We start from the raw sequence: 144,179 nt of genomic DNA, 5'->3' as shown, positions 1-144,179 counted from the left end.
GTCACTCAACATCTTTCCCATGGACTTGGAATAAAATATCATCTGTACACCTCATGGAGGTTGCAATCATCTCGAAAAGTAGAAAGAATGAAACACACATTCAAATAGACTCTATTCAAGTTGTGTCAAAAGACTCAGAGACCTTGGCCACCCCTGCTTCCCGTATCCATGTTAGGGATGAAGATAGCCCCAGGAGTAAATTAAGTCTCAGCCCCTTTGAAATGACATAAGGGAGGCCCTTTTTGGTGTTAAATATCCTCACGATGAAGAGACTTACCAAACTTTAAAGTATGTTATTAGCTTGGGTCAGGTGCAAAAGGCCCTGGCTTGCTATGGAAACCAAGTATAACCTTTTCTTTCAAGCTAGGCTGCTTCCCTGATTCAGCCTAGGGACCTCATTTTGGTGCAAACATGAAAAGAGGGATCCCAGCAGATTAGTTACAGCCTCAGTGAAGGGGCCACACCAGGTTTCACCAAGTACACCTATTGTAGGTAAGCTGCAGGGGGCCACTAACTGGGTCCATAGCTCTAGATTCAAACCTGTTTCTTATAAGCCCATGCAGGAGGAGGACAATGTGACATCTCACTCTGGTGTAAACCCTTGGGTGAACTCAAGCTCCTGTTCCAAAGCAGAAAAGACAAAAGGTCCAGGACACTCTGTTCTTATGCCTGTATACTTGTGAGACTGTAGAGGACCTCAAGTGCCTGTTCAGAGGGCTGTCCCACCAAGGAGAGAAGCAATGTAGGGTGATATTGTGTGTATATGTGTGTGGAGGGGGGTCTGATCATTGCTATTCTACTCCTGTCCCTCTACCCTTGTGAACCACCCCTGCCCCAGGAGGGGTCTCCTCTGCCCTTGCCAGGTCTAATCTGACCTCACATGAAAGCCAGGCTCTCTACACTGACATTGCCCATTATCTATCTTGCCCTCATCTCTCGTTTCTATTTGGCTTACACTTTTTTGGGGGGGGTGTAAGGGGGATCGAACTCAGGTCCTTGCGCTTGCCAGGCAGGCGGTGGAACCACTGAGCTAAGTCCCTGGCCCCTGGCTTACACTTTTGGACAGACCCCTCCTCAGCCATGCAAAAGGGGGAAAGCTAAATGACTATTAGCTCTGTGCCTGATAAAACCACTGCAGGAATGGACCACTCCGGTGGGAGTCACCCCTGTCCCTCCACACACTCCTGTTACTGCCGGCCCCAGGGGCTTTCATTACCCACTGTGCACCTTGATTAGAATAGTGGAGCAGTAACTGGCCCAAAACCATCAGAAGAGCACTGCTGGCAGCAAAGAGCCCTGCAGCTGTCCTGTCCTGCCTGAGTTGTTAGTACAGGTTCCCTCCTGACCCTTCAGGGGTCCCTCTGCATTAAACACTTAGTTACTTTCCTTCTTTCTAGGACAAAGTACCTGTATCAGTCAGTGTTTGCAAGAGAACAGACTCAGTGCAGGACACAGAAATTTACAAGAGTAGCTTATAATATTTGCTCACAGAGTCCAATGTATAAGAGTGCAAGAGATCTCTCCACACAGCAGAGACCCAAGGAATTCAGCTGAGGGCCTGGATCCCACGGCAATGTCCTGTGCAAATCCACACCAGGAGGCAGAGGAATCCTTGATGGAAGACTGAAGGAAAGTCCAAGGGCCCTCGGGAGAGGTCAGAGTCTGAGCCAGCTGAAAGGCTGATGTTGGAAGCTGAAGAACCCACTCTGAGAACCAGGAGACAAAGCCCAAGGTGAAGGAGAGGCCCAGAGCTCCTCCCAGGAGAACAACAACCATGCTCAAGGTGGGAAATCAGTATGAAATCCTTCCCTCCTGGTCTCCTTTTATACTGTTCCCCAGAACCATGCTGACTCAGTTCAGCTGGGCGTTCCCACTCAAGTTGACCATTAATTAACTACCAGAATACCCAGCACCCACAATTTAAGAGGGACAGGTTTATTCTGGCTCACAGTTTGTAGAGGTTTCAGTCCAAAGTCAGCTGGCTCCAACACAAGGTGCTATGGCAGAGGAGAAACAGCTCATGGCATGGTAGCAGGAAGAGAGCCTGCCAGGCCACGCCTCCCCGGTGGGGCATGCTCCACCTCCTCCTACCAGGATTCCCCCTCCCAACGTCACATTTAGCTATAGAGTCACCAGTGGACTATTCCACTGATGAGTGTCAGCTCTCATGATCCTGTCACCTTCCAAAGCCCCACCTATGCACACATGAGGATTTGGGGAACATCTAGACAGAAACCATAAAAACAAGTATGGGCAAGCCCCCTTCCTGGGAGTGCTAGGCCCCTCAACATGCAATAACCCAGTAGAGTACACTCTTCCTGCTCGTGCCTTTCATCCTGGGAGCAATCACACTGAGTACCAGGTGACTACAACCTACTGCTCCCTCACCTGGGGAGGTGCCCAAGTGAATGGGACTGCCAGCTGGGAGGCAGACGTCCTCCACTTAGTGCATGAAATGGTGGTCCAAAGTGGGGAATAGATCAGTGGCCCAGAGTAGTCTGGTAGACTCCTCCCATACAAGTTCCACTGTATGGTCATGTTACATCGTCACTTACACTGTGATGTCAGTCACCCTCACCAGGATCCCCACGTGTCAACCTTTATGTATGCATGAATACAACCAGGGCCATGAGCCCCTGGGGCCTCTGGAACCCTTCTCTTGATCCAGTGCATTTCAATATTCCTACTACCCATTCTTCCAGCTAAGTCCAGAGACCAACAACTGCCCTTTCCTGGAGGGGCCCTGGATATCTCTTCCCATGTGGCACTAAAATTCTAACCTGCCTCATTCCTGGAGGGGCACATGGACCATAGAAACTTACAACTTAACTTCCATGGGTCCCTCCATTGCTCAGTTCTGACATAACTAGACTTAGTAGTTATGGTTCTTAAACTCTTATGCTAACTGGAATTGTTTTACTCTTATTATCTGTGTTTTACATTCTCTTTGTAAAACTTGGTAACTGTGGTCTGTTAACATTCCTTAGGAATATGATTCCTCATGTGCTCAACAGCAAGGCTTTGAGAAGCAACTGGATTATGGGGCTGACTGCTGACTTGAACCTGAGAGCAAAATAGTTAATAGCACAAAAGAATAAAAAAGGAAAGTGAGATCTTTTGTCTTTTCTTCCTTAAGATTAAGGAGGAGAAAGTCTGCTGGGGGAGTGACGCAGTAGTGGCATAGTCAGCGACCATTAGGGGTGGGGAAGAAGTAAAGCCCTGGACTCCCCTGCTGCTCATGAAAAGGATGATTTCTCTTTTCACCTGGGACAGTCGGGGACTTAAAAGCCATTTTGCTGTGAACCCCGACTTCTCACCAGGGCCTGCAGATGCCCCGTAGGTGAATAAGAGCAGAGCAGAGCCTGACCATCTTATATCCTTTGTTACCACAAATCTTGGGTCAAATCTCAGCTCTGCATAGGGCGTGTGGGTCATTCCGGGAGTGTCTGTCTAGGAGCTGCAGCACAGGGTTGATGAGCACTGTACTTATGTGACCTCATCCCCCTCGAGACTGAGGACACCAAGATAAGAGGTTTATGGGGACAGTCAGCTACACGCAGAAGTCTCCAGCCATTGTCCCAACCCATAAGCACCTGGGTTCCAAGAAAGACAGAGCCTGTGTGACTGAGACCCGCACAGACAGAGACGGTCCTTTCCTGAGATGAGGTCACCCCTGAGCCAGAAAGAGTTCAGAACAATGACACCAGGCCGGAGATGATGATCAACCTGACCCCATCCCCAGATAATCCCTGAAAGCTGCCTTTGTGGGTCTTCTCCTACCTTTCTTCTTTCCAATTAAAGCTTTTTCGCCCCTGTAAACTTGTGGTTTAGTTTCAGTTTTTATTTCTACTATAGCAAGGACCCGCGCTTGCTGGTGCCACCAGCACCAAGGCACTTGTGAAGCTCTGTCAACACCTGAGTGTGTGGCTTGCCATGGAGCAGTCACCCTGCACAGGTAGGTCGGACCCCATGAGCTTGGTCAATGAAGCTGAAGTTCCAGGACCAGCTGTCTGGGAGCTGACGAAGACAGACGGGAGGGAGGTGGGCACGGAGGGACATGGGGGGCATGATGGGTGGACCCGTGGGTAAGAGCCTCAGTTTGGGTTCAGTTGTGAACAGGGCCCAGAGGGGGCAACAGTGGTGGCCAAAGTCAGCCTAGTTCTGAGGACTCGGGTCTGTCTGAGCGGCTGGAGGTCAGACATTTCTCAGTGTCAGCTGTGCCCTGTGCAGGGGACTCTGTACAATGACAGTCAGGAGCAGTGGCAGTGCCAGCCCTGGTCCTGTGTCAGCCCCGACAGGACAAAAATGTTTATGGTTCTTAGCCTTCAGTTTTGTGACTCCCTGGGTGGCTGGCCCCCTTTTGGACCTGTTTTGTCAGCTGCAGATGAGCAATGTGGGCAAGTGGGGTAACTGCCCAGGCCGGGGCTGTTTGACTCAACCCCACCTGTTCATCTGCTTGGCCATGGGGCTTTGGTGCTCTGGGGGCTATGGGATTCTCTGCCTCCTCCTTCCCCAGACATTCGGAACTCTGCTCCTATTAGCTCCCGTGGGACTGTGGCAGTAGCCTGGTTGGAAGGTCCCCAACACAGCTCTGATCCCCAAACTGCTCCAGAGTGGATTTCTTTTTCCTTTTTCCTAGTGCATGTTTCTAAGATGCAGTGATTGCCTTCCTGGCGGGGAGTTGGTGCATGTACAGAACACATCTTAATTCTTTACTTCCCCTTCCACTCCCAGTCTCCATCTCTCGATCCCCTTTCCATTTGCAAATATCTATTGCCCTGGTTCCTATTACAGTAACACCTCAGTTTATGAACACTGCTGTTTGCAAACTATTGGGTTTACAAACAAAAGCATTTGGCAAAATTTTGCTAACTCTGCATCAAGTGACAAACACAGCCATGGCCATCTTCCCTACACAAACACAAACACAGCCATCATCCCCAAAATTAAGTTCATAAACCAAGGCAACACTGTATCTATCTTTTATTTTGATCTTTGTTTATACTCTGGGTTTCTCCTATAAGAGAAATCAAGCTCACATGTCTGATTCATTTCACATAATGATATGGATTCAAATTTTTAAAACAAATCTTCCCCATAGTGGCACACAATTAAACCAGCCAGGCTCCTGCTTCAAATTCCCATTGCCTGGGGCGAAGGTCACCATGCAACAAGGCTTCAGAGGCCCCCATGTGTGGTCCCTCACACTGTCCACACACCAGGTTCTGCTGTCCCGGCCCCACGGTGACTGCTCCATTTCCCTTTCCCCATATCATGGGTAAACCCCCAGCAGGGAGCAACAGCACTGCAGGGACCCTATGCTGGTACCCGCAGAAGAGGGTCTGGGTTGGGTTTAACCTGCCTCTCTCCCAAGGCCACTTAGGGGCACGTGCGCACGTGCGCGCACACACACACACACACACACAGCCGTGCTGCTGCCCTCTGATGCAGCACATGCTCTTTTCCACCATATTTGTGTTAAATGCCTTCATGAAGCCACTGATTTCCTCATCAATCAAGGCTGCCGGGTGCACTGCCCACCACCACCTTGCTGTGTCCATACTTCTGTTTCCTCCCATCTGCTCTGAAATGAAGGTGGCACAGGACAGGAAGAGACCTGCTCCAGGCCACAACTGAGGGCACTGCCCCTAGAAACGTGGCTCTGATGGCGTGACAGGGCCCTCTGGTGACTCCTAGGACAGGAGGTCACAGTGTGCCCACCAGGGGCGTCTTGCAGCTCCTACCCACTTTGAAAGGTGGCAGAAGAAAAGACCAAGCTGGACTCACCCCTCTCTGTGGGGTCAGTGTTGGCTGGAGGTACCCAGAGCTAGGCCTCCATTCCAGGTATGCGGGGATGTGGGGACAATCACCTTGTGCTGAAGCCACAGGTGTCCAACCTGCTCCTCTTCTGAGGGGACCAGAGCCTTGGACAGGTGGGGGACAGCATGGGTCAGGTTCTGCAGTGGGGTGACCTGGCCCTCCCTTGAATAATCCTGAGCTCTCAGTGGTGACATGGGCAGGAGTTGGTGGCCAGAGATGAGAATGCAGGTGCAGCATTTGTCCTTCCTTAGGTGGGGACTGGGCAGCACAGGCCTCGAGTGGGGAAGGTCACTCTGATTCAGTGGGAAACAAGATCTGCTTTGAGTGTCGGGAGCAACCAGAGCTCTGTCTCCTGGTGATTACTGTGCAGCAAATTAAACTGTATTTTTTTATGCATTAAGTTTATCTGTACATTTTAGCTATACAATATGAGGACATTCATCATAGGGAATTTGTACCTTTGCATGATATATCTTGGTTCTTATTTTTTCCCCATTTCCCTGCCCTCAGTTCAACCCCTCCACACCTCCCTATTTACAAAGACTTTGTTTCTGTACTTACTTTTTCAAATTAAACTGTATTTAAAGCTGGTGTCGGACTAATTCCTGATGCCACCTTTGAGCCCTGTCTTGCAGTAGGTGCCCGTACCCCTCCATGGGGCCAAGCGTGGGTCCGCCTATCTCTGGGCTCTGCCTGTGGGTGTGCCAGCCACCGTGCTGCTTCCTCACTCAAGCTCCACCCATGCCATCTGGCAGCAGCCTATGTGACCTGGACCTTGATACCGTGTGAGTTCCAGACTCCCTTGTGGAGCGTTCTGCCTACACGGTGGTTGATCAGCTCAGGAAGCCTCTGTCCTGCCTCCCAGGTGGCTGGTGGGGGACAGCAGCAGAGCCAGGTCTCGTCAGGAGCTGCCTTCTCAACATCTCCAGTGATCAGCAGATCACATGCTAGGCTCAGGAGGGCCCAGGCTGTGCCCCAGAGGAGGACACCCAGAAAAGACCCTATACAAGTGGCAGGAGTGAGGGGTTAGCCCTGAAGGAGGATGCAGAGAAGCCCCCAGGACAGAGGGTGTCTGTTGGAAGACAGAAGAAGGCAGGGCTGAGCCAGGCCAGGGCAGGGAGAGGTGCCCCTTCCTCTAGACTCCACCCCAGCCATCTGGTGCTTCTCATCTGCCTTGGCTGCCGCTTTCCCCCCACTTCGGTGGCCCCACTCGATGGTCTGTGGACTGGGTCCACTGTCTGTTCCCCTCCCTGGGAGGCAGGGAGCGAGGTGGGGTGCAAGTTAAATGTCAGCTAGAAATGGGGAGCCCAGCCACTGGCCTGGGAAGAGTGGGAGGTTCCTGGCATCGAGCGTGGGGGGCAGCAGTCCTGTCTGTGGCACAGAGCCAAGGCTGAGCACCAGGTCCCCTCTGCCCATGCAGCAGGTGCTGGCTCTCAGAGACCCTGGAGAGGGAGGGTGGGAAGGAGATGGTGTCGCCAAGAAAAGCAGGATCCAGGAAAGCTGGAAATTGGTGGGATGGAGGAACAGCAGCACATAGGAAAGGGAGGCCCAGCTCAATCCTTAAAAAGAGACACAGGGAGGACACTGGGATTGTGACAGCACTAGAGTATCACCCAAGTGACCTCAGCTGTGCCCTCAGCCCAGGGAGACTGACCTCTGACCCCACCATTGCTGAGCATCCAGACCTGGCTTAGCATGTTCAGGGAGCAGTCTCTGTGATTGCCCCCTCTCCTGGGCTTCACCAACCCCTCTGGAAGGGGCCCGGCCTGGGGAGCTGAAAGCTGCCAGTTGTCAGCCCCCATGTGGGTTAGGGAGACACTGGGCCCGGCTTCTCTGCCCTCAGGGCTATGTCCCCAACCGCTTGTACAGGGAAGGGAAGGAGACAAACAGACTCCAGGACCCAAGGAGTGGAGGTATGAGGGGCTCCCAGAAGCCACCTCTCCCTCTTCTGAGGAAGAACCAAGGGAGCAAGCCTCCCCCAGTGAGTGGGGACCCGGGGGCCTTGTCCACAGCTTCAGGTGTGGGGTATGCAGGATGGGGCAGCAGGAGACAGTGGGACTCACCTCACATAGCCGAAGTCCTAATGGCCGGCACGACTGGGCCCTTACCTTGAGTGTCACGGTCCCGTGTCTCCTACCACTTTCCGACCCTGCCACTAAAGAACCACAGATCCCTATCTGAGACCCTGGCCTTACCATTCTTGGCACCAGAATTTCAACTATTTTAGACATTAGATGTGTGTGTGCTGTCTATGCGGGACCTTTTGTAACTCCCCCATGGGACCTCGGCAGCCCCCATGCTCAAATACATTCATCCCTCAGCACAGAAATAAAGGTACAGACATCCCACTTTGCAGGATTAATAAAGACCATAATATACTTGTCTCATTTCGGGTCCAATTTTACCACCAGATGACTTAGGTCCAGACAGGTTTTAGAGCCACGGGGGTCACAAGATATCTTTTGACTGTCAGTGCTCTGTAGAATTTGAAATGGCAAAGGCCAGGGATGTAGCTCAGTGATGCCATGTCTGCCTGGCAAGCACAAGGTACTGAGTTTGATTCCTACTACTGAAAAAATTTTTAAAAAAATGAATGAAATGGCAGCTAAAGAACTGTGGGTCTGTCCTTGTCCTCAAATTGAGGCTTGGAGGATTTAAGCAAAGAGCCAAGGTAGTTGAAGTGACACGGCGCTTGAGCTCAGGGTGGGCTGTGTGGTCTGGGCGAGGAGCTCCCGACCCGCACAGTGCTGGGCATGGCACCTATGCCAGCCTCTTCACCATACTGGTAGGGACCTAAGGGTGGGGACTGAGAATCGTGTTCTCCAACATCACAGATGGCCGCAGACAAGGTTGTGAGTGAGGGGAGACAGCTCCAATCGTCTTGGATGACCCAAGCCACAGTATCCCTGAGGCTCTGAGAAACAGTTCCTTTTCCCAATCCAGGATGGAAATTTGTGGAATCGCACCTCAAGCTTTCCAGCGCCACTGGGACCTCACGGTGGGAACTGCTGCTGGGATGATTCTGCCACTGGTCTTTGCTGCCACCGTCTGGTCACTGTGGAGAACAACATGCGCTTCCTTGGGCCTTGGTCAATTTCATCCATTTGGCTTCGCATTTTAATTTTGATTTCACCAAAAGTAGCTTTACTGCAATAATTTCTTTTCCTTGTAAATTCCTCAGTGAACATTTGATTTATCCCTTGGGTTTAAAATTCTATGTTATTAGCCGGGCGTGGTGGAGCACACCTATGATCCCAGCACTTGAGAGGCTGAGGCAGGAGGATTGCCATGAGTTCGAGGCCAGCCTGGGCTACACAGTGAGTTCAAAGCTACCCTGAACTACTCAGGGAGACCTTGACTCAAAAAAAGCTCTATGTTGTGTTTTACCATTATAGCTTCTAAGTTTTCATTAAGAGCAATTATTACTATTCATTTATCCTATTTACACAATTAAAGTTTTACCTGTTGGCATTTGTGTTATTTTTAATACCTCCCCCCTCAGTAAATTTGATCAAAATGTTGCTGGAATTTAAATGGCAGAGTCAGAATGTCCTGCTTGGGTTAGGAACTCATCTTTTTCTAAGACATATCAAGAAAATTAAAATTATCATAATAGGAAGACTTGGATTTTAATTCAGGATGTGCTGCTTGCCAAGGGCATCTTGGGCAACTTTGTGATTTTGTTTTCTGAAGATTAAGTAAGATGCTGTCTGGGAAGCCCCTAGCACACATGGTTGTTTGGAGCCTGCCAGGACCTGGGCTGTGCCCCGATGGACTCTGGGTCTGATTGGACTCTGATGCTCTGCTCTCCCAGGAGTAGAACCCCCAGAGCCTGAACGCACCGCCCCCTGTGCCCGGTCACGTGTGGCACCCGGCTGCCCCAGGGGCCGCAGCGCAGGTTAGAGGTGGCTGCCCGCCCCTGTCCATGGTTCTGGCGGGCTTGCGTGGCCCTGGCGGGGGATGGGGCTTTCTCCTGTAGCCTGGCCTAGCTCCTCTGAGGACCACTGAGCAAGTGCCGCTGCAAGAGGTGGGGAATATTCGGGCCCCTCTCATTGTCCCTGAGACGAAATTATGTGTGGACAGTGACAGCCATAAAACACTTCCTTAGCCATATTTGGGACCTGAAGATACTAGTTTTTTCACCCATTTTACTTATGGAGGCAGACATCAAAAGAATAAGCAAATTGTATTTTAAAATGGATTATGTATGTCTTTATTTTACAACTCGCATTTGGCTTGGTGATTTCGCTGCCTGCTGTGCAAACGCAAGGACCCGAGTTCAATCCCTGGTACCAAAAAAAATAAATAAAGAAATAAAAATAAAAATGGGGCCGGGGATTTAGCTCAGTGGTTTTGACGCCTGCTATGCAAGCGCAAGAGTGCAAGGACCTGAGTTCGATACCTGGTACCAAAAAAAAAAACAAAAAAAAACCCTCGCTCAAATTGGCCTGCGAATAGAGTGAACAGGATGTTTTGTTTTGTTTTATTTTAGAAAGCAACTCGTGACTTTGCTAGAGGCAGAAAGTTCAAACCCTCTTCCCTCAGAGCAGGCTTGCAGAGCACCTTTCGGAAGGCACACCCAAACCTCTGCGGTCTGCCTCAAGGAGGCAGAGGAGCAGCCCCACCCACCCCCTCAGCCCAGCCCAAGTGATTCCTGCACACATGCTGCTGTCACATGCACTTCTCATATTTCTTTTTCTAGGTGATAAGGCTCCTCCTGCCTGGGTAACATGGGTTGGGGCACCTTGGTGTTGGGCTCCCAAAGGAACAAAACAGTCACACCTGTTCTGGAGGGGAGAAAAGAAACCATCAAATATGGGAAAACAACCTCCAGGATCCAGCAGCATAAGGAAAGGGAATCCATGCAATAGGGTAGAGATGCCCTTTGGGGTCCTCAAATGGACCTAAGTGCAAATGAGGATCAACCTGATCCAGAGAGGAGGCCAGTGACTGTCCAAGTGGATGGACAGCTGGTGTGCTAGGGGCTGAACAGACCTGGTGTGTGTGGGTGGGAAAGGTGGAGGGAGGATGCATTAGTCAGGTCCCTGTGACTACAACACAGTGCCTGAGGCTGCTACTCTATGAAGAGAAAAGGTTTACTTAGCTCCCTGCTTTGGAGGCTGAAAGTCCAAACAGCACAGTGCAAGGCTGGCAGCCTCCTGTCATCTGCATCAAGCTAGGGCATAGGTGGCAATATTGGCTGTACACACTAGTGAGGAACAGGCAAGGTGTGTGGAGCAAAACTTGGGCTTCATAGCAGTTTCCTCCTGAGAGCTACCAAATAGTCCCAGTAGCATGACCTTGGGAGGCCACACCCCAGTGCCTAAATACCTCCCATGAGCCCCATGTTTTGAGCTCTCTCCTCTTCCACCAGGGCCACCTTGTGGACCCACCCTTTAATTAAGAGCTGCTGGAAGACATTCAAGACCAACGCCATGGCAAGGAGTTCATCACGCTGAGGCTAGGCTGTACTGGCAGAGGGACCAACCTGAGGTCAGGGTGAGTCAAGCCTCCATGGACAGTGCTAGAGAAGTGAATTTGCTTCTTGTGTTTCCAAGCCTCTGTGACCTTGCATGAACTAGCTCTATAAATCTATTCACCCACTGATGCATTTATCCACGCACCCATTCACCCATCCATCCAATGTGGGTCACTTTCTCTGCAGGGTGATGAGAACACACAAGAAAAGGGGATGTATGCATTGCTCTCCAGGTTCCAGACCCAGCAACTTTTGTCTGGAGGAGGGGTCTCTCACCCTACCTTCTTGTGTCCATGAAGCTGTTCATCATCCCAGGACTGTTCTTCAATGAACTTTCCACTGTGAAGCACCTGTTGCCGGTGGTGGGCAGAGTCTATGGTTCTCTGTGTGCTCCATGGGATATTCAGCAACTGAAGGATGAGATGGATGAGCTGGAGGGGTTACTTCCTGCTTATCTGCTTCAGTAGACCCATGGATTTGCTGTTGGGTCAAGGAAATGTGGAGTAAGAAGAAGGAAACCAGGGCAACTCATGCTTTTCTGCATCATGTGGCTCAGAACAGAGACCAGCTGCCCACCTTAACACCATCTCATCCTCTGAGGAACTGGAGAAGTGTGTGACTCTAGGGAGAGCAGACCCTGGTATGGACATGTGATGGGCTGGCCTGCTGCTGCCTTTCCCTCCGATGCATGGCCTGCCTCTGCCCTGCTAACCATCCTATGCCCAACAGCGAGGGGCAGGGGCAATAGCCACAACTCAGGCATGCAGGAAATATGAAATGTTTAAATTCTTTTCTTTTTTTGGTTCCAGGGATCAAACTCAGGTCCTTGTGCTTGCAAGGCAGGCGGCTACACCACTGAGCTAAATTCCAGGCCCGAAATGCTTAAATTCTAATGCTGGCATCGACCTTGCAGAAGGAGGTAATCCTAATCTCAGCCAAGACAGAATCTTCCTCATCCTTATAGCTGAGGCTGAAACTGGGGAAGAAGAGGGTGCGGTGATTTGAATGTTTGTCACTCAGAATTCACGTGTTGGAAACATAATCCTGAAGGTCTTATGGCAATGGTATTTGGAGATGGAACTTGGGGAAGTGATTGGACATTAGGGCTCTGCCCCCATGAATGGATTAGTCCATTAATGGATTAATGAGTTGGTGAGGGAGTGGGTTAGTTATCACAAGAGAGTATGTTGTGAAAGCGAGTTTAGCTATATCTTGTGTGTCTTCTCACCATGAAAAACCATGCGCTCTCTTGGGACTCTATCGAGGGCCCCCACTAGCAAGAAGGTCCTCTCTCAGCATAGCCCCTCAACCTTAGTGTTCCCAGCCCTCAGAACTGTGGGCAAAATTGTCTTAGTCACCTTCCTGTCACTAGGACACAATACCTAATACTCACAACTGAAAGCAAGAGAGGTTTATTTTGGCTCACAGTTTCAAAGAATTCAATCCATGGTCATCTAGCTCTCAGGCAGAAACATCATGGCAGAAGCCTGTGGCAGAGCAAAGAGGCATAGTTCATGACAAGTGAGAAGCAGAGGAGGGGAGCAGCACCAGAGAGGAAAGGACAAGGAACCAGATATAGACTCCAAAGCCACGCCTCCATGACTCAATCTGACACACCCACAAGTGTGCTTCACTAATCTCCAGATGAGGCCCAAGCCAATCAAGTTGACACAATCAAGGTTAACCCCACATTCCATCAACTGGAAAGCCACATACACCTCCTTAAGGCACATATAATCTCCAGATAAACACCATCATGAGGGAAGACACCATCATGTGGAAGACATCAAGGTCTGCCACCAGCTTAGCCAGTAGCCAGACCCCCTTGGTCCATGGCAATAGCAGCCTCTGACTGCCTGGATGGCTGAACATGGTGAAATAAATCCCAGGGAACTAATTCCCTAAAAGGCCCTTCTCAAGCAGGGGGCCCAGGGAATCTTTTCTCAAGTGAAAACTACACATTTGCACTTTGAGCATTCTGATCCTTGATGTCTTTTGTCTCTGTAGGTCATAGGAGCAGAGTGGAGGGCATCCTTCATGCCTTCATGCTGACTTCTTAGGGTCAGCTGCTTTTCTGTCTCCTTCAGAGCTGCCCTATGGCTATCAAGTTTCCTCCTACTGAGAGCTTGCCCAAGCCCTTCCCTGTATAGATGTCCAATGCCATCATTTCCCTGATGACAGCCCCTGAAACCTGGCTGGGATTGATACAGCAGTCAAGCATAGCTCACAGACTTAGCTGGATTTAATGTCTCTTTCAGTGTCTGCTGAAGGGAACTCACAGGACCCTGTCACTGGGGCCCTCTCAAATCTATATTATCATTGTCCCCTGCTTACTGGTATCCTAGGGAAGGGTCTTCTAATTGGTGGGAGACTGGTGGTGTGATCAGGAGAGGTGATGGAATCTTCACTTTTATCCACCAGATTTTACTTCCAAATCTATTGTCTGTGTCACCTAAGGATCCTCTCAACTTCTGAAACTCAAAGCCAGAAAGTTTCCTTTCTAGTATTTGTTTGTGGCCATCCTCCTTCTGTGGACCATGGGAACCTGTCTTAATCCATTTTCTATTGCTATAATAAAATATCTGAGACTGGATAATTTATAAAGAACTGAGTGTACTTGGCTTATGGATTGGGAGGATAGGTTGTCCAGAGCCCTGGCATCTGCTTGGCATCTGATGAAGGTTCTTGCTGCACCATGACACAGTGGGGGCTTCACATGGTGAGACAGAACAAATGTGCTAACTTGACTCTTTATTCCTCTTATAAAGCCCCTGTGTCATGGGGCCACCCTCACGACACCATCAGCATTGTGTTGATCTCAAATGTCCCCCAGAGGTCTCTGCGGTAAATGTTTCATCCCCAGGGGAGGCACTGGGAGGTGGTGGACCTTCAAGAGGCACAGCCTCCTAGAGAGCATGGCCTTCAAGGGGGCCTGCCCCTCCTTGCTCTCTTTGCTTCCTGGTGCTGAAGGGAATTCTTCTGCTCCACCACACTCTCCACCATATGATGGTGCCTCACCACAGACACAAAGCAGCAGGGCCAGCTAACCATTGTGAGCTAAAACAAGCTTCTCTCTTCATAAGCTAATTATTTCAGGTAGTGTATTTCATTACAGTGACTGAGAAATGACCAACACATTCACCTAATCCTAATTGCCTCTTTCTATGGTTTCTATCTAGATATCCCCCAAGAGCCTGTAGAAGGTGATTGGATCATGGTGCTTAGAGCTGACTTGCTATTAGGAGTTGGGGTCTGGCTGGAAGAGGTGGATCACTGGGGCGTGACCTGAAAGGGTTTATCTCCCTCCCCAGCTCTCCTCTTCTCTCTGCTTCCCTGCCACTATACCATGAGCAGCTCTCCTCCACCACACCCCTCTGCCATGCTGTCTACCTTGGAGCCAGCCAACCGTGGACTGAAACATGAGTCAAAATAAGTAAATAGTGGATGTCAGGTATTGTGTCCCAGGGATGCAAAAGTGACTAAGATGCCTCTACAGGTCCCTCCTCCAAATATCATTAACATGAGGGCTAAGTTTCCAACACATGACCTTTTGGGGGGACCCTCAAATTATAGCAGAGCCTAGGGAAAAGGCTCAGTGGGGGCCAGGCAGGAGTAGTCAGGGTAGTCACCCTTCTGGACACAACTCTGCTGCTCAGTTTCCTGGGTCCCATGGCTCCCACTACACCTTGTGATGCTGCTCAGAGGCATGGCCATTGGCATGAGCTTGTACCATGCCACTGCTGGAAGCCCCTTCTGTCCCTCTCTGCCCCAGACTTCCAATTTTTTTGTGTTACCTACTCCCTTTTCATCTCTCCTGCTTTTCAGCTCACTTGGACCCAGACTCCTTCCTTTTCTCCCAATGATTCCATCTCCTCCTGAGTCTGGAGTGCTTCCTGTGGTAACTGAAGAGGACCTGCTGCACTTGAGCTGGGGTTTGGGTCCCAGGAGCTTAAACTGGGGCAACTGATCTAGGGGAACTTGATAGAAGCAGTGGGGGCAGAGTGAGGGGCTGTCCCCTGCACTCCAGCATGCATATTAAAAGTTCTATTCACCAGTGCCACTATGATAGCTTATGGCATTTCTAATTTAAATGTCCAAAAAATAATATCCTCATTTCCTGCGTTTGCACCAAGCCTATTCTATTCTGAATATACAGCAATAAAATAAATCTTATAGGAAGTATGTAATAAAATTTTAAAAACTTTTTTATTGAATTTCAATTCATGTGACACCTTTTCATGTGCTTATTAGCTATTTGTATATATTCATTTTTCCCCATTATATAATTGGGTGGTCTTTTTTCTTGATGAAATTGTAAGCATTTGTATTCTGGATATTAGGGCTTTACAAGATGTATGATTTCCAAATATATCATGGGATGTATTTTCACTATCTTGATAGTGTCATTTGAGGCACAAAAATAGTCACTTTTGATGAAGTATCTAACTTTTCTTTCATTTGTTGTGCTGTAGGTGTCATATCTAAGAAATCAGTGTGAATACAAGGAGATGAAGACTTACTCCTATGATTTCTTTGAAGAGTTTTACAATTTTGGCTATGACATGAAGGTCTTTCATCCATGTTGAGTTAATTTTTGTATATGGTATGAAGTGAGGACCAAACTTTATTCCTTGGCATGTGGGTATCCATTCAGTGGAGGAAATGGATAAAGTGTGTACATCCAGACAGTGGAATATTATTTAATATCAAAAAGAAATGAGTTATTAAGCCAAAGAAATGTAAATGCATATTAGTAAGAAAAAGAAGTCAATGCAAAAAGTCTATGAACTGTATGACACTGGGTATGTGACAGCGTGGAAAAGGCAAAGCTATGGAGACAGGAAAAGGGTCAGTGGTTGCCAGGAGCAGAAGGCAGGGATGAAGGGGCAGAGCATAGAGAGTGTTTACCGCAATGAAAATACAATGCATGATACTGTACGATGGACACGTGACTCTACATTGAAAAAAACCCACTGAATATTATTATGAACTATGAAATTTGGGTGATAAAGAGGCATCAATATAGGTTCAATAACTGCAACAATATAAAACCATAGTGAGGAATGAGGATCATAGGGAGGGCCAGTGTGTGGGTACAGAGGACAGATATGGGAAATATCTCACTTTCATGCGCAAGGCTGTGAAACTGACACAGTAAGGAAATGACTTCCTTAATAATAGATATATTGCATGGAATTTCTCATTTCTGACGTCCCAATATCAAAGAGAGAACAAGTACAGAGCAGATAATTAATGAAAGCATGAAAGGCAAGGAGGAAATGGTGGGTAGATGGTACATAGGGGAGGAAAGGAGTAGCAGGCAGGTGATGGGATGCATAGTGGGCAGGGGAGTGAGAAGTGGGCAGGTGGGTGGGTGTTATGGTTAATGTCTAAATGTCCCCCGAAAGACTCATGCTGTTATAGGTGGGGCTTTTAGGAGGTGGCTGGATCCTGGGTGTGTGACACTGAATTACGGGTGTGTGATAACTGGATTAGTCCACTTATTGGTTTAGCATAGTTCTGGGTGTGGGTAATGGATTTACTGAAGAAGGAAGGCTCACTCTGGGTGTGAGTGACACCAACCCACTGGCTTATAGCCTGGATGGAATATAAAGGGAAAGAAAGAAGACAGGCTTGCTGCTTCCTGCCTGTCACACCATGGACTGTTTCTCCTCTGCCATGCCCCTCTACCATGCTGTCCTTTGTTGAAGCCAGCTATGGAACTTCTACAAACTGTGAGGTAAACTAAGCCTTCCCTCCTTTAACTTGTAGGTATTGGGTATTTTGTCCCAGCAAGGAGAAAGTAACTAAGACAGATTTTGGTACCAGAGTAGTGGAGTCATTGCTGTGACACTTTCTGGCCATGTGCTCTAGAAGCCTTTGGAACTGGCTTATGGGAAGAGTTTGGAAACTTTTGGAGATGCCAGCTGGAGAAGCAGCCCTAGACTGCTGTGAACCAATCTTGATGGGAGATTCTGCTCAGGGCTCAGAAGACCAGAATGCTGATGGAAATGCAGCTGGTAAAGACCAAGATCAGGAGGTTTCAGTTGCGAAGAAGGACTATACAGTATTGGCAGTTGGACTCCAGACCATGTGTGTTACATTCTGGCAGAAAATTTGTCTGCATTTTGCCAGTGTTCAGAGACTTCACCTGAGACTGAGTGAGATTAAGGGCAATGGGCTAATTAATCTGGCAGAAGAAATATCAAGGCAGTCTAATGTTGAGGCAGTGGCATGGCTACTGTTGTGAGCTTTTAGCCAGCTTTACCTTGAGAATCAGGAGCAAATGGCCCAGCAGAATGATTTGAAAAGTTTTGAGTTTGGGCAGAAAGGAAGCTCTAGTAAACTTGTGGACTGCAAAGATGGAACAGAGGAAAACTTAGTTGCTGAAAGGATTGGCATTAAAAATCCAAGTAGAGCAAAGATTGCAAGCGACTTGTTCTGCAAATGTCCCATAAGATGAGCTAACATTCTAATAAATTTTCATTTGATAAATGAGCAATGTCTTGCAATATGAGTAGTACATGATGTCACATGATCATAACTGAGCCAATGATTCCTCTCCCTCTCCCCTCTCTCTTTCTGTCTCTCCCCTCTCACTGTAGGATTATGGATGATCATCAGCCAGAGGTTATGGAGGAGATCTCATCTGCAGAGAAGGAGGAGAAAATGGCACAGTAATCTCTCACTTCAGATGAGATTAAGGAGATGTGTAAAATGTAGAAAACTGAAAAATTCTGTAGAAAAGTACCACATGAATAAGGCTGCAGCACTGAATCTATGTAATGATAATGCAATTTCCCCTTCTCAAAAGGAGGCAAAAACAAGTGTCATTGGATAGGTTCCTTGTTAAAATTGCACAAAAAGAAAAAGATTCCATTGAGCCAATAGATAGCAGTGATTCCATTAGTGATGGAGGAAGTTGTCCTACACAATAACCCTCCTCTCTCTTGTCTCTCTCACAACAGCCATAAGGGTTTTCTAAGGTAAGTGAAGGTTAATTTGTCTTTCTTTACATTTTATATTTTCTTTATTATTTTGTGTTATATTACAGTATTATAATAATTTTTATATTAATATTTTGGGGGTGTGGAATGAATCATCTGAATTTCCATTATTTCTTATGGGGAAATTTGCTTTGATATACAAGTGTTTTGGATTAAAAGCATGTTTCTAGGGCTGGGGATTTAGCTCAGTGGTTCCGCCACCTGCCTCGAAAGTGGAAGGACCCAAGTTTGATCCCAGTTACCAAAAAAAAAAAAAAGCACGTTTTTGGAATGAATTATTCTCAAAAACCAAAGATTTACTGTGCTTTGGAAATGGACAGTAGAAAAGATGGCCTGCAGGCATCACAAGAACCAGCAGGACTCCACCCTTTGCCCCTTCAAAATTGCAAAGTTGAAAGACTTTCCTTTGAGAAGAGAGCCCCACAGTGGAGTTCTAGAGAGTTCCAGAATGGCAGCAGCCTAGTGACCCCTACAGCCAAGAGAGAGGGAAGCCTTGCTACTGCTCCAGCTGGCAGCAGACCTTGGTGTCAACTATACAGTGCTGGTTTTAGGTATGTGCAGAATGCAAGAGTTGTGGGTTCAGGAAGGCTTGAACCATGATTTCAGAAAAAGGCCTGGGAGGCCAGGCAGTGTGCCCCTGAGAGGGCAGTGTAGGAAGCTGTGAGTTTGAAACCAAAGCTGCAGTGGAGACCCCAGAATGTTGGAGAAGCCAGGAACGTGGATCATCTGAGGAAAACTGAAAGGAGTCAGCAAAGCCAGCCCGAGAGAGGCCCTGAGGGCTACAACCGCTGGCAGTGCCTCAGGGGTGGAGCCACCCAAGCCCTTTGCAGTTTACATCTTGCCACAGATTACCCCAGATGCTGGACGCAGAATTTGGGGACTTAATGTTTTCCCTGCTGGATTTTGGTCTTGCCTTGGTCTCGTTCCTTTCTATCTCTTTATTTCTACCCTTTAGAATGGAATGTTTATCTTATGCCATTGGATTTTAGAAGTGTTTAACTTCCTTTTCATCTTTACAGGGGCTCACAGGTAAGAGTTTGCCTTAGATCTGATAGGAGAACTTGGACTTTTAGCATGCTGAAACTGTTAGGACTTGGACTTGGACTTTTTAGCAATGCTGAAACTGTTAGGAGTTTGGCAACTCTTAGAAATGGACTATGGCCAGGAATTTAGCTCAGTGGTTCCGCCACCTGCCTCGAAAGTGCAAGGTCCCAAGTTCGATCCCTGGTACCATAAAAAAAAAAAAGAAATGGACTAAATGCATTTTGTATAAAGGGATGAACATGAGTCTTTCAGGGGCCAAGGGCAGAATGTTACGGCTTATATCTAGATGTCTTCCCAAAGTCCCCTGCCCTTATTAGTAGGGCTTTGGGTGGTGGCTGGGTTATGGATGCATGGTAAATGAATTAGTCACCTGATTGCTTTAACATGATCATGGGTGATGGAATTACTGAAGAGGAAAGCCCCACCCTGGGTGTGGGTGGCATAACCTTGTAGCTCAAATGGAATGAAAAGAGAAAGAAGGAAGGTAGGCTTCCTGCCTGCCACACCATGGGCTGTTTCTCCTTTGCCATGCTACCTTGCTTTGGAGCCAGCCAACTATGGGCTAAAGCCTCTACAAACTGTGAGCTGAAATAAACCTTTTCTCCTTTAACTAGGTGTGTTATTTCTTCCCAGCAATGAGAAAGAAACTAAGACAGTGGCGGGGGGGTGGTGGTGCATGGAGTGCAGAGCCACGAATAAGTGGATAACAGTTGAGTGGATGCATGGTTTGGACACATGGGAATAACGGCAGCCAGGTTTTTGGTGATGCATTGTGTGAAGTAGAATTTCTGGTGACCGTGGTCTGATCCTGCTTCATTTTATTTGGCATCCCCTGTAACGAGTTTTACCGACCAAACAAGTCCCAGAACAGGGGGCACATGGCAAATTGCTGCGATCATCCTAAGAAAGAAGCGATGTGGAAATCCCCTCATTCTGGGAAGAGTAAGATGAGTAGGGCAGCTTGCGGGATGCACTGAGGAAGCAGGGCAAGGGGCTGCTCAGTGACATGGAGGTCTGTGTGCCATGCAGTGTGCAGGCTGGTTTTTGCAGTTTAGAGTCTGCTTCCCATGCATCTTCCCTTTGGCACTTGAAGCCTGGTCAATCATTAGCAGCCACATGTACATCCTCATTTTTGGGATTTGGCCCTTTCTGCCTGTGTGGGTGAGTGTGTGTGCATACCTGCACATGTGTGCTTTGTTGCTGGGGATGGAATCCAGAGCTGCTCTACTACTGAGCTACAAATCTGTCTTAGTTACTTTTCTGTTGTTGCTGAGACAAAATCCCTGACACCCAAAGTTAAAGGGGAAAAGGTTCACTTAGTTCACAGTTCATAGAGGTTTCAGTCCATAATCAGCTGGCTCCAAGGCAAAGTGACAGAGTGGCAACGGTTCATGGTGACGGAAGACAGCAAAAGCAACAAAGGACCTTAACCGAATCTTCTTGCCCCCTTTATCTTATCCAGACTAGTTAAAGCAGGTAGCACTCACACCCTTAATCCTAGTGCTCTTGGGCCTACCACTGCACCATGAATCAAACACTCTAGATTCAGCCATCTCCAAAATAGCCGCACCTCATTTTCATGAGGCTTTGGGAGGACATCCAAACACAATCCATAACATTTTTCCCCTACTCGCCCCCCAAGACTCATGTACATCCCTTTATGCAAAAAAGCATTTAGTCCATCTCCAAGAATTGACAAAGTTTTCAATATTGTTGAAAAGCCCAAGTCCCAAGTCTCCTCTGAGATTTAAGGTAAATTCTTAGCTGCAAGCCCTTGTGCAAATGAAAAGGAAGTCAAACACTTCCAACATTCGATGGCACAAGACAGACATTTCCATTCCAAAAGGTACAAACAGGAGGATACAAAGGAAAGGGGCCAAAGCAAGTCCAAAATCTAGGAGAGCAAACATTAAATCCCACAGTTCCACTTCCAGCATTCAAAGCAATCTGTGGCAAGTTGTGAACTCCAAAGGGCTAGGGTGGCTCTGCCCCTACAGCACTTCTGGTGGTTGTAGCTCCCATTGCTTCTCTCTGTGGCTGGCTCTGCTCCCTTTTTGCAGTTTTCCTCAGATGATCCATGCTCCTGGCTTCTCTGAACTTCTGGGGTCTCCACTGTACCTTCAGCTTCACACACACAGCTTCACACACTGCCCTCTCAGGGGCACACTGCCTGGCCTCCCAGGCTTCATTTTGAAATCTGGGTGGAAGCCTTCCTGACCCCACAGCTCTTGCATTTTGCAGGCACCTAAAACCAGCACCACATGGTTGACACCCAGGTTTGCTTCTAGCTGGAGCAGTAGCCAGGCTTCCTTCTGTCTTAGCTGTAGGAGTCGAGTGCTTGGATCACTGAGCGCTCTGAACCCAATCCCAAGGAAGAAATTCTCTGGGCTGCCACCATTCTGGAGCATGGTGCTCTGAGGCTTTCTTCTCAAAGCAGTCTTTCACTTCTGCAATTTGGAGGTTGCAAAGCGTCCTCCTGCTTCGTGTGATGCCCTCAGGTCATCTTTTCTAGTCTCTTATTCTTTCTCAGCAATCAAGATCTCCTCTACTCTATCTTTGCCGTCCTCAGCTTTGCTGGAGCTTCCTTTCTGGCCAAATTTAAAACATTTTAAATCATTCTGCTGTTCTCTTTGCTCTTGATTCTTCACACAAATCTGACTAAAAGCCCCCAAAAGTAACCAAGCCACTGCCTCAACATTAAACTGCCTTGAAATTTCTTGTGCACGATTAATTAGTCCACCGCCCTTAATCTCAGTCTCAGGTGGTGAAGTCTCTGGACATGAGCAAAATGCAGACAAACTTTCTGCCAAGGCATAAACACACTGTCTGGAGTCCAGCAGCCAATCCAATCCTTCTCAGCAGAAACATCCACAGCCTGGTTTTTAACCCTGAGCTCCAACCAGAATCTCCCATACAGTGTAGCCTAAGGCCTTCCAGCTCTACTTCTTCCGCCAGCACCTCTGAACCTTTCCTAACTCTTCTCCTTCCCACAAGCCAGTTCCAACGGCTCTAGAGCGATGTGGCCAGGTAATGTCACAGCAATGATCCCACTTCTCTGGTACCAAATTCTGTCTTAGTCACTTTTCTCTTGTTGCTGAGACAAAATACCTGACACTCAAAGTTAAAGGGGGAAGGTTTATTTAGCTCACAGTTTTTAAAGGCTTCAGCTGTCTTCAAGGCAGGGTGGCACATGGCAGAGGGGCAACAGTTCATAGTGGACAGATGGTAGTAAAACAGCAAGGGACCTTAACAGCATCCTTCTGCCCCTTTTATCTTATTCAGACTACTTAGGGCAGCCAGCACTCACACTGTTAATCCTAGTGCTCTTGGGCCTACCACTGCACCATGAATCACACACTCTAGATTCAGCTCCCTCCAAAATAGCCCCGCCTCATTCCCATGAGGCTTTAGGGGAACATCTAAACACAAGCCATAACAAAATCCATCCCTTTGTATCTTTTATATTGAGACCAGATCTCACTAAGTTGCCCAGGTTGTCCTAGAACTTGGCATCTTGCTACCTTAGTCTCCAGAGTAGCTGGTATTTCCGATGGGCTTTGTATTTTTTTGGTACCAGGGATCAAACTCAGGACCTTGTGCTTGCAAGGCAGGCAGCAGCACCACTGAGCTAAATCCCAGCCCAGGCTTCGGTCCTTTTAAAATGATCAGATACCCACGCTAGCTTGGACCTCATCTGGATCCAAAGCAATCTGCATAACTTAATTGGGTTTTCTTTGTTCTCTAGTACAGGTAATGCAATATGGGACTTTAGCCAGGTAGAGTTATATTTGTAATGTCAAATTTTAAAATCCAACAGTATTTTGAGACGGAGAAGGAGGGATGAGGAAGAAGGGAGACTTATATGGGATGCTGGAATAATAAGCTTTTCTTTTTCCAGTACTGGCAGTTGAACCCAGGGCCTTTGTGCTAAGCTATATCCCTGGCTCTTTTTATCCATTTTTATCAGTTTATCTGTTTTTATCTTTGAGATAAGGTCTTGCTAAATTGCTTAGTTGCACAGGCTGGGGTTGAATTTTCAATCCTCCTGCCTCAGCCTCCCTAAATGCTAGCATTACAGTTGTGCACCACCATGCTCTCCTAACAGCTTATCTTTTAAAAAACAATCCTAATTTTTAAAGAACGTATTTTAAACTCATCTACAAAAGGGTGCAGGGTCGTGTCGGCCCTGAGCATTTCCTGAACTCACTAGGGTCATGCTGGAGTCTAAAGACCGAGGAAACCCGGCACATCCTGGCTGAGCCCTCCTTCCAGCAGCTGGCACTGTCTCCCAGGGAGCTCTAGGGATGCGTTGTTTGGTTGGAAGCTGGGTTCCTGTGGTTGAAAAGGGGGCCCCTGCAGGAGAAGGGGTATGAATCCCCAATCCTGGCCCCCCCAGAACCCCCACCACATCCTTCTTCCAGGGCAGGTCAGTAACCTTGGGATGTGGCGCCATTCTGTCATTCCTTCAGGGCTGAGCCCAGAGCTCAGAGCTGTCGGCAGCCCAGATTCACCGCTTCTGAGAGCGCAGGCTCTGCAAGGCCAGGACTTGTGTTTTTCTTGCTTTATGATGTCAAAGATGACTCATTAGGTCTGTGTGAGCTTTACTGATTAATCTCACTTATGCACATGTCTTATTTCTCCCTGAGGGTTCCTGGGGGCTCTCATTTCTGCTACTCCAGGAACAAAATCACAGGCTTTCCCTGGAGCCTCGCATATTGCCGCCTCCATCTCTTCGGCCCTCCCCATTAATTTCCTTCAAGTGACATCAAGGGGCCAATCTATGCTTTGACGAAATTTTTGCTTTCATTTCTAATCATTTGTATAAAAAGCTCTGGTTTGGGTTTGCTTAGACCTTTCAGGCAGGGAATTGATCTCTAAACCCCTTCCAAATTGCTTCCTCACGGGAAACTTGCTGAATCCAGCCTTTTCTCTGCTGGCCCAAAAGCTTCAGTTCCTTCATCAGTCAGAAAACAACATACACATCACACCAGCCATAGTCCCAGCCCTCGTTCCCAGTACGGACTTTGCATTTTTTAATTAAAGCTATGATCCCACGGTGTTAACTGGTTGAGAGGCGTTGGCAGCCTTTTCTCAAATGTTGTTTTTTTTTTTCAGCTGTGATGAGTCCAGGGACTTGGCCAATTTCTGCACCCTGCCTGCTGCTCCCTACCTGTATCACCTCTGTGTTGACTTCTGGGCTGGAACAGGCAGCTAAGGGTAAAATGTCATATTTATCCAGTGGAAAATGAAAAACAGTGTAACCTTTATTTTATTTTATTTTATTTTTTTTGAGGAAGTATCTCACTATGTAGTCCAGGTTGGCCTGGAATTCACAGTGATCCTTCTGACTCAGCCACCCAAATGCTGGAATTACAGGTATCCACTCACCAGGCCTGGCTCAGAACAGTGTAACTTTTAGAAAAAAAAAATCACCATGGAACTTCACAGCAGTTATTCCGGTGAGCAAGACAGCCCAAGTTGATGGTAGGGAAAGTCAGGAGGTGGAGGGAAATTAAAGGAAATAGGGATCAAATGGCGAGGAGGGAGCCACAAGGAGGAGGAGCATCCCTGGAGAGGGATGGAGTCAGAAATCTGCCCCTGCTGTGGATCTGGGAGGCACCCTCTCCCTAGGAAGCTGGGAGACACCCATTTTCAGCCAACCCTGTGGGGTTCTACTTCCAGGGGAATAGAGGGGCCCTCGGAATTTGTATTTAGTGACAGCAACTGTAACAGCTAACATTTGATAGTGGCTGTGTGCCAGCCATTGACTGAGTTTCACATATAGAGAGGTGGCTCTGACTTGTAATGGATCCACTTAGGATTGGTAGATTTTATGTAGTGCAAAAACAATGATATGCAATTGGTATAAATTGTATTTTTAACTTTGATCTTTTCCTCAGCTAGCAATATTCAGTACAGGATTTCTGGACCTGCTGGGCAGCAGCAGCGGGCTATAGGTTCCAGTCAGCCGCATGATCTGGAGAGAAAGCAACTGCTACTCTACAGCATACCTGGGATGCTTGGTAGGTTGAGTGTACTAGGGGCAAGTTTAAATTATGATATTTTCAACTTATTATAGATTTATTGGGGTGTAGCCTCATTGTGAATCAAGGAGCATCTCTGTATAAAGTTATTTGATCTTTATAATAGTACTATAAGGTAGTGGCTTGTGCTGGCCTGAATTGTAAGATGATCCCCAGTGATCCCTGTGTGAGCCCCTCCTTTTGAATGTGGACAGAACCTATGGATATGGCATCACTGCTATGATTATGTTAAATTGTATGGCCAAGGGGCCTTGTGGACATAATTAAGGTCCCAAATAAGTTGATCTTAAGAAAGGGATATTATCCTGGGTAGGGCAGACCTAATCAGGCAGGTCCTCAAAAGGGATTGCGCTCTTGTTGATGAAAGAGATTTGAAATGTGAGGAGGATTTGACATGAGACAGTCTCTGTGGCTGGCGTAAAGACAGAAGGGATAATGTGGCAAGGGTGTCCTCTAGGATCTACCTCCAGGTCTAGGAATGGAGGCCACAGTGCTATGATTCTAGCACAAATGGTGGCCCTGGCATGCGGCCCTGGGCTCTGCACAAGACCTCAGGCTTGGCCACCACTTTGATTTGAAAGTTGTGAGAACCTGAGCACAGAACTTGTTCATGTGGTGTGAGGACTCCTGACCTGCAGAACTGTCAGCTGATACATGACTGTGTCCAGGGGTCAAATGCGTGAACTTTGTTATGCAGCAATAAAAGCCCAAGGCAGATTTAGATACTGTAGAGCAAAGCAGCCATAAAAAGTACCAAAAATGTGAGCTTGATTGTGGAACCAGGGAGCTAGCAGAAGCTGAAGGGATTTTGAGGAGGATTTTGAAGATCATGATACAGAAAATTTAAGATCACCTTGAATAGACTTGGTAGCAATCTGGACTTCAAGGATGCTGCCTTGAGGGCTCAGAAGGAAGCAAGGAGCTTTACTGGGAATCAGAGGAAAAGATTCTTAGTTACACAGTGACAGAAAGCTCAGCAGAGCTGTAGATGCACATCCCATGGGAAGCACAGTTCCGGAGATTCACTGAGGAGACTTCTAAGGGCTGGTGGAGGTGCAGCTGGGATCCTCTTGCTGTCTGTAGTACAATATGAGAGGACAGAGGTAAGTTGAAGGACAAACTTTTAAACAAAGAGGAACCAGTGATTTGGAAAATCCTATCTATCCAGATGTCAAAAATGCAGAAATCAAGAGATGATTGCGTGTGATGGTGTAACAAAGAGAAAAGGCCAGGGGTGTGCTGTACAACCTTTTGCCAAAACCCCAGGAAGACCAGACTGTCCAAGTATCTAGTCACACAGAAGACGTTTTTAGGGCCAGTAGTGTGCCTCGTGGACCTCCTGGGTCAAATCAGAGGGCTTCTAGGAACTTCAGGGAAGCTTTCTCACTGGGAGGCAAGAACAGAGAAGAAACTGTCTGTAAAGAGTGCATGGGTGTGGTTTGTCTAAAGAAGGGGAACCCAGTGTAATTCACATCAGATTCACAAGGTTCTAAGGAAAATTACTTTGGCAGAAACACGCCAGCTTGTATTAAGAGTTCTAAAAGAAACAGAGGGAACCAAAGCCAAGAAGCCTACCGGGTCCCCACAATTACTGGCATGGAACAAGTGAATCAAACTACCTGGGTCTACTCCCTTTCCTAGGAAGCCAAGAGCCAAGGGTTGGGGAGGAAGCCACAGTCGGTGGGTTTTGGCCAGTGAGGAGATGCAAAGCAGGACAGAGGCTGAGGTCAAGGCTTCCTTGGGCTGCCACCTGCAGGCCTGCCCCTGCTGGCTGCTTCCCTTCTTAAGGTCACAGATCCTCTCAGGAAGCCCTCTTCCTGACATGCTCACTTGTCACCTGGAGCAGTTTGAGAGAAGCCTAGAAAATCGGTACAGCACGCTTGTGGGGGTGCCTGGGAGGGCGTTTCCAGAGATGATTGGCATGCGGATCAGCGAACCGAGTGGGGGAGACCCGCCCTGAAGGCGTGGCCTGGAGGGAAGGAAAGCGAAAGAAGGGCTAAACTCGCACAACCTCGTGCGTTGGGCCCTTCTTGGGAGGGTGCTTTTATTTGCTGCTGCTATCGCTTGTGGACATCAGACTCCAGCTTCACCAGCCTTTGGGTGCAGACTTGCACCAGCAACTCTGCAGGGGGCTCCTGGGCCTTCAGCTTTGGCTGGGCTTCATGGCTGGTCTGTTGTTTAGAGGCTTCCAGCTTCTTGGACAGAGCAGCTAATGGTTTCCAAGCTCTCAGGCGTGCAGAAGGAAATTAGTGGGACTATTTGGCCTCTGGCCTTGTAAGCCAATCTAGTAAACCATTTCTCGTAATCACATGCATTCAGTTGCTTCTGTTCCTCTAGGGAGCCCTCAGGACTGCAGGCTCTTTTTCTGTCACAGGGACACCATGGAGACTTCTTGGGTCCAGCAGTTCTTAGCCACAGCCTCTCGAAGAAGGGCTGGATCCCAGCCTAAAGACTTTTCTCTGACTCTTATCTCTGCTCCAAGACTTGCGGTTCCTCCTTAAAGCTGCTATGCTCATGTTGTTGAGAGCTCTCTCTACTTCAGCTAATCCCTTTTCCCTCTAATCCCCAGTTGTATTAATAATTCTATATATCAACTTTTTCTGGATAAAATTATGGTGTGTTTTTTTGCTCCTCTGATGGAAGCCTAATAAAGAACAGATATCAGGAGTCTTAGTCACTTTCTCAGCACTGGGATGTGGGACCTGATATCCGAAACGTAAAGGAGGAAAGGTATATTTTGGCTCACAGTGTGTATAAGTTTCAGTCCATAGTTGTCCGGCTCCAACAAAGAATGGCATGGTGGAAACACCTGCTCATTTAATGGCATGGAGGAAGCAGAGTGAGTGAAGAGAGGAGCCAGGGAGGGTGAAAAATAAACCCTTCCAGGTCATGTCTACTATGACCTTGCTCTTCCAACCAGACCTCACCTCCTAACAGCAAGTCATCTATAAGCCCTATTGTTTCTCATCCCATTGCAATTCATATGCTCAGTGACCTTTGAATGAAGAAGCCAGTTGAGGAAGGACCCTGCGACACTGCCAGAAATATATATTGTAAATTGTATTCCAAGCCTTCTCCAAAGGGACCAATGGCTGCTTATTAAACAATACGCAATTGATGGAAGGAAATTCCGGGACCTCTAAGATTACTAGGCATTGGCTCTGAGTTGATACTAATTCCCGGGGACCCAAAACACCACAGTGGACCCAAAGCACCCGCTGACAGAGTAGGGGTTCCTGAGGTCAGGTGTGCCTGTGGTCCACAGACCAACCCTAGTTATTTCCCCAGTTCTTGAGCGTATAATTGGAGTGGACATACTGTACACCTGTATTTAAAAACCCATATAACCTCTGACCTACGAGGTGAAGACCATTGTGATAGGCATGGTCAGGCACTAACACCTACTCTCTCCAGGTAAGAAAGCCAGAAACAATATTACATGTCTGAGAGAACTGTGGAGATAATGTTACCATAAAATACTTGAGAGAAGGAGGAGTGATGGTAGCAATCACATCCTCGTGTAACTCATCAGTTTTGTCTGTGCAGAACCCCAAAAGATCTAGAGAATACGGATTATTGTAAACTTAATGAAATGATGACCCCAATTTCATCTGTCCCAGATGTACAGCTTTACTAGACAAAATAATTACAGCTCCTGGAGGCTACTGAATTAGACAGTACCATTTTTTCCTCCATACTTATTGCTATGGTTTGAGCATAATTTGAGTATCTTACAAAGGTCTTTATGTAAAGTCCTGGTCCCCAGAGAGGTGGTATTGGGAGATATTGGGACCCCTTAGGTCACAACTCTGAGGGGACTGTGCGACCGAAGCTGGCTCTCTCTCTTTCTGTTCTCACTCACATAGGACTGCTTGCTCTGACATAGGCCCCTGCCATTGCCATGATCATCTGCTTTCTTCCATTGGCTGCACAGTCCTCACCAGAACTGAGCTGATATAGGTGCCATGCCCTTCAGTCTCTAAAACTGTGGGCTAAATAAACTTTATCCCTTTAAAGTTAGCCACCTTATGTAGGTCATAGTAGTAATATGAGCTGACTAACACATCTATCCACCACGACCACTGGAATCAGTTTGCTTTTACCTATCAGGGTCAACAAGACACTTTTCCACACTTGTTGCAGAGCGATGTCAATTCTGCTTTCTGCCTTATCACAGTCCACAGAGATCTTGATCATCTCGACATTTGACAAAACATCTCAGTGGCCCACTGCATTGACAATATTATGCTGATCATATCTGATGAGCAGGAACCAGCAAAATATTGAGACCCCTTAGTAAGATATATGCAATATTCATGGCCATGTTTTGACATGTGCAGTTGTTCTCAAACTTACCTGTCTAATGCACCTGTTGCTATAACAAATATTTCTTAACACTCTCTATACAAACACATACAAAGCTTTTGAAATCAGCATAATGCCCTAGTTGAATAAAGTAAAAGGGAAATAATTTACAATAAAAGAATATTTCAATTTCCAAAGGCAAAATTGTTAATTTTCAAAGACAAAATGAACAGTAAGACATGTATGTCTGCATGTAGTTGTCATGATTATGACAAGCTGTAGAGCAAACTGCTAAGTTGTGCTATACCAGGGCTGTGGATACTAGAAGAGGAGCCACCACTGGGATGTGGTTTGTAAAATGCTGCCAAAGTCCCATTTTAGCCCATTTCACACAGTAGTTGCACTTTTGGAAAATGCCTTCTATGCTGTGCAAAACACATGTTTTTGTTTACATGCATGTAAAAAGCATGTTCATATTTACATGAAGTTTAAGTATAAGCTCAAATAATTATAAACAGGTTTCTCATCTACAAGAATGTCTGGGAAACAAACCTAGGACAATTTTTTTTCTGTCCTCCACATTAGGCAAATTAGGATTCCTGAGCCTTGCCACCAAATGCCTACAGGGTGATCCCATCATTGTGTCTATTGGTCTCCTTCATGAGGAGCAAATAATGGGCATCCTGTGTGCCATCCTCTTTTTTTGGAAGGGCCATACTATTGTTTGAATGTGTCCCTCCAAATTCCTATGTTAGAAACTTAATCCGGAATGCAAAAGCATTGAAAGGTGGGGTGTTTAATAGGTGATTTGGTTCTAAGGGCTCCACTTTCATGCCTGGATTAATGCTATTGTTGAGGGGGTGGATTTGTTACAGCAAGAGTGGGTTTATTATGAGAGTTCACTTCTCTCTACCCTGTCTCTCTTCCATGCTCTTTGTCCTTTCACTTTCTCCCATGTAACTACGTGGCAGGAGTTCTGGCCGCGTGCAGCCCTTAATTTTGGACTTTCCAGCCTCCAAAACTGTAATAAATGCATTTTTCTTCATTTTAAGTTACCCCATCTGTGCTAATTCTGTTATAGCAGCAGAAAACAAACTAAGACCAGCCAGAAAATTGGAACTGCTCCTGAAGAATTAGTTAAAAAAACACTGAAATGGGGATTTCACCAAGTTACAAATTGTACCCGGAGGAGGAGTGTTCTGTGGCCTCATTTCTGCTACCCTTACACTTCTGCTAAAACGCATCACTTGATGTGTGACACTTTCATTATTTACTGCTCTGAGGCTCAGAGAGCAAAGCGGCCAGACTGGTCTCTGCTCACTCATTCATTAGTTTTAATTAAACCCTCTAATTTTATTTATGCTGCCACAAACTCATTAACAATTTGCCAGCATAGAGCAGGAAGTCTTAAAAAATACCTAGAGGAATCTGTGGGTCTCTAAACACAGACTTTATAGAAATAAGGTGGGCTGTGGGGAGGGGCTGCTACCAGGCTGAAGAAGTCAAGTTTTTGAAGCTTCACAAGTTTGTAGAACCTGGGAATAGCTGACAGATCAGAGATTTGGAGTCCTGAGGGGCCAGTGTATCAGGGGACTGTGTCCCTTTGTCTGCAGTGCCCAGTGTTGGAGAGGGGGTTGTGCTGGCCATGGCTGAGGCCCTAGGACACAGAGATCCTGCTCCCATATCAGCTGGAGAAGTGGACATCTACACAACAGACCCATGAGTGTCAAGGTGGAGTTGTGAATAGAAAGGAGGAGGACTTCAAACAGCCTGAAGTGGGTGTCAGGAAAGCTTTCTAAAAGGACTGGAATCTGACAGAAACAAAGAGCACACACAGAGTATCAGACTGGCATCCTAAGGGAGGAATGTGGGCAAAGACTCAAACACTTATGCCTCTACTCTCCAAGGGCCAGCCGTGGTGCTAGCACCAAAATTACGGAGAGAAAAAAAAATGAATAAGAGAATATAACAGGCTGAACTGGGGAGTTTTAATCCAGCAATGTGCAATGTGATTCTTCTTTGCCTTTTCAGATTCTTTTTCTGTTCCCGAGAGTGGGCTGAAAGACAACTTGATCTCTTGCCAGATAATACTTAGACCAGTATTCTGATGTGGGGTTAAAACTTCCACATCCTCTCATGAAAACATTCAGCTTACTTGGGTGTTATCATCACCCACTCAGGTCTTCAGTACTAGTGAGCTTTCTGGCAGAGAATATGTGTCCTCCTCACCCACCTAGATACTCTCTTTCCCCTTCTTCTCTGTTGCTTCCCCAGCTGTCCATGCTCAGGCATGGCTCTGTGCAGGGGAGGTGTGAGTAAAGCCGTCACTTACTTAAGGACCACTAGATCTTGGTGGAAAGAGTGGCTCTTTTGTTGCTAGCTCATTCCTGTATTGACTTTGAATGCTGGCGATCTATGCACCTCTGAGGTCCCATGGATCTGCTTTTTTCATGCTGACTATGCAGTGACTGTTGCTGCCTTGTGTCTTACTGTAAATGGCAGGGCCTCTCTTGTTCCATGAGCCCTCATGGGAAGCCATTAGCTGTCTTCCACATCTTTGGTTCTGGACATTGTAACAGCTTACTGGGTCACTTTCCATATCAGCTAGCTTTTGCTGCATAAATAACAAGGTATTTCAAAGCATATAGGGAACAGGAAAGGGGACATCACTAGAGATCCCTGCAGTGAGTCCTGGTCTCCTGTGAGGCAATACAACACAAAGCTAATAAGAATAAAGAAAGAAACAAGACATAGAGAGAAAGCTGGGCCTTGGGACTGATCAGTGCTGCTCTGGGCAACAAAGACAAAAGTCTCCAAGTGCATCCAGTATTTATTGATTGCAAGCTTGAGAAGGAACAGAGCAGGATATGCTTTGAAGGCACCTAATAATTCATGGTGCCAAACATCTGGCATGGTGGCGTCAAGCAGGGCTATAAGGGAGGAGACACTGCTTATCATGCTTGGCTAGAGCAAACAGGTACAGGTACTAGGCACAATTATCAAACAACCCATTGGGTCAGTGAGAAGCCATAATTCAGGTGAAAGGATTTTGGTTGGGGTCATGCTGACCTCAGCTGCATGTAACTCAGTAGAGTCCTGCCACTTCACAGACCAGGTCTTAGGTCTCTGTAGTAGCCATTTAGGGAGGGCTATATTAGCCCAGTCCACCATCTGACATGCCCATTTGAGTTACGCAGGACTTTGGTCTGACTCCTGATCTAAAACAATATAGCTGAATTATGGACAGTAAGACACATGTGCAACTTATAGCCCACTAGTACTGGGCAAGGATGTCTTCTACAAAAGCACAGTGCTTAATACATCTGATACTTAGTTCTTTCAGTTCTAGTCAGCTAGGAATTTACCTGGTCTGGCTTTGCCCCCGATTGCTGGCTTGGCTGGGACTGGCCTACCCAGATTGGCCTCATTTACACTTCTTGAGTTGATCTGCTGTCCACTGAGGTGACAGAGGTGACCTGGACTCATTTACATGGTGGCTGTCACAACAGTATCAAGAGAAAATTAAAATTTTCATGGAGTGAATTTGAGCTATTTTTTCTTTTCCTGCCCATGCTTTTGCTGTCACATCTAAGAAGCCATTGCCAAACACAAGGTCAGAATGGTTTACTCTTAAATTTTCTTATAAAAGTTTTATGGTTTTCATACTTACATTTAGGTTTTTAATTCATTTTGAATTTTTGTATATGGTGTGAGGTAAGGGTACAAATTCATTCTTTTGCTTGTGGATATCTACCTATTCTTTTTTTTTTTTTTTTTTTTTTGGTACCGGGGATCGAACTTGGGTCCTTGCACTTGCGAGGCAGGCAGCAGAACGACTGAGCTAAATCCCTAGCCCAATATCTACCTATTCTGATACCATTTATTCAAGAGACTGTTCTTTCCCCCATTGAATGATCTTGGCACCTTTGTTGGAAATCAGTTGTGCATTGATGCACGAGTTTATTTCTTGATTCTCAATTCTTCTGTTGATCTATATGACCATCCTTATGGCAGAATTTTTTTTTTCAGAGTAATCTTTTTGTTTTTTAGAATAATCTTTTAAAATGTTAATCCAGTCGTAACTCTTCTTTGTTTAAAAGCACCACTGAATATTTTTAGAATAAGATATAAATTTCATACTTAATTTACAGAGCTCTAGATGTCTGGCCTCTCTGTCTCTGGGCTTCAGCCACAGAGGCCCAAATTCTAGTCTTTAACTTTGCCAGGATGTGCTCATCATCCTGTCTTTGCATCACTGTTTCCTGTTGGGAATCCTCTTCTGCTTGATCCCCCAATTGCTGTCTTCTTCCTGTCATTCAGGTTTCAATTGAGATGTTTCCTGATCAGATACTTGCTTCATACTCACTGCAATTTTTTGAATTCCCTCAAAGTTCATGTGTTAGAAACTTAACCCCAGTGAAGCTGTGCTGAGGTCACAAGGGCTCTGCCCTCAGGAATGGATTAATGTTGTTAACATGAGTGTGGGTTTGTTGCAAAAGATGAGTTCAGTTTCCTCTTACTCTTTTGCCCTTCCACCTGCTGCCATGGATGGCACATCCATAAGCACCTCCCGGGTGCCAGCCCCTCAATTTTAGACTTCCCAGTCTCCAGAACTGTAGCAAAGACATCTATCTCTTTTACAAGATACCCCATCTCAAGAGTTCTATTATAGCAGCACAAAACCAACTCAGACAACCACTAAAAGATAGCCCAGTCACTCTCTGTCATCTTATTTCCTGTTCCTCAATAGCACTTATTACTTTATATTTTTGTTTATGCATTATTATTTTCTCTGTCTGCTAAATGCAGTCTCATGAGAGCAGGGACCCCTGAATGCTTTGTTTACCTCTGTATTGCCCACAGCCAAGAGAGGTTTAGATCTAGAATGTCCCCTAAAATGTTCATGTGTATGCAAGGTGATTGGATTAAGGGTGCTGTACTCATCAGTGGATTCATCCATTAATGAGCTCAGTAGCTGAATGTGCTATTAAGGGGTGGAGCTTGGTTGAAGCTGGGTCACTCATGGCCTGTATTTGTGTTCTTGGCCTCTCCCTTCTCTTTGCTTCCTAGCTGCTGTGACATGAACAGCTCAGACCTTTCCTCCATGCCATTTCTGCCTTGGAGATAGCTTACCATGAACTTAAAACATGAGCCAAAATAAACCTCTCCTCCTTTAAGTTGTGGGTGTTAGGTATTGTGTCTCAGTGACAGGAAAGTGATTAAAACAGATATTGGTAGCTCTTTTTGCCTTGGAGCCAGCCAACTATGGACTGAATCCTCTAAAAACTGTAAGCCAAAATAAGCCTCTCCTTGAAGTTGTGGTGTTGGGTATTTTGTCCTAGCAGCAAAAAAGTGGCTAATGCACAACTCAATGAAATGAACCCGTTGAAAAACACTCACCTCCCCTATTAGTGGACATTCAGGTTTCCTGGCTATTTGTTGACCAGCATTCTCTGAAGTGAGCTCCTAGAAGAAGAAGAAGAAGAAGAAGAAGAAGAAGAAGAAGAAGAAGAAGAAGAAGAAGAAGAGGAAGAGGAAGAAGAGGAAGAAGAAGAGGAAGTGAGATTGCCTCACAGTGTATGGCATGCTCAAATCACATTGCATGTCCTGTAAACATGTCTACATCCTCAAGTTATTCTTTATTATTGCTATATACTTGTTTGTGTTTATACTCTAATCAGTTAACATTGATATGAAATATAGATCAACAATAACTTTTCTTTTTGTGTGTTCAGAATCATCACAACTTTCTTCAAAATCTCCTTAATGTTTAACTGCACCTGTCAGTCACATGCTGGTTACTAATAGTAAATGCACATTGAGATACTGAAGCCTCCAAAAATCAGGGCATCCTGAGACTGACCTTCACCATCTTCCAGAATCTGAGCAGAGCTTGGTTTATCCATATCTACTCTCTTCTTTTTAGATCAGCTTTGGTTTTTTCCTTTTTGAAAATTTTTATTTTTATATGTTTGTAGTACATACATAATGATTACATCCACAGTGGGGGGCTGTTATATGTATATAACACATCTCAATTTAAAAAATTTTTTTCTTTCCCTCTCCTCACACTCCTTCCATCTCTTGGTCCCCTTCTCATTTGCAAAAGATCTATCTTCCTGTTTCTTATTATCTAGTTTTTATTTTGCTTTTTATTTATACTTTGGGATTCCCATATAAGAGACACCATGCAATATTTAAGCTTGCATGTCTGATTTATTTCACTTAACATTAGATTAGCTTTGGAGAATGAAGTGTTTTCTGGAGATTAGTAAAATGACCTTAAAAGATTAGGGAAAAAGTAATGAACAAAAATTAATCAGGGAGGAATTTGAGAAAAAGGGCAAAGACAGAGTTGGGCAGAATATATGTGCTAGGGTTTGGATGTGACCTGTCACTACCAAAATACATGCCAAGGTTTAATTCCTCAATGCAGCAGTGTCAGGAGGTGGGGTCTGGTGTGGGTTAGGTCAACGTAAAGGCACCACCCTCAGAGTTCCATCTATTAGAGGAAGTTAAGTTTTCAGGGATGAGATTGGCTGTTAGGAGACTGGGTTGTTATAAAAGTTGTGATACAGCCACACAGCATTTACCAGCAGCCACCCCGACCTTGGAAGTTTTTGAACTATGAGTGCACAATACCCAACACCCACAATATAAAACAGGAGACATTCATTTTGGCTCATGGTTTCAGTGGGTTTATGATTAGTCTGTAGTTGGCTGGCTCTGAAGCAAGGTGAAAGGGCATGGCGATAAAGAACGAGAAACTATAGAGACATTTATAGCTAAATGGATGCATATTGAGGCCATACTCTTAAGTGAAATAAATAGGACACATATGTGTAAATATCGAATAGTTTCTCTAATGTGAGAAACTGAAAGTGTACATGAGGATTAAAATGAATAATTCATAACTTGAAATAGGAAAAGGTCCAAAGGCATAGGGGTGGTGGGAGGGGAAGGGGAAAGGGAAGAAGGGAAAGGAAAAATTATGAGAAAAGAAAAAAAAATGGAAACGAAATTTATGTAAATACGGAAGGGTGGAGGGGGTGAAGGCCCACAGGCAATGGGGGAAAAAATAAGAACTAAGATACACCATGTACAGATACAAGCACCCAATGATAAATGTAAACATATTGTACAACTAAAATGTACCAGTAAAAGAATAAAAAAAAAAAAAGGGCATGGTGAAGGAAAGCTGGCCAGACCATGGCGGCCAGGAAGGAGGGGGGAGGAGCCTGAGACAACATCTTCCCAGGTCACACCCACGTGACCCACCTCTTCCAACCAGGCTTGACCTCTGAACAGCAGTCAGCCATGAACTCATCACCAGACTAATCCACAAACCATATAATTTCCCCATGATCTAATCACCTTCCACACCCAAGAGACTTTCGGGTACATTTTAGATCTAAACCATAATCGATGCAGAGGCGGAGGAAGGGGTAGGGTCTGTGAGCCAAGCAAGATTGCTGTGGGGCTCAGGTGCCAGAGGAAGTCAGAGTGACAAAGTCAGGGAAGGGGTCTATTTCCTGTTTCCCTGAGGCCAGTGTCCAGGAGTGCTTCACATAATGGCAACAGAAGTGGCTCTAGCAGAGCTCTAGTGGCCCCACATGACTGTGGTCCCACCAACGGGGCCAGACATTGCCTTTAAGAGAGTATGAAGCTGGGCATGGTGGTGCTTGCCTGTAATCCTAGCACTCTGGAAACCTTCTTAGTTATTTTCTCATTCCTGGGACAAAATACTTGACACCCACAATTTAAAGGAGAAAAGGTTTATTTCAGCTCATAATTTGTAGAGGTTTCAGTCCATAGTCAGCTGATTCCAAGGCAGGGCAGCTGGGAAGAGGAGGAATAGTCCATGGTGTGGCAGGCAGGAAGAAGCCAACAGTGAGCCTTCTTTCCCCTTTTATTTCATTCAGGCTACAAGCCTATTGGTTTGGTCATGGTGGGCCTTCATGTTATCCACAAAGAACTATGCTAAACCAATCAGTGGACTAATTTAGTTATCACATATCCTTAATCTTTAGTCATACGCCCAAGATCCAGCTACCTACAAAAAAACCCCATCTAGGAGCACATGAGACTTTGGAGGGACATCTAGATACAAGCCATAACAGAAGCTGAGGCAGAAGATTGCAAGTTCTAGGCCAGCTTGGGCAACTTACAACTTAGCGAGACCATGTCTCAAAAGAAAAAATAAAAAAGGTCTGAGGATATAGCTCAGTGGGAAGGTCTTGAGTTCAATCTTCAGTACTGGAAACAAAAAGAGAATATGAGAATGGTAGGTACCCTGAGTGGCATATGAGAATGAATGAATATGAGAATGGCAGCCTGAGTGATACACAGGTTGGAGGCACTCATGGATCTCTCAAAATGACCAGTGTGTTAGTCAGCTTGCAGTTATTGTGACAAAGAACCTGAGAAAAAGATCTTAAAAGGAGAGATTTACTTTGGCTTATGGTCTCAGAGGTTTCAGTCCATGGTTGCTTGGGCTCATTGCTTTTGGGCCTGTGGAGAGGCAGAAATACCTCGGCAGAAGCGTGCCATGGAGGAAACTACTCACCTCACAATGGTCAGGAAGCAAAGAAGGAGAAAAGGGCTGAGGTTCCAATATCACTTCCAGCCTGTCCCCATTCCTTGCCATGACCCAACTTCCTACCACTAGGTTCCACCTCATACAGATTCTGCCACTTCCTAATAGTGCCGTAAGGCTACTAATGAAGCCTTCAACACATGACCTTTGGGAGACACTTAAGATCCAAACCATAACACTGAATGAGAGTAGCAGTGAAGATGTGAGCGCAGATGGGTTTCTTAGTATTCAGGTGGGCACAGCAGTCATCAAACCTGAGCTGTCACTGCTCATGGGTCCTTATTACGACCATAAGGCTGGGGGGTATACAAGGGAAACTTAGCTTAGAGGAAGTAAGTAGATCCTTTAATTGACTAATTATGATTCATTTACAAAGCCCTACTGAATTAATAGTGACTTTGTTAATTTGCCTTTTCCAAAGTAAAGACATCTAAAAGGACACTAGCAATTGTGTGTGGGATGATGCACATTTTCAATTTGTTTCTTCAGGCTCATGCTTCATCTCTCTCCACCCTGCTCTGAATCCTGGAGGCTTCTGACCTATACAGTCAGTTCCTAGGCTCTCTGGGCCCCCAGTGGACAGGTGGTTTTGACAATGGGAGGCACTAGTCAGTGAAATGATGGAGCTCCATTCTGGTATTCCCTTCTATGTCTTCTCACTGCCTATTTTCTAGGGCTGCTGAAACAGAGTATCACAGGTTGAATGACTTAAACAACAGAAATCTATTTTCCCATGGTTCTGGAGACTGGAAGTCCAAGATCAAAGTACTGGCAGAGCTGGTCTCTTCTGAGGCCTCTTAGTCTTGGCTTATAGACAAAATCTCCCTGTAGTCACATGGTCTTCCCCTCTGCATATGTTGGTGTCTAAATTTTTTCCTCCTCATGAGAACAGCAGTCACACTGAATTGGGGCCAACCCTAAGGACCTAATTTAACTTACCTCTACAATATGCTTATCTCCAAACATGGTCACATTCTATAGCTGGGCATGTGATTAGTGCTTGTTTGTATTTTGGTACCGGGGACCAAATTCGGATCCTTGCACTTGCAAGGCAGGCAGCAGAACCACTGAGCTAAATCCCCGGCCCCATGGTCACATTCTAGCGGGTAGGACTTCAACACATTAACTTGTGGGAAACAACAGTTCAGCCCATAACAGAAGGGAAGAGCTCCTGGTCTCCTGCTAGTCCCAGGGATATATATGGTGCCATCTTGTTTTCTGAAACCCTGCCCACATTTCTGCACAGATTATTAATTTTCCTGAACCACCCCATTTGTGTGTACCGTCTGTTTCTTCTGGTTGATACAGAGGAGTTCCCTCCAAAGAGTATCTCTTTCAAGCATTGAAACTATATCCTACCAACTTCCTTTCAACACCACCCCCCATCCATACTAGGTTGAATCCAGGTCCTCTTGTATGCTAAGCACATACTTTACCACTGAGCTGTATTTGCAGCCCCTGTCAGTGATTTAGTCAAGAGATCACTACAATTCCTCCTATTACTGGCCATTTAGGTCCACTTACTCAGGTTTGTTTGATCAGCATTGAGCAAATCAAAGGAGATAATTTATTTTGGTAAAAAGAAAAAAATAATTTATCTGCACCTGCCTTGTTAAACGCAAGGTCCTGAGTTTGATCCCTGGTACAAAAAAAGAAAAAACAATTTATTTAAAGCCAGCTCTGAGGACATGGAGGGCCCTCATCACTCAAATCACTATCTTCCTGTGTACAGGTATGTTCGGGTCTTTTTATAGCAAGGCACAGTGTGGGAGGGAATCCAATAAGAATCAGGCTCAGGTTCGTTATATTCCTTTCCCTTGGAAAGGAAACTGGACTTTGACCTGCTGCTGCGGGTATCTGTATATTCTGTCCACTCATCCAGGCTGAGAAGTAGGGGTCATAGTTTATGCCCTAGACCTGAGGAAGTCTAGAGAAATCACTTGTTTCTAAAGGAAAAAAATATATATAACTTTTAAAGGTACATTTTGCTGTAATTTTAAAAAGGTTTACATTTTAAAAAAAAGTTTAAAAGGCTACATCCTTTTTAAAACTTAAGTTTTATTTTTGTTTGGGATGATTAGAGATGGATGGATGGAGGTGGGGTTGCTATAAGTCTCCTTTCAGACTCTTTGACCCATTATCTTCAAGGTTCAAGATGAGAAAGACATACTCTCCTACCAAGCCTCGCAGGTTCTCTCCACAGTCACTTCTGCTTCCAAAGGACTTCCAGGCCCTGGGCTGAGCAGTTCTGCCTGGCACAGCTACCACCTCTTTCTTCAGGGAAGCTCTGGTTCCCTCTATTCTAACCTATGAGTGGACATCGGTATTTCTTCAAATGCTCCAAACTAAAATTTTCACCTGGTTCAAAATCCTCCCTGCCACTGGGATCTGAGGAGTTAAATGATGTGTTCATGCAATCAAGGCATTGTGCAGTTCCACTGTGCACGCACACACTTCACCCAGCCCAGATGTGTGTATGTTACCAGGTTTGGGGTTTCCTTCCAGAGGTGGTTTCTAGGTTCTTCTTGTTTTGAATAAAGAAATGGACAAAACAAGTGCATAAGGTAGAGGTTTTGTATTTATTAAAGGTAGGAAAAGAAACGTTCTGGAGAGTGAGTTTGGGCCAAGTAGGAAAAAGAATACTCTACAGCATGAGAGCAGAGCACCAGGAAAAAAAAATGCAGTAGCACCCAGCTCAGTGGTGGCTGTCCTTGTGTATCCCCCACTCCTCAGGCTGATGCCTGGTCTAGGCCATCCTAAAGATAGCGCTCTCTGGTTGGCTCCACTACAGGGCTTTGGGAACTGTTTTGTGCATGTGTCGGGAACTTTGTAGTTAGATCAGGTCTACTTCCCCAGCCAGTTTGCAACGCCCTAAACTCTTGGCTCAGGTGTGAGAGTGTGGGGTGGGTAAGACCCTTTCCTACTGCTCACCTTTTCAGAGAACTCAAGATGGCTAGGGAGGGAGACGCCCACTGCGGCGGGAACTGCAAAGTGAGATTCTCTGGGAGATAGTGTGGCTCCCTACACCTCCATTCTTTCAGGTTCGTGGAAGGGGGCTGGGGATGTAGTTCAATAATGGAGCACATGCCTAACAAGTGGGAGACTGTGGGTTTGATCCTCGGCATCCCCCAGCCACTTGATAGGCTCAGAGGTTAATTGTAAGCATTTCCATCGATAGGGCCCGCTGCCTTACCCCTTACCCCCCGCCCCCCGCCTCTTTCTTTGGAAACATCTCAGTGCTTACAACCGCCTTACTGAGGATGTGCTTTTCACTAGAGTAAAACGCCGGTTTCCAGACATGCCCAGGCAGCCGGGAGGCAGAAGATTGGGCTTCCCAGCAACCACACGTTCGCGCCGGCGCTCCTAACCCAGTTGGCAGCCCAGCGCGTGCGCACTGGGTCTCGCCCCGCGGCTGGGGCGGATCTTCCGGTGGGCGCGAGCGTCACGCCGAACACGTCTCATCCCTGGGAGGCTGGCGGCAGGACCGTTGCGACTTGGTTTACGCGTGGGGCAACCACGCTGCCCAGGGTGAGTGTTAGACAGCCCGGCTGACTGGGGGTGAGGGTGTCTGGTCCGGCTGGGGCACCTTCGGGGATCGCAGCCCCGCAACCCCAGCCTCTGGCCTCCCTGACGAAGCCCGGCGGTAACGCCGGTCGCGCTGTTTCCGGCGGTTCACCTGTGGGCGGAAGTGACGTCGCGGGGCGTGCCCACCTTAGCGACGGGTTAGAGTCGTGGGGTTGCTGGCGAGTAGGGCTCCCGGAGCGGCGGGAGGCCGCTGTTAGGTCTCCGTTACACTCCCGGGGGTGCTTGGAAGACAGTCGGGTGGCGTCTGTCGTGGGCCTACGGCCGACTCGACCTGTGGACGACGAAGTGCAGAGCGGTTGTCGCCTGCCAGTGCTCTGACCTGGTTTCCCATCGCATCATCCTCCCTTACGCCACCTTGGCTCACGCAGTCATTCTCCCGGAGCATCTCCCAGTGTCGCCTCCTCGTTCCCTCTGCAGCTTGTCACCGGTACTGTAACCCAGCTGGGCTTTTATAGACACAAATTGGGCCATGCCAAAGTCATTGTGTTGGAGTGAGATGCAGGCTCATGCTTTTCAGACCGTGCGACCTGGCTCCTCTGCCTTCCCCTGCTCAGTTAGCCTCGGAACCAAAACCCAGTTGCCCTGACCACGAAGCCCGGTGCTCCAGGAGGAGGACAGTGAAGGGACAGCTGCCCCGATAACGAAGCTTAGCCACGTACTATACGATGCTCTTAAGATTTACACCACAGAGCGAGGATTCATCGGCTGACTGAAAGGAAAATATTCCCTTTTCCCCCCTAGCATTCTACGTTCCCAAATTCACCAAGTCTTTAGCACTCCACTGTCTCATTGCGAGGTGTTCACTCTGGCCTGATCAAAGCCAATTTTTTTTTTTCGTACCGGGGATCTAAACCCTATTCTTGCTGCACATGCTGCCTCTAATGTTACTTCATCAGCGAGGCCTCATCAGCCTCACACCTACCTCTATGACTTCAATTAGTTTTCTCTTATTTTGTCATAAAGAACTCTGTATTTTCCTCTTGAGCAGTCACGGTAATTGTGTCTGTTGGGACAGGAACTAATTTGCCTAGTACATTGCCTGGTGTAATTGTGGAATGCATGATTTATTTCCCTTCTGAAACATTCTGATGAAAGCCTTCTGGTTTCTTGTGCTTAGCGACTTCTTTCTCCAATTTCCAGCCCCTTCTGGCTCCCCCCGCCCCTCAGCTTTAACTTCTGTCCTGAGTATCTTCAATTTGGGGCCCTTTTGTTCTACCACTTGTATTCTGAAGATCCCCGGTAGTACACTTTCCCAGATCTGCTTATTACCGGAGGAGGTAGTTATACAGTGTTGCGGTGTATGGCTTTGGGGGAGCCAATCGCAGGCAACCCTCAATGTTTGTTTCCCATCAACTCCTTTTGTCTTCTGACAGACATTTGTTCTAGTCTCCTCTTCTCCAGCCCCATCCCAATTTTGTCCCCGAACTCAGGAACCGCCCAGGTTTCCTACTTTGGGGGACATTTTCTCTATGGTCCACTTGAGTTTCCCTCTGTACCTACACAGATTTGGGTATGTCAGGGGTCTCCATTCTGCCACTGTCAGAGAAAGATGTGTCATACCTTCTGGTCTCTTCTACTCTGTACTGTCCCCTGGCACTGCTCAGCTTTCTGTGTAGGTCATCTCCCCATGCCCACTTCAGCCATGGCATTTTCTACTCTTCCTCCCACATCTTCCCACCCACATCCCAGCAAACACATTGTTACCTCATCACTCCAGCTGTCTCCCCTCCACAGCCAAGCTCCTTAAAGGCATGGGCCACCCGGGGTGGCCTTCATTGTCTCATCTCCTGCTGACTTCATAACCCACTACAGTCTGTTTTTGTCTCTGTTGCTCCATTGAAACTTCTTTTAATTAGATAACAAATGACCTGCTGGTGTCCAGTTTCAATGGATCCTTTCTGGTTTCCTTATGTGAACATGCTGTTATTTTCCATTTTTAATCATTCCTTCTGTTTCTTTTATTATTAGTTTTCCCCCAAACTTCATTATTTTTAACCTTGTCTTTATACTGCAATACTAATAGTCTTGGCTGAATTGACATTTTTTAACTTAAAAATAAACCCTTGTGTGTGTGCAAATAAGAAAAACAACAGAAAAGGCTCTGAAAAAGGTTCTGAAGCAGAATTCTGCCCCTTCTGTTGGAAAGGGAGACTAAGCTGAGCCTTTCTCCTGCCCCTGCGATGTTCACCTCTAACTTTTTTGGTGTTACCCTCTTCTCTCCAGATTCATGATCCCTGGCAAGGGTAGACCCTTGGAAACCTCGGAGCTGCTTCTCCTGCTGGGCCACCCACATCCCACACAGACCTTTCATTTGAGCTCAGATTTTCATTCTGACTGAATGCTGCGCCAGTATTGGTGACTTACAGACTCTTTGCCAAGTATGCCCTTTCTGCTTCCCTTCTTTCCACAAGTCTCACTTTTGTGTCTGAATTCACTGGTGACTCATTTACCCAGATCAAACTTTATTTTAGACCCTTCTGTGGATCTCCTTTCCACAGATATTGAGCACTGCCTCGGTATCAGCCCGTGGGCCAGGGATTCAGACCTTAGAGCACACACAGTTGTTTCTTGGCCCCAGACACTGCACTGCTCTCACTTCTGAGTTGATACTTGTCAATAACCCTCCTTGCTGCCCTTCTACTCCAGTAGAAAATTGAGCCTCTTGAGGGGCAAGTGGTGCTCAGTTCTCCACATCTTTGTTCCCCAGTGTTTGGTTGCTAGGACTGTTTTTAATGTGGAATGTGTGGGTTGAGGAAGGAGCATGTGGTCATTTCATAGAAATAAAATTTCAGCACTGAAAGGAACCTTAGTTTATTGACAGTTACCTAAAAGGCAAGGTTGTCTCTTGAGTATTGCGTTGCTTTAATATATTTATTAGATGCGATGCTGTTGATGCAGGAATATGTTCTCCCCCCAGCAGTTCTGGATGATGAGATGTATCCCTATGTATCTCTATGGTATCCTCCGCCACCTTTTACAAGTTTGTATGTACTGTACCTTTTCAGATCCTTTTGTGTGCATTTCATACAGATGCACAAACACTTCAATAAATGCACTCATACTATGTCCACTGCTTTTATCACTTGGCGTGGCTTTTATGATGAGTGCCACAGAAAATACTTAATGGCTACATGAGATTATTAAAACATGCTGAGTAAGCACCTGTCTTCCTCCATGCTAGCCATGTGTAAGTAGAGACAGTCTCTTTCACCTTTGTGGTGGAGTGAAGGCAGTATGCGTTCAGTAGAAACTGTACTTTGAATTTTGCTCTTTTCCCAGGAGAGCAATATGCTGTGTGATCCTCTTACAGCATTGGGGGACAGCAGGGAGCTACTGATCCATTCAGTTGCATGGTCACAGGCCTGCTGAGAAAGCTATCACCCAAGTCTTTGCAGGGTGCTGTGGTCCTCTAGAGTAAATACTTGGAACTGGAATTGCTGGGCAGAGGCCTGGAGAATTTTACATCTTGACAGCCACTGCTAAATTGTCCTCAGAGGGGCTAATTGGCTCACCCCTGCCCAGCATGTGACTTCTGGTGTATATCAGACATTATGCCTGCCAATGTGAGGGTTGAGGAGTTATATTGTATATCGAAATAGAGTTATTTTTGAGAATATTTTAATGAATCGTTCAGAGATTCTGATTTGCTCGAAGGTCCTGTTCACTGGATAGATACTCAGCCTAAGCGTCAGATTCACAGTGGAGTTCTCTCCTTACATCACTGACCCTCTGTGTTAGATGACTGTGCCACTCCAGTGTAAATGATTTGTGCCACAGGAAAGACAGTAGCCAAACCACTGCAGCTCTTTTGGAACAGTCCCTGGATCTTGGAATTGTGTTGCTTCTATTCTGTGGCTTCTCAGCTGGCTACTGGCCTGTCCTTTGTTGATGCTACTGCATTTCTTCATTTGGTTGACTTTTCTTATTTATTATCAGAAGACATATAATTTGGGTCTCTTAGGAAATTAGTACTTGGAAACTTGAATTTATATAAGCAGAAGATTATATCACCTGATGATTTGAGAAATCGGTACATTAATTATGAAATACTTAGGAAATTCTGTAATGATCAATATAGACAAGAGCTTCACCACATTTTTACCTTTTCTGTTCAGATAGTCTGTGAAGGATGCCAAGTGAAGGGAGCCGCCACTCCTGTCAAACTCAGGAGCAGGAGCATTCACAGAGTCCGCCTGTCAGAGCTGATGAAGATACAACTGGGGAGCAGGAGCATGGAGGTGCTGTGGAGGTGGGGAAGCAACTGGCCTCTCCTCCCTCTGACTGTGGGCCGTCCACCTCTGCCGAGGGGTGCACATCAGCAGCCATGAGGAGAGGCCCGACCCTGGTGCACATCGACAGACATCAGATCCCCGCAGTGGAGCGGAATGCACAGGCCCTAGAGCTGCAGGGCCTGGGTGTGGACGTCTATGACCAGACCGTGCTGGAGCAGGGTGTGCTTCAGCAGGTGGACAGCGCCCTGCACGAGGCCAGTCGAGCAGCCCAGCTTGCAGATGCTGAGAAGGAGTACCAGTCTGTCTTGGATGACCTCATGTGAGTGTGGCCTGACCTCCCTTTCAGAATTTGTGTGTAAACATGGTAGGGAAATTAAGGTAAGAGAGAGCTATAATATTCCTGAGATTTAGGAGATTTATAGAAGCTCTTAATTCAGGAGACAGAGGAAGTGAGTACAGCCCTCCCCTCAGGAGCAGCATTGTTGGAGGGCTCAGTCTGGCTCACCAAGGCACATCTTGTGCTTGTGTAGCATCCTGAAGAGAGGGCTGTCCTGGAGGCCTGTGGACTCATGGGCAGGTGGCCTCAGGAGAAGGGTGCCCCAGCTTCGGAGTTCTCTGCTTGAGATACTGGAAGCACATACTGCCTCCACATCACATTTTTCTCTGTCCTGTAGTTTCTACCTAGCTTGCTGTCCTCAAGCTGAGTGTTCGGTCCCTTGGTAGTTTTTCAGATTTGGATTTCTAAAAATAAAGGGAAAGAACTTTTTCCCCTTCCTTTCTTCTATCTTGCTTTGACTGTAAGGAGAGATGAAGTTCCATGGAGAACTTTGTGTCACAGAGCAGACATAGTGCCTGGATGGGGACAGGTGGACCCGGCCAGGCTGGGTGAGGACAGGGGTGGGGAGGTGGTAAGGGTGAGCCCATTTGTCCTTGCCACTGGGTTTTGTTCTGGACGGGGTCAAGGAAATGAGAGAGAGAAGCTGAGGCCTGGGCTGGATGTGGCTGGGAACGGGGGTTGTAGAGCTGGTGGCTACCCATAGTACAGGTGGCTTTTGGCATGTAAAGGACTTGCTTTCTGCTAATGGTTCCCTGCTGTGTCCTTCTAGTCTCTTATTTTGTTGTTGGCCTTCTGAGCAGCAAATGCTCTAGTGTAGTTACAATGTGACTTTGAGTGTAGAGGGCCCCAGGTCCTAATAATGACCCATCTTTTACTGTGATCTTGGAATGTGTCCACTTCTACAGTGGTGACAGAAGAGAATACTGTAGAGGCTCAGGCAGGGTGACACTATGTGACGGTGTCATTTGGTGCCTTAAATGGCCGATAACTTGCATTGTTTATCCTGAAATCCACAAAAGGTATAAAGAGGAAATTATAGAAATGTCCAGAAGACTGAATTTGTATTTTGGAAATTGTGAACTATTAACTCTGTGGTGTTTGTTTTAAGAGTAATTTATTTTAAATTGATTTTCTTTCCCTTCACACCACAAAGTTTAACGCTATAGTAAATGAATCTTCCAGTTGTATGAAAGAAAAGTACTGTCACAGATGTATGATTTATATAAGAAAATGTGTAAGTGCTTCTGAGACTTTTTCAAACTTTGAAAAGCTTCCATAGTAGGTTTTAAAAGCCTGTGTATACGTTTCTTCATGTAAAAGGACAATTTATTGTACATTGTTCTAGCGTAGTGTTTTGAATAAAATAGACACTTAAAAAAATACTTGTATGGTGTGGTCTGCAAGGGGTGGTGGAGCAAGCTTTTCCTAGCAGTTGGGAGGCTGAGGCAGTAGGATTGCTGCAAGTTCTCAAACCACCCCACCCTCCAAATTCCTTGTAGAAGGAGTGAATCTGTTTAAAAGTGGGAATGAACTGATTTAAATTAGCCAGAGAAGAAAAATGTTAGTAATTATCTTAAACTTTTAACCTATTTGTGGACAATAAGAATGTATATTCTCATTTAATTTTTCTCATTTTTTAGTTCATAAGAAGTAAAAGAAACATGTTTTTAGCATTTTTCTCTTTATATTGCACTATAAAAATGTTACTGTAGGGCTGGGGATTTAGCTCAGTGGTGCCACCGCCTGCCTTGCAGGCGTAAGGTCCCGAGTTCGATCCCCAGTACTAAAAAAAAATGTTACTGTAGTGGGAAATAGACAATTTATCTTATTTTTCAGGTCATGTATGACATCTCTGAGGCAAATCAATAAAATTATTGAACAACTTAGCCCTCAAGCTGCTACCAACAGAGACATCAACAGGAAACTAGATTCTGTAAAACGACAGAAATATAATAAGGTGATTCCAAATCATGCATTGACTTGCTTTTATGTATTTAATTTGTCAGCTATTTCCGTCACACCCTCTGTACACAGTATTTTTTAAACCCCACACGTGCAGTGCACAGGACTGGCGCAGTGCACACATACACGCGTGCCTACATCCCTGTGTGAGAGTTCCTGTGTGGCTCTGTGACCTCCTCACTCCTGGGCCTGCCACAGTCTTCCTGTCATCACCCTGCTCAGCTCCTGCTAAGCCTGCTGGTCTCTCACTCAGTTCCATTTCCAGTGGACTTTGTTTTCTTGCTTAGCTCTTGCACAGATTGGCTCCACTTTGTTTCTGGTTGATGTAACCTTTCCCCTCACACACCTCTGCTTTCTCTCCTGAGAGGCTGGCCCTTCATCCCTGTTTGGGTCTTAGTCAGCACCCAACCACACTGGGGCAGCTCTCAGGGATATTAAAGATGTTAAGGTGATGTTTTTATGAGGTTTGAAACTTTTTTTAGGGCTTATGCACCCTTTCATGGAAATACCTTGCAGTAGATAGGAATGGCTAGTTTTGATCATTTTAGTTCTGATGGAGTCTTTGTGTTGCTGAGTTCCACGTGTATGGGTGTATACAGACTCCCTTTGTGTGGTGGCCCTCCTTTTCCTTCTACCACCATCAATTATCTTTACCACCTGTCTCTCTTACCTTGAGAACAGCAGTACAGAGGTCAGAGCTAGCAGTATCCCAGAGCACAGAGGGTCTCCAAAACCAGAGAGGGGACATTTGGCCTCTCCTGGGAGTATGTGAATTAAATTGATGGGCAGAAACCTTTGACCTTTGGCTTCTGATAGGCTGGGGTTTCCAGGGTGGAGAGGACCAAACTTGGCCCCTTGAGGTCCTGCTCTAACTTAATGATACTTTCTTATCTTTCTTTAGCAGCTCCTCGATGTTTAGAGATAGACTGTTCAGAGAGAAGGTAGGATTTTGCTTGAGAGGCTGATAAGAAAGAAAACACACTGCAGATCATTGGGAGGTACTATTTATGTTTTAAGACTTCCCCTTGCTCCACATTCATATTTGGAGTTGAAATATTTTGTGTGTGTGTGTGGTGCTGGGGATCCAGTACCTGCTAGGCAGGCACTCTACCTCTGATGGAATTGAGACCTTCTTTGCCCTGTGAAGAGGAGCCAAGTACCCCAGGCCTAGTTAATTGGGAGGCTGAGTTCTGATGGTATCAAGAGAGACAAGACAGAAAGGCGTCTCAGTGGGTGGTGTCATGAGGCATGGCAGAATGCCATGTCTGAAAGTTTTGTGACTAGGCAGAATGCTGTAAAGGACATCATAAATATTGTAGGTTATCAGACAGGAGTGACTCTTTTAACTGATATCTGTGTTTGTGTTTCTTATCCCTATGGCCTGCTGGCCTCCATAGCCCATTGGCTGGTGAGGTCAGAAACACGAGAAGTTCTGTCAGTGTCCAGTGTGTCATGGGGGACCGAGTGGGACAGTTCTGCTTCTGTGGTTAGTACATGTGATGTGAGCTCAGGCATGTGGAGAGCTAGTGCCGTGCTGTGAGGAGGGACTTGCTGCAGGAAAGTAGAAGTTGCCCAAGGAAATTACTTGATATTGATATTACTTGGTATTACTTGATAATAATAGTAATGTATGGGGTTTCTGTTTCATTTTCATGTTACTCGTGATCACGGTTTTAAAATTTCATAGAGCTGTCTTTTTGTATTTAACAATAAATCTCTGCCTTTCTGTGTTCTGTATCTGGTATTCACCATTCAAGGAACAGCAACTGAAGAAGATCACTGTGAAGCAGAAGCGCCTCCAGGCTGTCCTTGGCAGAGCAGAGGTGAGAGTGGAGCTGGAGCACGCTGGTGGCCTGGAGGAGGAGGATGCAGGTGAGGGTGCTGGCAGCAGCTTCTCCAGGTTCATGAGTTGGTCTTGGTACCGTGGGGTCAGTGCAGGGTGTCCTTTAGTCTTTGCCTGGGCTTTGGGAGAACAAAACAAAACAATACATTTGTTTGCTTTAATGTCAAAATGGACTAGGAAATTTTATCCCCTGCAGAATCAAACCTCTTGAGTCATGTGGAGTTTTTAGAGAAGGAAAGTAAATTTTTAACTGTTCACTGAAGGCTGCTGATGCACATTTTGTTGAACATTCAATAAATTGGAAATCTTTAGCATTCTTCTATTGTTAAATTGATAAAGACAACTACCGTCTCAGTTGAATTACATTTTGGATGCTGAGCATCATCAGTCAGCATTTGCAGAGCTGCTCTTGTATCTCTTTAAGGAGCATGTTTGGCAGGCTTTCTGAGCATCCATTCAGTTGTTAAGAAAAATCCTTTAGGTTAAACTACCATGGCTACAGTTTCATTCACATTTCTGTTTTGAATGCTTGTCTTTGGGAAAACCTTGTAGGAAAATGCATAAGCTCTGGAACTAAATGTCTTTTCCACGGGTGTGTGTGTGTGTGTGTTCATAGAAATTGTTGATTAGTGGTCATGTAGTGCTTGAAAAATAGATCAAGTGTTTAAGCTTTCTAAGCAAGTATTTTCTTGCAGCTTGAGGGTTAATTGCTCAGACAAGAGAATTATTACGAAGAACATAACAACAGGTCATGGAGAAAAATATTAGATGTGCTTCAGAAATTCAGTCTCGCAAGATTTATTAGTCCTATGACCAGGGCTTTCTGCTGTGGAGTGCTGTATTTTCCTTGGTAAAGGGCATTTGTTCCTGTTCAGCAGTCTAAAACCTATTGTCTTTCACTTCCTATTGCTGCTTGGATAAAACTGTCCAGCACTGATAGATACCTTCTTGAATCCGAGAATCCTGTCCACCCTTACCTCCTTCATCCTGTCCACAGTTGCTGATGCTTCCTGTGCCTGCTAGAACCTGTCTTTCTCCTGGTTTCCTTTATACACTCTGACCATTCCTGTATCATTATTTTTGGCTGCTTTTCTGGCATTACCTTAAAATGCTGATGTTTCTGAGGATTTCTTGTTGAGTCCCCTTCTTGTTCTACTTCTGCTACTTCAATAGTCTCTTTTATTCCTATGGGTTTTGCAGCAGCCACCTAAGTTCTGACATTGTACAAATATGCAGCTCAGTGTTTTGAGCCACTGATTGCTATATTCTCCAGCTGGGCACCAGACAGCATTTGAGACTCCTCTCCCACTGAGGTCTCTCCTTTATCCTGTCTGCAGGGACAGAGGAGCAGAATGCCTGTGAGTCCCAGTCTTGGGGGCTGGCTCTGTATCGCCAGGTGTTGGCCTTGGCTGCCTTCTTTAGCTTGTAAGTCTGTCCGAACATGTGCAGTGGGCATACTGTGAGTGCAGTGGCCCCCCCTGCTGCCCATGGGTGGCCTAGAGGTTACCTTTCCCTGCTCTCCAAAAGGTGGTCCATTTTATAGGGTGATGGTTGAGACTGCTTGACAGTTCTTTTGGGGAAGTGGGTGGATAAGGATCAATTACAGACAGAAGGAAACTGGGGAGAGCGATGGGACTGTTCACTCTCACTTTCCTATTCCACATTAAACTGAATAGTGTAGGAATGGAAGAAAAGACACACAGAGCATAAGGATGAGAAAGAAAGCCACGGTTATTCATGTATTGCATGATCCTTTATGTATTTTAAAAGACGTGACGAGTAAGCTCTTAGAATTACTACGTGAATTTAGCAGTATCACTGAATACGTGGCTAGTATATATGTCACTTTTGTTCACCAGGGGGAAAAAATAAAGATGCTAGCTACAGATAAAAATCAAATACCTAAGCTAGGCATGGTGACACATGCCTGTAATCCTAGCTAATTGGGAGGCTGAGGCAGGGGGATTATAATTTCAAGGCCAGCCTGAAGGGCAACTTAGTAAGACCCTGTCTCAAAATTAAAAAGGGGAAGGAATATAGCTCAGTGGTAGAGTGCTTGCCTAGCATGCTTCTGGGTTAAATCCCCGGTACCGAAAAACAAACAAAAAACCCCTAGAAATAAATTTAGCAAAATTACAGTTTTTGGTAGTGTTTCCTAAAAACTATATCATTAAAAACTATATCATTGAAAATTTATGAATACTTAAGTAAATTTAGAGGTATACTATGGTCATGGATTGGATGATACATATTATGTCATTCCACCCAGCTACAGTTTCAGTGAAATTCCAATGTAAATTTTAGATTTTTGTTTTGTATTTATTTATTTTCCAGTACTGGGAATCGAACTTGCACTTGCCAGGCAGGCGCAGCACCACTGAGCTACATCCCTGGGCCCAGATTTTTGTTTTTTAAAGGCAAAGGGCATGAAGAAGGAAGTATAGGTTGAGGGTGGAGGTCAATGACAAGCTGATTTTAAAATTCATACAAAGCTACATTGGCTGAAGGATAGTCAAGGTGATCTTGAAGATGAACAAATGTCAAGATTTGTCATGAAGCTGTAGTAATTACAACAGTGTTTGTAGCACAAGAGTACACAGGCTGACCAGTGGGACAGAACAGAGGCCTGGCCAACAGGTCCACCCATGCATGCCTACCTGACCCATGAAAGAAATGGCCAGGAGTGCTGTGAGAAAGAACCCAGTGACCCTGGGTTAAATCACATGAAAACACAGTGAAACTCATTGCACTATCCACAGGAAAACAAGTAAATTCTAAGCGCACTATAGGTCTGAATGTTAATGGTAAAATAAAGCTTTTAGTATATAACAAAATATTTTTATGATTTTGGGGTGGGCAGAGACTCAAATAGAATACAAAAATCTCTGTGAAGGAAAAAAATTGTTAAGTGTACCGTATAGAAAATAAGATTTCTGTTTGTCTAGAGATAGCATTCAGAGAGTGAAAAGGTAAGCTGCTGAGTGGAAAAGGACTTGCAGAACACTTAGGAATCAAGGGACTTAGATTAGAATGTTTAAAGAACTAAGAACCTTATTTTTAAGGCAGACAGAGAAAAATGGGTCAAAGACTTTTGCATTCTTCACAGAAGATCAACAAGTCTATGAAAGGCACTTTGTTTCATTAGTCATCAGGGAAATGCAAATTACGGCCACAGTGTGGCCCCATTGCTCCTACTGGAGTAGCCAGAGTGAAATGCAAGGGAGTAGACAGTTGGAACTAAGACTGTGGGTGGAACTTAAAACCGTACCACATTGCAGATCTCTTTGGCAGTATCTGCTAAAACTTAACAAACCCAGAGAATTATATACATTTATCACCAAGGATGTGTACCAAGGATTCATAGTAGCAGTATTCATAGTAGCCAAACCTGGAAATCACCCAGATGTCCATTAACAGTGGGAATGGAATAATTACACTGTGGCCATATGGAATACTAATAACAGAGTTAACCACCTGCACCTTCATTCAGCAAATCAATGTGCATCACTCAGATTAATGCTGACCGAAAACAGGTGGACATGGAGCATACAGGGTCCATCTGCAGCAGGTTCAGAGCCAGATATGACTCGGCCAGCATTGCCTCTGGATTTTCTAGTGATTCCTGTTACTTGATCTAGATGCTGGTATTTGACGATATATATTTTTTTTCTGAGTATTTATTGAGCTTACAATTTGTGCATTCTCTCTTCTGTATTTTAGTGCAAGTTTAATGAAAAACTGGCAGTGGTACCATTGGCCTGCAAGACCCAAAGATTTTAGAATACAGATTCCTTCCTGTTTAGCTGGAGGGCAGTTTTTCCTAATGACAGGAGTGATTTCTGAGTGACTTTACACTTGTTGTGGAATACCTTCACATTTTACTTCACCTTTTCAAATTGGTCCATGTCCGGCAGACCTTTGGCAGTGAGGGGAGTGTTCTTTGTGTTGTCCATGTGGTAGCCTTCAGTCACATATCTTTTGAGCACTTGCAGTATGGCGATGCAGATTTTAGCTAATCTAAATTTAAATAGACGCAGGTGACTGGTAACTGCTGTGTTGAGCAGTGCAGAGCTAACATTTTGCTTTTTGTGTTTGGGTACGTGCTGTTCCCATAGCTGTCTGCTTTCAGTTTTATTGTCTCTTGATTTGAAGTCCATCTGAATGTTGGTGTATTAACAATTACATGGGAACTTGGGAGGTTGCTGCTGTGGGCTCTTCCTTGGTTGATAAGGAAATGTAGCTAAATATGTCTGTAACTAACATATATATTAATAGGCCTATGTTTGGATGTACAGAGTATATTTCTAATGTGATATTTTTTATTTGAATTCAAATTTATTTTAACTGCTACATAAAAAGATAAACATTTATGTATGAGCACTGTGATATTTTGATACATGTATATATTGTGTAATCTTTAAATCAGGCTGGACATAATCTATCTCCTTAAACATTTATCATTTCTCTATGGTGAAAACATTCAAACTCCTTCCCTCTGGCTTCTCAGAATATGTGGTTGTTATTGTATCACCCTCCTGTGTGATGGCACACCTGACTCCCTGCCCTGCCTGTGACTTAGCGTTAGTGCTTGTAGGCGGGCAGCCCCCATCTTTCCCTCCAGCACCTTCTCCCCAGGCCAAGGTAACTGCCAGGCTACTCTCAACTTCTGTGAGATTCCATGGCTGAGTGAGATCATGCCTGCTTGTCTTTCTGTGCAGGCTTATGTCATTTAACATGAGGATATCCAGTTCCATCTATGCTGTCCCAAATAAGAGCCGTTTGTTTTTGGTTATGGCTAATTAGTGTTTCGTGGTGATGTGTATGTATCACATTTATACAGAGTGATATTTTGGAGGAAAGTTCCTGAGAAATCATGTTTTGAATGGTAATATATTAAATATGGCATGATAAATGCTGTCATAAATTTACTCTAAGCTTTAGTGCACTAAATTTATGAGTTCTTGGTAGTTGCCTCCTGTTGATTGAATAAATGAACATTTCTGATGTACATGGGAAGGTTTATGCTGGTCCGCATTTCCATTCTGTTTCAGAACCGGGCCCGTCCTGTCTTGGCATCATGCTCATGCCTGCCCAGAAGACCGCCTGGGAGGAGCTCATTCGCACCGGCCAGATGACACCATTTGGTACCCAGGTCCTTCAGAAAACAGAGAAAAAGCCTAGAAAACTAATGCTCAATGAGGCGTCAGGCTTCGAGAAGTATTTGGCAGATCAAGCGAGACTGTCATTTGAAAGGAAGAAGCAAGCTGCTAATAAAAGAACATCCAGAAAAGCTGCAGCCTCAGTCAAGCCTGCCTCAAATGCACAGTCAAAAGAAAACAAACCAAAGCAGAGAAGCCAGATTCTCTCCAAAACAGACTGGCGCTTGAAGAAGCACATCAGGAAGCTCCAGAAGAAGGCGCTGCAGTTCCAGGGGAAAGTGGGGCTTCCCAGGGGGAAGAGGTCCCTAGGGGCTGAGGCGAGGTTGCAGGCAATGGGAAACTCTGAGAGTGAGGAGCCCAGGTCCTTCCCCATGGAGGGGGAGGAAGAGGGAGATGGGGAGGAGGTAGGGGCTGACCTGTCTGGAGATGGCGCAGACTGTGAGCTGAGGCCTGAGCTCAGGGGCCAAAAACGCCAGAAGAAAGTCCCAGCGCAGGAGAATGATGACGACTTTTCTCCAAGTTCTGGGGAAGAAGCAGAAGCCACTGAAAGAGGCCGAGGAACAGGTCGAAAAGTAGTGAGGTGCTGCGACGATGGAGATGAAGATTATTATAAGCAGCGGTTAAGGTCAGTCTTGGTTGGTGCTAGGTGTCAGCTTAGTGCTATGTAAGGGTTCTAGATGCAGGTGACAGTGCTGCGCCCTATTAGTGGCAAGGTGGAACTTCCACAGCCGTAGCCTGCTAGAGCCAGCAGCCTGAGTCCTCCCTATGGCTGATCTGAAGGCTGCTACTTCTGGGCCTTTATTCAGTTCAGAGCATGTCTTGGAGGAAGAGGTTGGGGAGAGGCTGGGGCAGGAACACAGAGAGGAGCAGAGTGTGAGCCATGTGGCCTTTGCTTGGAGGAGTCACCCTGCAGTGAGTGTCAGGACAGGCAGAGGTGGTATTGTGCATACTTCCTACGGGGTTATTTGTGTGCTTTTGTTTTCCTTTTGAAGCAGGATAGTAACTGCAGAGGGTTTAAGCCTGCTTTCTTAAATCCCCCTTCCTTGCCTTGAGAAAATCATCCTTTGTAGAATCGTAACCACCATCATACCAAAAGTATACTTGGTGTGCGTGGCAGGCCTTCCATTTCATGGTCACTGTTTATGCCAGAGCCTGACCTTGGTCTTGACCCCTGTGTCTGTCAGTGTGTGATATAAGGGAGATGACAGGGAAGTGAAGGTGTGTAACGTGAAGTCAGAATCACCATGGCCATGTGCTCTGCAAACCAGGAAAGGCAGGCCACACACTGTAGCCTCTCCACAGTCTGAGCACGTGCATGAGCACGTGACATGCATTAGCTGTAAGGGCCCTGAGGAAGCCAGGAGAAAGGGATCGCAGTACTTTAAAAATATTTAACATGAACTTTTTCATAGTCCTCAACAGTTTTCTATTTCTAAATGGGAGGAGACCTAGTATGTTGGATTTCTCTTAGCTTTCCACTGGCCTTCATGGGTAAAGGTTGCCTGGTAGTTTTTCTTTTTTTGTTGATAACTGCTCATGACCCAAGTGCAGATCCAGCCTTCTCAAAGGGGATGCACCAGTGTTGCTTAAAAATAAGCACCCATGGCTTAAATGCAGCTCTTATGCAGTACTGTGTAGCTGAGGGGCTTCTGTTTGTCATTTCCTCTGCAACTTTAGTTAGCTTGCACACTTAGTGTCTGTAACATTGTTTGAGGAATATTGCTCAATACTCTTGGACAGTGAGTGGTGTTGGTCCTTTTCTTAACTACCATAGAAGATTAATAAAAGTGTTAATCTTCACATATTGATTAGAAATGGAGCAATATATATTTTCATTAAACCAGGTCAATATTAAACATATTTAAAATATAACAGTATTTTGATCAAGAGCAATTTATTTTGATTGAATTTTAAATATAGATGTAGTTTAATTTTATGGCAATAAATTTGTCTTAATAATATTAGGATTGTAAAACAATTTATTATTTCCAAAGCCATATCATAAACCAATTTTTTTGCGAAGTTACAGTAAAATCTCAAATGAATTTCAGAAACATCAGTAACTCTAATTGCCACCAAAATACGATAGCTCTTAAAATTTTATAGCTAGTTATTAAGGCTGTTAAGCTGCAGATATCCACATTGAAATGTTTGTATTACATCTCCTTTGGTACTCTAGATTGGAGGATGTTAAAAAAAGATAAAATGGTTAGGATTCAGAAGCCTATTAACAATATTTGAGAACTTCCAGTCATTCTATAAGTTGTTAATTGTTGCTGATCTTTGTAGATGATTGAAATAGTAATGGCATTTCCTTGCGTGAAGAGAAGGGACTTAGGATTGCTTATCTTAGCAATTATTTGATGACAGGTGATCACAGTAAGGCCATGTAGTTTATAATATGGAAAATGAGTTTTTCTCACTGGTTAGAATTGAGGATGTATCCAGGCTGGGAACCTTATATAAAATGTAACAAATACATTTTGGTGATGGCAGGTTAGTTATTTTGCTTTTTAAACTCTTGAAAGTGAGAGTAGGCCACTGCTAGACAGCTCATCACCTTTCTTGTTTAAGTCTGAGTGTCACAGGCCTTTCATCAGCTGAGTTGTCCTAGCCAGTTATCTGACCTGGTGCTTTAGGTAGGAAGTTCCTGTTGGGCTTTTTCTACGGTGTAGCTTTTCCTGCAGCTGGACAGTGGCAGTCATGATCTTGCTTTCTGTGACTCAGCCCAAAACCTCAGGTCAGTCTTGGCTGTTGTGTTCATGTTGTAAACTCCTGTGCATTTTCGCTTGCTATGGACACAGCTGCCTTGGTGGCTGTTCCTCAGTGGTGCCCCCTAGTGGTCATTCGGCTGGCCCTTAGCCAGGATGAACAGCTGCTCAGGAAGTGCATGTACTGTGGATTCTTAGTGATGTGTGCAGGGTCTACTCCTATCCACTAGGGTAGGGCTTTTTCTCAAAATATGTTATGATTTTAGAAATCTCAGGCCCAGGAGCTCCAGGAGCCAGATAAGACCAACAGAACTAATGTGCATTCAGCATTTGAGTGGTATGTCTTGGTAAGCACTTCATGTCACTTGCCTGGTCCAGGTTGGAAGTTAGGAAAGCCCAGAGCTGCCCCAAACACTGAACTTTCCCCAACAGTGGGACTTGTGTCCAGATCTTGTTACTTCCAATTGTTGATTGAATGTAAAGGTCAGCTTCCACACTTCCCCTATGCCCCGCTGCATGAATGCACATCCTCACAACAAGGCTGGCTGTGAGGGTTCTGTGCAGAACTTTTAGGCGCCCTGTACACAGATAGGACCTAACCTGTGTGCAGGGAATAGTAGATTCAGACTGAGGCATCCAGAGGGGCTGGAGAAGACTCCCTCAAGCAGGGCCTCAGCTATTGCTGACTCAGGTATGTGAATATAGACCTTGCTGTGTACATTCAAAACTTTCCACATTTGCCCCCAAATTTCAGGTTCATCATTAAGAAGGAAAGGAGGCGCAGCAGCATTCCTCCAAGTAGTGTGGTGGCCATGACCTTCAGGGGGGCTGTCTGCTTGAGGAAAGAGATGTGTATGTTGCTCCCTTGGCCTGCCTGTGCCCACCATCTGACCAGGGGAGGCTGTGGTCCTGTCCATTGACTAGGAGAGAGTGCCACATCTCTGCATGGTATCTGTCCTGTGTATGGGGTCAGGGAGGGGGCACAGCAGCACTCGTACCAGCTGTTGCCAGCCTTGACACACTAGAGCAGAAGTGTCGCTGACTCAGTCCTCTCCCCACAGGGGAGCAGCCTGGGGTGGGTCTCCCTGCTGGCAGGACTTGGGTTGGCATTTATCATTTACTTTAGCCCATTCCCGAGAGCTGTTACTTCTGTTTCCACCTGCCAGCTGTTAAGTTGCTCAGATAAACTGCCCCTGCGTCTTAGCAAGGAGCATGGATGGAAGCAGAGCTCTGAGCCCAAACACTGATTCTGCAGGGTCGCCGGGAGCCCTGCCACTGGAGGTGCTGGCTGGGGCAGTGTGGGGCTGAGGACAGGACTCTGATAAGGTGTGCTCATCCTCTTGCACGGTCTACCTTGGGAACTATGAGATGTCTGTGAGTTGGGTTTTTTTTTTTGATGATTCTGGGATTTGAACTCAGGGCTCTGTACATGCTAGGCAAGTGCTCTACTGCTAAGCTACACCCCTGCCATAAATTGATTTTATATACTTTTTTTTCCCTTTGGCTTTTGTATCGGTTTCTCTGAAATCCTTCATGTGCTCTGCACAGTGGGAAAGGGCCTGGAGAGGAGCCTAGGGTCAGTGCAATGAGCCAGCACTGCACTGGACTCCACTAAATGGATAGTCCTCTGGTTCTCGTGCCCTTGCATCTCTGGCACACAGGAGCCTGGGCCCAGCTATGGTCAGGGCTGCAGGGCCTGGAGGCAGTGGGCCAGGGTCCAGAGGAGCTGGGCACTGCTCGAGCTGTGGCTGAGTGCCTCCGATTCTGAGTTGATGTTGCTGGCGTTCTCCATCATCATAGACTCTTGTTCAGCACAAGCTGCAGGGGTGGGAAGAAGGATTGTTGGTGAGGACACTAGGGTGTGAGATGTACTGCTCTTCACAAAGCCTGCAGCCTGTAGCTCTTTGCCACCCTCACCCTGTCAGTAAGCACAGTTCAGTTCCCAGGCCAACTCCTCAGAGGAGCCAGTGGCAGGCAAAGTTGCCCAGATGCGGCCTGGAAGCCATCAAGGTGAAACTGCTGCAGGGGAAGGCTTCCACCCTGCCCACCTTTCAGCACTTCCATGGGGCCCTGGTGTTAAGACTAACAGTATAACCACCTGAAACTGTGCCTGTATTTCTTGTTTATATTCTTCACGATTCTAGTCTCTGATTCTGTGCACACATATCTTCATATTGTTGCAGTTGTAGTAGGCAGTACAAGCACTGTACCATAGCCCTTGCAAGTGAATCATATTGCCCACTATCTCACTGTCAGGAGGTGGAGCTGAGTTTTGAAACCCACAATAGAATGTTTCTTGCCACTGTGCGATTGAGGGAAGTGCATTATCTAGGTGCGATCACAAGGTGGTGCTGAGAACTGCCACTTGGCTGCCTGTGCCTCTCGGGCCCTAAAACCAAGCCAGAAACCCAAGCCAGAGACTGAGCTGGAGAGGGAGAGTTGGCCAGGGAGTCTGGAAGATCTGACAAGAGCGGCCTATGTGGGGAAAGAATTGGCCTCATAGTTTGGTGCAAACTGAGTGTGTATGATGAGAGTTGCTGTAACGTCTCTTTGCTTGTAAAGTGTTTTCTTGTGCCCCATTTTAAACTTTATTTTATGTGAATTAACTTTGAGTTGAAAAGGGCCTCTGAGGATTCCATTTTTGGGGAAATCCTATGGAATGCCCTCTGATAGTCTCCATGGCTTAATCATCTGGGAAGATAATATTCCTCCCTGTCTTGCCCCCTGAGCACCCGGCTCTGTGGCCACTGTGAGCTGGGTCTTGGTTTGGAGGTTTGGTCTTATTCATGCAGGGTTCCAAGAAGGGGCAGCTGTTAGCACCTGCATATGCGGAGAGGGGACTGGCCAGGTAGCATAAATGTTGTCAAGAGACTTGTGCCTGTGGAAGGCAGCCAGGGTAAGAGGAGCATCAGGTGTGTGCAGGGGGAGTGTAGCCCATGGTTAACACGCTTGAATGTTTACAGCAGTGGCCTTCACCTTGATGGGTCATTGGGCTTCATCCTCACAGCCCCAGGAGTGAGGAGGTTTTGTCTACACAGTCCTCTGAGGAGCCCAGAGGCAGAAGCTGTGGGAGGGGCTGGTGGGGTCACCTGGCAGCTGCTTTGGGGACCCCTGGCGCCCATTCCTGGCTGAGCCATGGTAGGACCTGTGCTCCCAGCCTCTCCATCTCCACCCTGTGTCTGTGTGGACCTCTTTACTTGTTTGCTGCCAAGAGCATGCTTGCTCAGGGGTTGTTTCTTATCGCATTCAGCAATTTTAGGCCATACTTAAACAAAACTCAATTTGGTTTGCTTGTACCTTTTTGTAAAAAAGCCCAAATAACTTGTTTCTGAAAATAAAAATCTAGTAAAAGTTTCATCTAGATTTTATCCAAAAATCTGAAACAACGATTTGAAGATTGTTCTCGTCATCTTTTTTTTGGGTTTTTGGTTTTTTTTTTTTTCGGTACCGGGTATCAAACTCGAGTCCTTGCACTTGTGCAGCAGGCGGCGAAACCACTGAGCTAAATCCCCGGGCCTTGTTCTTGTCATCTCTTTGTAGGAGTTCATTTCTTTCTCAGGAAATAAGCCAACATTTGTTTTGATTTTCTTATTCTTTTTCTAGGAATCTATATTTTAAAGAGAAAAGAAAAAGTTACTCGTTATGTTTATTTTCTTAGAGAGCACATTGGCTTTTTTTAAATGATGAAGCGGAGACACAAATGAAGACTAATTTTGCTCCCTGCGCTACTCACACCTTTTGTCTTGGGCTCTGGCATAATTGTCTGCATCAGTCTTAATTTTCTCTGTGAGATCTGACTCCTAACTGAGGGTACTTCATCTGCTCAGATGTACCAATTAAGTCTACCCAGATAGACCATAAAAAGGCAGATAAGAAAAGTAAAACACTGAGTATCTCAATTTAGCAAATTAGACTAATCAGTAAGGGATTCTTAGCTGTCTGAAATAGAAAACCTATTGCACTACAAAAATGCAAACTATATTAAATACCCAGCTTGATGCCTGAATATATTTAAAAAAAATCAAATTGTACTCATTGTGCTGCTGTTGTAGAATTTCTTTCATGGAGATTGCAATAAGGGGAGAATGATTCTGAGATTGAAATTTCACTCTGTGTTAAGAATGATTTAACTGTATGATGTGTAGCCTCCCCCTTGCAATCAGTGCAAGTTTAAACAGTGCCAGGCTTGGTGGCCTTTGTAACATAACAGCAGTGTAAAGACAGCAGTAAGGACAGTTTTGAATTTTAAGCACTTCAGTGTGTGACTTTCGTGAAGTTTTGGGAGGGACATGTTCATTTGACCAAATAATCCTGGGCCACTCATATTTGATGTTCTCAGTAGTAGATACAGCTTGCCCCTTTTGTGGGTTGGCAAAGGCAGTTGTGTACTTGGTTTGTCTGTTATTAAATGTATCTCATGTGATGGTTTGGTCTAGACCATCTGTACTTGGAATAAGTGCTAACCTGATCTTCCTGTTACTTGGAAGAGCTTGGGAGGGTTTTTACTTCCCTGGCATAGTGTTGAGTTGGGGAAGGAATCATGTTATTATACAGCAGTGAGGCCAATCTTCTGTGCCTTTAAACCTTACCGCTGACTTTTTTGAAAGATAAAATTTGAATTGAAGGTTTAGAATTTAGTTTGCGCTTGCATAGTTGCAGTAGTTGAGAGGTCATTATTAACCTTTTGGCTGGGAAATTCTTTTTAAGGGACAGAGGAAGAGAGATCCCAGAGTCCAGTGATCTGGGCTGGAGTCTTCACTGCTGACTTGTTGGTAATCTTGGGCAGGCTCCTTTATTTCTCCCAATCTGCCTTTCTTTAACTGTAAAAAAGGGAATAACAGAGGCCAGCCTGGACTACATAGTGACACCCTGCCTCAAAAAGGGTTGTGTGTGGGGGTAACAGTAGTATTGCCGTCACTGGATTGTAAGAATTAAATAAATCAATAAATGTGAAATACTTAAATCAGTGCCCAGCACAGTGAACATTGGTAACTCTCAGTCATTATTTAGTATTTGTTTTCTGACCCTAAATTTAAAAATGCATATGTGTGTGCAGGTCTGTATAATCTCAAAGCAACATGTGTCCAGAGCTGGTGAGCATTCTTCCAGGAGACAGCATGTCATAGGAGGTGGGAGTCATTGGCACGAGGTCAGCATGCAGGTCTCATCCAAGACCTCAAGCGCCATGTACCCCCAAGTCTGGGAAATGGGCTTTGCCACAGTGCTCTCTCAAGGGTACTGGGACCACAAAAGATAATACAGCTCTGTGACTATGTGCTCCTCTCTTTTTTGGTTTTTGTTTTCCTTTGGTTATTTTTTGTTTGTTTTTGAGACAGAGTCTCACTGTGTAGCTCAAGCTGGCCTCGAACTTGCAGTTCTTCTGCAAGCAGTCCTGAGTTCTGGGATCCCAAGGTGTGCGCCACCACGTCTGGCTGTTTGCTCTTCTTGTTTGGACATGCCGTTAGCTGAGACATTAGGCAGACTCTAGCATGCCAGTAAGGTGCTTGAAAAGAGGCCCTGTGGTAACTGTGAAGAAGAGCTTACAAATGTTGATAAAAATGAAAAGTTGGCCATCTCTTTCTCATGTAAAAGACAGTCTTACAATTGATACGGGCTTGCACAGCTAAACTGTTAGGTGTTACAAACAGTTTTATTGATGGTATGATTTTTGGGTCTTTCATTCTTTTAGTAATGATTAAAACTTGAGGATAAAATATTTATATGAAGATAATCACTGTATCAGTAATAGCTGTTCCAGGAAAATAGGGAATTATTTTTCTCCTTTGTACGCTAGAGGGCACTATACCTCTGTCGGGGGATGTTCAAACCTCAGCCTGCTCCAGCACTGGGAGATAGGCAGGGTTACACTGTGGGTCCTCACAGTCCTGTGCCAGGTGGGTGAGCTGGGTCCTTCCCTGAGGTTCCTCTTGTGTCATCTGCTCTTGCAGTCTGGTTCCTGGACTCCTTGCACTCCTGGATGTGTAGAAGGGCACGCCTGCAGCATCCTGGCCATCTGGACAGGCTAGTGTGGAGTGGGGCCCACAACGGTCTTCCTGCTAGGAGCCAGATTTCAGTCCTGCCTGCCACAGGATGCAATAACACTCGTAACATTTGTTATTTTTTATTCACATTTAGCCTGCTTGAACTAAAATATCATGATTTTATGTATTTGTAAAGATTATGAAGTCTGCCAATAATGACAGGAGAACACATATAGCTTGCTAAATATATTGTACAAATATTGTCTCATTTGCTCCTCATAAATACCCATTATTTGGCACATTTTGTGGTGGAGACAAATGGAGTGGTGGTGAGCCGTGTTTTCTGAAGTCCAGCCCCTCCTAGGGAAAGGCCTGTAGCACAGCCCTGCCTGCTCAGCAGTGTCTCAGATCCGTGTTAATTGCTGGGTTTTGCTCTAGTAGCAGCCACTGGAATCTGACAGAGGTAGCAGACTCTCCAGTGACTAGCACACTCGCTTCATTTTATTTGCTTGCAGCTGTGACTATTAGAAAATACGGAGAAGAGGGGAAAATGAAGATGGGAACATCAGAAACATTATTCCCTCCCTGGTGATGTCGACGTAGTTCAGGCCTGAACTCCTTTTCCCATCATAAGAATTCTTTCTCAAGCAGTCCAGCCTTCTGCCAGCCTTCCCACTGGTTCTGGGGAAGCTTGGAACCAAACTCGGTGCTCTGGATTCTCCCCTTTGGCTGGGATGCAGAAACCAGTCTCATTACAAAGTGAACCTGAAAAACAGAGCTCCAGCTTCAAAATAACTTAAACAATTTTAATTTTTTTTTTTTTTTATTGTTCAACATAATGAGCTTCCCCTGACCTCCTCCTTTGTGTTTTGGCTATAAGATTCTAAGTTAAGAATTGTTCCAGGGTTGCAGTTGCCCTCTTGTGTGGGTTGTTCTTTGCCGCTGGCCTCAACCAGGTTTTCCCAGTGGCTAGAGCTAGGTGTGGGGCTCAGGGGCACACAGCAGAACTGTAGACAATGGGCAGGAGACAGGCCCTATGTGAGACAGAACAGGAAGTCCCTAGAACCATTTCTGAGTAACCCACTGACCATGGCCAAGCCATGCTTCTCTGGTTCTCTGTCTTAAACTACACTCATTTATTTAATGGTAATGACTGGCTCCTAGATGTCATCTTAGGGCTGTGGTGATGAGGCACCCTGGTAGGGTTCCCTGGTCCCGGAGCAGGTCAGTTGGTTACACCATGCCTGGGTGGCTTCTGAAAGATTTTATTGCAGCAGCAGCCCGTGGCCTGGCAGCCTGGGCCAGGTTCTCATTCCTGCACACATGTGGGGAGGCTGGGGAATACTTTTTGTGCCTGCTCTGATTGCAGTTGTACGTTTATGGTTATTGCTGGCTTCTGTTCTGAGTAGCTGCCAGTGGAGGCAACAGCGGGCTGAACATGGCAGTCATGTGAGGAGGGGAAACCCTGCCAGAGAATACCAGGCCCACTTGGTTTTATGTGGCTGCAGCTGTGACTGTTACATATGTGGAGTGTTTAAAATGAGAGAATAGATAACAGGAAAAAGTTGGAATTTCTTTTCTGAAAAGGTAAATATTGGACAGTTTACTGCCCCTTCCAACTTTTCTCAGTTAACTGATACATGCATATATATTTTACAATCAGTATATTTTTTGGTGCGGCCATTCAGCCCTTTTCTTATTTATTTTGAGACAGGGTCTTTCTGTGCTGCCACCTTGCTCAGGCTGGGCTTAAATTTGTGCTCCTTCTGCCTCAGCATCCTAGAGTGCTAGGATTACAGGTGTCACCATACTTAACTTCATTCTTGATTTTTAAGATTTCAGCTCACTTGGATCCAGATCTGAGTTAAAACTGTGCTGTTTTATTCAGTGGTTGGATAGTTTTAATTCAAATTCACGAGTTCTGGGAGTTCTGTTAAACGTGAGGTGCTTTGGGTTATCGCGTGGAGATCGTGTTGGACTGTATATCATCTGTTTCTTCCTCTAAGTGAGCTTGTAATAGTGGCTTTTTCAGGGTTGCTGGGAGAATTCCAGCACTTGTATGTGATTATATATGATCGTATCCTAACTTGATAAGCACTCTTATGCTCTGGGCTCCATGCTGAGCACTTTACATGTGACGCCTCATTTACTCCTCCCCCAATCCCAGTGAAGTAGATGCCCAGTGGAGGAAACCTAGACACTAACAAGGTTAAGTTCCATGCTGAGGGTTAAAGCGTTAATAAACGGCAGCAGGATTTGGTCCCAGCCAGTGTGCGCCCAAACTTTTGTGCGCAGGCGGTGCTTCTGAGTGCTCACAGCACAGCGCCCCCATTTGCTCGCGCAGCCTGCTGGCCTGCAGGACAGGCTGCTTATCACACTGAAGAGGGCACCTGCAGGATTCTTGGCAGCCCTGCAGGTGGCAGGCTCTTCCCCTGTTTCTCTCTGTTTTCAGGTGATTTTGACCCTCCTCCCTGACCTCACCCTCGTGTGGCATGTCCTGTGTCCACCTTGTTGGCCAGCGGCTTCTTGCCACACTGGTTCAGTGGGCCTCCCCAGTTGGTCAGCTCTAAACCACATGAGGAAATGCTGCAGTGCATACGGAATCTAAGCCTGAGCCACATGCACATACAGCTGTAACCCTGGTATTTTCTGACTTTATGTGTATATGACTCTTCTGGGGCAATTTGTCTTCACAATGATACAGGTGCTTGTAGGCTGTAATGATTTTCCTCACCACCTTTACTCATCCTTTGGCCAAACAGGATAAATGTTCAGTGCTTTTCATCTTTCTTTATGAAGCGGAAGGCACTGGGATGCAATCATTTCTGTGGTGGCTTCTGTGGTTTCCTTGGTGCTGAGTTCTGTGGTGACACAATCCCCATATATTTTAAGAGGGAGAGAGCGTGGCAGCACGAGAAGGCAAAACCTTGTCGATGTAGAGTGATGTGGTGGGAAATTTAACAGCCGCAAAGATTTACCGGCTGCGACTAAGGAAATAGCTATCATCTCTCAGTGAAGTTTTAGTATGTGATACTCTGGTATGGAAAATATGTAATGGTCTTCCTGTGTCAAACTTCTAAAGCCGGTATCTTCTGGTGTTTTTACTTCTCTTCTCATGAAGTCATTGAGAAATTGCAGAGTGAAGTCTTTTTAGGTGGCTGTGATAGCTTTTGTGATCTTTTGAGTTTCACACTACCCACAAATTTGCTAACTACACATGTCCGTTGTTAAGTAAATATTAGATGCTGAGTTATGATAGGGTTTGTGTAGTGAGGATATCTCAGCAGAAACTGCTTGATTGCTAAATGTTAGGGAGTAAATAGCAAGAATTCAGACAAGAGCATCAAGAAAATTATATACATCTTTCAGTGTCTCCATTCTGCTAGTAAGGGATACCTGTGGATACCACAGTTTTGACACTATTGGCGCATGAGGTCTGGTCACTTTCTCTGGGGGGTGGGCTGCCCTGTGTGTTGTAGGTTGTTAGCAGCGTCTCTGGACCCCGTCTGCAGGATGCCAGTAGGAGGTATCTGCTCCCTCTGCATCTCAACAACCAAGAATATCTCTAGGTGTGGTCAGATTACCAGGGGGTCAGGGTGAGGGGGCAGAATCATTTATAACCACTGTGGTACACCATTCCCCTTATCTGCATTTGTACATAATGGGAAATTCCAAAGAAAAGCAAAGACTGTTATAGCCTCATAGAGATACTTCGTTTCAATAACTGCATGGGGATATTTTTTAAGGAAGAAAGATACTAATAAAAGGAAAAGATTGCCTTTAGAAGTTAAGCACAAAAAGGACTAAGTATTATATAGAAAGTGTTGTGGCTTGTGTCTAGATTTCCCCCAAAAGCCTCATGCAGTTGAGGGTGGGGCTTTTTCTGAGATGACTGACTCTAGAATGTGTGATTGATTCATGGTGTAGTCCTAGGCTAAAGGACACTAGGATTAAGGGTGTGAGTGCTACCTGAGGTAAGTAGTCTGGGTAAGATAGAAGGGATAGAAAGAGCTGTGGTCGCCCCTTGTTGCTTTTGCTGTGTTCTGCTGCCATGAACTATTGCCCCTCTGTCATGTGCCACCCTTCCTTGGAGCCAGTCAGTTATGGACTGAAACCTGTAAACTGTGAGCTAAATAAACCTTTTCTCCTTCAACTGTGGGCTTTGGGTATTTTGTCTCAGCAAGGAGAGAAAGGTAACTAAGACACAAGGAGTATCACAAGTTGAACCTTATGGTTCTATGATACCTATTTCCCTAGACTTGGCCACATTCTACCTCTTGCATTTTGCTGTTCTCTGGAAATCAACAACAGTGCCTTACTGATCTTTGTTGTAACCTCTCTCACCACCCTGCAGAGCAGTTTGCAATCACCAACCAGGGCTTTCTTACTGTTCACAAGCAGACCCCAGCAAGCCCTCCCTTTTGTGACTTTGAACAATTGAAGTTTTATTGGAGGAAGGACCACCAGCAGCTCCTGGGATGGGCTTACTTCTCACTCTCCTCTATTTGGCCTGGATGCTGGTTTTGTGTTGAGTCCAGGAGAAGGTGCTATACCTCTGATGGGCAGTGTTTGCAGGCTTACTTTTCTGATTTCTCTCTTGCCTTCCTCAGACATCCTGTAGTATTCTTTCATGGTCAGTGGCAGATGAACACTTTCTTGTGTAAGTTGCTGCTCTCTTTCCCTTTCTGTGATCCTTTCAATTGCAGCATTTATCTGTATGATTGCCTTATTCCATTGCATTGTTTTGTGATACCCAGAGCATCAGTTGCATGTGTGCTAAAAAAGATAACCCTTGATTTTGAAAGTGAATAGAATCAGAGGCTATTAACTTAGGTATTCTTTTTCTTTTTACTCAGAATGCCAGGGTCCATTATTGTTACAGGAATACAAAATTTGTCTGGTTAAATGGCTTCACCGTCTTTATAGCCTTGGCATGTTGTAAGACTTAGAACTTTTAGTGACACTGTTTCTGCTAAACATACGTGTTGTCATATTCCTGAAATATGTATGTTCATCTTATTTTAAGTCTAAAAGCATATTTCTAAACTTTATTTCTAAAGATATTTAAAGATATTTCTAAACTACCAGGAAAAAAAAGGAAAAAATGTATTCATTAAATAAATCTAAAGTTGTACTAAAATTTTTTTCCAGTACTGGGGATCGAATTCAGGACCTTGCACTTGCCAGGCAGGCACAGTGCCACTGAACTAGATCCCAACCCATGAACACATTTTTTTTTTGGTACCGGGGATCGAACTCGGGAACTTGTGCTTGTGAGGCAGGCGCCAGAACTATTGAGCTAAATCCCCAGCCCTTGAACACATTTTTTGAGTGATATAATTATCATTTCTTGTTGTTCGTGTCTCCACTTTAATTAAGCACTTAGTAAAGGGAATCTGATACAGTGATTTTGACCAAAAATTTGCCTCATGTCCAAGATACTGTGTTTTTAAGCTAATGACTATCCTATCTTTAGCACAGAAGTAATGATTATAAATAAAATGTTTATTGTTATGCTATCTTGGAGATTTAGTAATTATATTGAAAAATTTCTGGCTCCTTTCTGGATCTTATTTCATACCATCTCAGGAACTTGCACAGAGATTTTCCCTCAGGGTATGCCAGAAGAGGAGCAAGACATTGATAATGAAGTGAGACCTTTCAGGAATATTTCTAGAGCACCCATAATAATTGAGACAAGAATTAACTTGAGAAGGCAGGAAAAGAAAATGATTTTTCTCCTTTGAATCTTAGTGTTTTGTGTGGTGATGGTGGAGAGCTGAAAGCCTATTCTAATTTACCTGTTTTTCCCAGTGCATGATGTAAAAATATTTTAAGCTGTCTTGTGACCAAAATAATGGAAATAAGATTTTTATTTTCACTGCAGGAGATGGACTAAACTTAGATTGCAGAACAAAGAGAAACACCTGAAGCTTGAAGACGACTCAGAGGAGAGTGATGCGGAATTTGATGAAGGTTTTAAAGTACCAGGTTTTCTGTTCAAAAAGCTCTTTAAGTATGTACCATGTGTTCTGTCCTTTAAACTTGTCATTGAGCCATTGTGTACAAGTTAATATTTTAGGAATTACACAGTAGTTACCTATGGGCCCTTAAGGTACTTGTAGCAATTTATTGCAAGTAGAGGCACTGTCAAATGAAATTTTAGCCACATGCTGTTCATTAAAATTAGATGATAATAAATTGACTAAAGTGAGCATTGGGTATGTTTATAAACCGATGAATCTGTGTGGACCTGTCTCAGCAGTCGAGAAGCAATGCTTTTAAAAGCCTCTCCATTAAATTTTTTTGTTGTTCTTAGTAATTTTAAGGGACCAAACCTCTAATTTCTTACATCAAATTAATAAGTTATATATTAAAATCAATATCAAGAGTTGTATATTAAAATCAAACCTCAAGGAGGTTTTCTTTTTTGTTTGTTTTGTTTTGTACCTCTAAGTGGAAATACAAAACTGTTGAGATTATTTTCTGCATGCCCTATATCGTACCTCTGGGTATAATACTTTTGAGCTGACCAAATGTGCATCTGAATATTTTATATAGATGTCATTCTAATGTCAGAAGAGAGGACATAGGCAACACCTTGAGGATCACATTGCTATTTGAAGCTAACTTAAGTATCTAAAGTGCCGAGGGCTGTGGGTGACCGGATGCTTGCCTGGTAGATGCAGGCTCCATCTGTATTGGCTGGGAGAGTGTCCCGTGACGAATATAAATACTGAAGAACATTTCCAGTCTTCTCACTCCTGGGATTTGCTTAACAAGATGCTTTTGGGAGGCTTCTTAGATGTATGTAGGAAGTTAAAACATTACATAGCTTCTTTCTGTCTTTCATATCAGCAATTCATTTATAGTTGGGAACAGGATGCACACTTCTTTTGTGAGATGATTTAATGTCCTTTATAGATTTAGCTCTTAGCCATACCAAAACTTGTGGATGATGTCCACTTAAAAATAGCATGCTCTTTGTATTTCCTGTTGAAGGACTTATATACATATATACAGTACAAACACACACACACAATTTTTGTTTTGTGGTGCTGGATATGGAAGAAAGACCTCATGCATGCTAGGCAAGCACTCCACCTTTGACCTATATCCCCCGCCCTACGTCATAGTTTTAATTTCTGTCTCTCCTGGGAGGGTTGGGGAAGGTAAAAAGTAGTTATTTTATGCTACTAAACACATAGCAAAGCTGAACCCTAGAGATGTGATTCAGCTAGGTTGGGTGACCCTAACTGGGTGGAGGAAGAACTGTGTAGAAAGTAAAATCTGAATCTCTAGTAATTCCTGCAGGTAAATCACTTCATAGCCTAGAGAGGTGGCTGCTTTGTTTATTGCTTCTCCCAAATGAAAATTAACTGTGGAAAGGTAAATAAAAACAACATTTATTGGCAACTCTTTTCATTTTCTCTAAAGTGATTGCTTATTACAAAACAGGCCAAACAGTATCAGTCTTCTACTAGCAAAAGGAAGGAATACCGAAATTATAGATTTAATTGATTTAACAAAGACAGGATACTTCTTCATGTAGAATGATTTGACAGATATCCCCAGGAGTCAGATTGTGCATTTTTGAATAAATATTCAGATTTCTGGCAAAGAAATTTTAGAGTTAATAGAACCAAACTTTGCTTGCTAAGAGGGCATGGGAGTTGGTGTTAATATACTGTTACTTTGATGTAGTTAACATAAATACATGTTCGTGTTTCTAATTAGCCTTACACATACTTGAAAAGTATGTTTTATGTTTACAAAAATAGTATTTTAATATTTTATAAATGTTATGAAACTTCTATGTAAAAAGATTAATAGGATGTCTCTTTTTCTTTAACAATTATGTTTTAACCAGGCCAATTTACTTTTAAACTGTAGATATATTTTTATTGTATTCAGTGCACTCTCTGGAATTGAATTAACAGGGCATAGAGTTGTACACAAGGGAGTCAAAGGTATAGTTATCCATTTAAGTGCTATTTTTTGTAAGATAATGTTTAACTTCTAAATTTCTGTTTTGAAAATATGCCCAGTAAATGCATTCGCCTGTATAATTTAGCAGTCACATGACAAATTTCAGTCTTTTGAACTTCCTTTCAGCCAAACTTACATACAGTCTTGGATTCATGTGACAGTGCCAAAATACAACAATTACTGTGGTTACTTTGTGCTGCTTCTTCAGTCCCATGGGAGTAGTGGAATAATTTCCTTACAGCTGTACAATAGTTCAGAAGAATCTTTAATTTTTTCTTAAGTAAATTCTATATACGTTTCAAAAACCAGATTCTTCAGCCTGTTTTCATTTCACCTGTGTGATCATTTTTCAGTGTTTATAATTAAGGAAAGTAAAGCAGTAAAACTAGAGCCAATTAGTGCTGCTGGAGCCAGAGCCCAGGCCCTTGCCCCCTTACTGACCGGGGCGGGTGGCTAGGCTTTAGTGTGTGCAGGTGAGTCTCCTTCACCTGCAGTCTGAGGGCCTCCTGTGCTTGGTGTGGCATGGGGGTGCAGGTGCTGTAGGGGAGAACCAGACACCCTGTACTTGGCTGTTGCAGATTTCCCTGGGCCGACAACTTACAGGGCTGCCTAGTTGGTGTTTTTCTTATGTCATTTCTTTAGTGGTGATAATCTTGTAAACACAGTCATGTGTCATTGGAGGTTAGGCTTGGAGCTGTGGTAACATTTAGCACACTATACTGCTTTTCCAGGGTCACATGGAGTCCCGTGTCCTAGCTCCCAGTATCCCAGTCTCCTTGGAAACCATACTGGTTGTAGTTCCTTTCACAGTTTCCTAATTGCTGCTTTCCAAATTCTTCCCACCTTAATTAAGTTTGGGCCTCAAACAGAGAGGTGTTGGCCTTGTTGGGTGGAGGTGGTGCTGTGTGGTGCGGTGGTAGGAGTGAGGGTGATCAGAGGAGGTTCTGGTCCCTGAAGAGTTGCTCCTGTAGTTCTGTAGTTCCTAAGAAAAGGTCCATTGGCCGGGATTTGGCTCAGTGGTTCTGCTGCCTGCCTCGCAAGTGCAAGGTCCTGAGTTTGATCCCCGTACCGTAGAAAAAAAAAAAGAAAGAAAGAAAAGGTCCATTGCAGTGATTTGGAAACTGAGTGCATGTCAGTTTTGGGCAGGTGTTTTGGACTATGTCTTTTTCAGAAGTTGAGATAATTTCAGGGTAACTGGTTCACAAACCAGCTTCTGTTTCAGATTAGAGTTTTTCTAAAACCTTGGCATAATTGAGACTTGGGGCCCCATAATTTGTTGCTGTTTGTCCTGTTCATTGTAGAGTTCGGACAGCTCAGCTGCCCTCAGCCGTCTGGATCCCACTAATGCTTCCCAAGTGTTAATGAAACTGTCCCTGGACATTGCCAGATTGTCCTATGGGAGCAAATTACCCAGTGAGAATTTCTGGTCTAGGTTTTTTCCAGAAAAGAATCACTGGAATCATGCAGTCTGGATTTCAGCTCCAGTCTGCTCAGTTTTGCTGGCACTGTGACCTCGGGTGAGCTATTTAACCATGTGAGCATTTGCTCTGTAGCTGTAAAATGTGCTGATCACTGCCTCTGCAGGTTGGTTGGGAGGCTGTGTCCAAACCACCTGGCCTAGTGCCTCCCATCAGTGGGCTTAAATGGTAGCCATTATTCTTGATTACATTCCATATATTTGTGAGACTTGTCCTTCCCAAATTAAGTGCTCTTATATCCATACTAGGCTTTGCAGTGTTTTGATTTCTAGTCCTTTTCTCCAGAGTGCATCTCCAGTGTATAATTACAATTAGCAAACTTAAATAAGCAGCAAAATTCTCAGTTTTCCTTATAGGTAATAATGGCAACACTAGAATCAAACTTAAAGAATTGATTTGCAAAACACAAGGGTAAAGTTAATTATGACATATTTACTAAGAGAAACTAGCTCAGCAAGAGCTGAGGTCCAAAGTGAGGTTTTATGTAGACATACCAGATACCAAATAGTAAATTTTTGGTCATTAAAAGAGCAGTAATATACCCACCTTTCTTGACAGTGGGGGGCACATTACTGTTGGTGTCTTCTGGGGGAGGGTGATCCTTTAGCTTGTATCATCTTTTAACTTGTTTTGCTTTAAGTTTTTAGTATTGCATGTAATCTTTATATCATTCTATAATATTAAATCTTTCACTGTCAGAAATGTTTTTGCATTATTTCTTTTTTTAAAAAAAACCTTCGCTTTTAGATTTATAGATTGAATGTGCAGTTGATAGAGAAATGAAAATACCATTCCTATTTTTTTTGAGGAGGAGATACATTATTTTATTTCTCTTTGACCAGTATTCCTTATTTAAAATTTTAATAGCTCCGATCCTTTTGTACCAATGATAAAATCCCTGAATCAATTTCTGCTTTAAAATATTAAAAAGACCTTTTTGTATTGTTGAGTCTTTTTTCCTTTTTACATCTGCTAGTAATATGACAGAATTGTCTTTTATGTGCTAATTTAGAGAGCAGCCCTTCAGACTTGTTTATAGCCTTAAAATTTAATTTTTCCTATAACAAGATAATCTGATTACTAAGTGACAACAGTATAAGCTATAAATTGTGTTCTGCTTTGCCTTCTTAATGCTAAGATTGAATAAAATACATATATTGCGTCTTTTTTTGTAGAAAAAATTACGGAATTCTATATAGTAAAAATATTTGGAATTTTTTCCCAGAAAGAGAGTGAATAAAAGATAATAAGTTTATGTTTGTTTACCATGCTATTTCTAATGTTGAAAAAGAAATGAAATAGTCCCTAATTACCCCATCTATCAGTTTAATTAGAAATGTGTTAACGTTCTGTAAAGAAAAATTTGTAACTTTATGCCTAGGTGATCAAAAATGTATGACCTTATAAATATAATACCCATGTAAAACACACATCCGGCACGTTTTTCTGATTGGTACTAGAACTTAGCCAAATGATTAATTCATGAGTGCTTTCGTTACGATCTGTATTATCCACCATTTGCCATTTTCTCTTTTCTTGTTGGTGTTTGTTGTTGTAGGTACCAGCAGACAGGTGTTAGGTGGCTGTGGGAATTGCACTGCCAGCAGGCAGGAGGAATTCTGGGAGACGAGATGGGATTGGGCAAGACCATCCAGATAATTGCCTTCTTGGCAGGTCTGAGCTACAGCAAGATCAGGACTCGTGGTTCAAATTACAGGCAAGTGCTCCTCTGCAGACTGTCAGTCTGTGGAGCTCAATTAATATTTCATCAGATGTATTGCTGTGGAGGAGGGTCTTGTGAATTATTGATGACATTTCAATTACAATATTCCTTTAATTCTTTTAGTGGGGGACATCAAAGGAAAAATTTTACGAGACAATGGAGCTGTAGGGCAGGAGAAATTAAACATGTAACACTTTTAATGAATTCCAGGCATCAATGCTTCATTTTGCAGATGAGCCCCACTAGATATTTTGGGTCAATACAATGTCTAAGGTTAGCTCTTGCAAATGGATTGTTTACATACTCAATTATGTTAATATCAATAGTTTACACAATATGGAATTTTAAATTAGACATAATACCTTTAGTTTCATTTATTAAATTTTACATTAAAATATTTGTTCTGGCAGGAGACCAGGTGAGCATTACAGTAAGAACAAAGTGTATTCGGGGGAAAGTTGGAGCTTTGAAGAAGCCATTCTGCCTAATTTCCTTCATAGTCAGAGTGCGTGACAGCATTTGCAGAGAGCACTCGGGATGCTTTTTTTTTTGAATGAAGTTACTTCTCTGCTAACTATGCCTTCAGCTTCCGAGTCTTTACAACTTTTATATACATTCTGAGGCTGAAGCCTAAATAACTGTCTAAAATGATAGAAAACTATGTTTAGATGTTAATTCTTACTTTCTATAGAAGTTTAAAAAATTGTTAAGGCTTTAGTCAATTCAAAGAGTGACTATCAAGACTGTTGCATATGGTAGCACTGAAATACTTGACCATGAAATAAAGAACCTTGAGCATTTCCATTTTTAAGCTATACATTGGTTTTATAGAAACCAGTATTGGTAGAAATATTTTTAGGTAAATTATGTAGGATGTTTCATCTTGAGCCCAGACAATCTAAGACCTTTTCATGTTTCAGCAGGCTTATCCTATGGGTGACAGCAAGGTAGTTACTAGACAGCTGCGTCCTGGGAACCTTGGGCACTCACTGCATAGGGCAGTGGTAGTGAACCTACGGCCTGTGTACCACAATGGGCTCTTTGTATCATTGAAAGCTCTAAAAGGTTCACCATTACTGCATAGGATCTGGAGAGGCCTGTAGATGAGAGCCCGTGTGCCTCAAGTCAGTGACTAAGAAAGTTACTATCCCACACTCAGGGGTCAACAGAGATGTTTAGTACAGAGCCACATAGCACGGAAAATTATTGAATAATGACCATTAGTTTTGGTCTTCAGAGTTTAGTGCTTTGCTTTTGTTTCTTACTCTTTTATTCACTTAGCAGATCATGAGGAGTATTGGAGTTTTTAAATATTTCCAAAGTCTCAGGTGCATTTATATAAATGTAGGAGTGGGAAAAAACATTGAGATTTTTAAATGCTAAATATTTTGTTGTTGTTGTTGTTACAAAAATGTTGTACTGAAGCAGAGAATTCTCTTCAAATATTAAAGTTGTCTTACATTTTGCCTGGAAATATGTGAAAACATTCTAGCCCAAGGCAAAAGTCAAAGTTGAAAAATGAGCATTTAGGGTGTTCTTATCTATGAATGTCATTAGTTTAGTATTTGAAAAAATGTTAAGCTCTTTGGTAGGCTTGGTCTCCATGACACTTTTTTTTTTTTTTTTAATGCAACCTAGCAATGTTTTTTTCAGGTTTTTTGTTAAGTAGGCTGCCCCAGATGGTTTCTAGGACTTGTCTTTCCTTAAATGATTTCTTGGATTTTCTCATTCCTACCTCTTTTTTCTCTTCCCTTCCTGTTAGCAAGAAACTTGCATGGTGTCTAATACTCTGGGCCGAAGAAACCTGAAGTCATCCCTGCAATGCAGTGATCTAAAAATTAAAACATGCTCTCTTGAGTAGTGACAATCCTACTAGGAGCAGAGTCAGGGCTGAGAATGAGCATCAGCTGTAATCAGTTAACTATCAATGCTCATATCCTCTTTTCCGTAATGAAGTAGTGTGGGACATTGGACTAGTGCCCAGATTATCTTTATAAAAATGGCACTGGTAGAAGTGGCTTCTGAGAGTATGGTGATGTATCAGCCGAACAACTAGGATCTTTAGGAACAGAGGTGTACTGAGGAGCTTGATTCCCTCTACTTAATGTGGCCCGGCAAACTGAGTAACACTTTCCTAACAGTCTGGAGCCAGGTGAACTTGGACTTCCGTTCAGTGTTTATGTCCTAAAGAAAAATACCCCTTGGGCCGGGGATTTAGCTCAGTGGTTCTGCCGCCTGCCTCGCAAGCACAAGGTCCTGAGTTCGATCCCCGGTACCAAAAAAAAAAAGGTGACCTAGAAAAATATCCCTTGAAATCAGATCTAGTCTTTGTGAACTGGCATTGCCTCCTTGGCTGTGAACTTTTCCTCTGAATGGTTGTGTGCCATAGATGTTGGGGCTTTAATTTGTTATGGTCTTATAGTGTTGCAGTCTTAAGGTCCATGAACATACAGTGTAAGTTTCTGTGATACCAAGAAACTTCATGGTATAAGAAGTTTGGTTTACAGACAAGCATGGTGGCACACAACCTGTATTCCCAGCTGCTTGGGGGGATAAGGAAGGAAGATCACAAGTTTAAGGCCAGCCCAGACAGCTTTGCAAGACTGTCTCAATGTCGCTAGTGATAGAGTGCTTTCCTACCATGCATGAGGCCCTGGTTCCAATACCCAGTACTGGGGAAATTTGGTTTACTGTTTTTGTTTTTAATGGGTGTGGTAGGCCTGTTTATTTTCAGGAGAGAAGCATTTTACACAAAATTAATTTAAAAATCTATACTGGTTGTTGTGTTCCCAGTTCATAACGAATATCTTGCCTTCTTTTACTTTGCCATTATTATAATAATGAGCCCCATGAAGTTTATGATGTGGGGAAATGAATTATTTATCTTAAAAATTCCAGTTAGTACTTTAGTGTATTGGTTATCAATTTAATTTCAATTTAAGAATAAATATTCTGAAAAAGTTAATAAGCTTTCGATGGTAAATATGCTTTTCAATTCCTGTTAAGCTTCTAGGCTGCAACCAGCTGGTTTCCACCTGCAGGTTTAAGTATTTGGCCGTGGAGCTACTGGTATGTCCTAAATTCCTTAGGTAATCAATGATTATCAAAGATGAAAGGAACTGGAGTCTGTTTGGTAATTGATGCTAATCACTCTAGTACATTTAGCCATTTCTTAGGCTTATCTCACTGGTATTGAGGTTTGAAAAGAGTGGTTCAGTTGATGTGACTGTTAATGGGTTTGATTGCCCCTTCTGTGGTCCAGGAACAATCTGTCTTGCTCTGAGATTTCAACTCAGTGTGAAAACTTCCCTGTGCTTCTAACAGAGGGAGAATAGCAGAAATTAAAGGGCATAATAATACCAGATAGATGTGCAGCCACAAGAAAATAGTAGCCTTAAATGACAAAGTGAGTCACCAATTACACAGCTTGCAGAAGGTAGAGAGAAGCAGAGACAGCAAGAGAGTAAGTGGTGCAACCTGAAAAGGTATATGATGAATTCTTGCTTATCTGAATGTCTTGATTTTTAAATATTTTAGATGGTTTTTGATTGGTTGTTCCCCCTAATCCTTGCTAAGTGAATATTGATAACTGCCTTGTATTACCCTTGGAGGATGTAAAGAAGCTGGTGCATTTAATCCTTTTAAAAAGGAATGCCATCATGGAAAGGGCCAGGGAGCAGAGCAGAGTACGCCTCTCCTTGCGGAGCTGAGGGCCCCTGCCTGGGAGATCCTCTTGACTTGGACATCTGTAGGAATTGTTGAATCTGTTGTGGCTGCTGGCTTCTTCCGGTCCCACCCTTGCTCCACAGCCAAGGGCCAGGGGCTGCGCCCACGTAGCAGAAGATGGGACGATTTGATGGTGGACAGAGACATCTTGTCATACTGGAGTGTAAGGATGAGCCTCCTTTCACTTAGGGCTTTGTCAAAGCCTCCATGTTTTTCTGTTGGAACTACCAGTTAATTTTCCTTTGCATAGCAGATGATTTAAGTTTAAGCACTGTCTGATTTACTCTGTATACATAAAATCTCAAAGTTCAGGAGTGATTTATTGAGCTATAGCAGGAAATAAAAAAATCACACATGATCCCCAAACTCAGAATAATTTCTTTGAACAGTTTGATATATTTTAACCCAACCTTTAAAAAAATGTTTCCACATAATAATACTCATTTCTTACCTGCTGTGCTCAGAAGTAGCTAGGAGGGGTGACAGTGTGGGATCCTGACTGGCCTGGGTGCACTGAGGGAGGACTCCTGGAAGCTGTGGTCTGGAGGATGAATCAGTGGCATCTGGGAGGGGGAGAGGTATGGAGAAAGTGACAGCTAGACTCAGAGGACCGTGTACCTCGTGGGAACTGAGGACCACTCCAGCTGGCTCGGTTCTGGCTATGGCAAGTGCTGAGGGTGGCAGTAGGAGGGGCAGAGGTCAGAAACTCCAGGCCTCACAGGCCAGGCCAAGAGCTGTGGGCATCCAGTGGAGGTCTTAGTGAGGAGATGTGACATCAGTTTTCTCTCAGAGATGATTGTGCTAGAAGGTGCCATGACAAAGATGAGAGTTAGAACTGGACGAGAGATAGTGTCAAAGGAGGGTCCAGTGGCTTGGAGAGGGACTGAGGAAGTGGAAGCCATGGGAGTTTGGTGCAGGTTGTTCCCAGGGGAAAGCAGGAGGGCTGATCACAGGGCAAGGCCTGGACCTCAGTTTGGGCCCCAGAGAGTGGTGATGCTTCTGTCACTGGGTTGGGAAGCAAGTCAGTGTGGGTAACATGTGCTGCCCAGGGCACATCCGCATCAGCACTGAGATGTGCAGGGAGGGAAGCTTGGGGTTCAGGAAGATCTGGCTGTGCTCAGATTTAGCATCCCAGGTGTTCACAGAGAGTTGAAACTGGGGATCAGTGAGATGGCAGGAGAAGTAATTCACATGTGCTTCGTCTCATGAACTCATCCTCCTTGTTGGCTGGAGGTGGGAGGGAAGGAGAAGGACGCTTTGAAGTATTGGTGCTAGCTGTCCTAAAAGGCAGGGAGCCAGGTGGCCTGCAGGGCCTCTTGGCCTCGGTTCTCAGCTGCCTCTTGTAGTGTGAGCTTGTGTTGGTGAGTTGTATAGTTGGTTTTGACTTGTCCTTCATCTTCGTCTTTAGCCCTGACTTGTCCTGATCCTTGGCTGTTGGGCTGTATGCAACAGGAGGGAACAAGAGAAAAAAGTCCCCCAGCCTGGAGTGTGAGAGCTTCCTTCCTGGTTGGTCAGTCCCACTGTCTGGTATTGTGGACTAGCATGCTGTGCTCTGATAGGCTTAGGGCCACACTGGTGCTTGGGCCCTGTGTTGGGGGATGGTGTGTGCTTGTGTGTGCAGTGGCTGTTGTGCACACTGGGGCTCTACTGGGAAGGACAGAGGAGAAGGTTGTTCATACAGTGGCCACCTGTGTGTCAGGGAATTGAGGTGATTCCATAAAGAATTTTGCTTTTAAAAATTTACTGTGATTTTTTTTCCCAGTGTATTCTTCAAAACAATGTTAATGGTTACAGGATATTCCACCTTAATGAACTCTTCATATTTACTGTATCACAGTGTTCAGTAATTTAGTGTTCTAGTTACCCCATAAGGTCAGTACTGTAAACTGAAGGTGAGAAACAGGTCCAGAGAGGTCAGATAATGGGTCCAAAAGCCCACAGTTGGTGTGTGCAGAACCGGGATTCAGACCCAGGCTGTGCTAACTACTGGCCTGTGCTGTACTGAGACGTGGGAGCTTGTTCAGCCGTTGCTATGTCTGGACATTGCAGTGTGTCCTGTGCATAAGCACCTGTCCTGGGGTGCCAGGTCCCCGATGATTGCTCCTGCTTGATCTGCTCAGCTGCTTTCACATACCATCCTTGTGGGCTCGAAAGCCACTGACATTACCCCACCATGTTGTCAAGGGGAAGGAGACCGCACAAGCACCAGACCCCTTTCTCAGCAGTGCTCTGTCTCCTGGGGACCATGTCACCTTGGCACACCAGCCTCTGAGCCCCTGAACATGGGACTGTGTCTACTTGCTTTCTAGGACAGTGGGGATGAGCTGAAATTCTGTGGGTTGAAAACTCCTGGTAAGACCATAGAGCAGTGGTGGCAAACCTATGAGACTTACATTGTGGTGTGCTATTATCCTTGAAAGCTCTGCAAGGTTTGCCATCACTGCCATAGAGCTTCAGGCAAGTTTAAGATGTTTTGTTCACTTAAGATATACCATATAATAACATCATTAATCTGGAATAGCAGGGAGAGGAAAGAATTTGTTATATATGTATTTGTTTGATTTTTTTCTTTGCTATAGAATGTTTAATGTATTATTTGGTTTTTTTCTCTTAATTTCTGCATCCAGTAATTGGACTCATAAAGATTTTACTTACTAGGTTTTAACCTCAATAGCTTCTTTGTTAATGAAAATAAAAATAGCAGTCAGTTCTCATAGGTTGTATTTTCTTTTTTGAACTGTTGAGAGTTTTTGTTTTTTGTTTTTGGCAGCTGATCACCTGATATGGGATCTTTCATGGTTGTGTTTTCTTCCTGGACATTTTGGTGCAGGTTCGAGGGACTGGGCCCCACTATTATTGTCTGCCCAACAACAGTGATGCATCAGTGGGTGAAGGAGTTTCACACGTGGTGGCCTTCCTTCAGAGTGGCGATTCTGCATGAAACTGGCTCCTGTACCCACAGAAAGGTAACAGTGTGATGCTTTAGTACTTCACATGTGTTTTGTTTAAAGACCTTCATTTTACATGTTTGCTTTTTCTTTGAACCATGTACTGGATATTCCCAAGTTTCATTTTATGCATTTAAACTTGTTTTATAATAATTGACTTGATTTAGAGCTCTGTATCTTCACAATTACACACTAGCCCTATTGTTCTAACAGTTTCTGATGGCACTGTGACATATTTGTTGTCTAGCAAGTCACAGCTGAACACGGACAGGGTACCACAAGCCTGTGTGTAGGATCACAAATCTGGTAGCTTCTATGACAGTTAACTGGAGGGACTATGGGCATCAGCAGCTTGAAGCAGCTGTAGGAAAGTGGATACAAAAGTAATTTGTGGGTTGAACATCCCTAACCCAAAATCTGAAATGCTCCCCAATCTAGAACTTTTTTTTTTGGTACTGGGGATCGAAGTTGGGACCTCGCGCTTGCAAGGCAGATGCCGGAACCACTGAGCTAAATCCCCAGCCCCAATCTGAAACTTTTCGAACACTGACACAACACATACCCAGTAAACCCACATCTGACCTCATGTGATAAGTCACAGTTGAAACACAGGATTATAAACCATAAATGAACTTCATTTTTAGACCTGGGTCCCAGCCCTAGGATATCAGGGCACGTCTTTAGACATGGGAAAATCCAAACTCTGAAGCACTTCTTCAAGCATTTCAGATATAAAGAGCACTTACCTGATAAATGCATTTGTTAATAACTTTAAATCATGTTCTTGATGAATGGAAGAAAAAACTTGCTATTTTGAGAATTTTACAAGTCTTACTGCTTTTCAGTTATGTTGTGTTTTGCTCCTGAATCCTAGATCATCATGTGTTGAAAGTTTTTCCTCCCTTATTCCTAGTTTGGTTAGTAGCCATTGTCAAAAAGAACATTTGTCTTTGCTCTTGTGAGCACCATAGATAGGTATGTTACGTGTTTCTTCTCATCTGTCTCAGCAACATAGACCGCACTGTGTAGAGCAGGCCCAGTGTCTGTGTCCCAAGTGCCCCCCAAGCATTTGCTGAATAAATAACATTTACACAGCTTCACCACAATTGCAGGTTCTGTTGCTGACAAGAGGTAGTAGTTTGCTGTGAGTTTATTCTTTCTTTCCTGGGTCTTCTGAGCTCTCAGGTGAGCTCTCCTGAGCCCCAGGATGCAGCAGCCACTGTAGGGACCGTGGAAAGTTCACCTGAGTGAGAGGTCTTGGGAGCCGCTCAGCTCCGGAGTCTGTGAACTATGCCTGTCTGCCTTTCAGATTCCCATATGTTCATGATCATGGGTCAGCAGAGTTTCTGATAGATTCAGAGTTTCTGAATCAGGAATATCGATAGTTTGGTAACACAAATAAGGCGAGATGGAATCTTGCTTGTACTAGCTCTTATTGTTAAGACCAACTAACTGCCCAGAATTTTAAAAGGTAAGTAGAAAACAAGAGAATTAATGAAGTAGGGTGAATGCTGTGATTTAAAGGAAAGTAGTTTTTACCTGTACAAAAATAATAGCAGTTTCGGTTGTTTCTAGTCAAACTATAAATTGCTGAAAGTATCCCCTCCTCAACCATGTGAAACTTTTCTGATTCTGTTTTCATTTCCATTATCTATTGACAGCTCTTAAAGTTTTGCATTATAAAATCCTGGATTCATGAGTGGATATTTGTCTTATGAAGGCAGGTTTTTTCCTATGTCCCTTTTTATCGTTTAATTTCCTTTTGGGTTAGTGAAGCACGTGTATTTCCCAGGTATTTCCCACATTCCCTGGATGGTACCTGGCTGTGGTCCTGCTGCAGGTAGAAGCTGAAGAGCACCTTCCTATAAACCGCACACAACAACCCCTAGCGCAGAGATGCAACTTGGAGTATGGTGATAGCACTTGCTTCCCTCTTTGGAGGGCAAAGCTTGAAGGAGTAGGCATTTCACTTTGGGTGACAGTGGTTCCACAGTTGCTTGTCAGTTTTTCAGTGCCTTCCAGGTTACCTAGGGCGTTAACTTGGAATTTTTTACTGCTAAGGAAAAGCATCATTACCATTTCTTTGTGTTTTTACTCTGATGCTTAACTCCCTACTGCTCTTTTCCCATGATAAAGTATCTCAGATCTCTGTAGATGTAAGATGTTATACGAAAGGTTGAAAAGATGTGCATTTGTGTCTTTCAAACTATATTGTTGACTAAGAGACCAGATCACTGTATTATTTACTGTTAATGTTAGTATCAGTTTATATTTCTGGAGGTGATGTATCTGTATGTACAGATCTTTATCATCATCTCACACACAGCTTACAAATCTATTGGTAGAGTGCATAGAGTCTATGTTTCTTATTCATGTTTCAGATAGTCTGTCAATGCTGGTTTGTTCTGTAGGCCAGCATCTAATTCCAAGCTTCTTTTCCTCCCTTATCAGCTGTGATTTCTTTTTCCACAGGTGAGCTTTCCATGCCCAGTGCTGTTCTGTCTTAATTTAGTGTGGCACTCTGGCATTAGGGACATTTGGTATTGGACAAAACAGGAATGAGAAATTTATCTAGAAACATTTAAAAGAGTAACAATAGCTATTGTTTTCCCTCTCATTCAAATGGAGTATCTTTATTTTCCTAATGCTTTGTTGTAGTTGGTCAGACATAAAATTTCAAAAATTTTTCATTTAGAAAGCGGATGTCATATGATCAGTTTCTAAAATAGTGCACATCTATCATTCTTCTTCCCCCAATTGCATTTTAGCTTCCCCTTTTACCATTTAATACTAGATTATCTTTGTTAATAAGCTCTTTGATTGGCAGCATAATTTAGAATTGTCAGATGCACACTCAGCAACCATGCAAAAAACTATGTATCTAATAATAGTTTCACATGATCAAGTCTGGTAAAGAAATTTTCAAAACCTCTTTTAGTGGCCAGTGGAAATCTCATTTAATAGGATCTTAAGTTTTTAAAATTTCTCATTGTAATTTGTGATCTTTTTTTTTTAACAGAAAAACTTTAGGTGAGTTGATTAGTATTTGTTGAACAACTATAAACACTATATTCCAGATGTTTGATTTTTTTGTTTGTTTTTTGAGACAGGGTCTTTCTTTGTAGTTCAGGCTGGCCCTGAGCTCACTATGTAGCCCAGGCTGACCTCGAACTCGAGGCGATCCTCCTGCCTCAGCCTCCTGAGTGCTGGGATTACAGGTGTGTACCACCACGCCCAGCTCCAGATGTTTGATATTGTTAGGTCGCAAAAAAATGAATATGATGGTTTTAACTGATCTTGAAAAGCCAACTGTTTTCTTGGGGAAGAAAAATACATGAAAAGATAATGAAAGGAGGCAGTCTTGGATGCTTGTCCCATGTCTCACAGTGGGTGGTGGCATCATTAGCACTGTGTCATAAAGCTTATGTAATGACTAAGAACCCTTTCTCATTGTGCCAGAAGAGGTACAATGCTAAGTTGCTTCTATGCTGACCTGGCTGTCCTTAATCTCTCCTATCTTTTTGGATCCAATGATTCTGTGGACTATTTTAGAGAATCCAAAGAACTTTGTCTCATTTTGTTCAACTCATGACATTTAGAGGCATAAGAGAGACAAAAGCAACCATGGCATTAAGTTTTAAGGGCATAGGTTTTGTAGTTAGTACTCCAGGGTGTGAGTCTCAGATCTCCCATTGTGTAACTTGTAAGACGTCAGGCAAGTAACTTTGTTTCTCAGAGCTTGGCTTGATGACCTGTGAAATGGGCATTTTCTGATAATTTTGGGAGGGTTTATTGAATAAATGTGTGTGCACGGAGAGATTAATATGGCCCCGATACCTAAGTTACTCAAGTGTTCCTTTTTTTAGAAATGAAGCACACAGGCTTCTTCATCTCAGAAATGGAGAAAATGCCGAGAGAGGCATTGCTGCCAGGTTCAGTGTACAGGCTCGATAGGAAGTTCACCCCTGCTTTATCAGACATGTTCATGGTTATTCTGCTTTTCTTATGTCCAGATACATTTGTTCCCAAAAGGAAAAAATGAAATAGATGTTAAAGTTTTTTGTGGGGAGTGCAGGGTATGGCTAAAAAGCAAACCATACAGAAACTTGGCCCTCTGATGTCCATCGTGTGCTCTTTAAAAAGGTCTGTTTTCTGAGATACTAGACCAGAAAGAGTTTGGCCTTTTAAAAAGCTAAAAGCTGGTCAAGTAAAAACAAAAGTTGAAGGGGAGCCACGCAGTCCCTCAAGTGTCCACTGTATTTCAGACCCATTCCAAGTACACAATTACAACCCAAGATAGTGCAGTTCCTATTAGCTTTAGAGTTGGTGTACACATCTGATAGAAGAAATGATAGATACTCGGCTTGTTCTCAGAGATATATTGTAGAATTGTGTTGCTGGAGTCCTTTTTTTCTTCATTGTCAGCATAAATCCTTGTTTATTAAAGATTTAGCTTGAAGGAAATTTTAATTAATTACAGGTGCAGTAAATCCTGCCTGGGAAGCTGGGCTGTGTTTGCTGTGAATGGCCTTCATGTGCCTGTGCTTCACCCGCTCCCCACGCCTGACAGTGTGATTTATGGCTGTTGTTTTCTACCAGTCCACTGTTTGCCCTCTAGGAGGGATTGGTCTCCTGAGCCTCCATAATAACAGCAGCACTTCCACAGACATCCTTTAATGACAACAGCCCTGCATTCAGTAAGTCAGGCTAATTGCAGATGTACCCTATTAATTGCAAAAACTAGGAGAGGTTACATATTTTACAAGCTTTTAATTTGAAACCGCCTGAGATGATTTGTCTTAAGTGTTTGGATAGAGACGTCTATAATATTCAACAACTCACCATTATTGAAACTCCAGTCTAGGCAGTCACAGAATCCTGAGATTGAATCGGGTGAAGACAAATAGTCTTGGATGTGTTGGTACCCAGTGGCTAAGTGGAGATTATATTTTCAGTAGGAACATTTTGCACAACCTATTCTTTCTATAAAATCATCTTCTAAATTCTTGTGAATCATTGTACATCTTTCTGAACACAGTAAGAATTTTATAATTTCTATAGCTAATATTACAGAATATTCCAGATAAACTTTGATCTTTAAGCAAGCTGAAGAAGCTACATGTTGCTCCAGTAGTATATGTTTGAGCTTGGCGTCCTGTGTATCTTTGGTGATGCACCCATCTGCACAGATGACATCCAGACACACTTCTGGGTATGTCCTTGAGGCTAACGGGGTGACCACAACAAGGCTGTGCGTTCAGGGGCTCCAAGTTATGGAGTTCCTGAGCAAGTGAAGCTGCATTTGCAGTATTTGGCTGTGCACAGTGGACATTTTATAAATGTGGATGGTGATTTAACTTTTTTCAAGCCTAGGTAGCTGTAGTCGCTGTCTTCTCCCTGCCCCTGTGTGCACAGCTCACACTTGGAGTGGACCTGGGTGTGGAACAGCCTTGTGGCTCACTTGCTGCCACCTCCTGCCTTACCTGCTGCCATGGCTTCTGGCAGCCCTGCTTTTCTGGAGGGGAGCATGGGGACAGAGTCAGGAACTGCTGCCTAGAATCTCTGTAGAAAATTCAGATGTGGAGGTGCTATAGAAATCAGCTCTGGCTTGTCAGAGTTGCAGGCCTGGCCGGGGAGGTACTGGAGTGGTGCCTGCTGGTCTGAGCAGTACATTTTTACACTGGGCACCAGCAGCCAAGGAGCAGCATGTAGTCAGGGGAGGTACAGGTTCGCAAGGCTCTGTGGCCCAGTGTGGACTGCTGTAGTTGTCGGAAGGTCAGGTCAGGGAAGGGTCACATCAGGCGTGGCCTTCAGTGTGGTATTGTGCACGTGAGAGCAGTCACAGTGACAGTGCTGCTCTCACCTGTTGGCCCTGGCCCTTCAGCATGTCCCAGGTATTGAGGTCAGTCTGTGAAGCAACTTCATTTGCTCCTGGAATGTCCAGTGTATTGTGACACATGAGAAGACAGTCCATTCCCCTCCCCACTGAATTCTGCTCCTTCAAAATTTGTCTCCACCCTATTTGTACTCTTTTATGCTCTGCAGAATTAAAACATTTTAATTCTGGTTGTTTTAAGGTATTAACAAAATTGTCATTTTTTTTGATGATTTTGAATTCTGTACAACAATTTATATGAGATGGGTGTGATTCCATGATTCTTTTAGGCTTCTTGATATTTAGCTGTTCTTATAGTCCTGCGATAAGCCTTATTGGGTTAGAGCACTGTTGGAGGACCTTTTAGAGACCCAGTACCCGAACTGCAACCCCAAACCCACTTATTGATCACAAAGTGCCAACATGGCAACTAAACCTGAAAATCCAGTGCTCAGCTGCTGGGGCGATTGGGCTTGTGTGCCGACAGAGAGGACTCTGCATGCCCGCTGCAGCACATGTGTCATAGGTTCGACATCTTTGCATCAGCATATTGGTAGTTCTTATCTATAAAGTAACTGCCCTCTGTTGAGGGTGTATGTGCACATCTGTGGCTTTGAACCCTGGGTTTGCTGGCCATGGCCCATTGATCTGGGGTATACTCTTGTCTCCTTCTGCATGTGAGAGCAGTTTGGATCCCTGGTCCTCTTCCTGCATTGCTGGGAAGCCTTCAGTTATGGTGGACTCACGGATGTAGGAGCACAGCATGTTCAAGTTCCTCAGGGCCGGGCTGGTTTTCCTTGGGTCCATCTCCACTTGGGTGATGGATGTTGTAACTCCTGTCTTGTCAGTGTTCCAGTTGTTTGATGTGCTGTGCTGATTAGCATGCCGAACTGCGTCCTCTACCTCCATGACTGTGTTTCTTGACATTTCTAAAGCTGTACATGTGTTCTTTGGACTTCTCAAAGGTTGGTTTTCATCTTTCAAAGAAATATTTTTTATTTTTATTAGTTCTACCGGATTTTTTAAGATTTACTAATTATTGTTTTTTTCTCGTCAATTTTGTCGTTTTCCATCTTTAGCCCATTGAGCTGGCCGCAGGTCGTGATTTCAGCCTTTCTGAATGGCGTCTTTGTAAGGAATGAGTATTCGTACAGTCTGGGCCTGTGCTGATGCCCAAGTCATTTGCATCCCACTGCTGTAACTTTTTGTCCTGTTAACCTTACTCTATCTGTACAAAATGCAGTGGTCAGGTCTCTGGGGGCCTATGATGTGTCCCTCTGTCCAGGCAGCATTTCAGGGACTCGCTTCTGTCTTGTGCTTTAAGGCAGGTAGAGGTTCGTGGCTCTTCCCTGTTGGTATATCTTCCCCTTGACAGTATACAGTATCCTCTTTATTCCTTTCTGTTGTCTGATACTGATACTGTGTTGCTAATCCTGCCTTTTTACTTTCTATTTCCTTGTGTAGCTTCGTTAATCCCCACATTTCAACTTCATGCTGGCCGTGTTGCCTCTCCTTTCAGCACAAGGCCAGACTATACCCCACCCCCAACCCCTGCCCTGGAGGTCTCGGTGCTGGGAACTCACAGTCCTGCAGTGCCCTCCGAGGACCTTTAGTCTGAAACCTGCCACTGTGTTTGCTGTTTCCCGTTTTCTCTTTCCTTGACTTTTACTCATATCTGTTATTTTTTCCCTATAGTTGTACATTGTTTCTTTTCTGGTATATATATGGATCTAACAACTATTAATCAATAATAGACTTAAATTCTTGACAGAGGTATTTTAATCTATTTTTCTCACACAGTTAAGAATTAGGCAGTATCTATTACCTGGGCCCTATCCTACCCTTGGACAGGGTGGAGTTTTTACTACACTTTTATTTTCCACTAATTTTAGTCCAGATTAGGAATTACAAAGGCACTTAAAAATACGTCCCTTTTTATATTTTGGGTTGTTTCTTTATGGTTTCATTCTTGTTGAGAAGTGTCTAATATTTAGACCTGATGGTTATGTTTGAATGGTGTATTTTAAGAGCCAGTATATTGCACATACAATTTTCCCTGTCTGAGCCTTCGTGGTGCAGTGAGAGGAATGTGGCCTGAGACTTAGCAGTTGTAGCTTTGGCGTGGTTCCTTTCTGCCTCTGAATTTGGACTCCTCCCCTTGCAGGCTCCCTGACTTGGTGCTCTGGTTATGAATCTGAGCTACAGTTTGCTCGTCTGTACAGTGGGGTGAGTGGCGGTGGCTCTGCCCTTGCACAGGATTGCCGTGATGCTGTCTATGAGAAGCGTGCAGCTGTGTGGGGACAGCACCGCCCGGGTCTTGCGCAGGGCCCGCACCCTGCACGTCCCTCCATCTGTGCTGTGCACATTCTGGCGAGCAGCCTCCAAGTGGTTTGTTTCCTAACTTCTTGTTTGAAGCTGGAGTTTGTTTTTCCCATTGAGAATGCCAGCTGGTGTGGATGGGTAGAGCATTTAGGGCCTGGAATTCTTTCCCCCACTCAGAATTATGTACAGCTGCTGACATCTTTAGCGTAACAGGAAAGATGTTCAGTGCAGACAGAATTATTTTCTCTGAAGGGAATCTTTCCTTTCTCTGTTTTGTTCTGACTAGAAGCTCTGGCTTGCTTGCTTGCTTCCTTTCATTCTCTCTCTCTGTCTTTCTCTGTCTCCCTCTTTCTTCTTTTTCAATTTTTGGAATTCAGACATCCTATAGGATATGCCTAGGGATAAGTCTTCTTCAGTTTTTGCCTGACATGCTAGAATGTTTTTCCCTGTAGACTCAAGTCTTTCCTCAATGTTTGGATCATTTTTTTTTAAGTCATTGCTTTTATATCCTTTCCATTGAAGCCTCCTGGAATTTATGTTATATCTTATAAGAACTTCTGGACTCATCTTCCTTGTCTGCTTAGGTTATCTTGCATCTCTTTTAAAATAATCCTCTTTCATCCACTTAGTTGTTTTAAGTTTAACAAGGATGGGCACAAATGTTTTAGAAAAATAAAAATTAGTGAAGTGTTTGATTTTATAATTTATTACCTCTTTTGAGACCCTCCCCCCACAGTGGGAGTCTCAGGGTTTAACCTCACAGATTAAACAAATGTAAAGTGTATTTCCCATGCCGATAACACATTAGAGTTGTGTGTATCATGTTTATATTTGCACTTTTTTAGGAAGTGCTGTCAGTTGTGCCATGATTCAAAGGGTATCATTTTATTCATGTCCGTTTTATTTCATTTCTGATTTAAAACTGAGTTTATTATTTTATTATGCTTTTAGGAGAATCTGATTCGAGACATTGCCCATTGTCATGGCATTTTGATCACCTCCTACTCCTACATTCGGCTGATGCAGGATGACTTTAGCAGGCAGAACTGGCACTATGTGATCTTGGATGAAGGACACAAAATTCGAAACCCCAATGCTGCTGTCACCCTGGCTTGCAAGCAGGTATGACCCACGGGGGCTTTCCAGGTGGGTAACAGAGCTTAATTAGGAATAGGCTCTGGTTTCAGTAAGTCATTCAGCGTCTTTACTTATGCTTTATGTAAGGAGCTGAAAAATGTACATTTTGCCTCAATGCAGAAAATTCTTTACGCTTGCCCATAATCATATTTTTAAAATTGTGGTTGCTCACATTACAAAATGTCTCTTATAAGGGTTGATAATTTGAATGTTACCACATCCAGCTCTAATCTTTAATATTCAACTTGAATGATAAACAATATTTCCCCTCTTTTCACCTGAATGTAATGAGAGAATTGTAATTACTAAAGCGCCCGCATGTTAGAGAGGACCACTGGCGAAGAGCTGAGATGTTGAGTCAGTGTGCTGATTAACATTACATAGGAGTGTTTCCAGGTAGGGACTGTGGTCATTTGTGAAAGGCAAGTTTAATAGAAAGGTGCTTTCTTTCCCAAAATAGTTCCGCACACCTCACCGGATCATCTTGTCAGGCTCGCCGATGCAGAATAACCTCCGAGAGCTGTGGTCGCTCTTTGACTTTGTCTTCCCGGGAAAGTTGGGCACCTTGCCCGTGTTTATGGAGCAGTTCTCTGTCCCCATCACCATGGGGGGATATGCCAATGCTTCTCCTGTGCAGGTAACAGGCAGCAGGTGACGGGATGCTTCAGTGTTTAAAATGTTCCTGCTACTACATTTAATACGTTGTAGTCAGTTGCTTCAAAATGTAAGGAGAATGATCACGCTTATGAATTGCTGTCTGATAAAAATCAGAAAATTGTTTCTGTTGACAGATTGTATTTGTCCAGATACATTTTTAAAAAATCACAAGAAATATTTACTCAGCGGAAACCCCTAAAATAAAACTTATCTTTGTATAAAAATGAAACAGTTGTGGTGTTAGTTGTTCCTGGGACATTTCTGTCAGATAAGGAACAAAGGACTGTCACACATGATCACATGATCAGAAACTATGAGCAAAAGCAAGCGAATTGTGGACAGTGCACAGCTCAGGTTGACCTGGGCAGTGTATCTCATACAGGAGCTAGAGGCAAAAGAAAGGCATGTTCAGGAAGACAGAATGAGATGTGTCCTGTGGCCAGGTTCTGGCAAAACGGGCTGTGAGGAGCGAGGCCTTCTGGGTTAGGTGTGAGCACAGCCATGTTGTGTGGTGGGGCAGTGAGCGACCCACTGGACTGGGATGGGGATGCCTATTGAGGTGGGGCTGTGGGCAGGTGAAGGAAGGCAGAAGTCCTTGGGGCAACAGGACAGGCTTTGAGCAGGCTGCTGGAACATGGCTCTCAGAGGTTGCTGAGAGGGCTGTCATAGGAGGGAGGGTGGCAGTGAGGGACCTGTGGGGCTATTGGGGATGAGAGTGGTGGGCTGAGGAGGAGTGGGAGCAAGAGACCCATGTGGCATTTGTAGGCAGGACAGGCAAGATGTGGAGGTTACTAGAATAATGAAATGGAATAGACATGGTGGGACATACCTGTAATCCTAGCTACTTGGGAGGCTGAGTCAGGAAGGTTGGCCTCTCGTGTGCCTGTGTCATTATGGAGCTAAATGGCCTGTCTCAGACCAAGCGACCTTTCATTTCGGGATCACAGGCTTCTCTCACGCTGCTCTCTGTGGTCTCCAGTGGGCAGTCATCTCTGCTGATGAGCTAGTGGCGCCTACCACCACTGCCTCCCCACATTTTTGATCTTCTGATCTTCAGCCTTGCAGTATAGCGGTTGCTAGAGGTTGGTCAAGACCCTACGTTAGAGTCTAACTGTGTAACAATAACTAAAGCAAGTGTAGAAGAATAATAATGCACGAAATTATCAGGGTTTTTGTTGTTGTTATACGTTTTGGTAAGATAAGTTTTTGCACTGATAGTATTATTATGAAAGCTACTATCCTTTGGAGTATACAGAACTTATGTGAGTTTTCCCAAGCCATTTTCCAACCATTTTTAGCCAGTTTTATACAATCATTTATCTTCTTTTTACTTTTAAGCAGTGGTATCAATTGAGAGGTAAGAACAAACACATTTCTTAAGCATACAATAATTTCCTTCCCTTTTCTTTCTTTAAAGGTTAAAACTGCTTACAAATGTGCATGTGTCTTACGAGACACCATAAACCCATACCTGCTGCGGAGAATGAAGTCAGACGTCAAGATGAGCCTTTCTTTGCCAGATAAAAACGAACAGGTCTGTAGATACATGGCTTTGCTCAAACACACACAGCTATGCCTGCCTGCCCCTTCCCTCTGATTTTCTTGTGAGTACTGACTGACCAGACCCACAGGCTGGTGCTCTGTACACATCTGTGTGTGGTGGTCATCCCTGCTGTGGCATCTGTCTTCAGCGGGATTCTTCCTCTAGGCTTCAGTTCCCTGTGTTAATACATGTATTCCTACAGCTGCTCTTCTTAAATGTCTGCATTTCCACTCACCTCCCACTTCATGGTACATAGTGTATTAGATCCCAGCCATGTGCCTGGCATGCTGCTAACTCTGGGATTCAGCCGCGAGCACAACAGATTTTGTCATCAAGGAGCTCACATTCATTCTGGAGGGGGAAAGTCACAAATAAGATGGTTAAATGTGGAGAGACATGAAGAAATGGGTTAGAGGGATAGGGAGTGTTAAGGGCAAGGATTTGTGCAAGTGGGTTTTTTGGTTTTGGTTTTGGTTTTGGTTTTTGTACTAGGACTTTCGCACTAAGCTGTGTACCAAATCACCATGTTGCCCAAGCTGAGCTTGAGTTTGCATTCCTCCTGCTTCAGCCTCTCAGTGCTGGCATTACAGGCATGTGCCACTATAACTGGCTTGGAAGTGGGCTTTGTATAAAGGATGGTTAGAGACACCTCTGAGTAGAGACCTGAAAAAGGTTCAAGAGCAAATCATGCAGGTTTTGGAGAAAGAGCTTTCAGGCAATAGACTGGGGTAGTGGGGTTGGTCACTTGCAAAGCAGCAGGGAAGCCAGTGTGGCTGAGTCCCCAAGCAAGGAGAGCAGCAGAGGAGGAAGTCCGGTTTTGGGGAGAGGCCAGATCATGAGAGCCCACTGGACTTGGAGGAGACTACATTTTACTTCTGCAAAGAAGAAATTCATGGTAATATCCTGAGCAAAGGACTGATGTCATCAGACATAGGTGTTAAAAAGATCATCCTTCTAACTTCCATCCTGGTGTTCTGTAATCTACTCAGTGCTCACAAGCAAATCTATTGTAGATTGAGTGGTGAAACTAAATGACCTTGCACATCTGTTGTCAAGGCTGCTTTCATTGTGTCCTTTCCCTTCTGCCCATGCTCATCTCCACATCAAGCCCATCATCTTCACATCCTCCCAGGGTCCTCCCCTTGCTGCTCGGTCCTCAGGCTGTGGTCCGGTGAGCTGTGTAGTTCCAGATCAGCCAGTACCCTGGATGCCTCTCTGTTTTCATTCTCACTCTTGCCTGCCTGTTTCACGTCTACAACTCTGCTCAGAAGCTAGTGTCATTGGTGTCTGGCGGTCTTCCCACCAAGACACCCTACACCACTCAGTATTGTGGACTGTTGCTGGACTCATCTCTCAGCACACCTTCTCCGTCCCTGCTCACCACCTCCTTAAAATTGCTGTCTCGCTTATTTGCATCAGCTCATTGTCACCCTGGAATCCCAAACTGTTCCTTCATGCTGTGGCCTGGGCACATCACTTCTGTTTTCCTATCCTATGCCCCTGTTCTGCCACCCTCACCCCATACCCATCACACACATGCATGCACGCACACAGCGCACACACACACATACACAGGAAAGTTCTGTCCTAAGATCTGCCAGGTTGTCTCCTAGACTAGACATTCCAGAGGTCTGGTCATTGTGTACCCATCTTAGGGTCCCTTGTAACTGCTGCCTCAGGAATCTGTAGGCAGAGGCACCTGTGAGTAATTCATGCAGTTAACTTTGTACTTGAAGGGAAAAACCTTTTTTCTGTTGCCATTGTAGTTGAAGGTCTGAGTGTGAATTTTAGAAATGAAGAATTTTTAAATCTCAGGTTCAGATTTAGCTCAGTGGTTCCACCAACTGCCTTGAAAGCACAAGGTCCTGAGTTCAATCCCCAGTACCAAAAAAACCCCTCAGGTTCATGTTTTCGAAAGATGACCCAGACCATGAGTGAAAGCACTGTGGGGGGAAGAACATGAGTGCAGAGGGATGAAGTTGGAGAAAGAGAAGAGTGTCAAGAAGCAGAAAGTTAGCAAACACGTGGCATGGGATACTTGGATACTTGGCACAGTTGGACTGGGGGCAGGGCTCGCCCTCAGAGACAAGTCTAGTGACTTGTGAACCCTGGGATGGGGCATTCCAGGTGGGTGGATGGGCATGACAGGCTGAAGTGCACCTGGTCCTGAGCTTGTGTGTGATCAGGAAACCAGTCTGGAGGGGCTGCTGGGCCGCGGGGCAGGGCCCATAGGTAGCTGGACACAGTAGTGGAGAAACGCCCTGCCCGGGCTGGGCTATGTTGTCAGTGTTAGTTGTTTTAATAAGAGGTATGTTGTTAAATTGCATGTATTGTAGACTTTTGATCAGAAACCTTATTGATGTTTTAATTTATTCTAATAATTTTTTTAAAGTTATTTTTCTTTCCCCAATAGGTCTTATTTTGCCGTCTTACAGATGAGCAGCATAAAGTCTACCAGAATTTCATCAATTCCAAAGAAGTTTACAAGATTCTCAATGGAGAGATGCAGGTGAGCCAGAGATGGAGCAGGAGAGATGAGCTGTGGACCGGGTCAGGGAGGAAGGCATCATCTCAGTTCACTTACATGGAGCCTGTGGGGTGGACACACAGATCCGCTACAGCATTCAGGGGCAGAGGAGGAGTGACGCCCCAGGGAAGAGGCAGCCCTGAGCTGTGCAGGGGGAGCCGGGGCTGGGTGTCAGGTGCGCTGCTGGATTTTTCTGGAATTAGGACCAAAAGCCTGTTTTATCAGGAGAAGGTTATGAGAATTCAGGAGTTTCATCAGTTTGTCAGAGAACCCGTGTGCCCTGTAGATGTGTATGAACCACTACATCATAGAAACCAGGCCTCACTCTGGCTCAGAAGTGTCTGGCTGTAATTCTCCTGGTCCCAAAGTGGGAAGGGAGCATCTTTGCCATCATTCTGTGCCTTCTGTACTGCTCAAGTTCTTTCTCTACCATTGTCCGAAATGTGGAAGTTACTGGGTGGTGTCTTCTATGAATCATATGAATGTAGTAGAATTTGGCTTTGTGGGCCATCTTATTCCTGTGTGTCCCCGCACACTTTGATAGGGTGGGCACAACTCATAGCAACGTTGCAGACCTGCTGGGTCTAGGGCTGGAAGCTGGGCTGCCGTGGGTCAGGGGCTTTTTATGACTCTCTTGAAAACATTTTGGTGAGAACCTCAGTTAAACTTGAAGCTCTTCCAGTAGTGAGAGAACACACATTGAACTGGAGCACAGTCTCTCTTTTGTCTCCTTGCGGTGCTGCTGACCTGAATCCCATTCTGCATTCTAGTGAAGAATAGCTCTGTACAATGGTGTCTGTGATGGTGTGGCCTGCAGGGACTGGGGATCCTTGCAGAGTCTGGGGAGTCAGCCTGGACTGCTGGGGTGAGCAGGCACAGGAGGAAGAGTCATTTGTGCACATCTTTCTGCCCTGGCATCGTGGCTACGGGCAGTGCTCAGCACTGAGTGTAGGTACCTGTCTGTGCAGTGGGGATGTGTACTAGGCTTGTACTCAGAGTTCAGTCTAAAGCTGTAGGCAAACTCCTCTCCTTTTCTATGTATAAGTACCTTACCCTGTGAATTATGTCTTAGTGATTTGACACATGCGATTCCTAGAAGCAAGGAAAGGCACTCCCACTGCCACCTCTTGGGCAGAGCCGTTTCTGTGAGGTACTCTCAGAGCACCCCTGCAGAATCCAGTCCATTTACCCTCCTGTAGCAAGTGTACACTTGCACACCCACCACCATGCTCAACTCTGCAGCTGTGGTCCTCACCTGTCCTCTTCGGAGGCACAGTGAGTAGCACTGTGCACTCAGAGATCCCCCAGCCTTACTCCTGTGCTTTGAGCTTGCTGGAAATGAACAGCAGCACAGCTGTTTTGTTCATGGCACCGAGTGCTTATTTTATTATTTTATTTAACTGAATATATCACTAAAATACTTTTTGTTTTCTTTTGGTAATGGGGATTGAACTCTGGACCTTGCACTTGCAAGGCAGGTGCAGCACCACTGAGTTAAATCCCCAGCCCCCTAAAACACTATTTTAATGTGTAACCAGAATTTAAAAATGATTAACGAGACATTTTACTCTTTGAGTTTTTGTACTGTTTTTAAAATTGAGAGTGTATTCTACACTTGCTGCACATCACCATGCAGCCCAGCCACACTTCACATGCTCTGTACTGCATGTGGCTGGTGGCTGCTGTATTGGATGGCATAAGTCTAGTGGGAAAAAAACAAGTTGGAGATGGCTGTTGGGAGAGTTTTGACAGTATTCTTAACTTGCTAAGATCCTTACTCATCTAAGTGCTGTTTCCTAGTTAAAATTGCCATACCCTGTGATTATTAAGTTATGAGTTTTCTTTCACACTTGAGCTTGCATGCCAGTGGTTTGCTTTGAGTCACACTCTGAAAGCTGTGAATGCTTGCTCATTCTTACAGTTCAGTTAGGGCTGTTGGTGGGTCCAGGGCCAGGGCATGCTCACTCTCACCCTTTGCTTTTGATGCACGAGCCACAGTCCACATCTTCCCACACTGATTCGGTCTCTGAGGCAGTGGTACCATGGAAGTAAATGAGTTTTAACCTGACTCATACCTTAAACTAGAACTTTTAGTAAGGTGCTTATGTATTTGATAATCCCATGACTGATTTCTGCAAAGTTAGACTGGCATGGGTGGTATTTCTGTTCAGCATTTTCAAAGTGACTGAGTGTATTGGTCAGCTTTCTGTTGCTAGGGCAAAATACCTGACATATGCAATTGAAAAGAGAAAAGGCTTATTTTGTCTGAAGGTTTCAGTCCATGGTCAGCTGATGCCAGGGTGGAAACATCATGGTGGAAGGGCGTGGTGGAGGAGAGGCAGCAGGGGAAGAGCCAGAGAGGAAGGAGGCTGGGACAAGGTATGGCTTCAAGGTGCTCCTCCAGTGACCTGGTTCCTCCACCTGTGCCCCACCTCTTTAGCTCATCAGCTGTGAACCCATCAGTGGACTCATCCACTCTTAAGGTCTGCACCCTCTGATCCAGTCACCCTCTAGGCCCCTCTGAACATCGGTGCATGTTGGATCAAGCCCTCAACACACAGTCTTTGGAGGACACATCATACTAAACTATGACAGTGTTTCTTTGTATCAAGTCCATAGTGCTATGAACTGTGTAACTGTTTTCTAGTGAGGGAAAATCCGTTATCAGCAATTGAATATGGACATGTTCAGTCCAGTAGAGCTGTTTTATTTCCTGAGAAGTTATCTGGTCAGGGGAAGATGAGTAAACACCCAACGCCTAACAATGCTGTGATTAGGGAAGAAGCTCAGAAGCTGGTGAAGAATGACTTTAATCCATGTCACATATTGAACAGCCTCTTTCCATTCCATCCTTCCTTATCTCTAAGGTAATCTGTGTACACTTATGTTCTTTTGCATTGCAGCTTTTCTCTGGAATTGTAGCTCTAAGAAAAATCTGCAACCACCCTGATCTCTTTTCTGGAGGCCCCAAGAATCTCGGTGGTCTTCCAGATGATGAACTAGAAGAGGATCAGTTTGGATACTGGAAGCGTTCTGGGAAGATGATTGTCGTTGAGTCTTTGCTGAAAATATGGCACAAACAGGGTCAGCGAGTACTGCTGTTTTCTCAGTCGAGACAGGTGAGTGTGCAGACTTCAAGAAACAAGTCGCTCCTTAGGGCTTATGACCTTTAATTTAAAAAATAAGCTATGACCTAAGGTAATGCTTCCAGAGCAAGGTCTTCCATGGATGCAAAATAGCAGCCTGCAGAATCTTTGCAGGGTTGGATTCTTCCCTGGAAATGGTGACCAAACTTGACTTTTTAAAAAGCCTGTGATGTGATGCTGGTGTCCGGGTGAGTTTAGACCTGAGTTTAGGCTACTTACAAAAGTTGTAAGAATTAACTGTAAGAAATACCAAAAATATTCTAACAGTTTCATTTCTCCACTCTAGAACAAGAAACTCTTTTTGTACAAGCCTACCGGGGAAGGTGTGGCTACCGACACAGGTGTAGCAGTCTTCTCTCTCCCACAGATGCTGCACATCCTCGAAGTGTTCCTGAGAGCCCAGAAGTACTCCTATCTCAAGATGGACGGCACCACTACCATCGCCTCTCGCCAGCCTCTGATTGCAAGATACAACGAGGTAGCAAGGGCTGTGAGGGAGAAGATTAGCAGATTGGCTGTGTATCAGCCATGGCCACCTGGACTGCTGTCCTCTGGGGCTGGGCAGCAGGCAGCAGGACTTCTTTCCTGTACCTCTGTGTACTTGAAGAGGATGGGGAAGTTGCACAGGTTCACGTGTGTGTGTGTGTGTGTGTGTGTGTGTGTGTGTGTAAAGGAAGTGCCTTTCTCCTTGGAAACCCAGTTTGTAAATATTCCTGACATAATATTAGGAGCTGTGAGGTGAGCGCTGGTTTCACACGATTCTCCAGGCTGTGGTCATCACTGGCCTTGGCAGTGGCTTGGCACTCTGGGTGGGGTGTGAGCAACCCGAGGCAGAGCTGGTGCTCCCCTCTGACACTCCCAACACATGTGTGGCATGTCTTGTCTGCAGGATGCATCCATCTTTGTGTTTCTTCTGACCACGCGGGTAGGCGGCATAGGTGTCAATCTGACCGGGGCCAACAGAGTAATCATCTACGACCCTGACTGGAACCCGAGCACTGACACACAGGTCTGTCTTGTACCTTGGAAGATGTGTGAGAACAGTTTCATGGCTGGCATCATCCTCCCATATTCTAGCTGGCTCCTGAGTGCTGTCTGCGTTTTGGATTCACATGAGATGAAGGGACCACATGCATACCTGGGAACTCTGCTTTTAGATCCAGCTGTCTGGTTCTGTTCTGTTGGGGGCTGTTAATCTGCATGAGTGGGTTTTCGGGTGTTCACAGCCTTGACCACACTCGCCAAAATTCTGACTCTGAGAGTGAAAGGCAGCCACCCCCTACCTTTGTGTCCCTCCATCAGCATCCCCCTGGCAGGGCCCTTGCCGAGCTATCTCTCTCTGTCATAGGCCCGGGAGCGAGCCTGGAGGATAGGCCAGAAGAGGCAGGTCACTGTGTACCGGCTCCTGATGGCTGGCACTATCGAGGAAAAGATTTACCACCGGTCAGTGAGATGCTGCCAGGCCCCTTTTCTGTGCACCTGGGGTTTGAATGGGGAGTACTTTAAAGTGTTGTTATACAGTATATTCCATGTTAGAGTAATCTTTGCTGTAACTTAAGGGTTATAGATTTTTGTTTTGTTTTGCATTTTTTCATTGCCATTAAAATAAGCTTAGCTTATTATGAGGGTTTTTTTTTTTATTTTAAAATGCCTTCAAACATGTTGTTGTACCTGAGCCTACTTCAGGGACCACTTATATATGACCTTGGTATTCACTGTTATCTGAGAGAAGTGAAGTGTTCCTACCTCCTGTAGAAAAATTGTGAAAGATACAAAGTTGAAGCCCAATTTTGACATTTCCACACACGTGAAGATGCAGTGCTGCCCTGTAGAGCGCCTGAGCCACAGGGTGGCAGGTGAGACTTTGGTACAGTATGATAGGGCTAAGAGTTTCCTGAGAGAGGGCTCCTTGATGCAGCTTCTCGAAGTGCAGAGAGGCTGTGGGTCACAGGCTTGTGTGTGAAAAGGCATTTTTTGAAATGTGCTGAACCTTGTAGGTTCAGAAAGCTTGTTGGATAGAAATAATAAATAGTATTTCTAATTCTATAAAACACTAGAAACCAACTGAAGCATTACATACTTGCTGAACTGTGATTTCTCAGGGCTGAAAGTTTGGGCATTATCTAGCCATTCATTCAGCTGCAGCCATCACCTCCCTCTCATATTGTTTCATAACTAGAACATACCGGTAGAACTAAGCATTGTTTCATGTCAGCTTAATTTTTTATCCTTTCAGACAAATCTTCAAGCAATTTTTGACAAACAGAGTGCTAAAAGATCCAAAGCCAAGGCGGTTTTTCAAATCCAATGACCTTTATGAGCTATTTACTCTGACTAGCCCTAATGGCTCCCAGAGCACTGAAACAAGTGCTATTTTTGCAGGTAATACAGAAAGGCCTTTAATTTCAGGTAATAATTTACATACGATTTGTGCACTTAGTATTAGCTATGCTTTCCCTTTTACAGGAATTGGTTCAGATGTTCCAACACCCAAACGGCATTTAAAAAGGAAGATTCTGCCAGCCTTTGGGACAGACCGGGATGTTCCAAAATGCAAGAAGTTCCCAGATTCTAACACACTTGCAAATGTGGCCACGTCATCTGAACATAAATCTAAGGCAACAAGAGCTGAAGGAATCATGGTAACTTCCAGTCCAAGTAACCGTTTGAAAACTGACCCTCACCCGGGTGGCAGGGTAACTAGCAGTGACAGAGTTAGTGAGGGGACAAGTGCAGCGTCTGGACCAGAGGAGCCACCAGTGACCAGTGGAAATGGAGACTGTTCTGATTGCCCACGAATTGGCGGAGCTCTCCTCCTGTCTGGTGAAGAAAACATTGCTGCGAAGCAGGGGCCTTCTGATGAAGGAGACAGCGGCCTGGTTCCAGCAGAACCTCCTCGGGAGAATGAACAGGTGGGAAGTCATTCCTATAAGCACAAGTCGAAAAGGAAGCATCAGGGTGTGGCGGAAGAGGGGACGCTGGAGAAGCGGCAGAAGCACGAGAGCACCAGGCACCGCAGAGATGCCAAGTTCGAGGGCACACGAGTGCCGCACCTGGTGAAGAGAAGGCGGTACCACAGGCATGATCTGGGCCCCGACAGCAAGGCCAGGGTGCACAGTGGTGACGACTATGTTCTAGAAAAGCTCTTCAAGAAATCAGGTAATGTCCTTGATGCCTGCGTCACAGGGCATAAGGCTGTGTCCAGCCTGGCAGCCAGGAGTAGTCTCCTCCTGAATCCAGATTTGAAATGTTTGACGTTCCAAAGACTGTTGATTCCCTTTCTGGATTCTCCCATTCCTGGGAGAATGGGTATTTCTGTATAGGGAAGCAATGGTAGTTAACATACAGCCACTTACAGGAGAGGTGTGAGGCTTTGAACAGACGTGTGTGCCTTCCTCACCTGCTGTAGTACCAGATTTTCCAGCCATGGAGGATGGTACCATAGGAGTATGGAGGGGCCGGCATTCTAGACCCAGGAAAGCTGATAGTACAACACCCAGGGAAAGCACTAGAGGAGGCTGACATAGCACTGCTCAGACTGGGGGGACTGTGCCCTTCCCTGCTTTGTTGCCTTTGGGAGGGCTCTCTTGTTCAGCCTAGTGACCACTGTGTCCACACCAGGGAGCGCTGCTTAGGTTGCTCTGTCTGAGAAGCCAGGTGCATGTGGCACTTCGGAAAGACTTGCACTTAACATTGATTATATTTCTTTCTTAATTTTTTATTTTGAGATAGTTTCAAACTTAAATAAGTTGAAATAGTCTGTACAACTCTGCTCTTGCTTTACTCCGCAATTGATGTTTTCAGTGCTTCCTTACACATCGGGTGTACATGTGAACACACCTGGGTTTTGGCGGGAATGTGCAGAAGTAGTAGTGCCCCCACCCATGCACCTCCAGGAGACACCTGTTGGTTTATTCTACCACTGGCTAAGATCACCTAGTTGAGGTGAGGGCTACCAGATTTCTCAGCCCCATACTTATTTTCCTTTGTAATTAATATTCTTTGAGCTGTGTAGGTATCTCATTCCATTCCACTAGCTTTAGAATACATTAATGACTCTTCCTCAATTGGTTGCCACACAGTGATTAGTGTCCCAGTATTAAGAAGGTTTTCTTTCTTCTTTCTGGTTTGTTGACTTATTCGTAGGGCTGGGGATGCAGCTTACTGGTAGAGCACTTGCCTAGCGTGCATCAGGCCCTGGGTTCATCCCCAGCACCAAAAAAAAGATTTATTTTTCTATCAGTATGGACTCCTATATGTTTTCTTTTCATGACTAGTCCCTTAATATTTCTGTGGTACCTGTGTTGTCTTAGATTTGCATGGAAGGAGCTCCATTTTGCTCCTGTCTTGGCCTTTTCTCATTATTCCTTGAACACCTGCTGAGTTCTGGCGCACCAAAGGTGTTCCAAGCTCTACTCTTAATTTTCCTCTCCAGCCCTGGGATCAGTCCCTTCTGCAGGAAACCCTGGATTTAGAAACTACAACCTGGCTTTTCAGAGGTTCATTGCTAGTAGTGTGTCACTGCTTCTCTGCAGAGCTAGGAACAGATGCATGTATAGGTGTGCTGCTGTGTGTGTGTGTGTGCACGTTTCCATGTGCAGATATGCATACCTACGCCTGTCTGTAAAGCCATGAGTTTGGCTTCCAGCAAGGATAGAATAGCTCTTCCTCTCCCACTCAGAACCACTGAGATGCAGTTTTCTGAGGCAGTGGTTCTCAGGTATGAAGGGTAATCAGTGAGCAATCTCTGAGAGATGGGAGGTGAACTGAACCCTACAGTTACTGTGTCCCCCTAGTGACCTTGAGCTGTTTCAGGCCGTGACATATAAGAGGGGAACCAGAAGGAGCCCAATCAGACAAAGTGGAGCATCCAGAGACCCAGGTGGCCGGATTTCACAGGAAAGAGTGCGGCAGAGGATCCCACCCACCTGCAGAGGCTTGGGAGGACCTCAGCTGAGGGCCGATGGTACATTGGTGTGATGGAGCTCCCTGGAGCGGGTCAGGATTGAGGAAGGACAGAGGACTCAAGTTTTCCACCCTGCCTGTGCCCACCAGCGGGCCAGCCCGGGACCCTCAGTGTTGTCAGGATCTTGCTGCAGGAGTAGCTTAGAGTTGGTGCTCTTTCCGCCCCACCTGAGCCTTAACAGGGATAATGTGAATACCCAGCAAGATAAAATTCACAATGGCTGCACCAAATCACATGTGCTGGTATATAAAGGAACAGAAAAATGTGATAAAAAATGAAGAGAAAATAAATTGAAGCTAGCCCAGACATGACAAAGGGATGTCAAGCTCCTTATTGTAGTAGCACCTCTACAAAATCAACCAGAGTTCAGTAATTTTTCACTTCTTTTTGTCTCTAGTCTGTCTGAAGTTTTTAAGTCAAAACACTATGTTCAGATGTTTCTTGATCTCTCTTTTTGTTGTGTTTCACAATTGGTAACAATTATATTACCAATTTAAAAGTTTTAACTTGTTTCTGTATACATTGTTAACTGTTTTATTTTACTTTGTGAATCTGTAACACAATAAAATAGTTACACAAGGCAAAACTCTAAAGAGAGATGGCTCAAGCCAGGGATTTAGCTCAGTGGTTCCAGCACCTGCCTCCTGAGCGCAAGGTCCCAAGTTCAATTCCCGGTACCAAAAAAAGAGAGCTGGCTCAGAAGTGTCACCTTCCACCCGTTCTCCTCAGTCCCATTAATTTTTGGCATTCCCTTCCTGTGTTTCTTTTTTTGCCAGAATAAGCAGGCACATGTGTATAATTTCATATTCCCTGTGTATAGTAATATCTCAGTTCACCAACTCTTATGTTTGGTTTGCAAACAGAAGCATTTGGCAAACTTTTACTTCCATTTGCAAACTCCACATGGGTGATGCACAGGACTAGAGCGATCTTCCCTGCTGTCTTCCTTGCATGAACAGGAATGTGGCCATCTTCCCCAGAATTAGGGGAAAATTAAGTACGTGAGCCAAGGGACCACTGTACCCTCTTCTGGTTCTTTTTAAAAACATCATGTATCCTGACAGTTGCTCCATGTTCATAGAACTTCCTCATTATTCACAGTTGAGCATTTACATTATCCAGGTTTTTTTTCAAGCATAATGTTACAGTAATAATCTTGTGCCTACATCTTTTAGTATTATTAGAGGTTTACCTTCAGACAAAATCCCTACAAGTGGCATTGTGACTATGTAGAAATTTTGGGTTTTTTTCCTGAAGTAATGCCTGACTCCCCTCCATATGTTGATATCGAAGTGAATTGTCACCAGCTTTGTACAAGTGTCTGTCCCCAGAGCTTGCCAAGAGGGTGTGTTACATTTGTAGTTTTTGCCAGTCTGAATGATAAGAAATGGTAGCTCGTTTTGATGTTAATTTTGCATCTACTTTATAATAAATTAATTTGAGTAACATGTATAGGGCCATTTGAATCTTTTTTCTTTTTTCATGTGAATTGTCTGTTACATCTTTTGTTTTTGGTCTCCCCTCACCCCCTTGGTTTTTTAGAGTTCTTTACAAATTAGGAATATTAGCTTTAATATCCCCTTTTATTTTATTTTTCATATATGCTGTAAACATTTTCTCTCAATTTGTCTTGTTTTATTTGTAGTAGCTTTTTAAAAAAATAAATCGAGCACTAGACTTTTAATATTACGTTGTTTCTCTTGTATGAGAAACTAAAAGGATAAATAAGGACAAAAATGCATGACAGATATTGCGAAGCAGAAAGAAAATGTTCAAATGGGAGGGGAGTATGGGAGGGAGGAGGGAGAAGGGCAGGAAGGAAAAAGAAAAAAAGAATAGAAGGAAAAAATGGCAAAGCTTTTGTAAATAAGGAGTAGAAGAAGGGTTGAAGGGAGGGTGGAGGAATGGGGAAAAAGAATCAAGATATATTATGTACAGGTAAAAAAAATTATTTTCTCAAGGTCCATCCATTTACCAAAAAATGTCTCAAGTTTGTCCTTCTTTATGGCAGTGTAGTACTCTTTATATATAAAAATCACATATTCTTTATTAATTCATCCATTAATGGGCACTTGGGCTGTTTCCAAGATTTAACTATTACAAATTGTGCTGATATAAGCATACATGTTCATATATCACTGTGGTGTGATATTTTTAACTTTTTCAGAAAGACAATACGAAGAGGAAAACCTGGGTCAAATGGAACCTCTAGTTTTAGTTTTTTGAGCAAACTCCATACCGATTGCCAAACTGGTTGTACCAATTTATACCAGTAGTGGAGAAGGATTCTTTTTACCCCACAGACGTACAAGCATTTGTTACTGGTTGAATTCTTCCTGATAGTCATTTCTTTCTGGAGTGAAATGGAATCTCGATGTTGTTTTAATTTACGTTTCTCAAATGATCAGTGATGTTGAAAATTTTTTAATATATTTATTTGCTGTTTGTACTTCATCTGAGAAGTGTCTATTTCAGATTCCCATTTTTTTGACTCAGTCTTTAAATTTGGGGGGTCTGATTTTTTTGAGTTTTTTGTATATTCTAGATATTAGTCATTTGAGCAATAGCTGATAGAAATATTTTCCCATACTGTGGGTTGTCTCTTCACTCTATTGGTAGTTTCTTTTGCTGTGCAAAAGCTTTTCTTTTTTTTCTTTTTTTTTTTTTTGTGTATCCTTTTACTGGTACATTTTAGGTGTACAATATAATGACATTCATCATTGGAGATATGCACCTTTACATACTCTCTTGATTCTTACTTTTTCCCTCTTCCCCTGCCCTCCCTCCAACCCCTCCATCCCTCCCTATTTACAAAGACTTTGTTTCCTTTTTTTCATTTTCTCATATTCCATTCCCTTCTTTCCTTTCCCCTACCCCTCCCACTTCCCCTTCCCCTTTGCTCCTTTTCTTCCTATTTCACATTATCTATTACACTTTTTAGTCCTTATTTACACTTTCAGTTTCTCACACTAGAGAAACTATTCAGTATTTACACATGTGTATCCTGTTTATTTCTTTAAGACTGTGGCCTCAATATGCATCCATTTAGCTATAAATGTCTGTAGTTTCTCATTCTTTATGGCTGAGTAGTACTCCATTTTATTAAAAAACCACATTTTATTTATCCAGTCTCCAGTTGATGGGCATTTGGGCTGTTTCCAAGTTTTAGCTATTAGAAACTGTGCTGCTATGAACATGGGTGCACATATATCACTGTGGTATGATTCTTTTAATTCTTTGGGGAAGATCCCCAGCAGTATTTGTAGTAACTTTTTTCCCAAGGAAAAGTTATTTTAAAAAGTATATTCAGATTTATCAACCTTACCTGTTACTTTTAGTCATAGTTAGGAAGCCTGTTCTACTCTTAGCTAATACAGAAATTCACCATGTTTTCCTCTCTGCTGCTTGAACAGTTTTTATTTTCTGTGTTGAGATCTCTGATGCACTTGAGTAGGAGCTCCCCACCTTTGCTGGCATTGTGTATTTAAATCCATTTCCTCACTGGCTCACTGGTGCTCCTGTCAGACAGCACTGTCCTGTGCATGGTGGTGTCCGCGCCTGCACCTGTGCTTTCTCACCAGTCCCTGCCTCATCTTCCCTTCTCAGCACAGACCTGCGGTCAGAGTCCCGCTGTCCATCAAGGCACAGCTTTGCCTTCTCAGGGTTTTCCTAGAGATTCATACCCATTCATTTTTCCATATGAGCCTCTATCCATCTGTCAGCTTCATGGACAAAGTTGTTGGTGTCTTTATTGGGATTGTCCTAAGCATGTAAATTAACAGGGCGATCAGTAGTTATTGAGTTGCCTACTCAAGAACAAATGAAGTCTTTGCATCTGTTCAGGCCTAATAAAATACCCTGAGAGGGCTGGGGATTTAGCTCAGTGGTTTTGCCGCCTACTGCGCAAGCGCAAGGACCCGAGTTCAATCTCCGGTACCAAAAAAAAAAACAAAACCCTGGGAGTCTTAATGTTTCTCTGTGTAAGGCTGGCAAATCTCTTGGGTTTATTCCTGTTTTATGTTACTTGTGTTTGTATAGGGAGTCTCTCCCACCATTTACCCTTTAACTGACTGTTGTGTGTGATTAGGAAGGTTGTAGGTTTCTGTAGGTTAATTTTATGCTTTGTCACCACTGACTTACTAAGTTTTATCATTGGTTCTTTAGGGTTTCTAGGAATGTTGTTATTTAAAAACTTCAAAGGCTGGGTGAAGTGACACACACCTGTAATGCCAGCTACCTGGGAGGCTGAAGCCAGAGGTTTGCAAGTTTGAGGCCATCCTGAGCACCTGAGCCAGACCTTGACTCAAACATTTAAAAAGGTGGGGGTGGGGTGGGGGGTGTTGGAGGTATAGGTTAATGGTAGAGTGCTTGCCTAGCATGAGCAAGGCCTTGGGTTAAAACACAAAAAATAATTTTTACTTTTCAATCCACATTTTTGATTTTTTTTACTGCACTGGCTAATGCATCCAGTTAAATGTTAAATAGCAAGTATTAGACATCTTAGCTTCCCATTCTTAGTGAAAATAACCTCTAGTGTTTACCATTAAGTAAGATTCTGATATAAACCTAAGGTATATATTTATTAAGGAACTTTCGATCAATTTTCAATTTTTTGAGTGTAGTCATTGGGCATAGATGTTAAGTTTTGTCAAAGGCATTAGAATTATGTGTAGGGATGAGGGACTAGCTTAGTGGTAGCACGCTTACCTAGAAATATCACCTATGGATAATATTGAAGCTCATATGAATTTCTTTTTTTATTTATATATTTATTGGTACATTTTAGGTATATAATACATTTACATTTATCATTGGGTGTTTGTACCTGAATGTGATGTATCTTGGTTCTTATTTTTTCTCCCATTACCTGTGCACCCTTCACCCCCTCCACCCTTCCCTATTTACACAGAATTTGATTCCATTTTTTTTTTCTTTCTCATAATTTTTCCTTTCCCTTTTTCCCTTTCCCCTTCCCCTCCCACCACTCTCAAACCCTTGGACCTTTCAAATTATCAATTATTCATTTTAATCATTTTCATCCTTATTTACACTTTCAATTTCTCACACTAGAGAACTCAGTATGCATCCATTTAGCTATAAATGTCTCTAGTTTCTCATTCTTTATGGCTGAGTAGTACTCCATTTTATAAAAAAACCCACATCTTCTTTATCCAGTTACCAATCGATGGGCACTTGGGGTGTTTCCAAGTTTTAGCTATTACAAACTGTGCTGCTGTGAACATGGGTGCACCTATGTTGCTGTGGTATGATTCTTTTAATTCTTTGGGGAAGATTCCCAGTAGGGGAATAGCTGGGTCAAATGGGACCTGTAGTCCTAGTTCTTTGAAGTATCTCCATACTGATTTCCGCAGTGGTTGCACCAGTGTACATTCCCACCAACAATGGAGAAGGGTTCCTTTCTCTCCACACACGAATTTCTTAATATTGAACCAACCTTGAATTCCTAGATAACTCTATACATAGTGTATTTTCTTTGTTGCTAGATTCTATTTGCTGATGTTATAACTAATATTTTCTCATTGATGTCCATAAATGATGTTGCTCTGTAGTTTTCTGTTTTATGTGTATCATTGGTAATGCTCTTCTGTTTCTTCTATGTTACTGGTCTGTTTTTCTAGAAACTTGTCTGTCTTGTCCATTTTTCAAGTTTGCATGCATGTATATAAAATATTCTTAGAAAGTTTTAAAAATTTGTTTCTGTTTCAAGATAGTTTCCACCCATCATTTATAATTGTATAAATTTATTTTTCTTTCTTTCATTAAGCCAAGATAGAGGATTATCTATTTTGTGAGGTTTTTTTCAATAAGCCAAGTTTTTGATTTACTAACTAGATCTATGGTTGTTCTCTATTTTTTTATTTTTGCTTTTATCTTTATTATTCTATTCCTGGTACTTTTGTTTATGTTAAATTTTGTTGGCTTTTTTATTTAGCATAATTTGTTCTTTTTATAACTTGTACTTAGAAATTTAACTCACTTTTATTCTTGCATTTTCATTGATGTAAGTATTCAAGGCTATGGATTTTCCACCAATCACCACATTAATTTTATCCCAGAAATTCTGATATGTACTGTTTTCATGATCTTTATCTTTTAGAAATTCTATAATTCTGGTTTAGATTTTTGCCTTCATTGAACAGTTAGTGGGAGGTATTTGCTTTTCTTCCCCAGGGGCAGGGAAGAGGTTAAGTGTTAAGATTGTGATTAAAGCCTTTTCTTAGATTATTCTAAAACAGGGATCACTACTAACTCCCCTGTCAGGCTGTGGTGTGCGTAGAACCTGCATTTATGGCAGTCCCCCTTGTGAAGAGCAGTTAATGTGTTATCTTTTGTCTCCCATGGTACCAGACGGTTAGCAAGGAAAGGAGAGAGGCTGTGTGCACCCGCAATCTCACTCACACTGCTTCCTTTGTCTCTGCCAGTGGGCGTGCACAGCGTTGTGAAGCATGATGCCATCATGGACGGTGCCAGCCCGGACTACGTGCTGGTGGAGGCAGAAGCCAACCGAGTGGCACAGGACGCCCTGAAAGCCCTGCGGCTGTCCCGTCAGCAGTGTCTAGGTGCTGCGTCTGGTGTTCCCACCTGGACTGGCCACAGGGGCGCCAGAGTGAAGTGAGAGTTCCTCCACTATGCTTGTAGGGTGGCAGAAGTTGGGGCTGGCTGCCATCAGGGCGAGTGTGTACGCTCAGACTCCACTGTGGCTGTGGAACCTAGGCCAACCAGGCTTGGGTGACTTGGGCAAGCCACTGTCACCTTAGCTCCCTCACTTCACCCCTGCTTTCCAAAGCAGACCTTGAGGGGAGGAAGTGATCAGTTTTGTTTGAGAAACAGTGTAGTTACAATAGTAGGAGACACAGAATAATGGTTAAACTTTACGGGCGTGGTCAGCTAGTGTGTAGCTATAGCGAAGCTATTCAGCAGCCCTTTGGAATCGCTTTCTCCTGTGCAATGAGGTGGCATCTGCCCCATGGACTGAGCAGGGTTCTGAGGGGCTGCTGCTGCGAGACACAGCAATGGCTTCCCTGGCAGAGCAGGAGAAGCCCAGGGGGTGGAACTGTGCGGCTCTGGAAGAACAGCCACAGAGATGCATTTTCCCAGAAGAGTTCAGTTGGTAAATAAGTACTTTGTTTCCTTAAGTCACAAAAGCTAACCTTTATCTGCTGTGGTTCTTTTCCTTATTTAGGAGTAGATTTGGTCAGAAAAGGAACTCTAACCTCTCTGTGCATCGTCCTTCATCCTCTTCAACAGAAGAATGCCAGGTAACAGGATGGATCGCTTTCCACATGCGAGACATGTTTGACCGCATTTCATCCGATTCTGAGGGTGAAAGATGGCTGCTCCTGGTGTGACACCTGACGCTTGCGTTGTGGGCTTTGATTCATGATATGCTTTCCCTGGAATCTAAAAGGGCCGTTGACTATCTAAAACCCAAGGCCTGCATCAGCATCTTTGCCCTACATTTAGACACCTGGTACAGGGACAGGCGTGCCACCATGAATATACGTCCTGCCCATGTGGGGGTCCTGCCCACTCCAGAGATCCCACCACCACCACCAAGCTGCCTTGAACGTGGTTGCCCCAGACTGACTAGCTGCCTGGTGGGACTCCCCTGTCCTCCAGCTCTATAGTGTAGTGCCTTCCATGTCCCCAGTGTTTCAAGGACAATGAACCAAGCCTCAGGCCTCCACTCGGCACTTTTGTCTTTCTGATGACAGTTGTGTTAATACTGAAACTTGGGGACTCCCAAATCTAAATGAGTGTGGACACATTCAGGAATAGAACTTCTCAGACTTGCCACATTCTGTGCTTTTAGCAGAAATCTGGAGCACTTCCCAGGTTAGTTTAGTACCATTGTTGTAAGGAAACTCAGGTGAGTTATAAGGTAGAAGAGATGTGCAGATGTGAGTGAAAGGAAAAGAGAGGCAGTATGGCAATGTCCCTGCTCCTTCCCTGCTGTGTGCCCTCCCTCTGCCTGCCTCCAGTACTGTGTGTGGCCCAGGGTGTGGCTGAGGAGCTCTCCTTTCTGGTCCTGTAATTTGTTAGGAAACATTAACAGCAGGTAGACTCTGATGTCGGGCTCTCCTCCTTTCCCTTGGGCTGTGATATGAAGTCTCGGTCTCTGACTGTGTTCTCCTGCCTGGTGCCCAGGTTAATTTGGGGTCCTTTATTGCCTCTGGGGAGCTAAGTGGGTATATAACCTAGAAATCAGTGTATCACTGCTGCTGCCTTCTTTCAGCAGGATGGTTTGGTGAAAAGGGAAGGAAAAGACCACATGTCGGAGCACTTCAGTGGAAAAGCTGAGGACACAGACTCTTCCTCCGGGGCCCTCACCTCTTCCTCCCTCTTGGCCAGGATGAGAGCAAGAAACCACCTGATCCTCCCTGAGCGCTTGGAGAGTGAAAATGGGCACGTGGCAGAGGTGTCTGCACCGCCATCCTGCGCCACGGAGCACGATGAGCTACTGGTGGACATGAGGAACTTCATTGCTTTCCAGGCCCGTGTGGATGGCCAGGCCAGCACCCGAGAGCTCCTACAGGAGTTCGAGCCCAAGCTGTCTGCATCACAGTCCTGTGTCTTCCGGGAGCTGCTGAGGAACCTGTGCACCTTTCACAGGACACCAGGCGGGGAAGGAGTGTGGAGACTCAGGCCAGAGTACTGCTGAGTCTGGCATTCCCCCACCTCCTGGCTCCCAGCACAGGATTCGGAACCCCCCACCTGGGCCTGTGACCCTCCACATGGCATCTACCTCATGACCAGAGCCAAGGAAGGAAGTGGTGTTCCTCAGCCCTGCAGAGTTTCAAAATGCTGACTGAAGAAGGAAATACTGGGCCTGGGGGTGGGAACTATGTTATAAAATCAGGGACCCAACAGATAATCCTCGCAGCACATGTGTTCCTTTGGCCAAAAGATACTGTCAGGGAGCGCCTTGTGCTCATGGAGAGGTTTGTGGGACAGAAGTCTCATTTTATTGGTGCTAGACACATGGCTTCCATTCAGTCAACCTGTTCAATAAATTAGATTTTCAGTATTTGATAGCAGCAGTGTTCTGGTGCGTAACTTTTAAATGCTTAAATTTACCATTTGCCACCCAAAAGAGATCAGTTTCTTATCTTGGAAAACAGTTGCCTTCATAAACAGTCTCCTTTTAAGTTACTATACATTGGCAGGTTTTAAAATTTTTGCTTTTGGTGCTGAGAGTTGAGCTTAGGCCCTCGCATACTGAGTGCAGGCTCCACCCTGAACCGAATGTCCCGCTGCAGGTGTTACCATGAGTAAAGCAGGAAATAACTTGTTAATAGTCATGTACTCAGTTTATCCCGGCTGTACTTTAAGTGAAAGGTGCCCCCCGCCATAGTAACTGTTGATTTCGGGAAAGTTGAAAGTGTTACCATGTTTTACACATTAAATGAAAAATCCAAGCAGAACTGCTAGGAAGTGCACCACCCAGGAACATCCCTGCAGATCTCAGCCAGGGTCTGGCCTGTCCCTGTGCAGCAGGTGTCCCACGCACTTGGACTGCACGTGTATGTGCCCCTGCTGCGGAGCCGGTGCCTTCAGATCTGAGCCGCTTCAGCTGTGGCTCCTCTGCAGTCACTGCTCATGCCTTCCCTTGCGGCGTGACTCTCCTGTCTCAGTGGCTTGCTTTTCACTTGAGCCTGTTCGTGGGTTTATGGTTCTGTGGTGGTGCAGCCTTACTCCTGTCCCTCAGCCTTGTTTTTCTCATTTCCTTCTCATGGTTGCATGTCATCTCTTCTCTGAAGTCTTGTTACCCTGAGTCTATTGTATTCCTGCTTTTCCGCCATAGCTGTCACACTGCAGTTTGTCTCCTGGATGTTTCCGCTGTCTGGTGCTTTTTGTCTTCCATTTCTCTGTACGTGTATTTTGCTCACCTCCCTCCCATGCCTCGGCCTACGCCTTCTCATACTTACAGTGGGCAGCCATGTGCAGTCCCATCTGCTTTTCCCTGCTACCCAGAGGAGGCACCTCTGCAGGCTGTGTGTTGCTGCAGCTGCCCGATATGGGCTCGGCTCTCTGTGCGGAGACTTTGATTGATAGGTCAGGCCAGGGATCCTTCCCCGCAGTCATGGTTCCCAGCAGGATCTCCTGCTTCCATTCTTAGGATTCCGGCTTGTTCATTTTTATATATCTGTATGTGTGTTTGTGCGTGCATTTGTGTGTGTGTGTGTGTGTGTATGTGGGGAGGAAGGTTACATTACTTCACTTTACCATAGGAGGGATTACTAAGGTCAGTGAGTCCTAACCTTCAGTACCTGGCACAATGGAGGTCAAAACTCATGGCTGGTTTGCTTCTGGGGAGCTTTCCATTTATTTTTATGTTTATAATCCCTAGCCTGTAGAAAAATTGTGTCCTTTTGTTCTCAGGGCTTCCTACCTGTAGTGTCAGAAGTCTAAACCGTATTGAGCTAGAGAGAAGGTAAAGTGTAGCTTTCTCTTCAACTAAAAATACCTGTCGGAAGTTGGCAGTGCAGTAATCGTGAGGTGGTCTTCACCCAAGCTGTGCCTGCATGCTCTGGCCCTGGGTGGGCTGTGTCTCGGGCTGGACACCTGTGAACACAATCCTGTCCTCTCGTTTGATGGACAAGGACAACGATGCTCTGTGGAAGTGGTTTTGACAAGACAGGTAACTTATTCATTAGATAAAGTCTAACTTCTAGAATATTAAATGGTTTGTGCAGTGTAAATATATTTAATGTGTATATCAGTATGAATAAAGGATTTAAAAATTTTGTCGGAGTTTACAAATTCCTTAGTTACTACATAAATGTGCAAGGGGTGATGAGAATATACCGCGAGTCAGCCTCCCTGCCAGTGGTGGCCACGCGGCAAAGTCCCAAGCAGGGCAATGAAACACTTCCAGGTGGGCTGTACACGAGGACTGGGCTGTGCTCTACCCTGGATGGCCCCTGCTTACTGGCTGGGATGCCGCTGGGGCTTCAGTGTCCTGACGTTAGAGCGCACAGTGGACACGGAGGATGGAGAAGCTCTGCCAGGCCTGGACTGCTCTCTGACCTGTTGCTTCAGAGTAAAATAGGTTACTGACTTGTTTAAGCCACTGTCTCTTGGACCTTCTTTATTACAGGTTTTAGGTAATTGACATGAATGTGATTATACCCTCCTTATTGTACCTAACTTACGTGCAAGACATCTTTTCATACCTCTAATAAAGTTCTGGCTTCATGAAAGTGTTGGGCTAGATGACATAGTTTTTAAAATTGTAATGGATATAGTTGTTGTTTCCTCCAGTTCACAGTCCATTAAAGGACCTATCTCTTTACACCTTTGCCACCAGAAGGTAGCATCAGTCTTTATGTATGGTTGTTTTTAAACCAGTCTTGTGATAGAAAAGCACCTTGCTGTAACTCGAATTTTGTAATTACTTGCAAAGCCAAACATTCCCACGTTTATTGGCTCTTCGTAGATCTCTGCTGTAACTTGCTCGTATGACTCATTTCTACCTCATATTCTTTGCGTTATCTCTTTGTTGGGGTTGTTTCCCCAAGCACAGATGAAAAGGGACTTGACCCAACTATTACTAAATAGTCTGTTCTTCACTCCAAGTATCCACTCTTCGCATGCTGTGTTTACTTCTGGGTGGTGGGTGTGAACCTCTGTCTCTGCACCCGTTCCCAGTGGTTCACTTAGTTTTGCCCTGTGTTCAGCTACCTGTGGCCGTCTCCCCCTCCATTGTCTTGTGCACTTTTTGTTCCAAATAGTATAGAATCAGCTTATTAAGTTCTAAGATTGTGTTGCTCTTTTGACTGAGACTGTGCTGGTTTATTTGTTAATAGAGGATAATAGAATTTTCATAATTAATATAATTTCCCCCATTAACCCTCATTTAAGTCCTTTAATCCTGGATAAAATTTTAATAACTTCATAAAGGTCTTACACTTCATATTAGGCTTACTGCTTGTATCTTACAGATTTTTAGTTTTGGTTGGGGTTCTTTTTCCTTTTACATAAAAATATGGAGTCATCAGGACATCCATATATCTACTTAGTGTTGTTTATCACTCAAGTTTCTACATTTAAATGTAGTAAATTTAGTCTTTCAATATTTTGTCTCATTTAAAAACCTCTTCCCTCCTAGGTCATTAATAAATTCTCGTATATTCTCTTGTTATATGGAAGTAGCTCCCTTCCCTAGCATCTTAAGAAAAAAACAGGCATTCTTTCCCTCCTTATTTGTAAGGACCCCTCTATCATTATATCCTATTTCCATACAATGAAGCGAGAATGTTGCTGGGCTCTTTCTGTGTTCATTTGGTCCATTTACCTAGCTTTGCTAGTGAGCCACTGTTTAAATCATTGTGGCTTAATAATTGGTAATTTTAAATAATAGAATGGTTCTTGAACCTTTGTTCCATTTGGAACATTTGTTCCAATCTTGTCACATTTAGATTTTGTTATTTCTGTGATTGTAGTGAATGTGCAGATTTGTTTATGATACTGAGCTTCTCATCTATGAATAGGTCCTGGTGATCCATTTTCTTTTAATACAGCTTTATTTATATAGAAATAATCCCATTGTGTCTTATGTTTTATAACAAGGTCATGTACAACTTAAAATTTGTTCCTCAGTACATCAGAGTTCTTGTTGCCATAGTAAATGACATCTTTTTAAAATTGCATTTTCTAGTTTACAAGGGTTTATCTCTAGCAAGTTAATTTATTGATCTTTAGATTTCTAGCAACTTTGCTGAACTCTTCTAATCTGTCAATTTTTGTGTATGTAACAATCATGTCAGCTGCAAATAATGAGAGTTCCTGTATTCCAATCCTTATAATCTATATATTTCCAATATGACAATGACAGTTGGCATCTTTGTCTTTTGCCCTAACATTGAAGATAAACTCACAAAATTTTAATGTTAAGTAGGCAGTAGCTGTTACTTTCTAGTAGAGGAGTCTTTTATCAGGTTAAGGAAATGTGCCTTCCAGTCTTGAATCCAGTGCTGGATTTTATGAAATGCTTTTCCTGCATTTACTGATAAAATTGTATATTTTTCTCCTTTAATACCTCTCTGGTGTGGTGAAGTACAGAGCTAAATTGTCCAACATCAAAATGTTCTTAGATTTCCATTTCCAAAATGGCAACGTGAAGGCAGTACAGGTAGCCCAACTGGGGCTGGGAGGCCACTCCCCCTCCACCCACCTGAATTTGAGCAGCACCCAGGCCAATTGTCCTCCTCTGGTCCTAAGAGAAACAGAAATAACAGGGCTAGGAAATCTCAAAGGCTCCATCCAGGCTAACGCACATGGATCTCCTGGCCTGAACTTCAGTAACCCTTTCCCCCTGCTAGAACCTTCTTGAAGGTTCATATGGATGGACTGTATCTCGTGTGTGTGATTTAATGACTGAGTTCTGGGACAGGCACACATATTTTGGTACCCCTTGAGATGACACAGCACTCTGTCTTATGCAGAGAATGAGATGAACCTGAGGTGGGGTGCAGATCTTTTAAAATCTGAAAGCCTGATTTATCTGTGTGTGTCTATTTCCCTGTCATCCTGACACCACTTTTCTGTTTGTGCTACCTTTTTGTTTCTGTTGGCATGGACCTGCCCAGAGCACACTTTGCTGTTATCAATAAATATTTTTTTCTTTTACCATTGGGTGTACAATTGCAATTCTTTGTTCTTCATACACAAGAACCTAGGAGGGGCAAGCTGCCAGCATTTCTCATACCCTGTATCCCCAAGGGCAGCAGGTAACTTCATGAAGTTAAAAAATATTACCAAAAACATGCACTGAATAGATCTGAGTTGGCAGAGGAAATAAACCACCAACTTGCAGAGATTGAGAGAGGTTATCCTGCTTTCCAAAGGAAAGGAGAATGAAGAAAAGTGAGAACAGCCTTAAGAGAAATGTGAGACACACCATTAAGACACTGTTAAATATACATGTAATGGGCCAAGTGTGGTGGCACATGCCTGAAATCCCAGCTACTCAGGAGGCTGAGGCAGGAGGATTACAGAATTGAGGACAGCCTTTGCGGGACTTGCCCAGGGATGTTACTGTTTCAACTGCCAGGATGAACAGCCTACAGAGAGCTCTTCTTCACTACCAGAACCTGGCCCTCAACCAGTCAGGACTGAGCATTAGAGCACACTTGCTTGCTGTTTACTAGGCAGAACTTTCCATAAACTGGACCTTCCCTTTGCAAACTGTTCCTTGTGACATTAAACCTCCCCACTATTTTTTTCCCTTTTGTATTCTTTCCTAGTGGATTTTTGTTGACAATGTAAAGACTCAGACTTCCTGATTTCAAATTGCCATAGAAGAGTGATTGAGTGTGATACTGGCAGAGGGTCAGAGTAATAAGATTGAGCATCTAGAGTTAACCCTTGAATCTATGGTCAGCTGGTTTTTAGTAAGGGTACCAAGTCCATTCAAGGGGAAAGAAGTCTCTTCAACCAGCAGTGCTGGAGAAACTGGTTATGTGCAAAAAAATGAAGTTGGGCCCTTGTCTGGCATCACATACGAAGGTTAACTCAAAATAGATCAGACCTATATGCCTGTATGTAGGACCAAAACTAAACAACTCTTAAGACATAGAGCTAAATCATCATGACCTTGGATTTGGCAAAGCATTCTTGGATAGACCCCAAAAGCACAAAAAACAAAAGAAAAACGTAGGCAAATCTCACTTCATCAAGATGTAAAGTTATATCTCAAAGAGTTCCATCAAGAAAGTGAAAACACAACCCATAGAATTAGAAAATACTTGAAAATTATGTATCTGATAACATTTAAAATAGATGTTTTCATTATGAGGGTTGATGAAGGGCCTTCATACTGAGCTACATCCCTAGCCCTCTTGTAAGTTTAATTTTGAGGGAGACAGGGATGTAGCTCAGTGGTTCTGCCTCCTGCCTCATAAGCACAAGGTCCCAAGTTCGATCCCTGGTACCAAAAAAAAAAAGTTTAATTTTAAGACAGTCTTGCCAAGTGCCCAGGCTGGGGTTCAAGTCTGTGATCCTACTACCTCAGCCTCCCAGAGTGTTAGTATTACAGGCATCATGTGTCACTATATCCAGCTTAGATTAGATGTTTTAAAATTCTTTCAGCTCAGTCCTATTTTAAAAATGAACAAAGGATCTGAATAGACATTTCCACCAAAGAATTAGTAAAAATGGCCAATGAGCACATAAAAAGATGCTTAACATCAGTAGTCCATCAAGGAAACACACTGTTTTATATCCACTCAGATGGCTAAAATAAGTCAGAGAGTAACAAGTGTTAGCAAAGATGTAAATTGGAGTCCAAATATACTGGGGGTGGGAATGTGAAACTGCAGCCATTTTAGAAAAGAAGCAATTTCTTGAATGATCAGTTACTATATGACTTAGAAATTTTATTCCTAGGTATATAACCAAGTGAAATGAGATTATATATTCATGCAAAAACTTGTACCCAAATGTCTATGGCAGCATTCTCCATAATAGCCAAAAAGTGAAGAGTTCAAATGTTCATCCACAGCTGAATAGATTTAAAATGTGGTATATCTATGCAATGGAATACTATTCAGCTCCAAAAAGGAATGAAGAACAGATATATGGTACAATGTTTTTTTTTTGGTACCGGGTATTGAACTCGGGTCCTTGAGCTTGCGCAGAAGGCGGCGAAACCACTAAGCTAAATCCCCGGCCCTAACTTTTAGCTGGTTTTTTTTTTTGAGACAGGGTCTCGCTCTGTAGTTTGGTATTTTAGTTTGGGGTTTTTTTTGTACTAGGAATCGAACTTGGGACCTAGCGCTTGTGAGGCAGGCACTGGAACCATTGAGCTAAACCCCGGCCCACTACATAGTACAATGTTAATGAACCTTGAAAATTTTGTAAGTGAAAAAAATTAGTGATGAAGGACTACATACAATATAATTCTATTCCTATGAAAGTTCAGAATAAATTTAGACAGTAAATAGGTTAGTAGTTGCTTAAGGAGGGTTGGTAAGAGATGGGCTATAGCTAAAAGGTTGAAATTTGTTTTGAGCTGATGAAAATGTTTTAAAATTGATATAGTAAGGCCTGCATATATTTTTGAACACACTAAAACCTACTGACTTTTACTCTTTAAACAGAGCTATTTGGTATATGAATTTTTATTTCTTAGGTACAAGAGAAACTGAGAGCTCAACAACAAAACATAACCTAATTTTAATAAATGGGTAGGTCTGGATGTGGTAGTGCACACATAATTCTAGCACTCTTGGAGGCTTAACATAGAAGGCACAGGTTCAAGCCCAGCCTGGGCAACTTAGTGCCTTAGCAAGACCCTGTCTCAAAATGTAAAAGAAGATCTGAGGATGTAGGTCAATGTACCAAATGAATCAAGGCTCTGGGTTCAGTCCCCAGTACCACATACAAAAGGTAAAGAATCTGAATAATTTCCCAAAGAAGATACACGAACAGCCACAAAGTACATGAAAAAAATGCTTGAATCATTAGTAATTAGGAAAATGAGAAAAACAATGAGATATCATTTCATATGCACTAGAATGGCTATAATAAAATTTTTAAAAATCAAAATGCAACTAGTCAAGATGTGGAGAAACTGGAACTCTTAGACATTGCTGGTGAGAGTGTTTTTCTTTTATTCTGTGGCACTGAGGATTCAACCCAGGCCCTCACACTGAGTTACATTCCCACCCCTTTTTATTTTTTAACACAGAATCTCTCTAATTGCCCAGGCTGGCCTTGAGCTTGTGATCCTCCTGCCTCCAGCTCCCAAGTACTGGAATTATAGGCGTGCACCACCATACCCATTTGGGTGAGAAGGTACAGTGGGGTGGCCACTGTGAAACAGTTTGACCATTCTTCACAAAGTTAAGCACAGAATTGCCATATGGCCTAGCAATGCTACTCTTTGGCAGGATGGTCCCAAAAGAATTGGAAGTTGGTATTCAAATAAATACTTACATGAATATTCACAGCAGCAGCATCTCCCATAGCCAAAATGTGGAAACAGCTGAAGTATCCATGGACAGATGAATGGAAGAACAATATGTGGCCTCTCCATTGTGGAGTATCCTGGAGCAATAAACAGGAATGAAACTCTGATGCATATTGCAAATGGGTGAACACTAAGAACATGGAAAGTGACAAAAGCCAGACACAAAAATAACATATTTTATGTCTGCACTTACCAGTGATATCCAGAACAGAGAATTCTACTGATGGAAAGAGATTCATGGTTGTCAGTAGTGGGGATGGGAAGGTGTATGGGGTATGATTTCCTAACGGCATTGGGGTTTCTTATTGGGTGATGAAAATACTTTGGTACTGATAGAGGTGGTGAATGTACCTGAATGTACCAAAGTTTGCTGAATTGTACACTTCAAAGAGTAGTTTTAGGTGTTCAACATTGCTTTCCATAATTTTGGGAAGTTTCATTTTTCCAGAAAATTATCTACTTTGTCTAGATTTTTAAAGTTATTCTGTAGATATATTCTCTTTGTCTGTGGTGCTCTGTATTTTGTATTTTGTTTGTGTGGATTCATTTTTATCCTGTCTGGTATTCATGCTTTGTGAACTTAGGGATTCATGTCTTTCAGCATTTCTAGAAACTGTGAGCGTTATTCCTTTGCATGCTGCCTCTCCATGTTTCCTCCTTCTGCAGCTCCTTCCTTTCTTCTAACCTGTTTGAGCTGCCCATTGAATTTTCAATTTTATAATTACAATGTCTATCTCTAAAACTGTTCTTCTCTCCCTGTGACCATTAATGATGATGTGTCAACTTGACTGGATTTAGAAATACCTAGCAGATTAGTGGGGCACAATTCTGGGCGTGTCTGTGGATGACTGACATGTAGGCCAGCACACCGAATGGAAAGACCCACTGTCTTAGTTACTTTTCTCTTTGTTGAGACAAAATTCCCAGCACTCAAAGTTAAGGGAGTTAAGATTTATTTGGCTCACAGTTTTTAGTGGTTTCAGTCCATAGCTGGCTGGCTCTAAGGCAGGGTATCATGGCAGAGGGGCATCACAGAGGAGAAAGAGTTCATGGTGGGCAGAAGGTACCAAAGCAAGCAAGGACCTTAGTAACTTCCTTCTGCCCCTTTTATACTCTACTAGGCTATCAGGATTAGGTAGGTACCAAACCAATCAGTGGACTGGTTTAGTAATAATACACCCTTAATCCTAGTATCACACACTCTAAATTCAGCCACCTCTGAAAAAGCTCCACCTATGACTGCATGAGGCTTTGAGGGTACATGTAGACCCAGCCATAACACCCACCCTGGATGTGAGTGGCACCAACTAATAGACTTGTAGGTTGGATGGAATAAAAAGGGAAAGAAGAAGGAAGTGTTCCCATTTTTGTTGAAGAGCTCTGGTCTTTGACATCACCTTTGGGCACTGGTCTTCAGCTCCTTCAGCTTCCACTGCAGACTCACACTGGTGACCCTCCAGTGAGCTTCCAGGTCTTCAACCTTGGACTGGTATTGCATCCTTGATCCCTCTTGTTATGTGGCTTTCATCTTCTTGGCCTGAGTGGCTACTGGATCCTCCACATCTCCAAAGTGCAGACAGCCATTGTGGACTCTTCCACCTCTGTTCCTGTAAGCCTGCCTGGGAAATCCCCTCACATAATTATACATGTATTTACTATTGATTCTGTTCTTCTAGAGAACTCTACTTTCTGGTTGCCGAGACACAATATCCACAGTGTAAAGGAGGAAAGATTTATTTTGGCTGATGGTTTGTAGAGATTTGGTTATTCTGTCCATGCCCTGCTGTTTTCTTTAATTCACAGCACACTGTTCTCTAAAGTTTGCTTGGTCCTTCTTTCATCATCTCTGGCCTCTGTCATGGTGCACTGTGCTTGTCCAGCCAGGGGTGCTATATTTATCTTGTATTTTAGATCCTTTCCTTCTCCACTCACTGCCCCTTCGGCCTTCTGCACCACAGCTGTGTGAGTTGGGACTTCCTTGGAGGTGCTGGTTTCCTCAGACCTTGGTGAATTGTTCACTGTGCTTGCATCAGTGTGTTTGAGGCTCTGCCTGTCTGTCTTGGGTGCTCCTGTTGTGGTTAACCTGTCTCAGCTCTGTGGAGAGCTGAGTAGTGCTGCCAGGTGAGACCATGTGTGTGTGCGTGCACATGCATGTGTGTTCCTAGCAGCATCTGGTGGACATGCAATCCCATTTCTCCCCATTGCTTCTAATCTTGAGGGTGTGGCAAAGTCTCTGTTCACACAGCTGCACTAATGGCAAAGCTAGGGAAGGGAGGATCCAGGCCCTGGGTGATCTCCATGAAACAGCCTGCAGTGGCCCCAACACCCCTCTCCCTAGCTGCTCCTGGCTGGGCAGCTGTCACCTCCTCCAGGTGTGTGTTTGCCTTTGGAGCCCCCCTGCCAGAATTTCTGACTCACAATCACTCTCCTTTTCTTGCCTTCCAACACGTAGGGACACAGAGATGAAAGGATGGATGGATGGATGAGTGGATGGAGCCATATATACATACATACATACAATTCAAGTATTTATGAATTTGTGTATATTTTATTTTTCCCTGTTGTCTTGAAATTTTGGCTGGGATTGGGCATCACACATTTATGCTCAGTCTATGCCTTGGTTCTGTCTTCATTTAATGACACTGATTTAACTTTCTTTAACCTCAATTTGTTGACATTTAATTCAAGTATGTAATTGTAGAACATTTTTAATTCAAACTTTACTGCCCAAATAGCAAAAGTTTCAGTGAATTTTTCCTACTTAGGATCTTCTGCTAGGAGCAACATGTATGCAACGGCAGAGGGGAGGCAACCCCTGTCGACCAAATCATGAGACAGATTTGTTTCATAACTTCATTGGCACAACAGTCAGAGGTGAGTGTGAATAAAACTATCTGGAGATGAAGGAAGACACCAACATAACTATTGAAGGTGTGTTAATCCTCAAGTTAATGGTTGAAGTAGACTTTTGAAATTATTTTATCTGAAGAATAAAAATTATATTTTGCTGAGTAAGTTATCTGAAATTAACATGGAAAATATTTTTTACTAAAAATAAGAATGAAAATATGGAGGTGAAGAATCTAAGGAATAATACAGGAGGAGAATCAAGGTGTGGTAGCACACACTGATAGCCCGGGCTATTCAGGAGGCTGAGGCTGAGGCAGAGGGTTTCTTGAGTCCAGGGGTTCAAAGCCAGCCTAAGCAACATGAGACCCTGTCTCAAAAACGTCACCACCACCAAGAAAAAACAAAAACCACCACTGCCACAACAGAAAGAATTACGCGGGAGGGATGGGATGGGAAGGCAAATTTTCTCCACGGTAGGAAAAATTCTTCTTAGTCCTCTGACCGCTGTAGCTCTGTGACCTCCGTACTTCTGCCACTGCCTGTGCCATTTGGCTCCAGGGAACAGGGCTGAGGGGTTCTGTAGTCTCCCCTTGTGTGTGTTGCTGCAGGCCTGAAGTCCTTTGTTCTCCATGTTTCTGTTTACCTGTATGGTGGATTTCAGATTTGAAAGAAGGCTGAACAAGCTTCAGTTAAGATTATTGTTTTGGGAAGTTTCTGAATTCAAGACAAAAAAATTCAACTACCAGGTTGCCCTTGCAGTGTCACTGCTGAGACGTCTAAGTGGCTTGTTAGAGCTCTCTGCTTGCACTGAACATGGTCATGCAGGTCTGTGATCCCAGCATTAGGGAAGGATCAGACCCAGCCTGGGCACCTCAGGGGCTTGTCGAGACTGTCTAAATAAAGGAGGAGCAGTGGGGATGTAGCTCAGTGTGAGGGCCCTGGGTTCAAGGCCCAGCACTGTGAAATAATAATAATAATAATAATAATAAAACAGGAGCAGCAGCAACAATAATAATAACAACAACTACTACTTTTGGCTTGCAACATCTTAGGTTTACACTTTGATTTGACAAACAGTGCCTTGGAATATTAGCCACTGTGATCAGTCACTTATTTCTTCACAGTGGGTGCAATTCCTTGTCTTGAAAGTATTGCAAAAGCAGTAAAGATGTATAGTCTGCGAACTTACTGTTTGCTTTCCGAATGATCATGGTGGACCAGAGGATGGATCCCACGCCCTGCTCTGGGATGTCTGCCTCCTACCATCATCCGAAGTGTGGTCCTCATTCTTGGGTTTGTCTGACTCCTGTGGGGACAGTGACACCACTGAGAAAGGAAGCATCTGCCTGCTGCTGGGCCCGGGGAGAGCTGGAGATGCTCGGCTCTGGATTGTGGGTGTGGTGAGGAGGTGGAAACCTCTGGGGAGGATCTTGGGGGGTCCAAATACCCTGGGTGGGAATGAATTGAAGCCAGGAAGAAGACTCCTGAGACAGCGGCAGGCTGGCTTCCTGGGTCTCCCCAGAGCGTTTCAGGCTCCTCTCGCCAAACTCTTTTTCCATGTCAAACACCCTTTGTCTTGCCTTCCTTTCTTTCCTCCAGGTTCTACCACATTTCTGCTCATCTGCTTCGGATTCTTAGTTGGTGGTTAGTAGTAGTCAAAGAAAACAAAGTACTGTTTCTCTGTGTTTCTCAGTACTGGGAATTGAACCCAGGGCCTTCACACGGAGCTATGTCCCCATAGCCTTTTTATATTTTATCTTGAGACATGGTCTTGCTAAATCACTAAGTTGCTCAGGGTAGGCTTGAATTTACAATCTTCCTGGCTCAGCTTTCTAGTGTGGGGAGATCACAGGCCTGTACCACCAGGCCCTGCTAACCAGTTTTTATATCTATGACACCAGTGAAATATCTTTGCAGAAACTCCCTGCTTTGTCAATGCTGGGCAATACCCGCAGTGCATAGGATGTCCAGGCAGCAGAGAGTGGGTGGGAGAATCTGGCAGCTGTGCAATAACACGTTTTGCTATTAAGAAACGGGATATAATGCGACACCATGCACGGTGAGTCCAGGGCCAAGGAACAGGGCAAATGTAAACAGCTGTTCTGATTTTACTAAACAGGCAAAGGAGGTTTAGTTCTTCACTGTTATGTGTTTTCTTGTGTTGGTAAGAATCACATTTTAGAATGACTGTATTGGGCATGAAAGGGAAGTGGTTCCCTGCTGCATTTGATTACCACAGTTGGGAACCTACAAGGTGACTATGCCAGGGGGTGGTAGTTTTTACAGACCTTCCCATTGGCCCTCTGCTGTCCCTCACCTGCAGACCAGCAAGGACACATTCCAGGGATGCAAGGAGCTAACTTGCAGGTGTCCCAGATTCGCACACTCCAGGTAAACAACGGCAACAATGGATCCCAACCCACTGAATAAAAACAATCCATATGTCCATGTGGTGACTGAGTGCAAGGATAGGAAATAAGGAGATAATAGAGGAGAAAGCAAAGTTCTTTGCTCCTGGAGCATGCCAACCAATAAATGCAGAAAGAATGATGGAATGAGAAAGAAGTCCATTTGGCAACTCTCATGTAAAAATGGAAGAACCGTTAATGGATGCTAAGTCTGGAGGGTCTTTTTATAGTCTCAGAGTATCCTCCACAATTACTTATTAATTATAAAAGGCAAAATTATAACTACACAATGGAGATGTTGGGCCACTCCTTGACCAAGTAATTAAAATCAGTACCAGCAATGAGGTTCATACAAGCATCATGTGTGCATCCTGCAGGGCCTGGAGATGGCCACATGGAGGCTATAACTCAGTCAAGAATGCGGGGTTTGGACTTGGACACAAGGAAACCCAGGCTGGAGGCTGATTACAAAACAGCTGGCCTGTCATATGCGAAGCTGTCAGTGTCATCAAAGAGGAAACAGGGGTGAGGGTAGTTCAGAGATGTGACCCCCAAATGCTGCATGGGACCCTGAAGGCCCAAGGAGAGGTAGCTTCAGGGGCAATGGCCAGGATGAGGTTGGACACCGCAGGGACACCACTGCTCCTGGTGTATGCAGCTGCACTGTGGGTAGGTGACAGAATATCCTGTCCCTAGGAAACTCACACCATGTGCTCAGGGATCAAAGGGCCTGACACCTGCAGCCTCCCTCCCCCAGTGAAGCAAAAGCTGCGGGTCTTGGGGAAGGTGCCAGGTGGGCCCTGTTCTGAGATTGGGCTCCCTACATCACAAGTGGGGCTGGGGCCGATGAGTTGTATGGGGCAGGCTTCCCTTCAGTGTTCAAACCTCTGTTCTGAGTAGCACCAGCCCACCACAGCCTCGTGTGAGGGACCTGGTGACAGCAGGGATTGGGCTGGAGAGCCACCAGGATCCCATGAAACACAAGCCAGCAGCTGTGGTGAGTGTGCAACTAGCAAGGTGCAGGAATCACAGACACAGCAACCACCTCCCCCTCACCCCTTCCATGAAACTCCTTCCCTCCCAGCCTGCTCTGGATCACTCCTACAATGGGAGCTCACCCTCCCGAGGCCACTGTTCTGTTCCCACTGTGACACTGCGCCTTCATGAGCCTCAGTTTTCAGCCACCTTGAATCCAGTTTGGAACGAGGTGAAGCACAACTCTGTAAGCCTCTAGCTGCGGGGAGCTGCTGTGGGCCCAGGCTATGCCTCATGGAGTGATGAGGCCCCAGCCCCCAGCCCTTTGCAGCATAACCAGGTCGGAGGAGGGGACATGTGGGTGCCCTTACAGGAGAGTACAGTCTGGCAGTGCCGCTGTGAGGAGACAGGTGCTCACCCTGTAGACCCCGCCAGGTCCAACAGAGGCAGGAGGTGGAGGGCTCAGGAGCCTTTCAGGAGGAGGGAGCGGGGGCACTTGAGGGGGTCAGGAGCCTCTCAGGAGGCAGCCTGGGCAGGTCCCTTTTCCTCTCAGGGCCCCACCTGTCCTCTGACTCTGTGTTTCTTTGTTCCAGCGCCATCTCTCATTGACTGACCTGCCCACCGTGGGCTCCGGGAAGTCCTTCCAGTCTCTCCCACTCTGGCAGGCCTGCTTGGCTTCCTGGTGACTTTCGATAGTTAATTGTGGCATCCACTTGAATGGATTAGTGGGTTAGCAGGTGAGTGGAGCACAGATCTAGGTGTGGATGATTGACATGTAGGCTGTGATCTGAGGAAGGAAGACTCACCCTGGATGTGGGTGGCACCAACCAATAGGGCTGTAGCCTTGATGGAATAAAAAGGGAAAGAAGGAAGTATGGCCTTCCTCCCATGGAGGAGCTTTGGTTTTTGCCATCACCTTTGGACGGTCACCTGTAGTTCCTTCGGGCTTCTGGTAAGACCCATGTGCTGGCACCAGACTCTGCAGGGAGCTGAAAGCCTTTGAACTTCAACTGGATCTTCTGAATCTCCAGTGCGAAGATGCTCATTTTGTTTCTTTCTAACCCTGATTCTGCAGGTGGCCATTGTAAGTGTACATTGTGAATCCTTTATAGATCATGTAAATATATATTTTATATTGTCTGTTCCTCTAATGAACCCTCCTGGTATGCACCATCTCTTTGTGTGAAGATATGATAGCAAGCTCAGTAATTAAGTGAATTGAGCTCTCAGTCACATGTTGGTCACTGGGCTGAGGCAGAAGGGTTCTTACCCTGAAATTCAGCCTGGATCTTGGAGATGACCCAGCAGGGCAGGGCAGCCAAGCTGGACATCTGAGAGAGAGGCCAGAGATGGTGGCCCAGTGCCCTCAGATGCGGGACAGATCAGAAAGCATGGCAGTGATGCTGGTGATAAAGTGTCAGTGGCCCATAAGAAAGACAAGCACAGCCCACCTTCACATCTGTGCAAGTCATCTTTCTGTGACTGCTACAGATCCCTCCCCAAGAGAGTCAGCTTACTAAGAGGAGAGGGTTAGGGTCAGTCCATGATCAGTTGACCTCATTGCTTTTGGGCCGGTGGGGAGGCAGCAGGTTATTTGGGTGGGAGCATGAGGTGGAAAAAGCCCCTGCACCTCACAGCCAGGAAGGAAAGCCAGGAAGACACCATGGAGACACAGCCTCAATGGCCTATGATCTACTCCTAGGCCCTGCCTCTTAAAGGGCTCCACTACTTTCCAATAGTGCCACACTGAGACTGAAGTCTTTAGCACAGGGCTTTGTGAGATGGTTAAATTCAAACTATTGCACCATGGGTCCCCCAACTGTGGATTCAACTAACCTCAGGAAAAGTAAGCGCTTCTGTACTGAATGTGTACAGGTTTTGCCTCTCCTCATTATTCCCTGAACAATGCAGTACACAGCTGTTCACATGGCATCTGTGGGGCAGCAGATCCTACAGGTTACCTGAGCAAATTGACATCCACAGGAGGGTGTGCAGGCTCCATATGTACACTGCACATTGCACGGCAGCTGTGGATTTGTATCCACGGGGAGGGGCTAAACCAGCACCTCACTGACACCAAGGGTCCAGTGTGTATCAGGGAACCAGAGTGGGGCTCAGTGACCCCAAAACACATGGGGAGCAGAGTATGCTCCAGAGGCCCCAAAGACAAGGCTGGGCCACTTCATGAATGCTAAATACCTGTCTGGAACACTGCAGACCATTGTAGATAATCATGTAAAATAAATTCAAACTAAAGATACACACACACACACACATATCTGTATCATATATTTTTGTGACAGAATCTTGGTACTGTATGTTGCCCAGGCTAACCTTGAACTCACAGTCCTCCTGCCTTAGCCTCCTGAGTAGTTGAGGTTACAGGTGCGTACCATCGTGTTCACCAGATTAAAGATCTAAGTGTAAAAACAAAAGTGGAAAAGGTGCAGGAGAAGTGATTGGACAATCTGTATAAATCTCACCTGGGAAAGGCCTTTAGGGCAACACACACAGGACAAGGCTCAGAGGAAAGAACGGGCACACTTGGTCCCAACACCTATAGACGCTGTAAGCAGAGAGCAGAGACAGACAGGCAGCACAGTCCCACAGCCCCTGATGCAGATTTGCATCCAGGACATGCAAAGCCATCAAGGGACTGGGAAGGACAGGAAAGTCTGCACAGCCAGCAGCAGGAAGTGTTGAGCAGCTGCAGCGCTCAGAGAGGATAATCCGAAAGGGCTGCTGTGAGGATTCATGCATATCGCCATGATGTGGGCATGAAGGGGGACCGCGGGGGAAGGGGTGCTTTCAGCTGAGGGACACAGAGGCCAGTGCCATGCGTGGAATGGTGACCCTACTGCTTCTGCTTACACCACAAGGCGAGGCCTCCCTTCTGGCCATTGTGGACAAAGCACATGGGCAGGAACCTCCCGTTCTTCCTTCTTCCCTCCTTCCCTTCTTCCTTCCTCCTTTCTCTCCTTCCTTCCTTTCTGCTTGCCTTCTTCCTTCCTCCTTCCTTCCCTCCTTTCTCCTTCCTCCCTTCCTGCCCACTCACAGATGCCAGGACGGAACTCTTGAACTCAGGACCTCACCATATGACAGTATTAACTTTCAAGTGGCAATAACCAACCGTGCATGGTGCCGGGGTGACCCAGCAGTGCCAGGGCCCAATCTTCAGTGCTGTCTTTATTTATATGCTGAGATGCAGTTTAAAAAGAGCACTGCAGCTCTTCTTTCCAGATACAGAAATAGCTCACAAATATGACTGTATCTCTAAGCAAGAAAAGCTGGTTGGGAAATTATGCACACAATCCACACTTTCTGTTTTCAAAAGCCCTTTAAAATTCTGCCCTGCATTCTTCAAAAACGTCTATGTCCTGAAAACCCCTCAAAGGCTGTTCCAGGTGAGAAACAAGAAATGGGACTGACTGCAGAGAGAACCCTCATGGTGGGAAATGGCAGTTGCATTAGAACATGGACTGTGGATTTTTGTTTTAATTGGCATTTAGTAAATGCACAAGTTTACGGGGCACAGCAATGTTTCCAGCCTCCTCTGAGCCCAGGAGGGGCCATCTTGGGTGGGGCTAATGACAGTCCTCAGTGCAACATTTCCCGGAAGGAGTCACCACCATGGGGTCATTAATGCTGAAGCCAGAGCTGCCCAGAAGGGGACCTGAGTCTCTGGGACAGCCAGGGTTGGAATGTGTAATATTCTAGAAAGGCAGCAGGCTGTTTCCGGGAGGAAAGCTCCAAACCTCTGGGTTCTCTTTATAGTTTAGCTTCACATTCTGAATCTCCTGTCAAGAGGGGGCAGAGAACTCCATAGTCCTCCTGTGCTGGGGGGCTAGGGGAGGGGTTCCCAGAACCCTCATCCTCCATGAATACCATTTGACCATGGGTGACTGGTGACCTTGGGCAATAGGAGAGTGACCTTGCCCCTCCCTGGCCCTCCTCCCCTAGGATGGCACCTCCACTGGGCAGGTGAAGGGAGTAGTTTTGCTAATTGATCCTCACAGCAGCCCTTAGAGGGACATTATTTTCCTTTTCATGGGTGGCAGAGCTGAGCCAAATCAGGAGCTGGGTTGCACACTGGGGAGCACAGACAGAGCATGGGGTTTAGCAACTCTGCGACCCACACTTGTCCTTCTTACTAAACCAAGTCATGCATTCCTTTTGCAGCTCCTCTAAGTCAAAGGGACCCAGGCTTTGAGTTTTTAAAATATCAGAAGCCACCCAGAGTTTCGAGTCATTTTTTGCACCTGGTCTGGAATGGGAAGGCGCCGTGGGGCTGGCAGAGTGGGGTTCTGTGGTGAGCCAGGTGAGCTCGGATGCCTGTGTGAATCAATATTTGTTGCAGGCGACTAGGGAAGTGCTGTTACTCTCTCTTGTGCAAAGGAGAAACCCAGACAGGCAAAGCTGGTGATTTGCCCACTGCTGGGGTGCAACACTTGTCTTGAGGCTTCCAAGGTTGGAGACCTCACGCCCATTGCCCCTAAACATCTTGGCAGAAGAACAAGGGCAGCCCCTCGGAAAGTGAGCAGGACACAGGACGCAGACTCCATCATGTTATTGGCGCCACGTTCAAGACGTTTTCCAGCTCTCACGGCCACTCCCTCCTTAGCCGCCCAGCCTGTCTGTTCAGGACCCCATGCTGCACCGGTCATCATCCTCAGTCACCTGTGATGGGGCAGTGCCCAGGCTGTTCCGACCCTTGTGTGCTGCATGATTAGGAATGGTCAGGACCTTTGGGGCAGTGACATCTCCTTGAGGTCAGGGTGATGCTGAGCACAGCTGGCCTACAGGTGTGGCGCCTCCCTGGGACAGCCTGGGACATGCATCCAGCCTAGGACTGTGATGCCCACCACCTCCTGGATACCGTGCTCCCGCAGGCCCCTCACTGCCAGCTGCCCTCATTCCCTAGGAGCTTAGTGAGTGACTTGTGGAAGCTCCTTTTGAGATCACATGGGTACCTTGCTGCTTACCCCACGTTTGCCCACTGTCTGTCTTAACCTTCATTGATGATTTTTGCCTGATTCCATTAGTACCATGGTGGTTGCCAAAGGATTTTCTGACTCTGTCATTCCTTTTCTATTTATTATTGGCATTTACTGGAAAGAAGAGCTGTCCCTATTATTTATTTATATCAGAATGAACCACAAACTCCTATTTTATTTGTGGATTATAATCCATTAGTATCTTCCTTTGTTTTGATGCTCAGATTTTCCAGTCTTGGCTGTGGGTGCCAGGAGCTGGCTCTTTTAGTCTCCCTATGTTCCATGGTTTGGGGGTCCTTCTTCACCTCCTGGCCTTGCACAGTGGCTCAGGAGTCTTGTGTACTTTCTCTGCCCTCACTGGAATCTGCCATCTTTCTAAGGAGTCTTGCTGAACTCCCTAAAATTCTTTACACTGAAATAATTTCTAGCATATATATAACCTTTGCAAGCCTGGTCCTGTTTCAGTGGGGAATGTATTTAGAAGTCTGGCTCTGTACGTGCTCATTGTTATTGGGGTATCAGTTATAGTAGATATTTACATGACATTTAGCCTCACGAACATATGGATACTAGGTTCATGATGGTATCATAAATTGCCCATTTAGTATACATTTTTTACTATTACTAAAGGCAATTGCATCAGGCACCTTTTTGTCGCTGGAGTACAATACCTGACACACACGGTTTGAAGGAGAAAAGGTTTGTGTTGGCTCATAGTTTCAGTCCAAGGTCCACTGGCTCCAGACCACAAACATCATGGCAGAAAGGCATGGTGGGGGAAAACTGCTCACCTCATGGTGGTCAGGAAGATGAGAGAGAGAGAGAGAGACAGACAGACAGAGAGACAGAGAAAGAAAGGGTCCAGGGAAAGGTACATCCTTCAGAGGCACATGCCCAGTTACCTAGTTCCTCAAACTGTGCCCTACCTCTCAATAGTGTGTCCAGCGATAAACTTATCAATGAGTCTGTCCATTGATGAGGCCAGTGCCCTCATGATCTGGTCACTTCTCTAGTCCACATCCTGGAACACTGTTGCCTGTGCATCAAGCTCTCAATGCATGAGCCTTTAGGGGACACTCCATATTTAAACTGTAACATGCTGCCCCAGGCTTCCAAAGAATCATGTCAATCTCATAATGAAAATGCACTTAGTCCATCTCCAGCATTCTCCAAAGTCTTGACAGTTCCAGCATTACTCAAAAGTCTAAGTCCAGGGCTGGGGATTTAGCTCAGTGGTTTCGCCACCTGCTGTGCAAGCGCAAGGACCCAAGTTCAATCCCCTGTACCAAAAAAAAAAAAAAAGATGGTTAATTTGGGCTGGGGATTTAGCTCAGTAGTTCTGCTGCTTGCCTTGCAAGCGCAAGGTCCCGAGTTCGATCCCTGGTACCATGAAAAAAAAAAAAGTCTAAGTCCAAATTCTCTCAGATTCAAGGCAGACTTTTAGCTGGGATCCCCTGGAAAAAAAAAAACAAGTCATGTGCTTCCAAGATACAGCGGCATAGGCTAAACATTCCCATTGCAAAAGGGAGGAGTGGGGAGCAGAAAGGACGAGGAGCAATGTGAGGCTGAAGCCTGTAGCTCCATGCCTGGCTTTCGGGGCAAATGGTGGTGAGATGTGAGGGCCACAGGGCTTGGGAGGCCCCGCTCCTGGGCCTGGTGGGTGCGGTCCACATGGCCTCTCCCTTAGGCTCTGCTTACCACCTGCAGCTCTCCTCGGCCATGTTTCACCTGCCATCTCCAACCTTCTGGGAGCTCCACCGTAGCTTCTGCTTCACCCCCACAGTTTCATGAGTCACCCTCTAAGGCCACATATTTCCTGACCTCCCAGACCTTCCTTTGAAATTTGAGCGGAAGCCTTTGAGCTGCATCTCTTAGAACACCAAATCCCCTGCCCCTGGGAGAGTTTTCTTGAGCTAAGAGAGTTAGCATATTCACTCGTACGAGTTTAACACCCCAACAAGCCTATGAGGTGTATGCCATCATCATTGCCATTGTGTAGATGGGTAAACTGAGGCACATCAGGTCACACAGTGAGACAAGTCTTACTCAATCTCTAACAGTGGCCAGGGACTCTATTTGGAAGTGTGGGATGTTAAACTGCACAAAATTGAAGGCTTTTTGCATGGCTAATGTTCAAAAATAAGATATGTATTGAGATTGTCTTTCCCCTGCAGGTGGGCACAGGCATGGGTACTTGGAGGCAAAAAGCCAGGGCTGCTCCCGGAGTTTGTCCTATAAGGAATTCATAGATACTACAGACTTTCACTTGTCTTTATATTTATCTTATATATTTATATATCTTATTTTTATATATTTACATTTAATTAATGTATAATAATTATATCTATGGGGTAGAGTGTGGTAATTTGATACATGTATATAAGGTATTTGATCAAATCACAGTAATTAGCATGCCCGTCTCTTCAGCATTTATCATTTCTTTGTGTTGAGAAGCTTTATACTCCTCCTTTCTTGATTTTTATAAAACATACAATATAAACTACTGTGAACCAGAATCACCCTCCCGCGTTGTAGCACACTCAGACTTACCCTCCTGTCTAATTACGCTGGTCTCCATCCCCTGGCCTCCCTGTGTGCCCCTTCTGCCTCCCCTGCCCAGTCTTTAGTGGCCAGTGTTCTTGCTGCTTCTATGAAATCAATGTATGTGCAGATATATATATATATATACACATACACATGTGTATGCTGCTGAGGATGGAACCCAAGACCTTCACACTGATCTACATCCCCAGCCTTTTTTAATTTTCAATTTTGAGACAGGGTCACACTAAGTCACTACGTTGCTCAAACCTGCTGAAATCAACTTTTTAAACTTCCATGTATGAGGAAGAACACAAAATAAGTGTCTTTCTGTGTCTGCTTATTTCACTTATAATGACCTCCAGTCCATCCATGTTGTAGATGACAGAGTTTCACACTTTTATGGCTGAATAATATTCCATTGTCTACACATCTATATCTAAGTCTCAATTCTTTCTGTGTAGAAGGGGGATCAATACAGCACTGACTTCATGAGGCTGTTTGGAAGCTTGGTTGGAGATAATGTGCAGAAAGTGTCAGATGCCTGGCACCCGGAAGTTCCCTGTGTCCCTGAGCCCTTGCAAGGAAGGACCTGCAGCTGAATGGAGCATGACCTGCATCCAGGTGCACAGCGCAGGGCCGCTCTGACTCCTACCCATCTGTACCTGGCCCAGCTGACACCTGGACCCATAGGAATGCCACCAAGGATGTGACAGCTATGGCAAGGCTGACCAGAGGTGTGATGGAGGGACAACAAGACTTCTTTCTGGTGCCAGAACAACAAGACAGGAACATCTTGGGAGACCAACACTTCCTGCCCTGCCTCAGCCCAAGTGGGGAAGTCCTGGGCAGGTGGGAGATGTGGCCATGTTCTTGGTGTCAGGGGCCCCTCTGATAGGTAGGGGACATCAGCAGGGGCCTCCATGTGTTTGATGAGTGAGGGAAACTGAGGCAGACCAAAGCGGCATCATGTAGGGGTTAGCATGGACTCCAAAGCCAGGCCATCCCTTTGAATTCCTGCCCACTTAGCCCCTGGCACAGACGCTGGTGGGGTGGGTGAGTGCGGCTGCTCCTGCCAGAGCCTGGCAGAGGTGGGGCTGCCCTGCAAGGAGGCAAAGCGAAATGCTGCCTGTGAGGATAGAGGAGGCTCATGGGGGTGGGTGCAGGTGAGGGGTGCTGGGGCTCAGTCAGGCAGGGCCAAGTGGGGACCTGGGCCAAGTCCCTCTGAAACCTTGCACAGCTGCCTATGAGCAGCAGCCCTGTAGAAGCCCAGAAGATGTCACTACTGCTACCCAGGTGACCCTACAGCAAGAAAGGCAGGGGGCCGGTGGCCTGCCAGGGACATTCACTGTGAGAGTGTCATGGGAGCAAGTCACCCACAGAGCTGAGGCCCTGCACGGCTGGGAGCTGGGCACTTGCTTCCCTAAGATAGGGCAGGAGAGGAAAAGACTTCTCTGATTCTCGCTGCTGTCCCTTACAACTCTCCGGCATCTCAGGTGAGACCACTCGGGGTCTAATGAAATTGGAGCAAGACCCTCACCTTGCCAGTAGACTACCACGTCACCCAGCTGGTGACCTCCTCTCCTGTCCGTGTGGGTGCCTGTACTGCTCAGCTTAGAGGGAAGCAGACTTAAAGGAGAAGATATCCATGCCACCAAGTCTTCTAGTCAATGAGAAAACACTTATTTGAAAATTTTAGAACAGGTGTGACTTAAATACCCATTTATAGAGGACTAATTGGTGAATGAAGGATCTCATCCATCCATCCATCCATACACCCATCTATCTGTCTAAATTATACAGAAATCATTGACAATGTTATTCATAGAAAAAATATGCAACCAAATTGTTAGATAATAAAAAGAAACCACACAACAGAAGCCTTCACATTATAATTCCATATGTACAGAAGTCTTCACAATATGACTCTTTTCACTTAAAAAATTGGCACAGAAAATAAAAACACCAAAAGGAACTACAGTAAAGAAGACACTATTTCTTTTTTTTTGGTTAGTAAGATAACATATGGTTTTTATTTTTTTATAGCTGTATTTTCTACATTTTCTGCAATAAAGATATGCTAACTTTATTCAAGAAAAAGTGCAATTAAAGCTGTTTTTAGGAAGAAAGCAGGTGCATTCTCTATGTGCTCTAATTTGGGCAGCATGGACCTCTGACCAGGAGGGCTGTGTATTGTGCAGGGCCAGGCAGAGGTACCCTCTTCCCACTCTGTTCTGAACTCTGCAGAGCACTGTGAAGCTGGCACCAGTGGGGAACACTCAGCATTTGCCAAACAAACAAGCAACAAAAAGGAGGTGATGGCTGAGAAGAAAACCCAGGTCAGAGGAGGGCAGTGAGGGGTGGGAGTGAAGGTCAGGGCCTTCCCACAAAGAAATGACTTTGAACTAAGGTAGTACAAAGGGAGTCCTGGAACCTGACGGCCACCCAGGGACACGGTGGGAAGGTGCTGACGATGGTTGCCCAGGCCAGGGTGGGAACTGGGCACAGGGAGGCACTCTCCTTGATGATCCCAGGGGACATAGCTGCAGGCTGAGGGTACCCCCAGTGACCTCTAGCTCTCTGTCTCCTGGGACAAAGGGCAGACCAGATCCCTACCAGTTTGTGCATTAAAGACCTTCTTCCAGGCCCTGGAGCTCAGGTGGAATTGGGGCAGGTGTGTTCTTGATGACCCAGGGCACATCTCCAACTTCATCTCCAGTGGCTACTTAAAGGAGGAAGGTGACCACTCCCTTAGGGGTCATTCCATCCATTCATCCATCCATCCATCATCCATCATCCATCCTTGCACTCACCCACTTGTCCATCCATTTACACATTCTTCAAGTCCCCACTCTGTGCCAGCTGGTGTCAGAAGCACCCAGATAAACCAGTCAGGCAGGGCTCTGCCTTCAACAGGAACCTGACCCCACAGCGAGGAAAAGGAGCGGCTCCCTGGCAGCCTGGCGCCACCTAGTGGCAGTTGTTGGCTCGGGCTGAAATCAATGCCGTGATTCTAGGTTGGGCGGTTCCATGTGACGCAGGACTGCAAGAGCTGCCTCAGAAATTGCCAGGTGGGTTAGTGTCCCTTCTGCAGTTCCACTTGAGGACAGCAGGCTTGGAGAATCCAGGGGCTGCAGAGATCCCTCCCTGCTCACACTGCACTGCTTCCCAGGGTGGTTGCCTCGGTTGCTGCCTTCCTCTTTACCCTGCTCTCCCTTTGGGATGCTGATTGCTATTCCAAAATGACATTTTATGGAGTTTACAGCACTGCTTAGTGACCCAGGAAATGTGGCCGCTGAGGGACCTCTCTGTGGGCTGTAGGCAGGGGGCCCCATCTGCTGGTGATGGCCTTTGTAGGCCTGCAGGAGGCCCAGAGTGGGTTTGTAGAGGGGTCCTAAGGACTGGACCATGTGCTGGTGGCCTTGCCTAGGGAGGGTCAGCCAGTGGCCAGGGGCTGGTCTCCCTTGGTGCTGACCATGTAACTGTCTTCTTCTTTGACCCCATGCCTGGTGGTTCCAGGAGCCATCTCTGCAGCCTTCCAGCCCTGGCCCATAGTCCCTTGCTCTTTGGTTGCCTACTTGTGACCCTTGCCCCCAGCTGGCCTTTCCCGGATCCCCCAGATTTAAGCATCTCTCTAGAGCTCAGGGCCTTCCCTCCAGATTGCTGGCTCCTGGGCTCCGGTTCTCACCAGTGGTTCTTCAACCCTGTCACCTACCCTGAGACCCTGCCTGGCTCCAGGTCTGCCACCGGCTAATGGGGACTGGCCTGAGGCTGTGGCCCTGCATCCCAAATGTGGTTCCCAGTGTGCAGCTGAGTTCACTGATGTCTCATTATGCTGCCTGGCTCCTATTAATGGACAGGACCTGCAAGGCGCCCAAGGTGTAGGGGAAGCCACAGAGAGGGCATCGGACACCAACAGGTCTTCCCAGAAATGGGAGCCAGTGTGAGTGGCCTGAGGAGCCAGTTATACTTATGATGATCAAATTGCTTCTCTAATGGGAATGGAAGAAAATAGAAATGGATGCACAGATGTCCCCCAAGAGTCCCCCAAGGACAACACAGTTGTGGCAGATGCTGACACTAGGCCCAGCATCTGTTCTGCTTCCTCCCATGACAGCAGACCCCCGCTGTGCCTATCTGGCCTCGTAGCTACTGAGATAACTCTGGCTTCTAAGTCCCCACCCCAACAGACAGTGGGTGCAGCCATAGCTGTGGCTGAAGGGACAAAAGGGAGGTCATAGGCAGCTCCCAGGTCTTGGAGAGGCATGTTTTTGAGGGACCCAAGTCCTCTGCCCCTCCTTCCCTAAGCTCACTGGTAGCTGCAATGCAGATTCAGTGAGGGGCCTCTGGGGCACACCATGGGCACTGAAAGAGTGAAAGGGAGTCCTGATGTTCTCACAAGGCTCAGCCAGCACTCTCCAGACAGCCACACTAGAGGAACAAACTGTCTTATCTAAGCCCGTGTTAGCTCTGTGACAGCAAGTGAACATGCAGCCTAACGGCTTAAAGAACCACTGTGGAAGATATATTATTAAGTGAAAAAAACCATACCCTACAAAACCAGGAAGTACTGTGATCCTGGTTTTTGTCTTTTTCTTTTTTTTCCCTTTTTCTTTTCTTTTTCGGTGGTGGTGGAGTTTGAGACAGGGTCTTACTATGTAGTCCAGGCGGCATTGAGCTCACAATGATCCTCCTGCCTCAGCCTCCCAAGTGCTGGGATGACAGGTGTGTACCACCATGCCTGGCTCAAATCCCAGTTTTTTTCTTTAAAAAGTCTGCACCTAATACATCCACAGAAAGCTGGGAATGGGAGGTTAGCAGTGACCATCCGTGGACCATGATGTTGTAAATGATTTTAATTTTTAAATCTTTGTGCTTTTTCTAAAAAAACATTTGAACATTGAATCCACTGATTGATTGGTTTCACCTTTAGAAAACTTATTCTGCAGAGCACAGTAAAAGGAAAGTCAGCCCTGAACCTGCCACTTAAAACTGTTCAAGAGGCCAGGGATTTAGCTCAGTGGTTTCACCGCCTGCTGTGCAAGCACAAGGACCCAATTTCAATCCCCGGTACCAAAAAAACCCCCCAAAACCAAAAAAAACTGTTCAAGGGTCATGTACTCAGGGGCCTCCAGACACCAGGCAAGAGTCCTTGTACTGACAGATGTCACAGGGGCAGGGAGTGGAGGGTGGCAGCTGTGTGCTGAATGATTACATTCACATTTTAGACATAAAACAAACATAAACACGAATGCAGCCATCACTGATTGTGGCCAAACACGACAGCTTCTTGCCTGGCTGACACCTGGCCCTCAACTCTTTACTGTGGTTTTATGGAAAGGAGGCCATTCTTGCTAACCACCATCACCTATGCACATTTTTCCATTTCGTTAAGTCCTTCTCCCTAAATGGGACTTATTTTCTGTTTGCAAATTTTTAAAAAAATGGATGCACCAAAAGCTCCAATGACTCCAGAGCCCAGAAGTGGCCTCAAGGATCTGGGACAGCTGGCAGAGCTGGGACCAGGCTGTGTTGTGGGCTTCCAGATGGCCACAGCCTCTCTGGAGGGACTGAGCAGGGCCCTGCAGACCCTGCATCCCTCGTGGCCTCTTGGGGTGTCTCTGGTCCCACACCCTTGGCAGCAATGCAGCAGCACACACTGGAGCGGAGAGGATTGTTGTCCCTGCATAACTCATGGGTTGCTGAAGCCGAGCTCATCCTGAGTGCTGGAGGACACCAGCCAGGGAAAGCTCCTCACTGTTCCTTGTCCCAGGGCTCAGGGCCAAGGGCTCTGATCAACTCCCTGTCCTCTGCGACTGTTACTCCTGGTGCCACTCTGGCGGCCAAGCCACCTTCCCAGCATGCACAGTGTGTGGCTAATATCAGTCAAAAACTCACACACAAATGTTACACCCGAGGTGGAAGTGCTGGGAAAGCAGACACAGCACTTCCTGTTGCCCCAGCACCCAGCTGCCACAAGTATGGCTCTCTGTGAACACCTGCCCAAGGAGGCAGAGTGTGAGGAGAAGGGCATGTGGTCCAGGGCAGTCTCCTTCTCCCAGCCCAGGAAGGATGTGCAGAGGACGTGAGGAGGAGGATGCTGGAGCTGTCCTTCAGCTGGCACTGCCAGGCATAAGAGCTGCTGCCCAGTAGGAGGTCTGGCTGTGGTGAGCTCCCTATATTCCCCCAACAGACACCCCAACCTCTGGAGACCCCAAGGGCTTTGTTTCTCAGAGCATCTCTTGGATGTCAGGTGCCCAAGCCTGGGGCCACCGACTCTGAAGGAACAGAGGCAAAGGCAGAGACAGGTGAATGAGGAAGGTCCCTGGATGTCACCAAGGGAGGAGACAGCAGGGACAGAGGGAGGAGTCGGGAGAGAGCAGTGTCCCTGTGGGGTGGGTGGGGTGCCACCTGGCCATGTATGGCTGTGGACAGAAAAGCATAGATATAAGGACTTACTGTATGTCTGCATGTATATGTGAGAAATAATTTGAGAGAAAGAGGAGAGAGAGAGGGAAAGAGAGGAGGCAGAGGGGAGAGAATAACCTACTGATGGCCAAGTCAGATACTAAAAGGCAGCTACTGTCAGTAAAGGAGGTTTAAGAAGCCAGCTTTGACCTTGAGACAGCCAGTCAAAACCCACCCCACTCACTGGGCAGTTGACAGAATCCAAGTCCATTAGACATGAGAGGCTGTATTGTGTTGACTAATCATTCATGTAGCAAGCTTATTTCATTCATTCAATAGTTATTTCAATTAAATTCTGCACATTTATTTCGCATGTAGCCGGAGTGATCACTTCAAAGGATCAAGTCTCACTTCAGAAGGGGCAACAGGTATGGGGGGCTCTGACTGAGGGCTGGGGCACTGCCCTGCTTATGCTCCCCCCTCTGTCCCAAACCCTCTCCACCTGACACCCTGGGCAGCCTCATTCTGTGAGTTTCAAGGAGAACAGCTTCAAATCTGGGAGCCGACCTTGAAAGCTATTTTTTTTCCTGAAGGTTTATTGGTGAGATAATTCAGGCTTGGAGACTAAAGTCTTCCTTCTATTTTTGGCTGGATTGGATTTGAAATTTCCTTGGATTGATTTACTTTTCTTATTAGCAATTCATTATTGCATCTTAATCATAGTCAGCTGGACTTACCCACTCAGGGTGTAGGCAAAGATTTTGCTCTGCCTTGGTGACTGGTGGGTCAGTCAGAGTGGGCGCCAGCAGGATGCATCCAGACAGGTGCGGGGTCCAGTCCCGGGGTCTCACTGTGGTTGGAATTGGGAAATGGGGGGACCACAGGGGTTCTGAACCCCATGCAGATCTTGGATTCTGGGCAAGCCCTGGGGACAGGGGACACTCTACCTGTGACTCCTCTGTCTGAAGCCCAGGTGGGCACTGAGGACAAGAGCCCCTTGGCAGAGGGAGGGGCTGCATATCCAGCAGCCCTTGAGTCCCTGTGTCCTTTCCTAGCCAGGTCTGTGTCCCCTGTTCCTCCAGCAGACAGCAGATGCTACAGAAGCAGTTTCTGAAATGGACTGGTGTAGACCTGTAATGGTTTATATCTAGATGTCCCCAAAGAGCCCCAGGTGTTCAGAGGCAAGGCTGGTGGAGGTGATTGGATTATAGGGCTTACAGCTGACTTGCTGTTAGGAGGTTTTGGTCTGGTTAGAAGAGGTGGGTCACTGGGGGCATGGCCTGGAAGGATTTGTCTCCCTCCCCAGCTTCTCCGTACACTCTCTCTGCTTCTCCACCATGTTCTCTGTCATGCAGCCCTGCCTTGGAGCCAGCTGACCACGGACTGTAACCCTGAGCCAAAATAAACCTCTTCTTCTTCTTCTTCTTTTTTTTAAAAATGGTATTTTATTGGTACATTTTAGGTATACAACATAAAGACATTCATCATTGGAGATTTGCACCTTTACATACTCTCTTGGTTCTTATTTTTTCCCCTTGCCCAGCCCTCCCTTCAACCCCTCCAGTCCTCCCTATTTACAAAGATTTTGTTTCTATTTTTCCATTTTCTCATATTAATCCCATTCCCTTCTATCCTTTCCCCTAGCCCTCCCACTTCCTTCCCCTTTGCCCCTTTTCTTCCTATTTCACATTACCTATTTTACATTTAGTCCTTATTTACACTTTCAGTTGCTCACACCAGAGAAACTGGTATTTACACATGTGTGTCCTATCTATTTCACTTAAGAGTATTGCCTCAATGTGCATCCACTTAGCTATCAATGTCTCTAAGCCTCTTCTTCCTAGAGTCGTGGGTGTCAGCCTTGTGTTCCAGCGATGAGAAAGTGATTAAGAGCCCGAAACACCAGAAGCTACAGATTCAGTTCACCTCAACACACTCCTTTCCCTTCCTGACTCTTGACAGGAAGTCACCACCAGTGTGGAAATAATAAGATTACCCAGAATCTATGTCAAGGGTAGGAAAGCCAAGTGGGTCACATGGTTATCAAAGTGTGCAGTGCCAGGCCTGGCCCTGCTGGAGAAGGGTGTACAGTAATGAGGGCTGTGCCCAAGCTATCAAACGTTCCTAAAGCATTCCTGTGCCACACACAGTACCTTTAATCCAGTCCAATGGCCCTCGAATTAGATTTTCTAGCCGAATATGTGTATGGAGCAAAAGCCAAGGAACGGGGCAATGAAGTGTGGAGAGGGAGTCCCAGAAGGAGGAAAGCTCGCTGGGCTGCGCTGCTTTGGCCACAGGAAGCTCATCCTGCGTATGATCAGGAGACTCAGGTGGCATCTGTAGGTACACAAAACACACCTCCAGGAGTGTGGCCCCTAGTAGAGTCAGACCCATAATAGATCGAGACAGTAACAATGACTGTGATAATAAACAGTCCTAGCAGCATGTACCAACTGATTGCTTTGTGTTGGGCATTGTGTTGAGCACTCTTTTCAAACTTTTTTTCTTTCATATTTAAATAGTTTTATTTATTTTTTTAGAACAGTTTTCTACTAACAGGACAACTGAGCAGAAACTACAGAGTTTCCATTCACCTCAGCCCCGACAGTTGCCCTTGTCTCCGATGCCCAACGGTTAGCACTGGAAAGGTCCATTTGCTACAGTGATGAAGCCACAGTGACCTGGCTTCATTCCTGAGTCTCTGGTGTACTGCATATCCGAGCTCACAGGTGGGGCTGGGCGTGTGTCCACAGTCACTATAGGATGCCGAAAAGTTTGAATGCCTAGAACATGTCCTGCCATGTTCTTTTCATCCACTTCCCTTCCCAGGATGTGATGCACCATGGCTCTCTCACCTCAAAGAAG

General features: G+C 45.0%; 1 protein-coding gene across 7 annotated transcripts; it reads left to right on the top strand.

Annotated features, from left to right (window-relative positions):
• The first annotated feature begins 41,686 nt into the window (after positions 1-41,686).
• On the top strand, positions 41,687-117,795 carry Ercc6 (ERCC excision repair 6, chromatin remodeling factor). 7 transcript variants are annotated; one of them, XM_021251932.2, is made up of 22 exons: positions 41,697-41,823; positions 44,104-44,258; positions 45,996-46,431; positions 48,286-48,406; positions 50,169-50,283; positions 55,306-56,038; positions 69,993-70,121; positions 75,131-75,289; positions 81,852-81,987; positions 91,118-91,288; positions 91,764-91,940; positions 93,378-93,494; positions 95,917-96,012; positions 98,934-99,149; positions 99,544-99,654; positions 100,066-100,185; positions 100,525-100,619; positions 101,413-101,558; positions 101,643-102,335; positions 110,586-110,775; positions 111,347-111,422; positions 112,400-117,795. In XM_021251932.2, exons 3-22 carry the CDS (start codon positions 46,010-46,012, stop codon positions 112,823-112,825), a joined length of 4,449 nt encoding a protein of 1,482 aa, XP_021107591.1. In that variant the 5' UTR covers positions 41,697-41,823; positions 44,104-44,258; positions 45,996-46,009; the 3' UTR covers positions 112,826-117,795. The 7 variants fall into 7 exon arrangements, with proteins under 7 accessions (XP_004874587.1, XP_004874585.1, XP_021107591.1 ...); XM_087210599.1 differs by lacking the exon at positions 41,697-41,823 and adding an exon at positions 42,145-42,307; XM_004874530.3 differs by lacking the exon at positions 44,104-44,258 and having other exon boundaries at positions 41,687-41,823; positions 112,403-117,795.
• Positions 117,796-144,179: the final 26,384 nt, after the last annotated feature.

The sequence above is a fragment of the Heterocephalus glaber genome, unplaced genomic scaffold (genome assembly GCF_053883595.1).
Source record: "Heterocephalus glaber isolate CG9 unplaced genomic scaffold, H.glaber_assembly_v1.0 deba00001150, whole genome shotgun sequence".
In the NCBI taxonomy this organism is placed as follows: Eukaryota; Metazoa; Chordata; class Mammalia; order Rodentia; family Bathyergidae; genus Heterocephalus; species Heterocephalus glaber.
The sequence above is the reverse complement of the archived record's forward strand: the minus strand, read 5'-3'. Positions and strand labels throughout refer to the sequence as shown.

Bases quoted from the DNA above. Each gene is read 5' to 3' on its own strand.
- Ercc6 (XM_004874528.3), top strand. From the start codon at position 46,010: ATGCCAAGTGAAGGGAGCCGCCACTCCTGTCAAACTCAGGAGCAGGAG. The intron at 50,284-55,305 runs GTGAGGGTGCTG...ATTCTGTTTCAG, and splicing joins CCTGGAGGAGGAGGATGCAG to AACCGGGCCCGTCCTGTCTT. The intron at 93,495-95,916 runs GTCTGTAGATAC...TTTCCCCAATAG, and splicing joins TGCCAGATAAAAACGAACAG to GTCTTATTTTGCCGTCTTAC.